The sequence below is a fragment of the Lycorma delicatula genome, chromosome 8 (genome assembly GCF_047948215.1).
Source record: "Lycorma delicatula isolate Av1 chromosome 8, ASM4794821v1, whole genome shotgun sequence".
Classification (NCBI taxonomy): domain Eukaryota; kingdom Metazoa; phylum Arthropoda; class Insecta; order Hemiptera; family Fulgoridae; genus Lycorma; species Lycorma delicatula.
In genome coordinates, this window is record NC_134462.1 from 86,402,928 (window position 1) to 86,506,815 (window position 103,888).

General features: G+C 31.0%; 2 protein-coding genes and 1 long non-coding RNA gene across 7 annotated transcripts; 1 reads left to right on the forward strand and 2 right to left on the reverse strand.

Moving 5' to 3' along the window:
- Positions 1-13,154: 13,154 nt before the first annotated feature.
- On the reverse strand, positions 13,155-30,361 carry LOC142329276 (general odorant-binding protein 56a-like). Its single transcript, XM_075373709.1, has 7 exons — positions 30,239-30,361; positions 27,462-27,537; positions 25,665-25,720; positions 21,063-21,098; positions 17,810-17,927; positions 15,350-15,423; positions 13,155-13,235 (listed from the first exon to the last, which is right to left on the reverse strand). The coding sequence occupies exons 1-7, from the start codon at positions 30,296-30,298 to the stop codon at positions 13,209-13,211; spliced, it is 447 nt and encodes a 148-aa protein (XP_075229824.1). The 5' UTR covers positions 30,299-30,361; the 3' UTR covers positions 13,155-13,208.
- A 7,284-nt stretch (positions 30,362-37,645) lies between these two features.
- Positions 37,646-39,976, forward strand: LOC142328864 (uncharacterized). Its single transcript, XR_012757374.1, has 2 exons — positions 37,646-37,781; positions 39,896-39,976. It is a non-coding gene; the product is annotated as an uncharacterized LOC142328864 (long non-coding RNA).
- A 7,117-nt stretch (positions 39,977-47,093) lies between these two features.
- ZC3H3 (Zinc finger CCCH domain-containing protein 3) lies at positions 47,094-84,424 on the reverse strand. Of its 5 annotated transcripts, none has more exons than XM_075372583.1 (8): positions 84,308-84,424; positions 82,774-82,848; positions 75,846-77,943; positions 69,935-70,011; positions 59,717-59,885; positions 56,653-56,808; positions 54,791-54,986; positions 47,094-47,846 (listed from the first exon to the last, which is right to left on the reverse strand). In XM_075372583.1, the coding sequence occupies exons 2-8, from the start codon at positions 82,841-82,843 to the stop codon at positions 47,433-47,435; spliced, it is 3,180 nt and encodes a 1,059-aa protein (XP_075228698.1). In that variant the 5' UTR covers positions 82,844-82,848; positions 84,308-84,424; the 3' UTR covers positions 47,094-47,432. The 5 variants fall into 5 exon arrangements, with proteins under 5 accessions (XP_075228698.1, XP_075228699.1, XP_075228702.1 ...); XM_075372584.1 differs by lacking the exon at positions 84,308-84,424 and adding an exon at positions 84,074-84,202; XM_075372587.1 differs by lacking the exon at positions 84,308-84,424 and adding an exon at positions 84,165-84,193.
- Between the last annotated feature and the right edge of the window lie 19,464 nt (positions 84,425-103,888).

Sequence of the window (103,888 nt, forward strand, 5' to 3'; positions counted from 1 at the left end):
ATAGTAATATTGTAATAGTATTCTATTGAATGCCTACAACTTAACAAAATAAAATTTAATTATTAAAAACAATCTTAAAAATGAAAAAGTTTAAAAGGTGATAAATATTTCACTGTTAATGAAATCCTATTAATTAATGAATTTCATTTCTTTTATAATCTGTATAATATAAAAGGAAAGTATTTTTTTTTCTGTTATGGTAATATTATTATTATCATTATTATATTATAATATAATATTATGGTAATATTTTCAGTATTATTAGAACATGTTTATTTATTACATGATAACATTAATAAACTTATTCCACTTCAGATCATGTATTTAATTTTTTTCAGAAGGAAATGAAAACTGATTTTGTAATCTAGTGACATACTTCAAGAAGTTTTGCCATAACTTTGTTATTTATGAATGGATTTGAATAAATAAACCAGCAGTTGCAATATTCACATTTAAAAGGTTTACATGGCCGCCATTTTGAGATGGATTGAGATCAGATTCAATATTTTTATATAAGTAAACCTCTAGGTACTGTAGCAGTAGATAAAATTTCACCTCGATATGATTATCAATTTCTGAGAAATTTTTATGTTAAAAATAAAAAAATTCCAGATAGCTGGTAAATTAAGCCTTTCTGGGGTTAAATATAAATTGGTAACCAGATATGCTATATTAACTTTATTATATATTGCATATAAATAAATATAATTACCAAAATAAATATGCAGAATATTTATAAAAACTATTCCAAGAATTCAGGGTAAGGTGCCCCACATCAAAATAAAGAAAAACTTTATATCAAGATAAGCCCAGAAAGGCTTAATTTACCAGCTCTCTGCAATTTTTTTATTTTTAACATAAAAATTTCTCAGAAATTGATAATCATATAGAGCTGAAGTTGTTACATTCTATGTGATGTTTAAAAAAAAATCTGATGTGGACAACACATGACTTCCTTGTACACATATACACATTTTTTTTAAATGAAAAGTACGTAAAATTTTATTTCATTAATAACTTCTGATTTTTTTTTTTTTGCTATTATTGATATATTATTTTGGGCAGTCAGAAGTTAATAATTATTAATAAATCAGTATATTTAAATTAAGAAAAAGATATGAAGTCTGATTTGAACTGTGCCTTCCCAAATATCCAAATATTTCATTAATTAACATTTTATTTGGCTATAACTCTGGAACCAATGAAAATAAGTACCACTTATGATATCGTTGGAAAGCTTATGAGGGCTTATTTCTGAAGTTAAGAAAAAGTCCAAAATCCACATTTTTTTTGGACACTGTTCAGTTGATTGCAATCAAAAGGGGAGGTGCACAACTAGATGTTACAACAGTCCTAAATCCAAAATTTCAACATCCTGCTGCTAATCATTTTTGAGTTATGCGAGATACATACGTATGTACAGACGTCACACTGATACTAATCAAAGTGGATTCAGGGATCGTCAAAATGGATATAGTTGCCCCAGCGAATCTACGAGCTTGTGAAGTTACGTGCTGACATCTCATTATATTGTTTTCCAAAACATTAACCAATGACTTGTTCTGATTGGTATGATGTACAGGCCTATAAAAATTTATACATGCAGTTAGAAGTGATGTCTTTCATCAAGATTATATTTAGATTCGTGATTCGTAGTACACATTGTGTGTGTAAAAAAATAAACTTTAGTCCAGTTTATATCGTGTTCAGTGAAGGTATTTGGATAGCCTTTTTGTGCGGTCATATTATTTTATAATTACTCATTGCTTTTTGCAAATTTTTTGTAATATATTATTTTTGTTGGTGTGTTATTAGTGTGGTTTGTTATGGCAGAATTTAAAAATGTATTTAAAGGACTAAGGAGTCAAGCACGTGAAGTTATCAATAATGTTTATGATCTTATGAAAAAAGAAACTGTTGAAGTAGGTAAATTAACTGATAACAAACATATAATTGGCATTCAAAAATGTGATGAAAGAACTGCTGCTGCTTGTGGGATATCAAGAACAGGTTGAAAACTCAGAAAAGAAAAAAAGACATAATTCTTCAATAAACATCCCAATTGTGTTCTTTAGCATGCTGATAAAGTATAAATGACTTCAAAACCTGTCACTGGACTGAACAGAGTTGTTGATTTAGGTGTAGTTAAAAAAATAGTCAATGAATTTCATTCAAAGAAAAATGAATTACCTACTTTAAAAAAAATAAGGCAAGAACTTAAGTCATTTATTGATTTTAAAGGAAGTAAATCAACTTTAGCTGTTATTTTGAAAGAGTTAGATTTCAAATGGCGTAAAACTGAAAATAACAGAAAAATTTTAATTGAGAAATCAGATATCATGGGGAAAAGAATGAAATATTTGGAGGCAATGGCTACTGCAGACAAAGCAATGCTACAATTGTTTATTTGGAAGAAACGTACGTTTTAAGTTTGCATTGTTCAACAAAGTTATGGTCTGATGGTATTGTTGACGGACTTCATGTACCGATTAATAAAGGTGATCGTTTAATAATTACTAATGCTGGAGGAAAAATTGGTTTTATTCCAAACACATTACTAACTTGGAAAGCCAGTTTGAAAAGTGACGACTACCATGACAACATTAATAGAGACAATTTCATGAAATGGGTGCATGAAAAACTGATACCAAATTTTCCACCAGTGTCAGTAGTAGTTGTTAACGCCCCATATCACAATGCAAATATTGATAAAGTGTCAAATTCTAACTCCAGAAGAAAAGATATGACCAATTGGCTGGAGAAAATCCATATTCTGTATACTTCAAAAATGCTGAAACTACATTTATATGAATTAGTAAAGCTACATAAAAATAAAGTACAAAAATATTACTTAAATGAACTTTTGAATAAACGTGGCCATCATGTTCTTAGACTCCCACCATAATATCCTGATGTGAATTCAATCTAGTTGGTATGGTCACCCATAAAAAACATGTGGTGAGTCATATAACATAACGTTTTCTTTCAAAAATGTTGAAAAATTAGCTACAAAGAAAATTAATTCCATGAATGAAGATGACTGACAACCCTATTGTGATAAAATAAAAAGTATTGAAAAAGAGTATATGAAAAACTGGAACTAAAGTTAGATGAAATGACAGAACATTATATTATACATGTATACTCTGATAGTGATAGTGGTAGTGAAAATGAAACTGAAAGTGATAGTGATTGCGATTGGTTTAGACAGAATGGTGAACTAGGTAGACTTCTGAATTAGATGCATGAAAAAAATTCAAGTAAGCTTTTGTTTATTATTAAAAATAAATAATTTAGTACAAATAAGGGTTATAAAAAAATTAATTACATATTGTTTATAATTAGTAAATGTAAATATGATAGTTATTACTGCATACAGAATGAAGAAATTACAGTGGATAAGGATGCAGTAAATAATGCATTCTCATTCATTAGCAAATAACAATTTATCTATTAAATTACAACTTTAAAAAAAAACAGCTTAAAAAAACAGGCATTTTAATTTTGTACATTTTTTAAATAATTTTATCAATATTACATTTGCAAATTTTATTTCAGTTAAAGGTGTTTCACTAGATTGTAATATATTATTGTTTTTTTTTTAAATACACTTAACTATTAACATAATTGTACATTAGTTTCAAACATTTGAAAAATATTGTGCCAAAAATCTGCTTTACACATAATCTCTTTGCTGCAAAAAGATCATCAACATTATGATGATGATGATCATAATGTTGATGTAAGCATCATTATTATGTATGTAAGCACCCCTGGCAATACCAATTATCAAAATTTATTTGACATGTTAAACTAATATTTAGAGCAGAGGTGTGGTCTATACTGCAAAGGTTGCATGTAGCTTTGACATAAATGTTCTGAGCTGTATTTTTATGCAATATAATACCACTGCTGCCAAGTGATTGATGTTAAACAATTCATACTTCTGGGAGTGTAATTTGTGGTACTGCATTTATATTTCTCACTTTTCTTTTCTCAAGGAAAAAAAATCAATGTTCTCATGAAATACTGAAAAGTAGGTGCTAAAACTTTTTGTTATGAAGCCAAAAATGACATTATATGTGATAAACAATATCATAACAAATGTTGAAATTTTAACATTTTTTCAGTAGCATTTTGGTGGAAATAGACAATGGCATTTAGTGATGTATGTAGTTGTACCTAGGAAGAATAATATTACCATACCATTTGGATTGCACACCAATCTGTACTCTACATGTTTCTCAGTGATAACTGTATGAATTCCTTAATTCATTGGTGTTAACTATAAACTTAGACACTTCTAGAAAAAGGAAAGTATTTAACAGTGAGAAATCAAATAAGATTTGAAAAGCTTATTTAAATTGATAAATTTTAAATTAACCTTTCTATTTTGGTATGTTTATATAATAGGTGGTTTTTTATTAATTAAAGTACATTGAACAACATGTTCAACAAAGTAATACATATAAATTATACAAAACACACATATATAGATGCAGCAGTTACATAAATTGCTATAGTAATTTAATTCTAATTGTATTATACTAATTTTAATTTAATGCCTTCTCTGGTTAATGTAGTTATTCTTTTTTACATTAAGGTATTATGTGGGTAATGAAGTGTGTATTTTCCAGCTAGGGTTTAGCATTTTTCATAATTTCATTCCAGTCATAAAAAAAGAGGATACAAATAAATAAATAATGATTTCTGCAACTGGACATTATAAGTAAATATAAATAATAATCAGTAATCTAATAAGCATTAAAATTGCCAATAAGTCACATGTTGAAAATTTTGTACACTTGATGTTTCAGAATAGCAGTATGATGCACAAATTATTTTTTTACATGGTTATTTTGTTTTTCAGCGTAAAAGACGTCACATTGAAATGTGTCCTGAACTTGAAGACAGAGGTGTTTGCTCTAAAGGTAAGTCTTGTCCATATCCCCATCCAAAACTTAAAACTTTACAGAAAAAAATAGATCGTGACATTAATTTTAGCGAATCTAAAGAAAAAAGTAGGCAACAAAAGTGACACTGAAGGGACTTGTGTAGAAATTATTGAAGATAAAGATATGGAAATTATTGCTAACAGGTATTATTTTGCTTCAGAAAATAATATACAGAATGATCAAATCGATCACTCTTCAATTAAAAGAAAGTTTGACAACGTACATGATGATTCTGCTGGGAGTAACTGGCTTAGAAAACAGCCTAGAATAGGTGATCTGCCAAGCTTTATCCCTCTAAATACTGCTCATTTTACCTGACATGCCAACTTATTCATATTTAATAAAAGAAGAAGACTCATTATTTCTTTTAGTTCTATTTTTACAGAGGCCTAATCCCTGCACTTTTAATATAATTTACTTCTATTATGTATGTTTTTTAACATTTTTTCTTAGTTTTTAATTCTGTGCAAGGATTTAAACAAATAATTTTTTTAAATATAAATTTTTAGTTTGTGATTAAAACTTTTTATCTAGTTGTGATTTATTATAAGTTTGTGTATTGGTATAAAGATTATTTGTGAATTGTTTAACTAAAAAATGTATTTTTATATTATTTGTAAATAAAATCTTATATAACTAAGGTTTTGTTTTTTTTCATGTTTTACTTACCTACAACCCTTAGTAATAGTAATAATTTTTGCCTGTGCTTTCTTGTAAAATCCTTTTTTTTGTAATATATGTACATACTTCTCAAAAAGATTTTAATTGTTACTTACTAATTTTAGAAGTGGGTCCAGTTCACTGAAATTAAAGTAATATTCATTCCTCCAAGTCACATTTTCTATTTCCCCACAGAGAGTTACTATGCAATTAAAATCAACTTTCAGAGAAGGTTGTGTGACTTTTATTGATGTCTCATTTTTATCTGAGCTGCTTGACATGCTTTTCTGTCAAAGAAAACTTTGTTTTTTTAATTCTTTGTCCCTACAAATACAGTGAAACGTATATAATGGAACCATTATTTTTTTTTCTTGAATTAAGGACTTTGATAAAAAAAAGAAGTGAGTGACAGAAAATAAATTTGCATGTATGTTTTTTTTCACAGTTGCCATTTATTACAATACATTTGCTATATCATTCTTTCAATTTCAAAAAATTATTTTCTAAACTTACATAACCTCGAAGTGTCGCATTCAAGACATTTGCTTTATTATTGTTACATATATTTACAAACATTACTATTTAATTTATTTTTTACTTTTTTTCTTGTCATTTGACTGGTTTGATGCAGCTCTCCAAGATTCCCTATCTAGTGCTAGTCGTTTTATTTCAGTATACCCTCTACATCCTACATCCCTAACAATTTGTTTTACATATTCCAAACGTGGCCTGCCTACACAATTTTTCCCTTCTACCTGTCCTTCCAATATTAAAGCGACTATTCCAGGATGCCTTAGTATGTGGCCTATAAGTCTGTCTCTTCTTTTAACTATATTTTTCCAAATGCTTCTTTCTTCATCTATTTGCCGCAATACCTCTTCATTTGTCACTTTATCCACCCATCTGATTTTTAACATTCTCCTATAGCACCACATTTCAAAAGCTTCTAATCTTTTCTTCTCAGATACTCCGATTGTCCAAGTTTCACTTCCATATAAAGCGACACTCCAAACATACACTTTCAAAAATCTTTTCCGGACATTTAAATTAATTTTTGATGTAAACAAATTATATTTCTCACTGAAGGCTCGTTTAGCTTGTGCTATTCGGCATTTTATATCGCTCCTGCTTCGTCCATCTTTAGTAATGATACTTCCCAAATAACAAAATTCTTCTACCTCCATAATCTTTTCTCCTCCTATTTTCACATTCAGTGGTCCATCTTTGTTATTTCTACTACATTTCATTACTTTTGTTTTGTTCTTGTTTATTTTCATGCGATAGTTCTTGCATAGGACTTCATCTATGCCCTTCATTGTTTCTTCTAAATTCTTTTTACTCTCGGCTAGAATTACTATATCATCACCAAATCGTAGCATCTTTATCTTTTCACCCTGTACTGTTACTCCGAATCTAAATAGTTCTTTAACATCATTAACTGCTAGTTCCATGTAAAAATTAAAAAGTAATGGAGATAGGGAACATCCTTGTCGGACTCCCTTTCTTATTATGGCTTCTTTCTTATGTTCTTCAATTGTTACTGTTGCTGTTTGGTTCCTGTACATGTTAGCAATTGTTCTTCTATCTCTGTATTTGAACCCTAATTTTTTTAAAATGCTGAAAATTTTATTCCAGTCTACGTTATCGAATGCCTTTTCTAGGTCTATAAACGCCAAGTATGTTGGTTTGTTTTTCTTTAATCTTCCTTCTACTATTAATCTGAGGCCTAAAATTGCTTCCCTTGTCCCTATACTTTTCCTGAAATGAAATTGGTCTTCTCCTGACACTTCTTTCACTCTCCTCTCAATTCTTCTGTATAGAATTCTAGTTAAGATTTTTGATGCATGACTAGTTAAACTAATTGTTCTGTATTCTTCACATTTATCTGCCCCTGCTTTCTTTGGCATCATGACTATAACACTTTTTTTGAAGTCTGACGGAAATTCCCCTTTTTCATAAATATTACACACCAGTTTGTATAATCTATCAATCGCTTCCTCACCTGCACTGCGCAGTAATTCTACAGGTATTCTGTCTATTCCAGGAGCCTTTCTGCCATTTAAATCTTTTAATGCTCTCTTAAATTCAGATCTCAGTATTGTTTCTCCCATTTCATTCTCCTCAACTTCCTCTTCTTCCTCTATTACACCATTTTCTAATTCATTTCCTCCGTATAACTCTTCAATATATTCCACCCATCTATCAACTTTACCTTTTGTATTATATATTACCGTGTACCATCGTTGTTTAACACATTATTAGATTTTAATTTATGTACCCCAAAATTTTCCTTAACTTTCCTGTATGCTCCGTCTATTTTACCAATGTTCATTTCTCTTTCCACTTCTGAACACTTTTCTTTAATCCACTCTTCTTTCGCCAGTTTGCACTTCCTGTTTATAGCATTTCTTAATTGCCGATAGTTCCTTTTAGTTTCTTCATCACTAGCAATCTTATATTTTCTACGTTCATCCATCAGCTGCAATATATCGTCTGAAACCCAAGGTTTTCTACCAGTTCTCTTTATTCTGCCTAAGTTTGCTTCTGCTGATTTAAGAATTTCCTTTTTAACATTCTCCCATTCTTCTTCTACATTTTCTATCTTATCTTTTTTACTCAGACCTCTTGCGATGTCCTCCTCAAAAATCTTCTTTACCTCCTCTTCCTCAAGCTTCTCTAAATTCCACCGATTCATCTGACACCTTTTCTTCAGGTTTTTAAACCCCAATCTACATTTCATTATCACCAAATTATGGTCGCTATCAATGTCTGCTCCAGGGTAAGTTTTGCAGTCAACGAGTTGATTTTAAATCTTTGCTTAACCATGATATAATCTATCTGATACCTTGCAGTATCGCCTGGCTTTTTCCAAGTGTATATTCTTCTATTATGATTTTTAAATTGGGTGTTGGCAATTACTAAATTATACTTCGTGCAAAACTATAAGTCGGTCCCCTCTTTCATTACTTTTGCCCAGCCCGTATTCACCCATTATATTTCCTTCCTTGCCTTTTCCAATGCTTGCATTCCAATCTCCAACTATTATTAAATTTTCATCTCCTTTTACGTGTTTAATAGCTTCATCAATCTCTTCGTATACACACTCTACCTCATCATCATCATGGGCGCTTGTAGGCATATAGACGTTAACAATCGTTGTCGGTTTAGGTTTTGATTTTATCCTTATTACAATGATTCTATCGCTATGCGTCTTGAAATACTCCACTCTCCTCCTTATTTTCTTGTTCATCACGAAACCAACTCCTGCCTGCCCATTATTTGACGTCCAAAAGTCGCCTTCCTCTTCCTACCGAACCTCACTAATTTATTTAAAATAATTATTTATTACTTAAAATATTTGCTGACGGCTTCAGAAACAAAATTTTGATTCTGATGCTAAGTTAGAAGTGTGTTTAGATAACATTATTGAAGATGGTTATATTTCAGAGGATAATTTAAAAGATGATGAAATATTTTGGAACCAGTAAATGTTACTGAGTAACTTACTGGCTCATTAGATGATGCAGGCCTTCCCTCAGTTCCTGCTCATCCCACCAGTAGTTCTGATTATCACAATGTCAGTTTTAAATGCTGACAAAAAAACAATTGGAAGTTTAGTGTAGAAGAAAAAGTATTTAAATTACAATGAATCCCAGTTTCAATTTCTGCTATCACATTGTAGAGATGAATTCTTGGAACTGGATATACCACACAGATTTTTAAACTTTATAACCGACAGTTTATAGAAAAGGTCATCCATGAAACAAATCCTGTTTTCTGTATAAAAAACCCTAGAAATTACAAATGTTATGGCCCTGAAATTAGAAAATTTATTAGAATACCGATATTAATGTCAGTTTATCATTACCCCAGTGTAAGATCCTATTTGTGCAATTGGAATTTTATCATAAAAACAGACTATGACTGTGAACAAGTTTTTAAAAATAAGGCATTTCCTTCATATTGATAATAATGAGATACATCTCCAATCAAGTGACCTTAATCATGACTGCTTACATAAAATTAGGCCTCTTGTAGAACATTTGGACACAGCATTTTATAAAATACTATTAGATAAAATGTTGCCTGTTAATGAGCAAACATGCTGTATCTAAATACAGCTTTATATGAAGCAGTATAATTCTAAGAAACCTCACAAGTGGGGATTAAGTTATTTGTGCTCTGTAGCACTGCAGGGTTCACATGTAAATTTGAAATTTATTCAGGAAAGGGGAGTGGTACTAGACTACCAGGGATAGAAGGTATTGGTGTCATTGGCAACACAGTGTTAAAATTGTGTCAGTCCAGCAGAGTACCGATCTTATTTTTATACTTTGATAACTATTATACTAACATTCCTTTAGAAACTATTTTAAAGAGTAATATAATATAATGTCTGGGCACTGTACTCCAAAATAGATTGTAAATTACCAGATAAAAAAGAGTTCATGAAACCCAATATACCTCATGATTCACATGAGGAGCAAGTTACGACCTATGAAGATGTTGATTTAGCTGCAATATTGTGGAAGGATAATAGAATTGTCAGTTCTTGTCCACATACGTTGGTAGTAAACCACCTCTATAGGTATTAAAAGGTGTGATAAAAAATTAAGAAAAAATATTAATATTTCATGTCGTGATATCATAAAAAAGTAAAAAGTGGGAAATTGAACTTGTGAATGGTTTACCATCTTTTGGACATGATTGTTATTAATTCTTGACATCTGTACTGAAAAGTAAGTCAAGTTAATGGTGTTAATGATAAAAATATATTAAATATGAAGGAATTCTGTGATGAACTGGCAGAAACATTGTATTGAATTGAGAGGAAGAAAATATAAAGAGGAAGACCAAGGAATAATATTGAACAAAACATAAAAGCAAAAGGACCTACACAATAGATTCCACCAAAGGATGTTAGAACAGATAGTGTTGGGCACTGAGCTGTGTAGTGCAAAAGAAATTGCTGCAAACAACCAGGGTGTAAGGGATTTTTCTGAAAAATGTGGTGTACTTTGCTATAATAACTTAAAAATAACTGTTTCAGGGCATTCCATAATTAAGTTTTGTCATTCTTAAGTCTTCTTTATTGTTAGAATAGGTCTGCGACAGTTAAGAAGTGATGTCTCTGTGACACTTAATAAGTTAAACTTTAAAGACACCTAATGGCAAGTGATAAAATAATTTATCATATTTTAAAACTAGTTTTAATTAATCTGCGTTGTTAAAAGCAATTTTTTTGTTACAATGATTACCAAAGTTCCTAGAGCCTGCAACAGTCAGGCTTCATTGGTACTAATAAAATGTAAACTAACCTATTTATGACTAATTTATTAAAATTAATACAGTTTAATCTATATATTATTAGAAAATGCCTTTTTAGGGCTTGCACAATTACATTACTAGATTTTACTTTAAAAAAAGGTTTTTATTTTTAAAGTCATTGTTTTGTAAAACACGTTCATTCCGAGTACTTGAGGGAACACATTGGGTCCAGTTTACTACAGTTTATGAATGCTTCTTGCAGACATGGAATATTGGAATGACAATATTGAAATTGTTTGCTCACATTATACTTTGCTTTCTTTGATGATCCTTCCTTTGTGCGTATGTAAGATTGACCTCTACTCCTGGGCAGTTATAAATTAAAAAAAATATTGTTTGTATAAAGTTAAAAATGTATTTTTAATGGAATAATTCTCTTGAATGAAGTAAAATAACAGACAAGTTGACATTCTTATGCCTAAAAAATTGTCACACCGATTACCAATGAAGGGGAGTTCCAAGAGCCTGCTTGTAACTTTTCTATCATGTGTAAAAATGTGCATTTTTCATATTTTTTTTTACCTTTTCCACTAAAGTGAACTGTTTTTGACACATAGCTTAGAAGAAATGGTTTTAAAATAAGTGGTTCCTGTAAAATCGATAAAATTGCAAGGTGCAGTTAGTTGGAAACTCCCCCCACCATTGTTAGTCTAAGGGTTTACTAATAAGTTATCTACAAGAAAATAATGAATGTATGGTTCTTCCTGTTTTATATTACCATTTAGTATAAGTAGAGAACATGTGACAGCAAAGCTTTCTAATAAGGAATGAAATGTAGGACCCTGAGTGCATGTTGTACCACATCTACAACATAATTTTTTTTAATAAAAAATGCCATTTTAAAAACCATAGAGGAGCAACCCTGCATTTTTGACATTCTTAACTGCCATTATAATCACAGAGAAACTATATTTTGCTAACATTAAATTGCAAAAAACCTATAGCATGAAACTTATCACTATAGTAATCATGTGTTCAAGAAATTAATTTCTGATCAGCTAACTTGGAGTGTTATGCTGGTTATATTTGGCTGCTATGACTAGTCAAAATAAAGAATTTGAGTGGCTGAAATATAGTTTTGGCTTCACTTTAATTAAAGTGAAGCTCTGGAGGCCTATTTAAAGATGTGGGTTTTGTTTAACCAACATGCCGCATTTCATTTGTTATAACAATGTTATTAGTCACCATGGGAACTTTTAATGTAGTTTGTTAACAAATGATGACAATGAAATTTTTATATGTATTTTTTCATTTGTGGAAATTGAATTAACACATTCGCTCCCATATGTCTAATATTTACACACACGTTTCTGTGCAGCCATTTGTATATATTTTATGCACATCATTTTTCCACTCCCCAAATGTCATTAACTTTATGCCTGGCCCAAAAATGTCCAATTGTCTCACTGCATTGGTGGTGGATGTGGTAGTATGTAAATACTTAAAAATTATCTAATTTGCATTCAGCATTTTTTATAGGGTGTGTGAAAATACGATACACACGGGTCTGGATAGAAATGACAGGTTTGAGTGGTTAGTAACAATTCTAAAAAATTATAAATTTACATTTTATTTTCACCTGTGCCCTAACAATAGTAATAGCTTTATAACAAACAATTTATGAGAAATGACCTTTTAAGAAATTTAGGATAATATATAATGGAATAAATATGCACTATACCTAAAAAAAAAAAAACAAATAGGCTATAGAAACCAAAATAAAATAATGGGCTTGAAACCTAACTAAAACAATTCCATTAAATTACTTAAACAGTTACACAAGGTTTTTGAAGTCTATATGCCTACTTGCCAGACATTTTTGGCACTGATATGTGCTTCTTGAAAAAACAGTCCAAACACATATATTGGTTAGGACACCTATTACATATTGTTTTCATTTGTGGAGATTTACTTGTAGATTCTTTTCTTCCAGCACGAGCAGCAACAGAGGCATAGCAAAGGAAGGACCTACCCCTAGTTTGTGTTGAAACAAGTTTATGACTTGCAACTTGGATGTTTTTCTGTAGCAATGTCATGACGTTCAACAAGTAGGTAATGAACAATTTTTTCTCAAAATGAAACAATGTCAAGTGGCTTCAACTGTTAAAATCCCTTGGGCCAATTGTAAAGTTATGTTTTCGAAGCCCAGGAGCGAAAGTGTTTAAGTATCATGATAATGAAAGGTATATAATAAATAATTAGCAATATTAGTCAAGTTATTACTCTTATTTATTTATAACATTTTCTTGATTTGTTTTCACAATTTCATATGCCACCGAACAGAACAATTCCCTGAAAAAAACAAAATGAAAGTTTTAAGTTCAAATTTAATTTACATTTATAATCTAATGTAAAGTATTGTGTAATTCCCAGGTTTATTATAGTATATGATACAACTTGTTCTATAAAACAAACACACACACACACACACACCTGTTAATCTAAAATGTTATCTGTAAACTTTTGATTAGCCCAGGCTATCATTTGATTATAGAGTAAAAATTTTAAAGAAAAATCCCTTGGGTATAGTATACCCAATTTAATTATTAAAAATAGCTTTTGAGGTGTTATAGATCTATTAAAGAAAAGATGTGTTGAAATTTTCTCCATGAACATTCAACTGCTGTAATTGGAAGCAAATTAAGCATGAAGGAAAATAATAAAAAATCATCTGTTGTGGAGAAAAAAAATAACAACCTTCAATCAAATTATTTTGATTCACATAAATAGAATATACTAACTATTCAAATATTAGAAAATACACCTTCAGAATATTTCCTAACTGACATCAGAAAATAACTTTTTATATGTTTTAAGCAGACATTCTTGAAATGGATTTGAATGATTCCATATTGCCGATATATAAGTCTGATATTTAAATTGTATTCATGAGAAAATTGATTATAAAATTTAATGTAAAAGGTTATATAAATTACTCAACTCTAGAGGGCCTAGCTCATTCTTGGCAGCACTCTTTTTACATTTTAGGTCTGAACTTTTATTAATTTTATCAAGGCAAAGTTTTCTCAGTTAATAATAAATACAGATATATTTTATTATATGGTAACATTTCTTTGCAAAACTATTCATGTTTTTAATTAAAATAAAACTAACAAAATGTGAAAACACATCTTTTTTTTATTAACTTCAAAAAACCTTATTTATAATAAAATAAAAGGATATTTTCACCTTAATTTAAGTTTAAAAATTTAATGCCTAATTAAAGATTAGTAAACTCTTAGTTTATTTAATTCTATTAACTTCAAAAAGTCTAATGAAATATTTAGAAGTATTAGTTTTAATTTTGTGTGATTACTTTTACTTTTTTTTAAAAAAAAGATTACTTTTACTTTTTTTTTAAAGTAAAAATAATATACAGTGTATCTAAAAGAGAAATCCTTTTTGTAACTGCATTTGCATCTGATTTATCATGAATTCCAACAAGCTTAGCTATAACTTTTTTTCAAATTTTCTTACAGTAATAGGCTTTTAATGTCCATATTATACATTCAGTCACATGGTTGGATTATCTAAGTAGTATTAAAAGGTAAGAAAATTATTTTTATGTTTTATAAAGACAATTTGTTGGAATGTGCTGTGCAGTTGTCTGCTAATAGGACAATCGCCTTAATTCTGGATCCAACGTAATTAATTAGTTGTTAAAAATAAAACTTGTCATCCAAGCATTAGCACTAAAAAAGTACTCAAGATGCAAATTTTAAAGCACTGTGGGTATTTAGTTTTGCCAATAACTAAAAGATCTAAAAGATTTTCTTTATTCATATTGGTACAACAAAGAACATTGGTACAACATGCACTTTTGAAGTTTTAAATTCTTTACAGGTTTCATTTTGAACAAATAGGTTTGTCAGGCATTGCACAAAAATAAAGACCAGTTTCATCTGCATTATAGATATCCTGGGGTGAATATTTAGTAATAATTTTTGACTATTTCGTTTTTATCCATTTACTAGCTATTGTGAAATCAGAACTTTATTCTTCACCATGGAGTTGTTCATAGATTATATTCTCTCACCTCTTCCATCTGTCAATTGCAGTGAAAAATTGTTTGCCTATAGTTTGAAACATCAAGTGAATGAAAAATATCAAACTTGAATCAAGAATCTTCTTGATGAAGACATCAAGAGTCCTGCATCACCAGGGATTTATACTAGTGACCACATAATCACTAAAATTATACTTAAAAATTAAAATACTTCATTTGAAAAAAATACTTAGAAGAAAATTATGATTAAAATTTTTTATTTAATAATTTATTTGTAAAACTGAATTTAAATCTGTCTTGCATTGTCACAAAATATAGTGATCAATGTTGAACATTTGATACTAATGTTTTAGTATTTTATATTGATTTTAATCTGTAAAATATTAAAATATTAAATTACCTTTTCCATTTGTTCAGTGATGCATTTTTTTAAAGAGCTTCCTATTTCACATATATTGTTTACATCTGGTTTAGCTGAAAATAAATTTATATATTCATACATTTGCATGACAAAATGAGGTTACAATTTTTTTTAAATACATCTAAATATGCTTCCAGAACATTTTTGCAGAATTATAATGAATTTTATATTAATAAATACAACTCATACTATCATTTTTTTTTAAATTCAAAAACAGTACTTTTAAGTTTATTTAAAAAAATTTAGAATGTTTAAGTTTACAAAAAACAAGCTTTTGCAGACCTTGTTGAAGAATTCTGCTGCTAGAGTATTCATCTAGTTATTAACTCAACTACCAACTTTACATTGGTTTCAGAATATTTTGTATTTCAGACAAACCCTCAAGATCAAAATCATTTGTCATCAAATCTGTGCATTGTGAATGGTCAGAAATGTATCATCCAAAGCTGTTGTTTGACCAGCAGAATGATGTATATTGTTACAGAGTGGTGTTTGTTTTGTTTGGCCTGTGAAACTTTGCAATTTTATGGTAAATTATGATGTATTATAGTTCCAATTTACTTAAATTCTATCCCAAAACACTATTACCATTATTAATTTAGTAGTAACTCCTTGAATTATTTTGGATTGTATGTGTGAATATATGTGCATCAATCTCTTTCAATGTCTTTCAGCAGTGTCGCTCAATACATTATTACCATAAATGTAATACAATCATTAATGGAGGTCAGTGCATTGTTCTGTTAAAAAAACCACTAACTGTGAACATCTCGCAGCTGGCAGTAGTAAGAATGACAGGTTCCATGTTTCAATGACTGCTGTTTTATTCACAACAGGTGGGTAGTAAGTAAGCTTTGCAGATGATTATTGTACAGCTTGCAATGCTCCCTCCTCAAAAAATGTATTGTGATATAATTCAAATCACAACTATTACCCAAGGCATGCAGATGGTTGGATGGTTCTTCATAATTAGTCTTGAATGAGTCCTCTCATCTCAAAGTTGAATCTTGATGGATTACTGTTGTTAACCCTAGGTACACATGTATTGTACCTAGTACATGTATTGTATGTTTAGTACACATGTATTGTGCTGGATTTTTGCCTGTGTTGTGGACCAAAATATCATGTTTAAATTATTTATTTAGTTATGGTGGTTAGCAGTGTATTTGTAAAAACCAACATCATTATAACTTGGTGAGTATGAAGACACTTCATCTGACATGATTGAAAAAATTGAACTGAACAGATGAAGGATCTTTTGCTGTAGCCACTTAAGACTCTGAGCAATTGATTTGCAGCTATTAGAATAATTCAATTTCTCATTGCTAAATAGGAGAATAAAATTCTATGAGAACAACAGCTTTTATAATAATTAAGAGCATTGTTAGAGTTTTCAGAGAACTGAAGTCGATTAAAAAGTTAAGTAGTGGTGTCCTTTTGATACAGATTAATAGTGTGCATAATGCAGCTGTAAATGTTTAGGATTGAAGTTTATAAAAGTGGATACAAAGAAGAATTACCTAATTAATCAGTATCATGTGGTTGTTGAATTTCACAAAAGGGGAACAGTACTCATTTGCCATTATTAACACTGATTTTAAGTTTTTCTTTTAGTTACCAACTTCATGAGGAATAAAATTCACCTATGTGACCATCCAAGTACAATTTTTGTGTCAACTGTATACAGCTTTCAATGCTTGGGATATAGCCATACACATCATAGCTGCCAGTTAGCACAAGTTAGTATACAATGCAGCTAGCCTGAATACATAATGAATATTTTAGTACAATTTATAACATAGAGATGGAATACTGGGTAGAAATTGAAAAATTGCAATTTTTAATTATCATTTTATACTTTGGCCTACCAGGCTCGTCTAGTGGTTAACTCATCACAAATCAATTGTTTAACAGCTGATTTTCAAAATCAAAGGTTCTGAGATTCAGATCCTAGTAGAAATTAGTTGCCTTTATATGGATTTGAATACTGATCAGTGGCTTTCGGTGTACTTTGGTGGTTGGGTTCAATTAACCACTCGTCTCAGGAATGGTTGGCCTGAATCTGTACAAGAGTACTCCTCATTTACATATCATACATATTGGTTCCACTTCATCGTCATCTCATTGGGCCATGGCAGGAGGTTGCTTATTGTTCACTAGCTGAACCAATTGCAACATACACATTAGGAAAATAAAAAAAACAAATTTGGAGCTTTACACTATGTGGCCAAATTACTTGAAGGATTAACACACACCCTATTTACAAAAAAAAAATTTTTTTAATATACATTATTAAATAATAACATATTACTCTAATAAATACGTTAGTTACAATACTTAGTTAAAGAACACTAAATTGAAAAATTAAATAATTATTTCAGGAAATTTAGTGATATAAATAATAACTACAATAAATACTCAGTGAATCTATGTGCTTACCACGGACATGGCAAATATCAATTGCAACTTTTGTTTTACCCAAAATATCAGGACTTTTTCCTAACCAAACTTTTGCTAATGCCTTTGAAACACCTTTATCAAGTCGACCATCTCTTATCTGTAAAAAAATAACATGAGGTAAGAAATATTTAAAATTAAGGATAACTTACTAGGCAGGTACACCCGCCTGAGTACCAAAAAGTAATCTGATTAGTGATTTTATTAAGGCTGGGGGGGTAGGACTGGTAGTTCTGTCCCTCTAGTAGCACAATTTGAGGAACAATATGAGCATTTGTTGGACTTTCTTGAAGGCCCTCAAAGCGCCTCTGCAGCAGTTCACAGATGAGTTTAAGGTAATATCTCTACTCTGGCAAATGGATTAGAGACACTTGCCTGTATGCCAACTGAAGTCAAGGAGGTTATAGTTAAAAGAGGCAGTTTCCATACCAGTACCTTGCCTATTAGGGTGGAGCAGAAACGCTAAGCTGAGGTGCTTAAAAGCACATGGGGGGCCAGCTTAGCCTGCAAGCAGCCAGAACTCATCTTCCTGAACAGGAGGGAGGGCTCCACAAAAATGGTTAAAGAAATTAGAGAAGAATTTCAGACTGCTGTTCTGGGCAAGAGGTCAAATTTGAAAATTAGGAACATAAAGGATACTAGGAAAGATCTGGTTATTATTGCGGATGACAAAGAGACAGAGTCATTTCAGAATCTGCCATTAGTAAAACACTGGAGGTCAAGGTGGATCAGAAACGTAAAAGGAAGCCTGAAGTCATTGTCTATGATGTAGATCGTTGCCTGACCGAGGAGCAAGTTATGTCTCTCACACGGGAGCAAAACACCATCTTGGATGAGGCAACATTCAAGTCTGAGTGCAGATTTTTGTTTTGAATAAATATAATGTGATACCTAAGTATCTCATTATATTTGAAGTTGGACCTACTCTGTTTAACAAGTCTGTTGCTGAGGGTAGGCAGTTTGTGGATTTCTCTTCTTGTAGAGTCAAGGAGTACATTGATATTAGAGATGTTTTAGGTGTTGTAGATTTGGTCATAGGGCTGAATTCTGAAAAATTCATATATGCTATAGGGCAATCTACCAGCCCAAATTTTATTGGTTGGCCAAATTTTTTACTGGAAATAACAGTATGTCTGCAGTTCTATATTGGAGGACATTAGATTGTGCCTTTTTGAGGCAGGTTGCTGATACTCATCATGTCGCTGTTAACCTTGTTATTGATGATCTTGTTTTCTGTGTTGTTAGTCCCACTGAGGAACATTTAGAAAAGTGGTAGAGAATTCTTGGTCTTGTTGGTAACTATCCTAAAGTGCTAGTGCTTCTTGGCATACTTTTGTTAGAGAACAAGGAAATAAGGATCCTTGGGGGTGTTGTATATAGAATCCTAGAACATAAGCATAAGAAAAATATTCTTTTGTTGGCTATCTCATCCCAGTAGGATATTGTTTCTAATAAATCTGAGATTTTAAATATTTTATTAAATGATTTATTTCCGAATGATGTTATGACTAGTATACCTTGTATCATCTACGAGTCCAAGAAAGAGTTGCTGCTTTTTGCTCTGATGTTTTACCTGTGGATATTTCAAAGGGAGTGATATGTCAGGTAATCTGTAGTTCTGGTAGGAATAAAACCCTGGGTTTTTATGGAATCATGGCGGAAATCCTTGTCCGTTCTGTCAAAATTTGTGTTGGTTCTTTGACTAGAATTTTTATAGGATACTCTTTTGCTGGCTATTTACCTGTTTACTGGAAAAAAGGTGTTTAAAATTGTTGTTCAAAACTATTTTAATAAAAAAAATCATCAGTACTTTATCTATATACTTGTTATTTGCTGCTTTTTATAACCACTTTTTCTTTAATTAGCATTTTTAACCTCTTCTACAAGCTTTATCTTTCACTTTTTCATTATGTTACCACACTTTATTAAGGCAATAACTAGTTTTCTTTTTGATATACTACTGTTCACCCATCTGAATTTTCTTTGCAAAAGGACTGAAGATTTTCTGTTGGATTGATATCAGATGAGTTTCTGGTGAATTCAATTAAACTTTAGGCTTTAGATTTTTTTCTTTTTTTGTGTATGCCAAGTAGTAAAGTCTTGCTGGAACGCAGTTGACTCATTTGGTTGAAGATGCTTCAAATTTAGAACCATTCTGGAATTTAATACTTAATTATATTTTTAATATTCAACAAACCTTAAAATAAAAAGAGAATGATTTTGTTCCACTGATTGAGAAATATCCTGAAAACCTTTTCTTCATTGAATGTTTAATAGTTTACTTTGATATAAAAAGTATGCTTTGAATTTTTCACCATCAGCTCAGTGATGTTGGATCAATATCTATCTCCAAGGCAGAAAACATGGCTTTTCTGCCTAGTATAAGACTAATACATTCCTCCAATCTTTCTTGGTCTAATGTTAATATTTGTTTTCCAAATAAAGATATTTCTTCCTTACAGCAGCTGTCAGAATTTGTTTTTTCCAGTTGTTTTGCATCTTGGTAATCTTGCAACAAGTGTTGATGAACAGTTGAATCATGAACACAGCTTCTCAAACTATAAGATTTTTTCTTATTGTCAAAAATACTTACTTGAGGATCAAATTTATTTGCTCTCAATAAATACTATCTTCTCTTAAAGTTCTGTCTCATTTCCCTTTCCGTCTAAGACAAAATGATTTGGTTTCAGTTTCAAGCTTAATAATTTTACACATAGCATTTTTAATATCATCATACTTAATAAAAAGTTGTCTTTGAATTAATGATATGCTCTCACAATGGTTTATTTTAATTTTTTTTTTATTTTTGAAGCTGAACAACTATTCTGTCAATCTTTTTGTAAGTTTTTTTAATCCACTGACATATGGATTAAAAAAGTTCATTCACATTGCCTATGTGTTGAATCTCTTAGTATCAGCAAAACAATGAAATAAGGTGCAATTTTTTTGATTATGTTGTTGTTAGAGTATAAAAAAAACAACATATATTTGGGTGAAAACATTTAAAATAAAATCTTTTAAGATGGTCAGTTGTCAAAATAACAAGGAAGAAAAAGAAACTTTAATAATGTTTCTGTCAGAAATAGATATTTTCCAAAGTTTGCTCTTGTATTATGAATAATAGTTTGTGTTAATGTATTTCTATGTATTCTTTTTATCTTAAATAAGGTATTAAGTTTACAGTTATTATGATGTATATTTCTGTAATGAGCATTATCAATAAAATCCTACTTACCAGACCAAATTCATTGAATACACATGACATGAAACACTGTGAACAAACAAGAAATTAAATACTTTACAGAAATGGAGCTTAATAAAAAGTTAAGAAAAAAACAACATATAAATAAATATATTTTTGAATTATAATATGTCTGTATGAAAATTACAAACAACCATGCAGTAGAATGATAGTTAATTGATGTCAATCAGTGTTTCTTTTGAAACAGACATTTTTATTTATTATTTATTATAAAAAAACCATGGATATATTTGGAACAAATAGGAGAAACATTTTTCCTATTTGTTCCTTTTGTTTTAAAGAAACATCATCTATCATTAAGTCATAACCCACTACTATCACCTCACTAGATCACATCTAGAATCATAACAGAGTTGTAATTGAGGACGACCTAGCTCCACCACAGGAGACCCCTTCACAGTCAACCATGAAAGGTCTTTTAAGGAATACTCCACTGGCTGAAACAAGCAACACAATAGTTAAGAGAAGGCAGTACTCGGATAGGTTGTTACAGCGTTCAAGTCCTAGTAAAGCCAGTTATTTTTACACGGATTTGAATACTAGATCGTGGATACCGGTGTTCTTTGGTGGTTGGGTTTCAATTAACCACACATCTCAGGAATGGTCGAACTGAGAATGTACAAGACTACACTTCATTTACACTCATACATATCATCCTCATTCATCCTCTGAAGAATTATCTAAACGGTAGTTACCGGAGGCTAAACAGGAAAAGAGAGAGAGTACTCGGATAGGGTAGTTTGCCAGTTAAAAGGTAACATTCAATCGGAAGCATTGTTATGCCCTAACATTGCACACACGAACAAGAATAATACAAAATCAAAAATTAACCTGAAGCAAAACACCTACATTTTCATATTCAATGTAAACTCATTCATGCAGACTGGTAGATTAAAAATAATAACCCTCCTAATAGACTAATACAAAATTTTCATCATGGAACTGCAGTAAATAAGAAACATCGACCAGGACACCATGGGTTTAGAGGACCTGGCACATATGTTGTCAGCAGCTTTCATTGATGCTGCTGAGCATTCGATTCCCTGTAATTCTGGTTGAGATAGGCTCGCAATATAGAGGAATAGGGAATTAACAAGTATGAAACAGGCTGTCTGTCATTTACAGAGTCTCAGCATGAGGGCAAGCATGGAATGGTGGGCAGTCCTAGTTGTGGAGCATAGCGATCAAAGATCTCATTATTTTCATAAGGTCCACATGGCTAAGAGGGATTCTTGTTGTTCCTTTGTTATTGAACACAGAGTCAAGGATCCCTAGGGTGCTGTGTGTTGGGTTTTAGGACACAAAAAAGGACATTCTTCTGTCTGCTCTCTTAAACCGGCATGGTGTAATATCAGATGTATCTGAAATCTTATGCAGATTACTTAACAATTTACTGCCTGATAACAACAAAGCTGGGGAGACCGCATACCACCTGCAGGTGAGTGGTAAGGTCGCTCTGTTTGCGGAGATGCATTGTCTGAGGAGATTGCTGAGGCCAAAGCGTGTCAGGCTATTTGTAGTTTAGGCAGAAGGTTAGACCCCAGCTTTGTTGAAATAACGGTGGAGCTCCTTGTTCGCTTGGAAAGGGTAAGTGTGAGAACTATCATCACACGGGTCTTCAATAAATTGTTGTTTGGCAGGTGCTTCACTGTGCTCGAAGAAAGGGATTGCTAAATTGCTCTTTAAAGGAAGCGACAAGGATCCCACTGTTAGTTCGTCTTATAGGCCTCTGATGCTACTGCCGGTTATTGGTAAAGTCTTTGAGAAGGTTCTGTATCTTTGCATAAATGAGAGGCTGCCGACGACGGATTCCTGCTGGTCGAAGGATGCTCGTGGAATGAGGTAGAGATTAGGGCCACTCGTGTGTTCAGGATATTGGAGTTGTGGGGTCATCAACACAAGATGAGGTTTAGCCCAGATAAGATCACTATGATGCTCCTCAAGGGCCGTTTGGCTGTTACGGGGGTTCTGAATGACGCTTTTCATGTGCTGTATGAATGTACAAAATACAATGAGAAACATACCGAGGTGGTTTGTCGTTTCGACATTCTGGGTACACAGCAGAATTGGAGTAACCAGGCCGAACGGTCAATAATTGAGGAATTCATGATTTACCTAGCAAAAGAAAGGATAGCGGAGAGGGTGTAGAGTCCTGACTGAGTTTCCCTTGCTTCTATTGTTTTCTCATTTCTATGTTTTCTCATTTCCTTGTTACTTTGTATTTGTTGGTTTTTGGTATATTGTGGTTTTGTTTAATGTGTCACTTTTATGTTTTGCACTTGTTGGTTGGTTTGAGTTGTGTCGAACTCATTTTTACCTGCTCAGATAGGTGATTTCAGTTCCTTCAGTTAGTGAGTTAGGAGTTTGGCTGTGCCGAGTGAGGTAGTATTTTTATCGCGCTCTGCTTTTTCCTTGTGTTTTGATTGGTATTCTTATTAGACTGAATAATGGATATTGGGATTAGGGTATCAGATGTGTTTGATCAAATGAGTTATTTGGATGATTGATTGATTTTTTACAGTGTTTTTTTAATAATATTATTATTATAAGTAATTAGGACCTATATTCGCTCTTCGCTAGCTGTGCTTGCGTGCCAGAGTGGATTAGTATTACGAGTTTTAGAGGACAGGTGGTCGTTATCTATTGATAACACTGTTTGTTTTTGTATTTATAAATAAAATTTAAAGAGAACTTCATTATCTTATCTTGCCGGGTTAGTTGAATGAATTTAATTATTAGTTTTATTTATGCAGCTGGCCTATCAAAGCGATAGCTTTTATTCGTAACTTTAGTAGTTAAGCTACATTTACTGATGTAATAATAGAATTTAATTTCTGTTATTTTCTCAAGAAACGAGGAATTTTACATGGAACAAGAATCTGGTAGTCTTACTTTGGTAGAACCACCCAGACTCAAAAAAAAAAAAATGGAAGGAAACGCCTCCTGGGGGAAAAAATTGTGTTGCACGCCCCAAGTGGAGAAAAAGGAGCCTGGACCGTCCTGACGAGCAAGACGAGGTGGAAATAGAGGTTACACAATCAGTGGCGTCAGTGAGAAGTGATCTAGGAAAGAAAAAATAGCAGTCAAAGGAGCAGCTGTTCAAGAGGAAAGTAGACGTGCTTGACAGTAGTGAGGATAATGTGTTGGATGGTATGGATCTAGATCATCTATCAGAGATACATCGTATCTGGTAGAACACAACACTAAAACCGAAATCAAAGAGTGTGCCTATTCGATCTTAGGGAAGGCAAAAAATGTGGAAGTAGTGGTGGAATCTTTATACGAGATACTCCTACCTAAACTGGGTGAGCACAAGGAGACACAAACGGAAGTGACCGTAGAAATGGACAACAAGAGTACTCAAACACTGGCCAAGAATGGTAAGAAGGTTGAGAAAGTGCTACAGTCTGATGTCTTATGTGATCCGAAGGATGTCATGGAAATTAAGTGATAGAAAGATCTTTATCAGTAGGCAGAGGTGTTACGAGGTCTCTTGGAGAGGGAGTAGTTGAGGGATTGCGTGTCTTCCTGGTCCCTAAAGGAAAATGGTAGAAAAGGAAAATCACTGACATGATTAGGAATTTGGCTACGGTTATTGGAAGGTGCTTGGATACTGGAATGCCTATTCCGAGTGGTACCATTGTAGAAGACTAGGAGTATTGAAATGTTACACCCAGAAAAGACGAAAACGGAGACAAAAGCACAGTATTTGTGATTGTGGTAGAAAAGGAGAGTGATGAATCGGTTAAACAAATCAGCAAAGCATTGTATAGGATTGGGAATATAGACAAAACAAGAATTGTGTTCATAACCCCTAATGATGAGTCTGGTATTAAATTTACTAAGATAATTGAACTCCGGGCAAGAAGAGGGTTAATGGAGGACAACTGGCCCATCTATCTCATTGAAGGAGAACCTAAGAAAAGAATTCCCCAAGGGCCAGCAACATTGATTGTGATAATTAGGAAACCAGGGACAACATATGCTGACCTATTAAAACAAGTCAAGAATGGTTTCAGCGAAGAGTTAGTAGAGGATATTCTGTTTGTAAAGAGAGCAAGGGTGACGGATACTATGGAGATATCTGAGTGATTGATTCACCTCAGAAGAGCGAGGATGTGATAAGACGTTTGGGAATGAAAGTGGAGAATGTGGTGGTTGGAGAAGGGCCCCATAATGCTAGAATGATTTCAATCCATGTGAAGGATCTTGACATGGATACCACTATAGAAGAGGTTTAGGCTGCAGTTAATAAAGAAGTGGGGCAGATATTCCGGTTAAAATGTATGCATTAAGACCAGCCTTGACACCAGCCTTGATTAAAACCAGCCAGATGAGACACAGAAGGCCACGGTGATGCTGTCTGTAAGAGGAGGTAAGATGTTGGAAAACAAAGAGAGAATTAAATTGAGGTGGCACTCTTGCTGTATAGAGTCTAGAACTGATGACATAAGATGTTACCGTTGCTGGAACATAGGACATAATGTTGCTATAACTGTGGGAGTGTGGGTCATAGAATGTGAACGTTGTATTGGTCCAAATAAAAACAGCATAAATGTGAGAAATAGAAATTACCTTTTCATCTTGATTAACTGGAAGTTGATCTGATAATAAAAGTAGTTTTGCATTATCTAAAACAAGAAAAAGCTTACAGTTAAGATACAGTAAATCAGTTATAGTAAATACAGTTAAGATATTGTAATAATGTGCAGCATAATGCATAACATTTTATTTTCAATTTTAAGCTTAAGTGCATCTAATGTGGTGACTGCATCATTTCATTCATAGCATATATATCTCTGAATAATAGTCTCATATTACTACAATATAATAGTTATACTATTTTACAAATAATCTTAGATTATTTTTGTGTAGCCATCTTTATTTCAGTTCATACTACATCACGAAGAAGAGATGGAAGAAAATGTGACTTGTACTTTAATCAAAATTTTTACAACCCGCTTTCTAAATCTATAGAAAGATTATTTGTTAAAGACGCACTTAAAATGGTTAGGATGCTCATTAGTGTGTGGATTTGGTTTTCAACACTTTATAAAATTTAGTCTATTTGTAAATTTTGTATTGAGTTCATGATTTTTCCTCCTTGTAAAATTTACTTGTCATAGATTACCATATTTTGTGTGTGTGTGTGTGTGCGTTCGTGTTCTATACCGTATATATAATCTATGACGTGATTTATGAAGATTGATTCTGGCATTGTATGTAGTGCTTGTGTTTTTTGAATCTGAAATTGAATTGCCACAACACACAAGTGAAATTTTTCTGGATCCCTATCCATTTGGGAATCCTGGATAACAAACGTGTGGATTTTGCTACTACAGATGTATTTAGCTAACCGTCTTTCACTACTCAAGTTACAACTACCAATTTTATTAATTTGAGTAAAGAGACACTTCGAAGACAAGGTAACTGGATGGCTACAATGGATAATAAACTCCGACACATTAAAGATACGGTGTTACCGTGGGACTCTTCATGCAGAAAAATTTGCCGAGAGGAAGTGGTCCTGTGCCAATTGCGATTATGACATACCAGAGCTACTAATGGATACCCAATGTCGGCAGAAAATGCACTATGTGGTATGATGCAATTGCCATCATGTGACTGTGCACCACATCCTTGTGAACTGCATATCTTATGCGGCCTTACGTTGCAAATTTAGATTACCATGGAACATTCAGTGCTCCTAGGAAATGATAAGAATGTACCAGACCGGGTATTGTTACTTCTAAGAAGAATCAATTTACTTAATAAGATTTAATGTTAATCAATCATAAATTTTATTTTATTATTTGTGTTACATATTTTGTCCTAACAGTTACGTTTCTTTTATTATTTTAGTTTTAACCTTATTAATATCTTAGTTTTAACCTTATTTTATTAATATTTAAATATCCAAGAAGGGGCTTTTTTGTTACTTTTTTACCTAGGCAATGATAACACGAAAGCGTTTCTCACCCCAAAAATAAAAAAAAACCTGAAACTGTGTAAAAAATGTATTTAGTGCAGTTATAGTTTGCATACAGCATTTTATATTTTATTAAGTTACAGTATAAACCATTGAGAAATTTATATTTTGTTCGGATTATTTTTACTTCCCAACTTTTATATAAAAACAGAGAAAAAATAGTTTTTAGAAAAATAAAAAAATTCACTCCCTATTATACTGTATTTTTCAAAATGTTAAGTCCACTTTGTTCATAAATACAAATTCTAATTTCAAAATTTTATGTATATGGAAGTGTCAGTGAGGTGGAATCAGTTTTGCATTGTGCTTAAGAAATTATTTAACCTACAAAAAGTAAATTTGATGAATCGTATTAGTATTTAAAATAACTGAATATTTCTTACCTTTTGTTATACTGTTGGTGTTAGCGCATTGTTTTAAATCAGAAAAAAGTTTTGTAACAAAGTCTCTATTATTATCCTGAATAAAAAAAAAAAAATTGTTAATATTTTTATCATTAACATATTACTTATCTAACTATTATTATTAAGTTAGTTACACATTTTAAACTTGTGTGCGTGTGTGTGCTCATGAAATGCGCACGCCATCAAATATCATGTGAAAACACACTCGTGTGTGTTTTCACATGATATTTGTAAAATTTGAGAAGAAATTCATAAATACTGTTAGTCCTCTGTTTTGTTCATTTTGGTCTTCCAAAATCTGAGAGTCTTCCAAAAAGAATCTAAGAATCTTTCTTAGTGTCTTGAACTTCCTGAAACCAAACCAATCTTTATCTTCCATCTCAAATTCTATTCATCCGTATAATATTCCAGAAAGTATTTTTGATGTCAAACTGGAAGCTCTTGCATTAATTTGCTCCTGGTTTCTTTAGTATTCAGTTACTTTGTTTTATTTAAATCAGTGAACATTTCTTATATTTTTCATACTAACTTGTCTGAGCTACACAACTCTACTTCATCAAAACAGTGCTATAATTTTTATTATATTTAATCTCCCTAGCTTTATTGTTTTTTAAATCTTTTAGTTTCCCCTAAAATTATCAGTTATTTTCAGGTAATTTTCTCCCTCTCTCTGCAGTTACGTTTATTCATGCTACTGTCAGCTCTTTTTTTTCTAATAGTGGTTTTCTAACCATACTTTTTCTATACTAATACCTTTAGGTTTTTTCTCTCTAAAGTGTTTTCATTTATTTTCCTTTGTTAATTGATTTTTTACTTCATTAAGTTTCTCCTTCTGCTTTCCATTGCTGCTTTCATTTTCAGTTTACTTTATTTTTCATAAGTAAATACATTATCTTATCACTTATTTTTTTGTGTTTTATATTTTCAATATTTATTCATTAGTGACAAAATATAGTCATTTTTTTTAAAAACTTAAATTTTTTACAGCAGGGCTGGTTGCTTTTACAGTATCCCCTTTCCTGTCCTATTGATTTTTTCAGTATGACTTAAAATCATTATCTTCTGATTTTTCTGTATTCCAGTTATAAACTCTTTGTTCTAAGTTTTTTTTATGGTTTTGTCAACTTTAAACCTCATTTCATCTTGGATATTTCATAAATATTTATATTTGCTCCTCAATGTTTTCAGAATTGATTTTGGAATTTCTCTAACAAAAATTATATTCTAATGAAAATTATAATTTATTTGATACCATACTGCAATGCCTAACCTTATCCATATGCATATTATTTTATAATTCTAATAAATAAATAAATCTTTTAAAGAATCTTCATTATTGCTGTTATATAATTTGTACAGAATTCTGAAAGCCTACAAAATTCATTTCTCATGCTAACCCCAAATTCCTTAATTGTTTCTTCTTCCTTTCTTTTCCTTACTAATCCATCACAATCATCATTATCATAATCAATTTTTTTTTCTTTTTTGCAATATATATTGTCATCGACTTCTGAGATTTATAAGTCATGAAAAGTCACCAAGAGACTCTTCAAATGAATGGATGCATAGGCTCTGATATTTAAATAAAATACATATAATTAAACATAAGCACATTAAAAAATCTTTAATAGAATTCATAAATTGTTAGACAGTACTGAAAAAATCCTATGATCAAATATAAAGGGCTTTCTCACAGAGGATTGTCAGTCAAACAAATGACTGATCCTTATTTCACAGAAGACTTACTACAAACTTATCAGCAATCTGCTGGCATGACGGTAAGCAACTCTTCTCTCCTTATTGTTTTTCAAATCAGCAGCTCTATAGGTTCTTAATTCATGCCTCTTTCTGAGGTGGCCATACACTCTTGAAGTTACTGAAGAATGAACATGTTACTGAGTACAAGAACACTCAGCAAGCGTACTGGCAAGCCTTGTGATATGCCATTTTCTAAGGTTTTTTCAAACAAGTACTCATTATAAGCCTGAGTTTAAAAATTAGTTTTTCGTCAAGGAAAACTGGTAAACAGTACTGTAAATAAGTAAAGAGTAAAATATGTAGTAGTACTGTAAATACATAATAATACAGTAAATAGTACTGTTGTCAAGGAAGAATACTGGTAAATTACCACAAATGCCCTATTTATGCCCTATTTAAGCCTCTACAGATCAAAGAAGACTGCTGCAACGCAATGTTCCTTTTGGATGAAACTGTCAGAAAATATATTTTCTAAATTAATTATTTGATCAGTATTAGAAAAATTGTTTATTTCTCTAATATGTATCAAAAAATATTTTTGTGTGCATTTCTTATTAGCAATTGGGTATATTTGACTATTAGTCCACCTGTTATTTAATAATGTTAAAGAGTTGTTCATTATAAATAAAAAACAATAGTTACTACTTTCAAGTATTCAAAGTGACTCTCTCCAAAATTCATTTCTGCTAAAAACAGTATTAAAAGCAAGTGTTCTTAGCTTCAGAATTCAATTTTGAGATATTAACTGTTTATCTTTTGATACCCCTAAACAATATAGCTGATGTTATAATGACAGATGAGGAAATATAATTTCTGCAGCATCAGACAAAATGTATTTAGACTTAATTTTAATTAAAACAACAAATAAACCAAAAATTATTAGGGAAATTATTAATTATAGATTTAAATTTATGAAGACAACATTTTTGCCAAAAAAACATTAATTAAATAAAATGATTAAATTTAATAAATATATTATTAAGATAATTACACCATACCGTAACATAACATGAAGATGTTGCTAAGCAGATGAAAAGCAATGTAAATTGACAATACATATTTATAAAAACAAATTCTAAAAGGAACAAAGATGATATTATCTTGCTTATATATCTTCTGACTAAAAGATTTTTTTTTCAATTTCAAATATTTGCTTTTATGTAGGTAGGTATTGTTTATCATCATAAAATGATTTCAAAGAAACAAACAAAAGATCCATATGTGGTTTTCAAAGTGAATAGACTAAATAAACATATATTTTTAATTTGGATACAGTAATATTTGCGTTATTCATGCTGTTAGTTTCCATTTTGTCTTTTACATACAATATTAGTTAATGCTAGTTTTAAATGGCTACCTGCAAATCAAAAGAAAATGATATACATGTACCAATATTTTTTCTTTTATTTTTATGGGTGTATTATGAAGAATATGATATAAAAAATTAATAATAAAATAAAATAATTTAAACTTATGAAAGAGGTCAAACAGATTTAAGTATTTAAAAAGCATACAATTTTTTGAAAGATTTATATTCAGAAGTTCATAAATTTATTCTTTCTTTCTATTTATAGAACTGATTTTTATATAATATAAGATTTTATATACATGATACATCAATATGATACCGCAATCATATGACTTTGAATCAAATTGATTAAATTACATATGATACAACAATCAAACTGGTACCTTATAGTTTAAGCTTCTGAGCGGATGTGGCACAAGTATCACGTTTATGGATGGTTTTACACTACCTAAAGAGGTGGTTTCTTCACCACCTACCAGAAAGTGGCAGTTTTTCACCAGAATTGGGAGAGTGTAAGAGCTAATCCAAACATCATTATACATATTCATTGACTAAAGGATAAAGATACACAGAAAGGAAAACTTTCCTTTCAGATTTTTTTCAGGATTTAACATGATGCTTTTTTTTAACATTTTAATTATTTATTAACAAAAGGTAAAAATACAAGTAGGCCTCTTAAAAAAAACAGATATTATAATCTTTTTTTAAATCGATTGAAAGTTCATAATTGAATGCTCATTGTATATATTTAGTAAATTCATTATCTTAGTAAAAGAAATACTGTAAAGATGGAATGATACAATTTTTTTAACAACTTGATGCCATGAGATATGGAGTCTCACCTAGTAATAGCATGCCACATGAAAAACGGTTCCCAGTCAGGTGTTATATTTTCAGCAAATACTTTGCTATTTTTTATTTTCTTTTAATTCATTGTTTTTTTTTTTTAATATTATACTTGCTGTTATAGATTTGCTTCATATTTTGTATACAGCTACATACTAGAGTAGTACTCAATAATAAATAGTTACCGTAAATAAATTATTCAGTTATAGGATAAAATAGAAGTAAAAAAAAATGATTTACAACTGTCGAATGTCAGTAATTCCAGAAATAATTACAATAAAATTAAATCTCAAGTATATTTATAATCAGTATAGTCTACTAATGTAATAAAATTATTAAAAAAAAGGGTATGACAATAAAAATGTGCATTATGTCTCCCCAATTTATGTAACAATATTAACTTTAACATTCCATTTTTAGATAGCAAAATTCCATTTTTTAGATAGCTTTTTAAAGACAGGAGGTATAGACACCTGCTGGGTACAGAAATCAGCCAAATGACCTATTTTCACTTTTACAAGTTATTACATTTTATAACAATATTACTTCAAAATTGCTTAACGTTGTTATCATTATACTTTATAGTTATAAAGTATAATGATAACAGTGCAGTATCATAATGCTTCAGAATTGTGTAAATGATGTGGATGCCTTTTATTATGTACGTGGTGAGTTTATCGTAAAATAAAATAGAAAAAACAGTACACCTTTAATTAAAAGAGCATAATCATTTGTACTTTCAGTGTAAAATTGATGATCAGTTTAAGACATGGGCTCCTCATATAGTATGCACTAATTTTTCTGTATATTTAAGAGGACGGCTAAAAAGTACATGGAAAGCTTTGCCATTTGGTGTATCTATGGTTTGGTGTGAATCAAAGGATCATGTAACCGATTGTTACTTTTGTTTAACAAGTGTGTCTGGAATTTCTAAAAAAATCTAAACATACTATAAAATATACTTTGCAATCTGCAATCAGGTCTGTACCTCACATCGAAATTATTCAAGTTCCTGAGCCACCTGTGAATGTATGTTTCAAAAGCTGCGATGATGAATCAGGCAATACTGAAAAAAAAAAAACAATGACAACAATGACTTTGATTTTGAATTATCTTTCAATAAGCTGGTATTATCTTTCCAGAACGCTGGTTGGGATGTCGTGAACCCCTTGAATGGACAGCAAGGAGTCTTGACCTAATGCCCTGCGACGTCTTCTTCTAGTGGGGGGAAGAGGAATTTTTTATTGCACAAAAACAAACACTCTTGATTAATTGGAGGAGCGAATTCACCAAGTTGTTAGAAACGTACCGCTGGATTATCTGCCAAAGTTTGTTGCAAACATCCCCATCCGTTTACAGAAAGTGGTGGATAATGATGATGTATGTGGAATTTTAGTAGTGCATAACAATTCTATCTATCATTGAAAGGAACAAAATGTTTTTGGTTTCATGAAAACATCAATATTTGTGAAATCTTTTATAATTTCATAAACAAATTGTGCACTCTTCTAAATCAGATTAGGTATTTTCAGTTCGTAAATTTATCCACTGAAACTAACTAACTTTATCAAAACTGGTTCTCCACAACTAAATATTGGATACTAGAATTATAGGAATTGTCTACGCTTGAGAAGAATTTTTGTTCCTGACCATCATTATTTTCTTTTAGAGTGCATAACATTTCTTTGGCAGAAGATGGTATAAATTTGTGGGTTTCTTTTCCTGAAGTTGACAGATTAATTCAGAATATGTCTGATATGCTTCTGTTGCTGTGATAGAATTAGCTTCCAATTTCAGAACTACATTATTAAAAAACTGTAGAGTACCATTTAAAAATGTCAAAAATAGTTCGATCATTTTTTTGATTTTCAAAAAAATCAATTAATAATTTAAAACTCGAGAACTCATAAAACAAACACTAACTGACACAAAGTCTAAAGTTAAATTTATGGGAGAAATCTGAGAACCCTTCGACATTCATACAGGTGGGAGACAGGGTGATGGACTTTCTCCGATGTTGTTTAGTATTGTCCTTGAAAAAGTTATGGAAGAATGGGAGAACGAACTTAAGAAATGTGAGTTTTGAAAAGCAATCTGGCTGGGCTTTCCCAAAAACAACCTCTACATACCATACTCGCATTTGCGGATGATCTGGCAATATCGACCGATGATGAGGAGATTGCTGTCAAACAGCTCGAGATACTTAAAGAAAATGCAGAAAAAGTGGGACTGCAGATCTCATTCGAGAAAACTAAATTCTTATGTACAAAGACAGATATCACAAGTCTGAAACAAAATACGGTTAAATCGATAGGGTCACATACTTTAAATACCTCGGGGAATCCATCAAACTAACAGGCCTTGAAAAAATCTCACAACAAAATCGTCTCCAAAAAGCACTAGGGTTAGTTCACAACACCTACAACAAAAAATGTATGTCAAGACAGACTAAACGCCGGCATTACAACACAGTTATAAAACTAGCAGTCCTTTACGGAGTGAAACTTTGACACTTAACAGAAAACATGAACTTGAAGAAATTAAAAAAGTAGAAAGGAAGATCATTCGAAAAATCCTAGGAGCAAAATATACCCAAGATGGTTGCAGACTACAATCAGTCAAAACAACAGAATAGTATTCAAACATCGAAATTGTCATTAAGAAAAGACGAATGAAATTCTTCGGTAATCTCAGTAGATTACCAAAAAATCGATTGACAAAAAGGGTAATAGAATATGTAACCTTGCTCAAGAACTCAACACCTTGGATGGACAAACTTCAAAAAGACCTAAAAAACGCCAACATAAGTCCAACAGAAGTTTTAGAAAGAGACACCTTCAGATACAAATTAAACAAATGGGAAGTTACATCAGAGCAACCAAAACAAAAATATTATACACCAAAGTGGTCAGAAGAGCATAAAGAAGCTTTCTCAGAAAGAATGAAAACTTATTGGAGCAACAAGAAGAACCGAAAGGAAAGTTGAGTTATTTGCTTAACATCTTTCATTTAGTGGTAGTAAAAAATGCTGAATGCAAATTAGATAATTTTTAAGTATTTACATACTACCACATCCACCACCAATGCAGTGAGACAATTGGACATTTTTGGGCCAGGCATAAAGTTAATGACATTTGGGGAGTGGAAAAATGATGTGCATAAAATATATACAAATGGCTGCACAGAAACGTGTGTGTAAATATTAGACATATGGGAGCGAAAGTGTTAATCCAATTTCCACAAATGAAAAAATACATATAAAAATTTCATTGTCATCATTTGTTAACAAACTACATTAAAAGTTCCCATGGTGACTAATAACATTGTTATAACAAATGAAATGCGGCATGTTGGTTAAACAAAACCCACATCTTTAAATAGGCCTCCAGAGCTTCACTTTAATTAAAGTGAAGCCAAAACTATATTTCAGCCACTCAAATTCTTTATTTTGGCTAGTCATAGCAGCCAAATATAACCAGCATAACACTCCAAGTTAGCTGATCAGAAATTAATTTCTTGAACACATGATTACTATAGTGATAAGTTTCATGCTATAGGTTTTTTGCAATTTAATGTTAGCAAAATATAGTTTCTCTGTGATTATAATGGCAGTTAAGAATGTCAAAAATGCAGGGTTGCTCCTCTATGGTTTTTAAAATGGCATTTTTTATTAAAAAAAATTATGTTGTAGATGTGGTACAACATGCACTCAGGGTCCTACATTTCATTCCTTATTAGAAAGCTTTGCTGTCACATGTTCTCTACTTATACTAAATGGTAATATAAAACAGGAAGAACCATACATTCATTATTTTCTTGTAGATAACTTATTAGTAAACCCTTAGACTAACAATGGTGGGGGGAGTTTCCAACTAACTGCACCTTGCAATTTTATCGATTTTACAGGAACCACTTATTTTAAAACCATTTCTTCTAAGCTATGTGTCAAAAACAGTTCACTTTAGTGGAAAAGGTAAAAAAAAATATGAAAAATGCACATTTTTACACATGATAGAAAAGTTACAAGCAGGCTCTTGGAACTCCCCTTCATTGGTAATCGGTGTGACAATTTTTTAGGCATAAGAATGTCAACTTGTCTGTTATTTTACTTCATTCAAGAGAATTATTCCTTTAAAAATTCATTTTTAACTTTATACAAACAATATTTTTTTTAATTTATAACTGCCCAGGAGTAGAGGTCAATCTTACATACGCACAAAGGAAGGATCATCAAAGAAAGCAAAGTATAATGTGAGCAAACAATTTCAATATTGTCATTCCAATATTCCATGTCTGCAAGAAGCATTCATAAACTGTAGTAAACTGGACCCAATGTGTTCCCTCAAGTACTCGGAATGAACTTGTTTTACAAAACAATGACTTTAAAAATAAAAACCTTTTTTAAAGTAAAATCTAGTAATGTAATTGTGCAAGCCCTAAAAAGGCATTTTCTAATAATATATAGATTAAACTGTATTAATTTTAATAAATTAGTCATAAATAGGTTAGTTTACATTTTATTAGTACCAATGAAGCCTGACTGTTGCAGGCTCTAGGAACTTTGGTAATCATTGTAACAAAAAAATTGCTTTTAACAACGCAGATTAATTAAAACTAGTTTTAAAATATGATAAATTATTTTATCACTTGCCATGGCTATATCCCAAGCATTGAAAGCTGTATACAGTTGACACAAAAATTGTACTTGGATGGTCACATAGGTGAATTTTATTCCTCATGAAGTTGGCAACTAAAAGAAAAACTTAAAATCAGTGTTAATAATGGCAAATGAGTACTGTTCCCCTTTTGTGAAATTCAACAACCACATGATACTGATTAATTAGGTAATTCTTCTTTGTATCCACTTTTATAAACTTCAATCCTAAACATTTACAGCTGCATTATGCACACTATTAATCTGTATCAAAAGGACACCACTACTTAACTTTTTAATCGACTTCAGTTCTCTGAAAACTCTAACAATGCTCTTAATTATTATAAAAGCTGTTGTTCTCATAGAATTTTATTCTCCTATTTAGCAATGAGAAATTGAATTATTCTAATAGCTGCAAATCAATTGCTCAGAGTCTTAAGTGGCTACATCAAAAGATCCTTCATCTGTTCAGTTCAATTTTTTCAATCATGTCAGATGAAGTGTCTTCATACTCACCAAGTTATAATGATGTTGGTTTTTACAAATACACTGCTAACCACCATAACTAAATAAATAATTTAAACATGATATTTTGGTCCACAACACAGGCAAAAATCCAGCACAATACATGTGTACTAAACATACAATACATGTACTAGGTACAATACATGTGTACCTAGGGTTAACAACAGTAATCCATCAAGATTCAACTTTGAGATGAGAGGACTCATTCAAGACTAATTATGAAGAACCATCCAACCATCTGCATGCCTTGGGTAATAGTTGTGATTTGAATTATATCACAATACATTTTTTGAGGAGGGAGCATTGCAAGCTGTACAATAATCATCTGCAAAGCTTACTTACTACCCACCTGTTGTGAATAAAACAGCAGTCATTGAAACATGGTACCTGTCATTCTTACTACTGCCAGCTGCGAGATGTTCACAGTTAGTGGTTTTTTTAACAGAACAATGCACTGACCTCCATTAATGATTGTATTACATTTATGGTAATAATGTATTGAGCGACACTGCTGAAAGACATTGAAAGAGATTGATGCACATATATTCACACATACAATCCAAAATAATTCAAGGAGTTACTACTAAATTAATAATGGTAATAGTGTTTTGGGATAGAATTTAAGTAAATTGGAACTATAATACATCATAATTTACCATAAAATTGCAAAGTTTCACAGGCCAAACAAAACAAACACCACTCTGTAACAATATACATCATTCTGCTGGTCAAACAACAGCTTTGGATGATACATTTCTGACCATTCACAATGCACAGATTTGATGACAAATGATTTTGATCTTGAGGGTTTGTCTGAAATACAAAATATTCTGAAACCAATGTAAAGTTGGTAGTTGGGTTAATAACTAGATGAATACTCTAGCAGCAGAATTCTTCAACAAGGTCTGCAAAAGCTTGTTTTTTGTAAACTTAAACATTCTAAATTTTTTTAAATAAACTTAAAAGTACTGTTTTTGAATTTAAAAAAAAAATGATAGTATGAGTTGTATTTATTAATATAAAATTCATTATAATTCTGCAAAAATGTTCTGGAAGCATATTTAGATGTATTTAAAAAAAATTGTAACCTCATTTTGTCATGCAAATGTATGAATATATAAATTTATTTTCAGCTAAACCAGATGTAAACAATATATGTGAAATAGGAAGCTCTTTAAAAAAATGCATCACTGAACAAATGGAAAAGGTAATTTAATATTTTAATATTTTACAGATTAAAATCAATATAAAATACTAAAACATTAGTATCAAATGTTCAACATTGATCACTATATTTTGTGACAATGCAAGACAGATTTAAATTCAGTTTTACAAATAAATTATTAAATAAAAAATTTTAATCATAATTTTCTTCTAAGTATTTTTTTCAAATGAAGTATTTTAATTTTTAAGTATAATTTTAGTGATTATGTGGTCACTAGTATAAATCCCTGGTGATGCAGGACTCTTGATGTCTTCATCAAGAAGATTCTTGATTCAAGTTTGATATTTTTCATTCACTTGATGTTTCAAACTATAGGCAAACAATTTTTCACTGCAATTGACAGATGGAAGAGGTGAGAGAATATAATCTATGAACAACTCCATGGTGAAGAATAAAGTTCTGATTTCACAATAGCTAGTAAATGGATAAAAACGAAATAGTCAAAAATTATTACTAAATATTCACCCCAGGATATCTATAATGCAGATGAAACTGGTCTTTATTTTTGTGCAATGCCTGACAAACCTATTTGTTCAAAATGAAACCTGTAAAGAATTTAAAACTTCAAAAGTGCATGTTGTACCAATGTTCTTTGTTGTACCAATATGAATAAAGAAAATCTTTTAGATCTTTTAGTTATTGGCAAAACTAAATACCCACAGTGCTTTAAAATTTGCATCTTGAGTACTTTTTTAGTGCTAATGCTTGGATGACAAGTTTTATTTTTAACAACTAATTAATTACGTTGGATCCAGAATTAAGGCGATTGTCCTATTAGCAGACAACTGCACAGCACATTCCAACAAATTGTCTTTATAAAACATAAAAATAATTTTCTTACCTTTTAATACTACTTAGATAATCCAACCATGTGACTGAATGTATAATATGGACATTAAAAGCCTATTACTGTAAGAAAATTTGAAAAAAAGTTATAGCTAAGCTTGTTGGAATTCATGATAAATCAGATGCAAATGCAGTTACAAAAAGGATTTCTCTTTTAGATACACTGTATATTATTTTTACTTTAAAAAAAAAGTAAAAGTAATCTTTTTTTTAAAAAAAAGTAAAAGTAATCACACAAAATTAAAACTAATACTTCTAAATATTTCATTAGACTTTTTGAAGTTAATAGAATTAAATAAACTAAGAGTTTACTAATCTTTAATTAGGCATTAAATTTTTAAACTTAAATTAAGGTGAAAATATCCTTTTATTTTATTATAAATAAGGTTTTTTGAAGTTAATAAAAAAAAGATGTGTTTTCACATTTTGTTAGTTTTATTTTAATTAAAAACATGAATAGTTTTGCAAAGAAATGTTACCATATAATAAAATATATCTGTATTTATTATTAACTGAGAAAACTTTGCCTTGATAAAATTAATAAAAGTTCAGACCTAAAATGTAAAAAGAGTGCTGCCAAGAATGAGCTAGGCCCTCTAGAGTTGAGTAATTTATATAACCTTTTACATTAAATTTTATAATCAATTTTCTCATGAATACAATTTAAATATCAGACTTATATATCGGCAATATGGAATCATTCAAATCCATTTCAAGAATGTCTGCTTAAAACATATAAAAAGTTATTTTCTGATGTCAGTTAGGAAATATTCTGAAGGTGTATTTTCTAATATTTGAATAGTTAGTATATTCTATTTATGTGAATCAAAATAATTTGATTGAAGGTTGTTATTTTTTTTCTCCACAACAGATGATTTTTTATTATTTTCCTTCATGCTTAATTTGCTTCCAATTACAGCAGTTGAATGTTCATGGAGAAAATTTCAACACATCTTTTCTTTAATAGATCTATAACACCTCAAAAGCTATTTTTAATAATTAAATTGGGTATACTATACCCAAGGGATTTTTCTTTAAAATTTTTACTCTATAATCAAATGATAGCCTGGGCTAATCAAAAGTTTACAGATAACATTTTAGATTAACAGGTGTGTGTGTGTGTGTGTGTTTGTTTTATAGAACAAGTTGTATCATATACTATAATAAACCTGGGAATTACACAATACTTTACATTAGATTATAAATGTAAATTAAATTTGAACTTAAAACTTTCATTTTGTTTTTTTCAGGGAATTGTTCTGTTCGGTGGCATATGAAATTGTGAAAACAAATCAAGAAAATGTTATAAATAAATAAGAGTAATAACTTGACTAATATTGCTAATTATTTATTATATACCTTTCATTATCATGATACTTAAACACTTTCGCTCCTGGGCTTCGAAAACATAACTTTACAATTGGCCCAAGGGATTTTAACAGTTGAAGCCACTTGACATTGTTTCATTTTGAGAAAAAATTGTTCATTACCTACTTGTTGAACGTCATGACATTGCTACAGAAAAACATCCAAGTTGCAAGTCATAAACTTGTTTCAACACAAACTAGGGGTAGGTCCTTCCTTTGCTATGCCTCTGTTGCTGCTCGTGCTGGAAGAAAAGAATCTACAAGTAAATCTCCACAAATGAAAACAATATGTAATAGGTGTCCTAACCAATATATGTGTTTGGACTGTTTTTTCAAGAAGCACATATCAGTGCCAAAAATGTCTGGCAAGTAGGCATATAGACTTCAAAAACCTTGTGTAACTGTTTAAGTAATTTAATGGAATTGTTTTAGTTAGGTTTCAAGCCCATTATTTTATTTTGGTTTCTATAGCCTATTTGTTTTTTTTTTTTTAGGTATAGTGCATATTTATTCCATTATATATTATCCTAAATTTCTTAAAAGGTCATTTCTCATAAATTGTTTGTTATAAAGCTATTACTATTGTTAGGGCACAGGTGAAAATAAAATGTAAATTTATAATTTTTTAGAATTGTTACTAACCACTCAAACCTGTCATTTCTATCCAGACCCGTGTGTATCGTATTTTCACACACCCTATAAAAAATGCTGAATGCAAATTAGATAATTTTTAAGTATTTACATACTACCACATCCACCACCAATGCAGTGAGACAATTGGACATTTTTGGGCCAGGCATAAAGTTAATGACATTTGGGGAGTGGAAAAATGATGTGCATAAAATATATACAAATGGCTGCACAGAAACGTGTGTGTAAATATTAGACATATGGGAGCGAATGTGTTAATTCAATTTCCACAAATGAAAAAATACATATAAAAATTTCATTGTCATCATTTGTTAACAAACTACATTAAAAGTTCCCATGGTGACTAATAACATTGTTATAACAAATGAAATGCGGCATGTTGGTTAAACAAAACCCACATCTTTAAATAGGCCTCCAGAGCTTCACTTTAATTAAAGTGAAGCCAAAACTATATTTCAGCCACTCAAATTCTTTATTTTGACTAGTCATAGCAGCCAAATATAACCAGCATAACACTCCAAGTTAGCTGATCAGAAATTAATTTCTTGAACACATGATTACTATAGTGATAAGTTTCATGCTATAGGTTTTTTGCAATTTAATGTTAGCAAAATATAGTTTCTCTGTGATTATAATGGCAGTTAAGAATGTCAAAAATGCAGGGTTGCTCCTCTATGGTTTTTAAAATGGCATTTTTTATTAAAAAAAATTATGTTGTAGATGTGGTACAACATGCACTCAGGGTCCTACATTTCATTCCTTATTAGAAAGCTTTGCTGTCACATGTTCTCTACTTATACTAAATGGTAATATAAAACAGGAAGAACCATACATTCATTATTTTCTTGTAGATAACTTATTAGTAAACCCTTAGACTAACAATGGTGGGGGGAGTTTCCAACTAACTGCACCTTGCAATTTTATCGATTTTACAGGAACCACTTATTTTAAAACCATTTCTTCTAAGCTATGTGTCAAAAACAGTTCACTTTAGTGGAAAAGGTAAAAAAAAATATGAAAAATGCACATTTTTACACATGATAGAAAAGTTACAAGCAGGCTCTTGGAACTCCCCTTCATTGGTAATCGGTGTGACAATTTTTTAGGCATAAGAATGTCAACTTGTCTGTTATTTTACTTCATTCAAGAGAATTATTCCATTAAAAATACATTTTTAACTTTATACAAACAATATTTTTTTTAATTTATAACTGCCCAGGAGTAGAGGTCAATCTTACATACGCACAAAGGAAGGATCATCAAAGAAAGCAAAGTATAATGTGAGCAAACAATTTCAATATTGTCATTCCAATATTCCATGTCTGCAAGAAGCATTCATAAACTGTAGTAAACTGGACCCAATGTGTTCCCTCAAGTACTCGGAATGAACGTGTTTTACAAAACAATGACTTTAAAAATAAAAACCTTTTTTTAAAGTAAAATCTAGTAATGTAATTGTGCAAGCCCTAAAAAGGCATTTTCTAATAATATATAGATTAAACTGTATTAATTTTAATAAATTAGTCATAAATAGGTTAGTTTACATTTTATTAGTACCAATGAAGCCTGACTGTTGCAGGCTCTAGGAACTTTGGTAATCATTGTAACAAAAAAATTGCTTTTAACAACGCAGATTAATTAAAACTAGTTTTAAAATATGATAAATTATTTTATCACTTGCCATTAGGTGTCTTTAAAGTTTAACTTATTAAGTGTCACAGAGACATCACTTCTTAACTGTCGCAGACCTATTCTAACAATAAAGAAGACTTAAGAATGACAAAACTTAATTATGGAATGCCCTGAAACAGTTATTTTTAAGTTATTATAGCAAAGTACACCACATTTTTCAGAAAAATCCCTTACACCCTGGTTGTTTGCAGCAATTTCTTTTGCACTACACAGCTCAGTGCCCAACACTATCTGTTCTAACATCCTTTGGTGGAATCTATTGTGTAGGTCCTTTTGCTTTTATGTTTTGTTCAATATTATTCCTTGGTCTTCCTCTTTATATTTTCTTCCTCTCAATTCAATACAATGTTTCTGCCAGTTCATCACAGAATTCCTTCATATTTAATATATTTTTATCATTAACACCATTAACTTGACTTACTTTTCAGTACAGATGTCAAGAATTAATAACAACCATGTCCAAAAGATGGTAAACCATTCACAAGTTCAATTTCCCACTTTTTACTTTTTTATGATATCACGACATGAAATTTTAATATTTTTTCTTAATTTTTTATCACACCTTTTAATATCTGTAGAGGTGGTTTACTACCAACGTATGTGGACAAGAAGTGACAATTCTATTATCCTTCCACAATATTGCAGCTAAATCAACATCTTCATAGGTCGTAACTTGCTCCTCATGTGAATCATGAGGTATATTGGGTTTCATGAACTCTTTTTTATCTGGTAATTTACAATCTATTTTGGAGTACAGTGCCCAGACATTATATTATATTACTTTTTAAAATAGTTTCTAAAGGAATGTTAGTATAATAGTTATCAAAGTATAAAAATAAGATCGGTACTCTGCTGGATTGACACAATTTTAACACTGTGTTGCCAATGACATCAATACCTTCTATCCCTGTAGTCTAGTACCACTCCCCTTTCCTGAATAAATTTCAAATTTACATGTGAACCCTGCAGTGCTACAGAGCACAAATAACTTAATCCCCACTTGTGAGGTTTCTTAGAATTATACTGCTTCATATAACGCTGTATTTAGATACAGCATGTTTGCTCATTAACAGGCAACATTTTATCTAATAGTATTTTATAAAATGCTGTGTCCAAATGTTCTACAAGAGGCCTAATTTTATGTAAGTAGTCATGATTAAGGTCACTTGATCAGAGATGCATCTCATTATTATCAAAATGAAGGAAATGCCTTATTTTTAAAAACTTGTTCACAGTCATAGTCTGTTTTTATGATAAAATCCCAATTGCACCAGTAGGATCTTACACTGGGGTAATGATAAACTGACAATAATATCAGTATTCCAATAAATTTTCTAATTTCCAGGGCCATAACATTTGTAATTTCTAGGGTTTTTTTATACAGAAAACAATTTGTTTCATGGACGACCTTCTCTATAAACAGTCAGTTATAAAGTTTAAAAATCTGTGTGGTGTATCCAGTTCCAAGATTTCATCTCTACAATGTGATAGCGGAAATTGAAACTGGGATTCATTGTAATTTAAATGCTTTTTCTTCTACACTAAACTTGCAATTGTTTTTTTGTCAGCATTTAAAACTGAAATTGTGATAATCAGAACTACTGGTGGGATTGATGAGTAGGAACTGAGGGAAGGCCTGCATCATCTAATGAGCCAGTAAGTTACTCAGTAACATCTACTGGTTCCAAAATATTTCAACATCTTTTAAATTATCCTCTGAAATATAACCATCTTCAATAATGTTATCTAAACACACTTATAACTTAGCATCAGTCAAAATTTTGTTTCTGAAGTCATCAGCAAATGTTTTAAGTAATAAATAATTATTTTAAATAAATTAAATAGTAATGTTTGTAAATACATGTAATAATAATAAAGCAAATGTCTTGAATACGACACTTTGAGGTTATGTAAGTTTAGAAAATACATAGTACTTCATACATGGTGTTGCAGAACTACAACAAACAGAAAACACGATTTTCCTAGACAGAAATAAATAAATAACTTAAAAGCATCACTTGAATATCTAAATTAAACTGCAATAAATGTATAATTAATTTTTAAAAACCAGAATTTATAATACCAATGACTATAACTCAACGCGCTGATTCAACTAGACAACAAATAGTCTTGACTAATAAAAGTATATTTAAACTAAAACACGCGATATAGCGAGTATATTATAAACTAAAAATCAAACATTGCAAAAGTACAGCATGCAATGAGGACTGTTTCTTAAAAAATAAATGAAAAACTGCTATGTTGCAGAAGTATACACTGTACATTTAAGGATTAAACAAATAATGGCCTATAAAATATATCTGTTTTGTATACAGTTCTTTTAAAATCTTATGTTGGTTTACTGCATAAAAAACTTCTTTCCTAATTTGACTACTTATACCACCACAATTTAGAGGAATGGTTAAAGGCACCTCTTTTACAATTTTTAGGGTACACATGACTAGAGGGGAAAAGAATCCAAATAAGTTTGAGAAAGCATGAGGCTGTCAATTTAAAATTAAATATATATATATATATTTATATATATATATATATGAATATACATATTCACCAATATTGATGTTGATTCAGTCAATCTAAAATTTAAGAGGAAAGATCTGAGAGAAACGTTTTGAGAAAATAACAAATTAAAACAACTAAAGTGAATCTGTAACAATTTTTAGTTATGATATGTCATGCTGCTGAACTGAAACTTCTTTTTACTTTTTAACCTCTGTAACCACTATATGGTATTACTTAGATACCGCAGAGAATGATATGTAAATGAAGTGCAGTCATGTAGTCTCAAGTCGACCATTCCTCAGATATGAAAAGTTAATTGAAACCCACCCACCAAAGAACACCAGTATCCATAATCTAATATTCAAATTCATATAAAAGTTACTTTGCCTTTACTAGGCTTTGAACCCTAGAACTCTCGACTTCAAAATCAGGTGATTTGCAATGATGAGTTCACATTAGACCGACCACTGGGTTGAGCTAAAATTTACTACTTATACCTAAAGCTTAAAGTGAAATAGTTAACATTTTTAAATTCATTTCTGATATATAGTATGGTATAGTAATGTATAATATATATAGTATGTTTTGGTTGGTTTTGGTTAAGCATGGTTATTACCATTTTTTTTAAAACACAAAACTCTGTCACTGTCAAAACATTAGGAAAATAATGATGTCATTTTGCCATTAAGATGGTGGCTGTGTAGTCATCTGCCATGACATGCAGGGCCAACTAAAGAGATGCCTTATGGTGATTCCTGGTTGCCCAGCATGTTAAAAGATGGTTGAAAAAAACAGTGTGTTGGGCATCACAACAGACAAATTTAAAAATGGAAAAGAGATTGGACAAATGTATTAGCTGTAATAGAGAGTATTTTTAAGGGGATTGAAGGTTTTTTGTAAAAAAATAAATATACAAATAAAAAAAAAAATTCTGGTTATTTTTGGTTAAACTCAATACGTCAAATAATAAAGATTTACATTTAAGTTATTTATCATAATGTTAATAGAAAATCTATTATCTTGCATATCTCTTTTGAATGGAGACAAAGTATGTAATGTACCGTTTCTTCCCTTAAAGAATATATTAATTTGTTGCTTATAATACATAAGTAATGTGTCTTTTTATGGTAGCGATGAATGTAAAACATCTGAGATTCAAGGGTCATTAATTGGAGTTGTTTTAGCGGTAATTAATAAAGTTTATTATAGAAATATCCCTGTGGTGACCAAAATGAAGCTATTTAAGGTTAAGGGTTGAATATCACTCATTCTTACATTCACATGAATAAATTTTATAAAAAGCTTTAAAATAGAAATAAAAACAAAATAGAAATGCCCATCTGTAAATGAGTTTATAGCACTAATACAGAGTGACCTACCGGTTTGAATTATATTTGTTTCATATCATTTCCTAAAAATTTTATTGCATAAATATTATATTTATTTAATAAGAGAAAGAAATACAATGGGTCTAAGTATGCATTTTCCAGTCACAACTTTAAATACCATGGATTCAATTTTGCTGCTAATTTATACTTTCAAAATAAATAGAACTAGTACAGCAAATTTACTTAAAGCCCAGATAACTCAGTGCAGATTTTTTGCAAACATTTGAGCATGCACTGGGCAAAAATTATTCGATAATTAGAGTGATTGATTTTGCTAGGAAATCTTTGAAAAACCACAATACAATCTAGCTCGTGCATGAGAAATTACGTTTTCTTCAATTAAACAATTGTTAATAGGCAAATGTATTGTAATAAATTGCAACTGTGAAAAAAAACTACGTGCAAATTTATTTTCTGTCACTCACTTCTCTTTTTATATCAGTCCTTAATTCAAGAAAAAAAGTAATGGTTCCATTATATGTTACTTTTCACTGTATTTGCAGTAAGAGTTTTCTTACTGACAGAAAAGCATGTCAAGCAGCTCAGGTAAAAAAGAGACATCAATAAAAGTCACACAACCTTCTCTGAAGGTTGATTTTAATTGCATAGTAACTCTCTGTGGGGAAAGAGAAAATGTGGCTTGGAGGAATGAATATTACTTTAATTTCAGTGAACTGGACCCACTTCTAAAATTAATAAGTAACGATTAAAATATTTTTGAGAAGTATGTACATATATTACAAAAAAAAGGATTTTACAAGAAAGCACAGGCAAAAATTATTACTATTACTAAGGGTTGTAGGTAAGTAAAAAATGAAAAAAAAAACTGTAGTTATATAAGATTTTATTTACAAATAATATAAAAATACATTTTTTAGTTACAACAATTCACAAATAAATAAAACACAAATAATCTTTATACCAATACACAAACTTATAATAAATCACAACTAGATAAAAAGTTTTAATCACAAACTAAAAATTTATATTTTAATAAATTATTTGTTTAAATCCTTGCACAGAATTAAAAACTAAGAAAAAATGTTAAAAAACATACATAATAGAAGTAAATTATATTAAAAGTGCAGGGATTAGGCCTCTGTAAAAATAGAACTAAAAGAAATAATGAGTCTTCTTCTTTTATTAAATATGAATAAGTTGGCATGTCAGGTAAAATGAGCAGTATTTAGAGGGATAAAGCTTGGCAGATCACCTATTCTAGGCCGTTTTCTAAGCCAGTTACTCCCAGCAGAATCATCATGTATGTTGTCAAACTTTCTTTTAACTGAAGAGTGATCGATTTGATCATTCTGTATATTATTTTCTGAAGCAAAATAATACCTGTTAGCAATAATTTCCATATCTTTATCTTCAATAATTTCTTCACAAGTCCCTTCAATGTCACTTTTGTTGCCTACATCGATATTACTTTTCTCTTTAGATTCGCTAAAATTAATGTCACGATCTATTTTTTTCTGTAAAGTTTTAAATTTTGGATGGGGATATGGACAAGACTTACCTTTAGAGCAAACTCCTCTGTCTTCAAGTTCAGGACACATTTCAATGTGACGTCTTTTACACTGAAAAACAAAATAACCATGTAAAAAAATAATTTGTGCATCATACTGCGATTCTAAAACATCATGTATACAAAATTTTCAACATGTGACTTATTGGCAATTTTAATGCTTATTAGATTACTGATTATTATTTATATTTAGTTATAATGTCCAGTTGCAGAAATCATTATTTATTTATTTGTATCCTCTTTTTTATGACTGGAATGAAATTATGAAAAATGCTAAACCCTAGCTGGAAAATACACACTACAATTACCCACATAATACCTTAACGTAAAAAAGAATAACTACATTAACCAGAGAAGGCATTATATTAAAATTAGTATAATACAATTAGAATTAAATTACTATAGCAATTTATGTAACTGCTGCATCTATATATGTGCGTTTTGTATAATTTATATGTATTACTTTGTTGAGCATTTTGTTCAATGTACTTTAATTAATAAAAAACCACCTGTTATATAAACATACCAAAATAGACAGGTTAATTTAAAATTTATCAATTTAAATAAGCTTTTCAAATTTTATTTGATTTCTCACTGTTAAATACTTTCCTTTTTCTAGAAGTGTCTAAGTTTATAGTTAATAACACCAATGAATGAAAGAATTGATACAGTTATCACTGATAAACATGTAGAGTTCAGATTGGTGTGCAATCCAAATGGCATGGTAATATTATTCTTCCTAGGAAAAACTACATACATCACTAAACGCCATTGTCTATTTCCACCAAAATGCTATCATAACATTTGTTATGATATTGTTTCTCACATATAATATCATTTTTGGCTTCATAACAAAAGGTTTTAATAACCTACTTTTCAGTATTTCATGACAATGTTGATTTTTTTCTGTTTTGAGAAAAGAAAAACAAGAAATATAAATGCAGTACCACAAATTACACTTCCACATAAGTATGAATTGTTTAACATCAATCACTTGGCAGCAGTGGTATCATATTGCATAAAAATACAGCTCAGCACATTTATATCAAAGCTACATGCAACCTTTGCAGTATAGGCCACACCTCTGCTCTAAATATTACTTTAACATTACAAATAAATTTGATAATTGGTATTGCCAGGGGTGCTTGCATACATAATAATGATGCTTACATCAACATTATGATCATCATCATCATCATAATGTTGATGATCTTTTTGCAGCAAAGAGATTATGTGTAAAGCAGATTTTTGGAACAATATTTTTCAAATGTTTCAAACTAATGTACAATTATGTTAATAGTTAAGTGTATTTAAAAAAAACAATAATATATTACAATCTAGTGAAACACCTTTAACTGAAATAAAATTTGCAAATGTAATATTGATAAAATTATTTAAAAAATTGTCAAAATTAAATCATTTTGTTTACAAACTAATCTCCTTGTTTACATGCAAAAATATATCATTAAAATGTCTGATTTTTAAAGATAACTTATCTATTAAGCTATAAGTTATCTATAAGTTATCTATTTTTAATAGATAACTTGTTATTTGCTAATGAATGAGAATGCATTATTTGCTGCATCCTTATCCACTGTACTTTCTTCATTCTCATTGTATGCGGTAATAACTATTATAATTACATTTACCAATTATAAAAAATATGTAATTAATTCTTTTATAACCCTTATTTGTACTAAATTATTTATTTTTAATAATAAACAAAAGCTTACTTGAATTTTCTTCATGCATCTAATTCAGAAGTCTAGCTAGTTCACCATTCTCTCTAAACCAATTGCAATCACTATCACTTTCATTTTCATTTTCACTACCACTATCACTATCAGAGTATACATGTATAATATAATGTTCTGTCATTTCATCTAACTTTAGTTCCAGTTTTTCATATACTCTTTTTCAATACTTTTTATTTTATCACAATAGGGTTTCCAGTCAGTCATCTTCATTCATGGAATTAATTTTCTTTGTAGCTAATTTTTCAACATTTTTGAAAGAAAACATTATGTTATATGACTCGCCACATGTTTTTTTACGGGTGACCATACCAACTTGATTGGATTCACATCAGGATATTATGGTGGGAGTCTAAGAACATGATGGCCATGTTTTTTCAAAAGTTCATTCAAGTAATATTTTTGTACTTTATTTTTATGTAACTTTACAAATTCATATAAATGTAGTTTCAGCATTTTTGAACTATACAGAATATGGATTTTCTCCAGCCAATTGATCATATCTTTTCTTCTGGAGTTAGAATTTGACACTATATCAATACTTGCACTGTGATGAGGAGCATTAACTACTACTGACACTGGTGGAAAATTTGGTATCAGTTTTTCATGCGCCCATTTCATGAAATTGCCTCTATTAATGTTGTCATGGTAGTCGTCATTTTCAAACTGGCTTTCCAAGTTAGTAATGTGTTTGGAATAAAACCGATTTTTCCTCCAGCATGAATAATTATTAAACGATCACCTTTATTAATCGGTACATGAAGTCCGTCAACAATACCATCAGACCACAACTTTGTCAAACAAATGAACAATTGTAGCATTGCTTTGTCTGTAGTAGCCATTGCCTCCAAATATTTCATTCTTTTCCCCATGATATCTGATTTCTCAATTAAAATTGTTCTGTTATTTTCAGTTTTACGCCATTTGAAAGGTAACTCTTTCAAAATAACAGCTAAAGTTGATTCACTTCCTTTAAAATCAATAAATGACTTAAGTTCTTGCCTTATTTTTTTTAAAGTAGGTAATTCATTCTTCTTTGAATGAAATTCATTAACTATTCTTTTAACTACACCTAAATCAAAACTCTGTTCAGTCCACTGACAGGTTTTGAACGTCATTTATACTTTTTCAGCATGTTAAAGAACGCAATTGGGATGTTGGTTGAAGAATTATGTCTTTTTTTTCTTTTCTGAGTTTTTCAACCTGTTCTTGATATCCCACAAGCAGCAGCAGTTCTTTCTTCACATTTTTGAATGCCAATTATACAGAGTGATTCAAAGAAACGGGACATTTTGAAAGTTGTGTTGGTAGCCGTGGGCGATTGGTACCACTTGATAAGTGGCGCCAGCCTCTCTAACCTAACCTGCCATTTAGTTGTCATGGATCCTTGGAGTGGTGCGCAACGTGTATTTGCTATCAAAGCGTTTTACAAAAACAATGACAGTGTGGAGGGAGCACGTAGAGAATTTCGCCATCATTTTAATCTGGGACGGCAGGACCGTGTTCCATCAGCACATGCAATTAAAACATGGATATCTAATTTTGATGAAACTGGTTCGGCAATGAAAAAGAAACCTCCAGACAGTGAGCGAACTGTCCGTACACCACAGAATGTTCAAGCTTTACAAGATGCTATCACACGAAGTCCACATCGGTCAATCTGTCGTCTCTCAGCATCTTTACAATTGCATAGTTCAAGTGTTCGAAGAATGTTAGTGAAGGACTTGCAATACCATCCATACAAGTTGCAGATCGTCCAGGAACTGAAACCGAACGATGCAGTTGTGCGAGCACAATTCTGTAATGTAATGCTTCAGAAGAAAAATGATAACGAAGAGTTTGTTCACAAACTGTGGATGTCAGACGTAGCGCATTTCCACTTCAATGGATTTGTCAACAAGCAAAATTTCAGATACTGGGCACAAGAAAATCCTACACAGTTACACCAGCGTCCGTTGCACAGCCAGAAAGTGACTGTGTGGTGTGCTATGTCATCTTACGGTGTTATAAGCCCTTATTTTTTTGAGGATGACAACGGTCTTGCGATTACAGTGACGTCGGATCGTTACGTAGCCATGCTTGAAACCTTTGTTGTGGAACAACAAAAGAGATTTCCACCAATTCTTAACACAGCCTGATTTCAACAAGACGGAGCAACGTCACATACTGCACAAATATCGATGGCAGCTGTACGCAGATGTTTGGACAACGTGTCATTTCATGAAATGGTGACATTAGATGGCCTCCCAGATCGCCTGATCTCTCAGGTTGCAATTACTTTTTGTGGGGTCAACTTAAACGGAAAGTGTTCCACAGTAGACTTGCTACAACGAAAGAACTGAAGGTAAAGATCCAAGAAGCAATTGCGAAAATTCCAGTTGAGATGTTACGTGAAACCATGAACAATTTAACGAAGAGACGAAGAGATTTCGTGAGTGTTTACATAGAAGAGGAGGTCACCAGGAAGATGTCATGTTTAAAAAATACTAAACTAAAATGTATGTATCCTAAAATGGCAACATTTGTCAATTACATGAAATAAAATGCATTTTCTAAAAAAAATTTTTCATTAACGTTATTTAATTTTTTAAATTTCCCGTTTCTTTGAATCAGCCTGTATGTTTGTCATCAGTTAATTTACCTACTTTTACAGCTTCTTTTTTCATAAAATCATAAACATTATGCTTGACTCCTAAGTTTTTTTTTCTCAAATAGAGATTTAAATTCTGCCATAACAAACCCCACTAACACACGAACAAAAATAAAACAAAAAAATTTGCAAAAAACAATGAATAATTATAAAATAATATGACCGCACAAAAAGGCTATCCAAATACCTTCACTGAACACAATATAAACTGGACTAAAGTTTATTTTTTTACACACACATTGTGTACTACGAATGACGAATTTAAATATAATCTTGATGAAAGACATCATTTCTAACTGTATGTATAAATTTTTATAGACCTGTACAATACCAATCATAACAATAGTCATTGGTTAAGAAATTGTTACTGTTTACAAGATTGGTCATCAAGAATTTTTATACATGTAATCAACAACTCATGTGAAAAGAATTCAAAACACAACATAGATGTATTGTTTGGGCGCCTGAATTGTTTGTAAGTCAAAAAATGAAAAAAAAATAAATAAAAAAAAAAATTGTAGTTACAAGCAAAAATAATGTTTTGGAAAACAATATAATGAGATGTCAGCATGTGACTTCACAAGCTCGTAGATTCGCTGGGGCAACTATATCCATTTTGACGATCCCTGAATCCACTTTGATTAGTTTCAGAGTGACGTCTGTATATATGTATGTATCTCGCATAACTCAAAAATGATTAGCAGCAGGATGTTGAAATTTTGGATTTAGGACTGTTGTAACATTTAGTTGTGCACCTTCCCTTTTAATTGGAATCATCTGAACAAAGTGTCAAAAAAAAATCCATTTTGACCATCCCTGAATCCACTTTGATTAGTTTCAGAGTGATGTCTGTATATACGTATGTATCTCGCATAACTAAAAAATGATTAGCAGCAGGATGTTGAAATTTTGGATTTAGGACTGTTGTAACATTTAGTTGTGCACCTCCCCTTTTAATTGGAATCATCTGAACAAAGTGTCAAAAAAAAATCCATTTTGACCATTCCTGAATCCACTTTGATTAGTTTCAGAGTGATGTCTGTATATACGTATGTATCTCGCATAACTAAAAAATGATTAGCAGCAGGATGTTGAAATTTTGGATTTAGGACTGTTGTAACATTTAGTGGTGCACCTCCTCTTTTAATTGCAATCAACTGAACAAAGTGTCAAAAAAAAATTGGATTTTGGACTTTTTCTTAACTTCAGTAATAAGCATTCACTAAGAGCTTTTCAACGATATATCATAAGTGGTACTTATTTTCATTGGTTCCAGAGTTATAGCTAAATAAAATGTTAATGAAATATTTGGATATTTGGGAAGGCACAGTTCAAATCAGATTTCATCTCTTTTTTTTAAATTTAAATATATTGATTTATTAATAATTATTAACCTCCGACTGCCCAAAGTAATATCAATAATAGCAACAAAAAAAATCAGAAGTTATTAATGAAATAAAATTTTACATATTTTTCATTTTAAAAAAATGTGTATATCTAATTTAATAGGCGTATAAGGAAGTCATGTGTTGCCCACATCAGATTTTTTTTTAAACATCACATATAACGTAACAACATTGTGGGGGTGACCAGTATCATGTATTATACTCATAGTAAAAAAGCGAATGTTATTAACTTTTCTATTATATTTTTTTTAATTAATAATTACCAAAGAATTTTTTTTATATTATCAAATGAAATATGTAAATGAATAAGTTCAGTGAGCAAAATATTTTCTTTTTTTACAGGGATCATACTTTCTTAAAAAAAAAAAAAATAACAATAATAATAAATAAATCAGTGATTTGTAAAAAAAATATTATATTTTACCATGTCAAAACCTCAAGAAACTTTACTGTTTGACAGTAACTTCATAAAAGTAGTAAACATAATAACAACATAAGTATTACGTTTTACAAGCATTTTTTTTGTAATTGTGGATAAAATATCAATATATTTCCAGGAAAGAGTATAAAAGTCTTTAATTTTACTTTTGAAAATAATAAACACATCTTAAGAATTATTTATTAGCAAAAAAAATTACTTCATTACTCCTGTCCCTTCCACATATACTTGGTGCAAACGCTTGTTCCTGCTGCTAAAACTCGCAATTAAAATACAATTTTTAAGGGATTTAGAATAGTTTTTATAATGTTAGTTTTTTTCTGAAAACTATATTTAAATTTATATTGACATTTTCATATTTTCTCTTCTAAAAATTTGGCACATTATAAAATATTGGTATGATTAAGTTCTGCTGTTTATGAGAAACATCTGGCTTTATGTTTCACACTTAAAACATTTTCCCACTTTTACATTAATTTTCTTCATTCTTATAACTTTTTCTTATTATAACTTTTCTTAAGAATGAAGAAAATTAATATAAAAGTGGGAAAATGTTTTAAGTTTGAAACACAAAGCCAGATGTTTCTTAAAAAGTTATAATAAATTTCACTATACTTTTTACAATTAATAATTATTTATTAAATTAATAATTATTCTATAAAAATGAGCTAAAACTAGTCAATTCTTATAAAAATTTTTTTTTTTATGTAAGAAACTAGATACCAAAAATTTAAAGATATTTCTGACCTTTTCAGCATCTGGACAATAACCTTGCAGAAACTGTACACAGATTGGTGCAGAACTACTAAGTTTAACATGAAGATAAGGACAGTTATCACGTACACAAATACCAGCTAAGTAGTGGCGACATGTTGGCATCTTTGATGGTCCAACATCGTGAGATAGTAAGCAGTCATTTTTTTCACATGTACCTTGCAAAAATCTATAAAAAATGTAAAATTATTTCCGCAGTAATTTTATAATTGCAACATAAATATGAAACTTAAAATATTCATAGTATGTGTTACAAACTACTTGATTATGTTAACCTAGAGAAGAACAATATCATCTTCGTCTTGTACATGCACTGCCATATCATAATTTAATTAGACAAACAATATTGAAAAAATGGTTGAGAACCTATTTTCAACAAAATTGTGTTAATCTCTTTTAATAGTTATTTTAAGCAAAGGGGTATTTATGAACAGTAACATTTTTTATGTGTTTTGCTTCTAGTAAGTAACACTGTTTGTATCTCATTATTACTTGTTTCATTAACACCTGACTTTTCAAATGTTCTCAATCTGAACAGTAATCTAAGTTTCTTCAGTAACCACAAAAAAATAAATGCAATAGCTTTTTTAGTGAATTCATTTCACTACAGCATTCAGTTATATTTTAATAAAAAAAAAATTTGTTTTTTATTCAAAACAGTTCCTGTTTTGTTCTAAGAACAATGAAATATAAGTGAATACTAGGAATAGAGCAGATTATTGTGGTAATCACACAGTATTGAAATGTGTGTGAGCACAGATTTGTTGACTACCCAAAACAGTTACAGTACATATACTTGTAAACAAGCTGAAAAATTAAAATATGCTTAATATAAATGAGTGATTTTTACTTAGTGCATAACTAAATAAAAAATAAAAAAAATTATTCATTACAACCATTGTTAGATTTAAGATATTGTAAAAAAAATTTAATTTGTCATTTAACTGTTATAAATGATTATTTTGTACCATTAACATCAACTGGCACTATTACACAAAGTTTGCTGCAATGATAGTGACCAATTCAGTTTTAGATTTGGAGTATAACTATGTAAGTAGTACAAATGCAATAAATTCTATTTAACTTAAATAAATTAAAACCTTTTTAGTATTTCTTTTTTGTAGCAGACAGGATGCATATAAAGTAGAAAATTAATTTCAATTTGTCCCGTAGTATTAGTGTTTGTATTGAAGAACAGTATAATTGTTTAACTTTCAAACTGTATTCTTTTTGCCTAAGAATTGAATAATAATTTAACAATAATAATAATTATTGTTAATCAATAATAATTAACAAACAACTAAGGGTAATGAAAATAAGGAAGCCTTATGATTCCCATGTCTTCTTAAATTAAATTTACTTTCGCATAGAACTAGTATTTCATCAATTATGCAACTACGTACATGTTTGCTTGAAGGTTTTATGTTCAATCTCAATGAATTGGAATTGGTATTACCTCCTAAACCAGAGGGAATTATCAATAGCCATGAGATCAGCAATAGGCTCTGATCCTAGATTATGTGGCCGAGAAACCTACATATGCAAGTTGCTGCTATTAGCATTGAATAGAAGTAAGGAATTTGAAAATGTGATATTTGCATTTATATTCAATTTCTTCTAATTGTTAAGTTTAGTGTGACAACATTGTATGATAAAAAATCATTATAATTATTAAGTATATAATGGTTAATAGATTTATATTACTTAAACTTATCTTAGTACTCAAACTAAAAGGAAAACTAAGTTCTCTTTATCACCCTTCTACCCAGGTACAATAAAAGTACAGTAACTGTTTATCTTATACATGTTAAGAGTTTAATTATAATCATACTTACTTCCTGCAAATGGCAACACGTTTTCGATCATGGAGACGATTACAAGTTCCCCTTTCCTTACTAGAACACTGACCAAAACGATTGAAAATAAGACAAGGTTCATTACACTTTCTTAGCTTCTTAGTGAGTAATGCAATACTTCTTTGTTTAGCTTGACTGAAATAAAAAAAAAATGATTTAAAAATAAAATAAAATTCTAAATTATCATTAATTCACTGATCCAAGTTGGAAAATGGGACAACTGAATTTCCATACTAGCTTTGCAAGAAACAAGGCTTCTAGACGAAGACACCTTTGAGTCAGATGGATTTAGAATCTTCAAAAGTAAAAAAGGGAAGCGAGTTATGAAGAATGTTCCACCACTTGGGAGCAGTTATTATGGTGGATAAAACAATCTTTGAATACAGCGACAGATTTCAAAAATCCAAATTTTAGGTTATCCTATCTAATTATAAAATTTCTTAATCAGTGTTTCTCAACTTGTGGGGAGTCCCCCTCCCACATATCGAAAGAAAATATTATTAAAAAATGTATTAATTTACTGAAAAGAAAAGCAAAACAAAATACATTATGACATAATAAATAATAAAATACACATTTACACTGATAAAATACACTTATAAAAAGGATTGTTATCAGTACAGCACAATATATTTAATAATTAACTTATCAATACTAAATTAAAAACAAGTTTATTATTAGACTCCCTTGGGCCTGTCTTGCAGAGCAAAGTTTTTTGAAGGAAAGTTTAATACTAGAAATAGACATGCTGAGTTCTTTTTCTATATTTAGCTGAGATCTATATTTTGTCTTCAAAGCAGCCACCGCAGAAAATCTGGTTTCGCAAAAGTAGGATGTTAAAAATAGTAATATTATACGAAATGCTCTTGTTTTCAGTGCAGAAAACTCATCATCCGCCCCTGTCCAAAATTCGATGAGCCATTTATTACTAAATTGTCTTTTCATTTTGCCACTTGCCATCAAGTCTATGAAGATTTCTTCTTCGGCAGTATTTTTAAATGGATCCTAATTTACTTATAACTTGTTACCAAGTTGTTGTCAGCAAGAAAATACTTTTTAAAAATTCTTTGCATAATTTAAGTATTCTTGAGAACATTTTCAGAACCACACTTGTCTATGTACTTGTTGAAGCTTCGCTATTGTCTAATGCTCACTTACACCCACTTAAAATTTATCCATGATTTTGTATAAATCTACTGCCGTGAATATTTAATACCGTGAATTGCAATTAACATGAAAATTACAACAAATAATTTTATGGTATTATAATATTTATAATTTAAAGTTTTATTCAATGAAGCAATCATTTCTAGTTCTTGTTGACATAAATTCAAAGTTAAAAGTAAGTAATAGGGTACATGATAATTAATATAATGACAACAGTACCTTACAAATAAAAGTAAATCTCAGTTTACAAATTATTTAACAATGTATTATATAACTAGGCAATGGATTGAATAAACGACACAAGTTCAAAATTTAAATAAATCTTCAGAGCCAAGAGACTAAAAAATATTAATGATACTCTTATTTTCAGTTTAGTTAGATTTTCTTAATGATGAGATTGTGGATGTTGTGCTTATCTTGAAACAAGTGGAAGAATCAGAAAACTGGCCTAGAGTACATGAAGGTCTGCTTGTTATTCTTAAATTCTGAAAAAGTATTAGTAAAAGTGAAATAAATTTAGGCAATAAGAGGAGAAAAATTAAACAAGAAGGTTTGAGAATAACTGAATAAGGTGGCTGACAAAAATGTTATTATGACTCAGATACTGATATATTAAAAGTAGACATCATATACAGTGGATAATGGACTTGGCTGTTGTATCATGATTAAACTGAGACTCAGATGAGAACACTAAGAAAATAATCACAAATAAAAAATTATATAAGGTATTCATGAAATATAATTAAGGAGCATTTTTCTACTTTTAGAAGTATAATCACTGTATTGTATGATATACATTGCATTATTACCTTTCCATCTAATCCTATAGCTTTACAAAAGAAAGTATTTCCAGAACTACTGGATTGATTTTGAACAAACTTGGTTAAATTATTTCTATATATGGGGCATTCATGCCATTAAATTTTCAACTAGGTCAAGGGGGTGAGGCTGTACAGCAAGGTCACCCTCAATATGTTGAGATTTTGCCTAATTAAGGCCTTATTTTTCTTAAGCACATTTATTAACAATTAAAAAATAATATTTACAAAAAAAAAATTTTTTTCAAATCTCTCGCCACAAGGAGTGCTAGTGTAGTATTGACAGTACAGCTGTTGTAGTCATCTCTTTTTTTCTGTTTTAGCCTCCAGTAACTACTGTTCAGATAATACTTCAAGGGATGAATGAAGATGATATGTATGAGTGTAAATGAAGTGTAGTCTTGTACAGTCTCAGTTCGACCATTCCTGAGATGTGTGGTTAATTGAAACCCAACCACCAAAGAACACCGGTATCCACCATCTAGTATTCAAATCCGTGTAAAAATAACTGACTTTACTAGGATTTAAATGCTGGAAATCTTCTCAACTTCCAAATCATCTGATTTGGGAAGACCAACCCGGTGGGTTTGTTGTAGTCAACTGCTACGTTGTGATGTCACAGGCGAGCGGTAGAATTAAATAAATGAATAATATTGAAAGTATAAAAAAGTATTTAAAGTGGTTGCTAGCACTGGCACGAATGAAATACAGTATGAGTGCATGCTTTAGTTAGAATCATTGAATTAAATAAACAAAAAAATATTTAAATGAAATAATAAATATTTTAAATTAAGTTGTGGGTCTAAGCTGTGCATCAGAAAAAAGCTGCGTTGTGGGAAAGTCCTACAACTGTGTTGTCAGTGTTTTTAAAATATCAAATCATAACTTCATGATCTACAACCATACTAGATATAAATAGTTAATACAGGACATAATTAAGTCTCTGGTTGTATTAATTACTCTGTAAAAATCAATCTAGTTTTTTCTTCATTTTTTATTAAAAATATAAACTTATATTTAATAAATTATTGAGGGTGAAGTAAAATAACAAAACTTACATAACTTTGCTATGTGCAAAGTGAGTGTTTGAACGTTGTAGAACGTTATTATAACCGTACCGAACAGCATTAGCAGCAGAAGCAATTCTTTTCAGTGATCTTCCAGTATTGCTAATACAAAAAGATGCTCCTTTATTTTTTACAATTTTGTTGGTATCAACTTTTCCTTCTGAAAAGAAAAAATAATCATGAATATAAACTGAAACAGTTACATATAAAAAAAAACATTCTAAAAGATAACAAATGATTAGGTAGAAAAAATTATTTTCGTAATATAAACTGTTCATAAAGGTATCAGAAATATATTCCAATACTAAAAAAAATAAATTTTCATTAGAAGAAAAACACGCATTGCAAAATACTTAACACAACACAAAATTTTATAAAAGTGTCATTAAATACTTATGTTTCATGAAACTGTGAACAGCTTGGAAGTTATGCAATTCAATAAAAAATTATCAAGAGAACTCTTTTTGGAGCAGTTTATTAACTTTAAAATGAATTTTGATAAGATAAAAATTGAGACAGAGGTACAATTTGAAAGTCATGCAAACCTAAACAAAAACTCAAATTCAAAATCTGTTTTTGAGAACAGATTTTTAAAAATCACAGTTTACTAAAATAGAAAAAGCTTGAATTACTGATATTATGAATAAAAATATTTTTATTTTAGCGAGTATTATTTATTCTGTAAAATATGGTAAAATTTGTTTTTTGAATAAATCGTATTAACAATTTACTGCATAAAACAACTTTTTCTGTTTATCCCTTCAAAACAATGTTAAAAATTTTACACAAGAAACTATTTTTTTTTCATAGAATGTTATTTGAATCCAATAACAAAACCACAACTACTTAAGAATTTGTGAAGCTGATTTTATTTTCCCAAAAATTTTTTTTTTTTTCAGAAAAGAGAACAAATTATATTTTTTATTTCTATGTTTTTATCACTAAATAACTATAAAATAAAGAAGAAAAACATTTACCAAATCAAAATTATTACAGAAATTATCAAGAAAAACTACAAACTTCACTATAAAAATGTACCTTTTTAAGTGTATTAGGGTAGCAATGAAAGCATTCATAATTAGCAACTACCCTTTCCCAATCAATATAAAAAGAAAAATCCAAAACTACAGATTTGATGGTATAGCACAAATGGGTCAATCCATTCCCAGTAGCCCAGAACTGGTTGCCACACCATCTTAGAAAAATTTCATATTTTGTAGGTTCATTCCCTTGTTTTGGTAGTTCAAAACTAGTTTCTTTTAAAAAAATTTATTGTATTTGATTATAAAATGGCCGCCATTTTTGTTTTAAGCCTTGCACTGTTTTTTGCATTCACAAGCATCTATGATTTTCTCAACTACTCAGCACTGGGTTCCCTAGGCTTTTCCAATAAGCCCACCGGACTGTCTAGTGGTTAACTCATCATTGCAAAAAAGCAGATTTTGAAGTTGAGAGTTCTAAAAGGTTCAAATCCTAGTAAAGGCAGTTACTTTTAAATGGATTTGAATACTAGATCATACATACTAATGTTCTTTGGTAATTGGGTTTCAATTAACCACACATCTCAGGAACAGTCTACCATTTACATCATGCTCATTCATCCTCTGAAGTAATATCTTATGGTGGTTCCAGAGGCTAAACAGAAAAAGAAAGAAAAAAGCTTTAGAGGCTTTTCAAATAAACTGCATTGTCTTCAGTACATTCTGGCCTACAAATCAAAGCCCTATTTATCTCCCTAATATGATTTTCTTCATATATGCTTTGTACCCAAACGAATGAACAAAATTCAATTTTCTTAGGATAATTTTCCAAAGAAGGAACTTGTTATTTAATAAAGAATTCTTCTCATGATTCTGCAATTGTTATCATTTCAGTTCTGTATTTTGTCACCCATTGTTTGTATTTTATATTGTCTGGCATTGAGTCTTCTTCAGATTTTTCAAACATGTTAAAGAAGGCCTGTTTGCCTGGACATTCTTGACATTTTCCTGCTGATTTGCATATCAGAATTTCCAAAAGATCATCAACTTTAAAATTGGCAACATCAATCCTCAACTTTATGTTTTGGTGATTCAAACAGACACATAGATTACAAGTACCAGATGCCCCTACAACAACCATCATTTTGATTTTTCAATTTTAATCTCAATGTCCTTCTTTTTAAACTCAGAAATTTAAATTATAAAACACTAACCAATGACACTAAACTTTGAACCTTAGTACCATTTTCCTTCAATGAAATACAATCCTTTTTCCCAGGCATCAAACAACTATTACAACTATTTTATAAAAACTTCTAACTTATTGTATTGTGTCTTCACTTATTACATTTGATGCTCTCTCCTTTTTTGTAATTCAGGTAAAATACTCTTTTCTTTTAGTAGGTTGTTACTGATTTAACCATACATTCTGACACTAAATTCATTGCTAACTTGTTCAGCTCTAAGAATTCACAACTAATAATTTTAATTTTATTCTCTTTTTTGTAATTATGACATTTAGTTTTTCTAGTTTGTAAATTTTGAGGACTGTCATCTAGATCAGAGTAGGGATTTCCTTTTAAAATAAGACTTCCAAATTTTTTCTGACTGAGAAATTTTTTCAATTTTTGTTTTCAAGGCTACAGATCTTTTTTCTTCACTTAATTTCCTAATTTTACAAGCAGAAAATAAACTTAGAATAGCACAAGCTGAATCTAGCTTTTTTTATAGTTTCTGATGAGGCATAAAATTCTTTATATGAACTTTTGCCATCCCTTTTTTTGACAACAGTAACATGTTGGACACAATTATTTTCCTGGTATAAGACTGACAGATATTAGAATAATGATCCCAAGTTATTTCACTTAGCCTTTGTTGTAGGCTTTTTATATTTTTAAAAGGATCTGAGCAAGACTGGCTATAGAGATGACATTTTTTCAAGTATTATTTCATGATATTTACAAGCTGATGTACCACAGAGTACATTCTTAAAGAAAACAACACTTTTTTACTACAATAAATTCATATATAGTTTACTCTTCATTAGTATAAACACCTATAGAAAACTGACACTACATTTTTGTTAAAAGATCACATGCTCACTTTAACAGCTCAGAGTAAAGTGAGACAAATATTGGTGAAGGGAGAAGACAACACAGTGCAAGCAGACTTCCACTACTTGCATATGCTATTTGGATTAAGTGAGCCTGTACAAACCTTTCTTCTTCTTTCTTTTTCCTGTTTAGCCTCCAGGAATTACCATTAAGTATTACTTCAGAGGATGAATGAGGATGATATGTATGAGTGTAAATGAAGTATAGTATTGTACAGTCTCAGTTTGACCATTCCTGAGATGTGTGGTTAATTGAAACCCTACCACCAAAGAACACTGGTATCCATTATCTAATATTCAAAACCGTATAAAAGTAAATGCCTTTACTAGTACTTGAACGCTGGAACTGTCGACTTCCAAATCGAGCCTGTACAATCCTAAACTTATCTACAGAAAATTATGACTCATTAGCACCATTAACTAACAAACTACTAACAATATAAATTGTGTACATGTCGTTTTTAATTTAATTATTTATATAATATAGTAGATGCCACTTATTAGAATCAATGGGTAATTGTATCCGCCAGATTATTGAATCATTTTTCTAAACCAAACCACAATACAGGAAATTTGTAAAAATTTCTTCATATAACTGAATCAAGAATCAGTTTATTGAATCAACATTTTAAATCTTGTTTGTTTGTTATACAAAATGGATTATCTATGTTTATTGCACTGCATTATGTTGTTTATGCTTTCATTTTACTGTAGTAACTGTATTTAATTAAAGTTTAAGTTGATTATTCCAAGGAATAATGGTATGATATGATCATACCATAGTTTAGTCGCTACCTGGCTAAAGATAAACACCACAACACCAGATTTCCATCAATAAAAGATGGTAGACTGAATATTCATATGTGCAGTGTAATACAATTCAGGCCATTCATCTTTCAGGGCGTTTCATCTTTCTACACTGTCAATACTGTACATACGATTCGATTCATATGTCTGTTTAAATCTTTTAGTTTTCTCTTTGGATGAATTTCCAACTATTCTTAATGTTGCATCACTATTATTTCATTGCCATCATTTGTGATTTTGAAGCTATGTCACATAAATGTAAGGATTTAAATTTACAATAAAAATGAGACATTTTCAAAAAATATGAAACTTTTATAAATGTAGTCAGCAAGAAGTTGCAATGACACTGGGACTTTACTTTCTTGTATCATTAAAAGCAGCAAAGAATTGGTGGCTGCAGTTGCCCTAAATGAGAACACGAACAAAAAGAGAAAACGTGATGGTAAGAATGAAAATGTTGAACACGCTTTAATAAAGTGGTTCACTGAGGCAAGTGCCCACTCATGGTACCTAATTGTAAAAGCAACACAATTTGAAAAAACACTTGGTGATCAGGATTTCAAACCAACACATGGTTGGCTCTCTCTTTGGAAAGAGTGAAAAAATATTGGTTACAAGAAATCATTTGGTGAAAAATTGGATGCTGATGAACCTGCTGCAGACGATTGGAGTAAACTGTACTGCTGAAATTTAAAAAAAACTTCAAACCTGATGTTATATACAATTGTGATGTACTAGGGTTGTGTTTCAGAGCACTTCCTGATTTTTTTATTACATTTAAAATAGTTGATAACTCAGGTGGTAAAAAGCAGAAAGACCGTTAACAATTCTCTTCACTTGCAATATGAATATAAGTAATAAAAAAAACCTCCTAGTTACAGGGGCAAATCAAAAAATTCTAGTTGTTTCCCTTGCCTGTAAACTACAATTAAAACAAAAGTGCATGGATGACATCCAATTTGTTTTCTCAGTTTTTGATTAAATGGAATGCAGGATTAAGAAAAGAAAAATAGCTTTAATTTTAGAACAACTGTACAGCTCAGACATCAGCGAGTTATAATTTAAGGCATAGAATTATTTTTCTTACCATTAAATACAACTTTAATACAGCCCTTAGATCAGGGAATTGTAAAACCCCTGAAAGTTTTATGTAGAAGAAATATGAGGAGGATGATAATTCAAGTGATAAAAGAAGACAGACATGAGAAGAATGCAAATGATATAGCAAAAAAAGATTATACTTTTAGATGCTACTTAAATATTAACCAAAGGTTGGAACAAATTAGAAATTGAAACCATTCAAAATTGCTTCAAAAAGCTGGTTTTGTTGAATCCATGACATTGTGTTGATAAGTTCAACAAAGATGTGAATGATGAAATTAATCAGTGTATCTCTATTGACGAGGACATTTCTGTTTGTACTCCTGTTACCGATGATAAAATTGTGTCAAAAATTATGAATGATGGGCTGGAAGAGGACAAGATTGAAGAAACAAAGAGTTTGGCTGCAACCACCATCATTAAAAGAAATAACCTATGCACTATCGGTTATACGAAAAAATTTGGAATTGCACGAAGGATAACCAGAATAGTTCTATGATTTCTATAAAGTGGAAAATGATGCCTTGGAACACTATTAAAAAAAAATTTCCTTCAAAAAATGGAGAGCAGTTACGTAGAATTAAAAAAAAAAATTGAAATTTGTGCAGTCTACACACCAGTTACAAACCAGCTACAAACCAGGGTTTGTTTTTTCTTAATTCATTGCATAAAATGTTTTTATAAATTTTCCTTTCCTTTTTTTGGTATTTGTAATGTATCTTTTTAAACATATTTTTATAACACAGTACTGTATTTAATGGTCTTTGTTTTTTCAATATTAGATTAGCTTGTTTTAATGTATTGAGTAATCTAAATAAAAATGCTTAATACATGTAGTCATTACAATTAGTTTGTTTTAATGTTAATGTATCATGTTATCTAACTAAATACTGTATCTAATAATATAGTCATTAAACTGTGTAAATAATGTTTCACGACCTTTTCACATAAAATTAGGTTTTGTTTGTAAGCTTACAGGAAAATGACCTTTAACGCTTAACTGAATCAGCTACTTTATTGACTAACTTTTGTTATGTACATAGGTGATTCTACTAAATGGCATCTACTGTAGTCTTTCAAAATATTTATTCACTTCCATAATTTAATTGTTTTTCAATTGATTATAAACTAATTTATTGATTAATCATTAAATTAATTTAAGCTTCTTTTTAATAATGGATTAATTTACTCATACAGGGTGTCCCACCCAACCTTATATTGGTAGGTATTGAAATAATAAAAAAGGCATGTGTAAATGTAAATGTAATTTTTATTATTACCATCCATTACCTTACATTTAGAGTAAATGTTGGAAGTGGCCGCCATCTTCTTGAATACAAGCTTCAATTCTTTTTACAGCGTTTCCTGCAACTTTTTTCAAAGTTTGTGGCTGGATATTTAATACAGCTTGTTCAATATTGACTTTCAATTGTTCAAGTGTTCGTGGTTTGTTGCTGTAGGCTTTTTCTTTGAGGTAACCCCGTAGAAAAAAATCTGCCGCAGTCAAATCTGGAGATCTTGGTGGCCACAAGCCTCGACCGATAAAACGATTACCAAAGAATTCCTCAACGAAATCAGAAGTTGAACCTGCATAGTGCGATGTCGCACCATTATGTTGTAGCCAGCAGTGTCTGTCTTCCTCTTCCAAGAGTGCGATGAACTGAAATAAAATATCCTGATATCGTTCTGCATTAATGGTGTACTCGCAAAAAATAGGACCGATTATTTTCTTCCGCGATATTGCGCACCACACGCCCAACTTCTGCGGGTGTAATTGTTTTTCATGATAAACGTGGGGATTTTCAGCACTCCAAACTCTACTGTATTGGCTGTTTTCGTAGCCATCATAAAACCGTGCTTCATCTGTGATAAATAACCAATCCATAAGATTAATTCCCTCATGCAGAAATCGACGGAACCATTGACAATATTATAGCAGTTTTTCTTTGTCGGGCTCAAGAAGTTGATGAACAGTTTGAATGCGATAAGGTCGTAATTGTAACTGTTTGGTTGCCCGATGAACAGTTGATTTGGACAAATTAATTTCAGCAGACAAACATCTGATCGATTTATTTGGCGAGTCGAGTAATCGGTTTTTGATTTCAGTGACAGTATCTGTATTCAACACTGACGCAGATCTTTTGTGTTCCTTGTTATTAACAGAACCAGTCTCTCTAAATTTTGCAACTAACCTTAATACTGATGTTTTGTTAGGAGCTGGTTTATCTGGGTACTTATGACGAAACAAATCTTGCACTGCGACCGCTGAGTTTGTATTGAAGTACGACTCAACAATGAAAACACGTTCATCTAGCGAAAACACCATCTTGTCTCTAGCAATACACTGAACGTTATGATTGCATTGTAGTTACTATCGGTAGTGTTCTACTGTGTCGCCGTGATGTTCAGATGTTGAACGAGACCATTTCAGTAACGAGTAAGGGAGTAAGCTTGACTTTTGAAATTTCATGGATGAGTGATTGATGGATTGCATTTTATATGGGACACCCTGTATAATGAATTTAGCTCATATAGGTCCTGACTTCCACATAACTTTATTTTGATAAAGAGAAACTTTATCTAAAATAATTTAAAATTAGATATTGGGCAATTTACATGCTATTTATAATAAGTTACTTTGTTTATTTTTAAGAAATGTGGTTTTCTTAGTTTAAAACACCTTAGAAATAACAGAATAACTCTTTTTGCCCACTTATCCACTTGATGTTGAAATCAAGCATTTTTTGCTTATATTTACAATTTTTTTGTATTTACTTTGAGTTTAATCTCAAAGTTGAAATTTATACTGAAGTTTGATACATAGAGATCTTTTATTGTAATTTTCAGATTTTTATCTGGTTCCCAAGAGATATTGCAGCTGAAAAATGAAAAAAGATTCAAAAATTAAATTTTTAAAAGGGTGTATTTTTAAAGTGCAATAGTTTATTTGAAAACCCTAGGACAACCCAGTGTTGAGTAATTTAGAAAATCATAGATTCCTTCAAACGTGAAAAACAAAAATGGCTGCCATTTTTTAATCAGATGGAATAAAAATTTTTTTAAATTAGTTTGGAACTACCAAAACATATGGGAATACACCTTCAAAATATGAACTTTTTCTGAGATGGTGCAGCAACAGTTTTTATTTTCCTGGACCACTTGGAATGGAGAAAGGACCGCCCCCCTCTTTACACTAAGTAAGTACATTATAAAGACATAAAATTTGTAGCCAAGAAGTAAAGGTTAAAACTGTTTATATGGAGGAAGGGCCAGTAGTACGAAGCATATTCATGAGAACAGGTTTTTACTTACAGTTTTATTTTACTACATATCTTTATTTCACTTTTCCACATAATCGTCATTCAGTTCTAAGCACTTTTCATAACGCTGCACCAGTTTCTTTAACCCCCTCTTCGCATAGACGTTTGCCACCTGGGAATTGAATCAGTTGACAATGGCAGTCTTGAGTTCCTCGTTGTTTTCAAACAGTTGTCCACCAAGCCACTTTTACAAATGCAAGAGGTGGAAGTAGTCGGTAGGTGCAAGGTCGGGACTATATGGAGGGTGGTCAAAAAATTACAATCGAAAATCTTGAATCTTCTTCTTCGTTAAGGCAGCAGTGTGAGGATATGCATTGTTGTGAAGGAGGAATACACCGAACATCAGTTTGCCACATCGTTGATTTTAGTTCACACAATTCAATTTTACGGCTGTCATTGTTGATCCATGTTCCATGAAATCAACCAAAATGACACCTTTTTCATCTCCAAAAAAATGATAGCCAACATTTTTCAACTCTAGTACAGAAATTACTTACACTATTTCGGTTTTAGAAAACTTGAACGGCACCACTGAAAATACTATTGTTTAGATTCTGTGTTGGTGTAGGATATCCATGTCTTGTCGCCCGTAACACAATGTGGAAAAATTAATCATTTCAATCTTGTCGATAGAAATCCAAAAATGCTCATCCACTGCACATTCTTTGCTCTTTGTGTTGGTCGTGAACATTTTCAGCACCCACTTGCACACAATTTGTGATATCCAAGCTTTTCTGTAACAATCATGTAGAGGTGCGTCCAACATGCAGAAATTCATCAGCCAGAGCACTAATCGTCATTTGTCAAACACATCGCAGTTTTCAGTTCACTTCTTCAATGTACACATTTGTGCAGCCATTATTAAAGTCTCAATACCACTGTCTAACCTTTCCTTCATTCATTATTGTAGGTCCATACACTAGGCACAACTCCCAATGAATTTCAGCAGCTGAAGATCCTTTTACACACAAAAATCGAATCACAGCGTGCACTTCATAATTGGAGGGAGAAACGATTGTTGCAGACATTGCAATCTGCAATCATCGGCAAGCAAACAACTACTGAATCAAAACAATAACTGCAATGGCTTTGTAAATAGCTGACAGATAGTTCTGCATGCTTGAAATGTGTTCAGACCAGCTAATAATTAAATATAAGCCGACGGTCCTTACTTTATAAATATGCCTCGTAGATAGATAAGGAAAAGACCGATGTTGTTATCAAAACTATCACTACACTGCTGTTAGTGTCTTACTAAAACAACCATTATTAGGAAGAAAAATGTCTAAAATAAAACAATTGAAGTTAATTTATAAGTAAATAAATATTATCTTCAGAGGCAGAGTTACAGTTGACACATCCCTGTTAAATGAACAATAGTCTGAATGAAATGAAAAATACTAAAAAAAAAATTCTTAAACTCTTTTTTAAGTTTAAACACAAAAAGAATAACACTGATTTATAGAAATAGGATATTGAGAAATGAATTCAAGTGATAAGTATATTTTTTTCTGGGGATAAGAGTGAATTTAAATTATAAGTTTTGTAGCATTTTCAAACCCGATTCAAAAACAAAGTTTATAATGTGAAACCAGTTTTATAATGAAAACTACTTCAAAACACACACTAAAATGTACAAAAATCATTAAAAAATAACTGATTAAAAATTAGAAAGCAAACTACATGCTGGTTTTAGGAAAAGTTATTGAAATAGAATGAAAAACAAAATTGGGCTCCAAAATAGTTTACATGCACATAGTAAACAATAGATTACATTCACTTAATAAACAGTTTTTGGTGTTTTCAAATTTATTTAATTTAGAGATTATCTATATATATTAGATTATACATTTTTTCTAAATAAAAAAATTGAATTTAAATAATTTACCTTTTGCAGGAAACTTTCTTCTTAATTTCATTTTTGTTGTATGATAATTGATTCCACCAATAGTAATAGATTTTTTCCTGAAAAAAAAATTCAAATTAGCATTAATGGATAAAGTTAAGTGTAAAAATAACTAGATTATCATTACTACACCTTTACTTACTCAATAACAGTTAACGAAACCTATTAGCTTATTAAATTTTAACTCGCATAATAAATTTACTAATACATATGAAGCATTTTAACTTTGCAGCTGTTTATACTAAGGAAATTATAGCATTTATTTGTAAATGTTTAGCAACAATTTATTTTTAGCTGAAGTCACCTGTTGGCAATACATTCCAGTCATATTTGCTGTGTCTAACCTAACTGAAATTAGTGTTTTTTTAAAACAATCCTGCTAATTGTGAAACTTAAGATCGTTTCTCAACAATAAAAAAAATTTTGCTGAATCCATAAAGAATTTACAATGAATAGTAATTAAATTTTATGAGTGATGGTAAAGTTAGAAAACTGTGTGTAGTTTTGAGATGGCAGGATGAATGTTCGTTATGGCTGGGGCATGGACCAGGAGACTGATCCTGGACTTGGGACTGGTGGTCAGGCGGAGGCATGGGGGAGGTAGATTACTTCCTCACGCAGTTCCTGTCTGGACACGGGGAGTTCGGGGTCTAACTACATCGGTTTAAGAGAAGACGGACACCGAGGTGCTTCGACTACGGCCAGGATGACACACCGAAGCACACCTTTTACGAGTGTGAAAGGTGGGCTGTGGTCCGGCGTAGGCATGGCACAGATGGCCTCACTCCAGAAACAACTGTAGCTCACATGCCGAAAGGGAAGAGAGAATGGGAGGCGGTACAGAGCATGGTGGCTAGCATCCTGAAGACAAAGGAGGTACATGGAAGAGAGTGGGGAGAAGACTTCTAGGCGCGGGTAAGCAGCAATGTCCCTAGCGAGTATACTGTGCGTTTCTTCTACTATATATTTTATTTTTGTGTTTTATTGTATTGCGAATTCATTGTCACTGTGGTTGGTAATCTACGGCCGGCACGGGATGACAAGCACGATCGCTTCGACCGTATGCAGGAGGGCCAAGGCTAGAGGTGACATCGCCGAAGAGACAACATGAAGTGTGGGTTTCATTTATTATGTATTTTCCTTGTATTGTATGATTGTGGTATTATTTTATTTTATTGATTGTGTTTCCGTTCCTGCTAACGGCTACGAGGGCACTCACGGCGAACGTGCCCGCGGATTGCGGAAGGAGGAATAAGTTCAGACGCCAACGTGATGGGCTGCAACTGAAGGGAGGGTCTTCGCTATTGACCTGATTGATTTTATTTTATCTTATTTTATTTCATTTTATTAAGTTGTTTTGTGTTTTGCTGCGGGTTGAGGAGTGCAATCGCAGCCAATGTGATAGTGGTGGCTGACTGCGACGAGAGCTGCCGCAGCAGCAGGAAGTTACTGTGTTTATCAAATTTTATTTTATTGTAGTGTGTATTTCATTTCTTTTGTTTATGTTTTTGTGTTTATATTGCTGGCGGGATGGCATACACGATCACTGCGACCGTGTGTAGGAAGGCCACGACCAGCGGTGATGAAGCCGAAGAATGAGACGGATGGGAAAAATAGACTTTTATTAATTATGTATTCTGTATGGGTGTGTTACTAGGCTTAACTGTGTTTTCCTGATGGCGGCTAAGTGGTGGTGTGAGTGAGAGTGAGTGTGTTTTATTACTTGTGTTGTGTCCTGAGGATGGATGTAAAAAAAAAAAAAAATGCAGGGGGCGAATCGTGGTCGCCATGCAGGGCCAGGGAGGCAGCCTGGATGCAGAGGATGCTTTGGCTCCTTCATATGCAAGAATGAATGTCAGTTGGGGTGCTCCGATAATGCATTTGGGACCCTCAGGTGTGAGAGGGGGGATGTGGTGGTTTGCCAGCTCCGCGCAAGGCGTAGCCAGAAACCTAGTGTAGGGACGGGAAGGGTAGCCTCTCAGTGGAGGGATGTAGTGGTCATCCAGAAGGGAGGGCTACTGCATCTTGATGAAACTGAGAGGACCCCGATGGGACGCCAAAGAAAAGGCAAGACAGGGGGACAGTCGACTGCCACGACACTCCGACATTCCTGCGCATAGCCTAACGGCAATAGCCGGGGATGTTGGGAGTGTTTAACAAAAAAAAAGGATGAATGTTCGTAACCCACCAGGTTGGTCTAGTGGTGAACACGTCTCCCAAATCAGCTGATTTGGAAGTCGAGAGTTCCAGCTTTCAAGTCCTAGTAAAGCCAGCCTTTTTTACACAGATTTGAATACTAGATCGTGGATACCGGTGTTCTTTGGTGGTTGGGTTTTAATTAACCACACATCTCAGGAATGGTCGAACTGAGAATGTACAAGACTACACTTCATTTACACTCATACATATCATCCTCATTCATCCTCTGAAGTATTATCTAAACGGTACTTACTGGAGGCTAAACAGGAAAAAGAAAGAAAGGATGAATGTTCATGACACAGAATAAAGCATTCGTCCATTTCTGATCGTAAATGATCACAATTTAAAAGAGAAAAGTAACAGACCAAATGATACAAGGAACAAATTATTCTGATCACGTTTTGCAATCTGATATTGATATAATTCATAAATGGTTAGTTGATAATAGAATGCTGTTTAATTTTACTATTTCATTTATAATGAAATAAAATAAAATTTAAGTAAATTTATTTTATTTACTTTTAAATGAATTTTAATTTTATCTAATGATGCTGTAAGGCAGAATATAATTGCAATACCACCTGCAACTAAATGGCACCAACATATCCAAGGAAGTGTGGTGGTGTCAATTAGTTGTAGGCGTATCATTTTATAATTTATTGTTGCAATTTCCTTTTCCATGAAATCGATGATTTCATTGAAAAAGGAATCGTCAGGACATGAATGGTCATTCATGTCAAGTCATTCACTGATGTCAAGTTACTGAAATTACAAATTAAGTTGTGTAGAGATTCAAGACATTTCAAAACAAAAGTTAAGCAAAAAAAGGTAATGTTATGTAGGTCTTAATTGTATTGTAGCTATGCTTATATCTTGATATCAAAAAAAGAATGAAAATGTATTATATTAACTTTATAAGATAAATTTTTACGTTACTGTGGAAACAGCTTTTTTTATAATATAAAGAACCATTATTGAAATAAAAATAAAATTATTATGTGTAACAATTATAAAATCTAATATTATAATAAATAATAATATGATATATAATGCAATTATAATATAAAGGGTTATTAAAGAATTAATTTCAAACTTCCTGGGGGGGGGGGGGGAAACTTCACAATAATTCTTCACATAGTCACATGAAAATGTAATGTGAAGTTCACAGAAGGCACTGTGAGCTTCCCATGTGTTCACTGGTTCGAGTATTAAGCACCAACCATATCTCTCCTGTAATTAATAGAAACTGTACTTTGTGCCAAATTTGGTTTGTAGGAGGATGGTTGAAAATCGTTTGACTGCTTAAGTTAATTTTTAATACAAACTCCTAGAGTGCATTGTCATGTAAAGAATGCAATTATAAAAATCCTACTACATCTTTGGTTTGGTCTTTTGGTGTTTCTTCAGTTTTCACAATGAACTTATGAATTTGTCAGAAAAATTTCCTTTGTTGTAAAATACTGCATTTATCATGTTACAGTTCAACTGTGCTTGCTAGAATTAGCCCACTCTTTCTCTAAATTTCTGGATCGTAAAATTCTTCTGTATTTTGCAAACGTAACATGTTCTGTATGATACAACCGTCAGTGTGTCTTGGCAGTGCAACATAGTTTTGCTTTATAAACAAAGAAGAAATTGTGCATATACCATAAAGTCGATTGTACATGTACCATACACTTATCAGAAGAAAAAATAATATATTCTATTTAAGGTTGGGGGTCACATCTGGAATACTCCTCATAGAATTACACAACTTCTTTTCTAATTTTACTGTTTGGTAATAAAGTCTGGGTGCACAGTGATTTAGTTCTTGCAAAATAGATAAAGCAGAGAAGTATTTTTTTTTTTTAATTAGACAGGTACAAGATTGAAAAAATAATGGCAATGACCTTGGAACAACTACAGTATTTTCTCGAATCTTAAGATATACCATAAAATTTCAAAATGTTTTTGTGGAAAACGATGATAAATAAAAATAAGATTTATTTACAAAAAATCTTCAAAAAAAAAATTGCTAATAATAACTATTTCAAAAGATTGTAAAAAAAATAGAGTAACTTGATCAGTTAATTACTACGGTACTAAAAATAAAATTAAAAGTTGAGTAATAAAATGTCAGAATACATAAAATAGAATACTAGATCGTGGATACCGGTGTTCTTTGGTGGTTGGGTTTCAATTAACCACACATCTCAGGAATGGTCGAACTGAGAATGTATAAGACTACACTCATACATATCATCCTCATTCATCCTCTGAAGTATTATCTAAACGGTAGTTACCGGAGGCTAAACAGGAAAAAGAAAGAAAGGATGAATGTTCATGACACAGAATAAAGCAATCGTCCATTTCTGATCGTAAATGAATTGTTTCGAAAAAGTGAATGAAAAAATTTCATATTTCATGAAGTGAATACGAGTTACCAATCAAATTGAATTTCCTAACATATAATGTCCAGTAATTTATAAAATTAAATGGAAAAATTGGGAAACAGAAATTTATGCACAGGTGAGTGCCAAAAATGTTGACAGATGGACACAAGGAGCTAAAAAACTCAAACTCAAAGCTGTGAAATTGATGTGATTTATTATCTGCTAAACCAAAATGTGAGTGAAAATATCATATATTAATGTTGAACTAGAGCAGAAATTGATACAGTCACGCATCAATTGCATGCAGGTGGCATGCATTCATGGTCTTCCGAGGCCAAAGAAATTTAAGCAAGAATGTTCAGACAAGAAACTTCTCTTGTAAATCTGTCTTACGACAGGTTTCAATTGAATGCTTTCCACTTCTCTCAGTTCTGAGTGTCATCCTTCACTTCTCTGTTAACTTCTTCCATTCTTGATATCCTCCAGCATACCAATCCATCTTCTTTCCCTTTCTCGTTTACCTTCTATCTTCCCTTCGATTATCATTCTTAGCAAGCATCTCTTCATAAGATATGTCCCAACCAAGGGACCATCTAGTATTATTATAAACAGAATTATTATTTATTTGTAAGTAACAGAAAGAAAGGCTGATGGAAGACTAAAAATAATTTGTCACATTAATAATAAAAAAAGTATTAAATTTAAAGCATTAAATATTAAAAAATATTTAATTAAAAACAGGTTTATATTTCTAATTAAAAATGCATTAAAGAAATTAGTCATAGTTGGATACTATGAATGCAGAAAAAATATCAAATTTTCAAAACTTATCCTACTTTAAAGGACTCTGGAACTATTATGTTGTAATTACTACAGGTACTCCACAATTCCTCAATGCAGAAAATTTAACAAAACCAAGTATATTTCTAAAAATTAATGCAATATTTCAAATTTTACAAAAACACTCTGTTAGAAATAAAAAATCACATATTCTTATATCAAAAAGATTTGCTTAAGAAATGTATTCACAAATTCTGTAGGCTACGCCCATGTATGTAGTAAAACTATTTAAGAAAACTTAAAAGACAATTCAAGTAATATTATTGGTTAGCACATTATCCTAAACTGTAAAAGAAAATCAACACTAGATTAGATGAACCAATATGTGTTATAGTAACTGATGTTAAGACTTAACAGCACTATAAGGATAATCTTACAGTTGCATTCATTCATATCACATTTGTCAAGTGTTCTAAGTGCAATAATGTTGTGTAACTAAATGTATTTAAAAAATTGTATGTTAGTATTTCTAAATTACTTACCGATGTCTAGGTGAATTTCTTATCAATCCTTTAACAAATTTAGCTTTCATATTATTTGTTATGTTTGCTTTTTGATTCCTTCGAAGTAACAAATTTTGTTCCATTTTTAAACGATTCAAATTTGAATTTCTTATATATTTATATTTTGATTTAACTGAACGGGCAAGTCTCAGAGTTAAAGCAGTTTTATTCAGAGTCTGAGCTTTTATAGCTCTGTCATTCACTGTTGTTTGATTTCCGTTATATTTTTGTAAATTTTTAACACAACTACAAACTAATGGTGTGTCATTATTTGAATTTCTAATTAATTTTGTACGACTCACAGAAATAAAATTTGGATTAAATGATAGTCTATCAAATAACATTTTGTGCTTCTGAATATAATATTTTCCCTTTGGATTGAAGGATGTAATCGTATTTTGATTTTTTACATTTTTTATTGAAGCAGATGGTACTTTCTTACCAGAAACCTTTGGGTGTGTTCTAATATACGAAAATTTATTGGATATATTATTTTTAACACGATTAAATTTATAAGGACTAGTTGATTCTTTATTATGCAACGGTACGGTTTTTACCTTTTTTAACTGTATACCACACTGAAGATTATTCCCAGGTGCTAACCATACTGACTTATTTTTCTTATTACCAGTAGTATTTTGATAAGTTTTCCCTGAAGAACTTGAAATTTTAAAGCTACAAGAGTGATTTGTACTCGATGAATCCAGTTTCTCCCTTATTAGTTTAGTTTTGCTTAATTTAACTAGTTTAGGTAACTTTGTATTTGAAATTCTTTTCATAACAGGTTGTAACTTCTGTCTGTCGGCCTGTTTTTCTTTTATAGTTAATTTTAAATTCTTATTTGTAGAATTTATTAATTTTTTGGAGAGGAAAGGCTTATTGTTTGCCGTATTTAATCTATTAATAGCCATTTTCCTTGAAGCAGCAGCAGCAAGATTTAGCATATTATCTTTTTGATTAATATACTTGTATTTTAAATGAGGTGGCTGAACATTTTTTTGAGCAGAAGTTTTTAAAAAAGATATATTTTGCCCTTGTTTAATAGTTGAATATTTATTTTTTTGATCTTTTATTGTCTTTCTTAACTTGAATATTTTAGATATGTTCCCTGAAGATGTAGTGATGTTATTATTATTAGTTACATTATCTGAAGTTTTTTTAAATTTATTACTTTCTAATGAATTTACTTTATCAACTAATTGTGGTACCACAGTCTGATTTAGGACTTTACTAGGATCTGATGTACTATTTATACATTTCAATGCTGAACTGCAATTAATAAACTTTTTATTAAAATGTATTTTCAATATATCATTTTCAAAATGTTTACAATTTTTTTCATTATCTTCATTGATATCTTGAGTATTTAAAACTACACTTGTCTTTGTGGTGGTGTCTATATGATTCAGAGATGGAATAACACGTTCTGCAACACAATCTTTCCTGAATTTTGGATTAACATGAATAGAATTTTTTGTAGGTATTTTACAGTTCTTGTTAAGAGCAGAAAATCTTGTAGTCACAGTATCAGAAGAATTTGTATTAGAAATATTACTACTATAATTATCAAATCCTATTTTGTTTTTATTACTACGCATAACAAGCTTATGTGGATTCAAATGGATGTTGTTACTACTACTACTACTGGATTGTTCATAATCTGAAGATTTAGAATTTTTAAATATTTTTTTATGATTAATGTAAATAGATTTTTTAATGCCAATAGGAAGAGAATCAACTAATTTTGTATCAACATGTTTTACTTGTATTTCTGGAGTATTTTTATCTGGATTTGATGTAGAGTGCACATTTATTTTCTTATGAAGTGTTTTTAATTTTGAGTAGGTTGTATTTGAATCTTTATTTTGCAACAATGAAGAAGTCGAACATAACGATTGTGTTGATGATTTTGGCTGATTTTTAGGATGATTTAATTTTAACTTATATTTATTTCTTATACCACTACATGTTTTTAATGATGTATGATATGTATTTTTATTTTTAGAAAAAATGTATTTATTAGTAGCAGCAGCAGCAGCAGCAGCAGCAGTGGCATCACTCTTTTGTCCTATTAAACCTGAAAAAAAACCAGCCAGAAGAATAAAATATTAATAAATTCTACTCAATATATTTATAAACATAAATTATATAAAATCTACACATTTAAAACAAAAAACTAATAATTTAATTTCTTTAGAAATGTAATTTAAAACCTACAAACGACTGTTACACAAAAACCATTCTAAACATTGATTAATTTGTCCAATAATCCTGATATCTTGCAGTATCAAGTGAAACTTTCTTGATTTGGGGCCTGTAATGCATATAGATTTCATTGGGAATATATCAACATTCTCCTGCATGGGAAGGCTAGACTCTAACCACTTGTTCTCTAACAAATACACAAATCAAGACAGAAAGGACTTATGGGGATACTGTGCTTGGTTAAAAAGTCATGAAAACCATATATGGGGGCTATTTTTTAAGTAAGGTTTGTTTTTTAATACAAACATAACTAGTAAAGATATTGTCAAAAACGTTTTTTTATTTCATTCTTTACACTTTATGCTACTTTTCTACAGAGTCTCCTTGTTTGTTTAAATATTTATCACAATGATTTACTAAATTGCTTATGCCCACATCATAGAAATCAGCACCGTGTGAAGACACCGTCTTCAACGGTTGTTTTCACTTCATCGTCTGTATCAAACCACTGACCGCCAAGAAACTTCTTCAGGTAGTAATCAATTGGCACAAGGTCTGGACTGTTCATTGGGTCGTCTATTTGCTCCCATCTGAAAGATCTAATTAAGTCTAGAGTTTGAGTAACAGAAGAATTTGAGGTCGTGCATCTTCATGCAGCAACAAACCTCCAGATGACAATAAGCTGGCCTCCAAGGCATGAGTAGTAGCATCTCGGCCTTTCATCCGGAGGTTCTGGGTTTGAATCCCGGTCAGGCATGTCATTTTCACACACTCTAAAAATCATTCATCTCGTCCTCTGAAGCTTCAATATTACTCTCATCCTCAAAAGGTTTAATAAAAAAAAGACAGAAGGCCACATCACTTATTCTGTATACACACTGAACCTTCATCAAGGTCTCACAATATGCAGCTGAGATTATTGTTGTCCCTTTGGGCATAAAATTAACAGGACACCATGTCTATCCCAAAACACAGTAGCCATAATCTTTCATGTTGACACTGTCTGTTTGGCTTTCACTTTGACTGGAGATGTTTGTGTTGCCATTCCACTGACTGCCACTTTGATTCTGGAGTAATGTGAGAAACCCATGTCTCGTCCCCTGTGACAATGCAGTCCCAAAAGTTTCTCTTTCCTCACTGCTAGCGGGTCAAAAAAGCACCAGCCACTCTCCTTTTTTGGTGTTCTTCAGAAAGCAGTCTGGGAACCCATTGCGAACACAGTTTATTGAACTGAAAAATTTCAGAAATGATTTTCTATAGCACTGATCTTGAAACATGTGAGAATACCACTGACAAAGTGGAAATTGTGAATCGCCAGTCTTCACAAATTTTTCACGCACCAAATTGTCTGTGATTACAGTCAGCCCAACCGCAGCTCCCATTGGCTGTTACTCACTGAATTGGTCCTGTAAACCTCAAATATCTGGCAATGAATGTTCATTGCAGACAAATTCCTTGCAATCAAAAATCGAATAACAAACTGTATTTCACTATCAGTGGGCCACTCAATTATTTGAAACATTTCAACATCACAACATAAATCATACACAGTGATGCTATGACTGCAGATCGTGTCTGCATTTGTGCAAGGCATGCTGGGAGCTGGGGTGCATGAGCGTTTTGACAGCCGTGCAAAATTTACATAGCTATAGCTAAAGGACCTTACTTAAAAAGTAGCCCTTGTATTGTAAACATTCAATGAGATTGAGAAATGTTTTTCATTTTCAACCTATTGTGCCATCAGTTCAATCAAATTTGACTTTAAGTAATCTATTTTTAGTACAGTTTGTTTATAATAACAGTAGTATTACACTGCATTTATTTTAAGGTTAATTTTTTTTCCTGTAAAATGAATGTAAAAATCAATCATGTTCTAAATATATAAAATTAGCCTACTACCTATTATTTACTCTTAAGATGAATGAATTACAGAATACATATAGTTCTAATAATGTAATTACAAACATAGAATTTATCTTACGAGTATAATTATTGTAAATAATAAATAAATATTGTATAATAAAACTATTTACATAATAAAAACTCAATTATAACAAAGTATTATATATGCATAAGAAAGCAAATATAAACACACACTTATTCTCATGATTTCAGAAGTTCTTTAACAGAAAGATAGCACTGGAATTACATTACGCTTTTAATTTAAATAATTTGGATTTTTAAATTATTAGGAAAACTGTAATATAACTTCAAGAAGGGTGACAAATTATATATTTTTGTGCCAAAAATTGGCTGAATTTGTAGAGCAAGTATCCATTACCACTCTGATGAATGGCACTGTCCATACCATTATCAATAATAGACTGAATTATCACAAAGGTGTTCAAGGTGAGTTTCAAGAAGCTGACCCAAAATTAAAATGACATCTTTATTCACATTTGTACAAAATTTACAACAGTTTTCAGTGAAAGATTAGATTGCACAGTAACGTTTGATAAAACCTATACTCATAATTTTGAACTGGAATCCAAATGTCAGAGAATGGAATGGAAACAAATAAATTCACCCACCAGAAATAAATTTAAAACCTACACATCAGCAAGTAAAGTGAAGGTAACAAGTAAAGTGAAGGAATAACAACGTACCATCAACAGTACTATTGTAACATGCTAGAAAATAAAGTGAAGCTGGCACTAAGGAGGAAATATTTTGGTTCTCTCCCAATAGGTATAATTCTTTTGTATGATAAAGCTCACACCCATACCACTCCAAAAGACACGGAAAACTAATCAAAAATTGTATTGGGAATGGTTGCCACATTCAATTACAGTCCTGAACTTGTACAATCAGATTTTTTTTTGTTTGGTCTTCTCAAATAGGTTTTACATAGCATCAAGTTCGGCAATAATGAGTAGGTCAAGAATCCAATACAAGAATGGCTCAGATACCAAAGAGAACAATTCTTCACTACTGGAATAAAAAAGCTCACAGAATGATGGGATATAGCCAGGGATTACACTGAAAAGTAACATTTAGTCTCACTGTTATTGAAAAAATTATTTTTCTAAACATTTGTCTCTTCAATTATTGAATGACCCTTGTATAACAAAAAATGAAAATAAAATTCCTGAATCTCCTAAAAGAGAAGGATTATTCTGTAATATGACAACCTCCTTACAAATGTGACCTTCATTTCTTATATCTTGCATGAGTTAAATCTATTTATCCAAGAAAGAAATATACACAGAAAATTTAAGATTAATAATCTAAAATAATACTACAAGGTTTTAATTTATTCATGGCAGATTAGAAATTAATGTTGAACATGTTAAAGGTTAAAAAAAAATAATGGGTTGATGACAGCTTACTCAAAAATGAAATTACACAACTAATAATTAAGAAGGAGTGTCATTGATACTACTAGTGAGGACACAAACAATGGCTCTGCACACACAGAACGAAATTTGATAATGCAAGTATTTCAATTTTCCGATCTCATGAATCTACACTTCTGTTGCTATCACAATTAATAATAAATAAATAATTCAGATCACCATATGATTTGAATAAACAACCTATCTATCATATAATTACATATTAAATATATGATAACAAAAATTGTAGGTTTCCTACTCCATAGTTAACAAAAAAAAAAACTACTTCAGCATTTGACTGGAGGGATCAAGAAACAGCATAGGAAACCTTGATCAGAGCTGTGCTAAAAAGTACAAAATTTGCAAAGATAATAAATAAAATTGGTAAAACAAAAACCCCCAACACCAGAATTATAAGGCAGTAACTGCCAAATAATATTTGAGTACATGTTAAACATGTAATCAAAAACTCATATTTAACTAATTACTACTTTTTTAAACTAATCAATTTAGTATATTTTTTTATAAATTTTTAAAATGTAAAGTAATTTAATTTTGAAATAATGTTTGTTACTCCTGTAATGTGTTCTCAATGTGTTGAATTTCTTTTAAGAAATTATTAATGGATATTTCCATTAATAGGATGAAAGTGTAAAGTTTGTTATCCCAAATATTCCTATGAGTTAAGTTACAAGATATGAAGATTATTTTTTTAAGCTACACTAATTTTTAGGCATGTATCAGTTAATGCATTAGTTTACAGATGTAAGCAGCATGCATTAAAATGTTTATGTATTTTCCGATAACAATATCCGTGAAGTGGACAAGTTTGTGATAAGGTTGTTTCAGTAGTTTATTGTGAAACATAAGAATACTGGATTTGTGTAGTTTTGGGTTTTTGGCGAGACTGATGATTTTAGGAAATGTTTTTGTGTTAAGGTATATGTGTTTGGGTTTGTTAATGAGATCTTTTTATTCTACTTTGGAATCTGTTTGCTGATCTTGCTTATACATGCTGTGTTTAGTCATATCTAATTTAACATGAATGATGTTATTCAATTACGCAGAATTTTATTAGCTTATGTGCATTACATTAGTTTACTATTTTAATTAGATAATTACTTTACCTTCATCATGTTATTGTTGAAAGATAATCAGTCTGAATTTACAAAAAATCTTTCAGTTTTCTTCTATAACATAAAATTAAATCAAGAAACTTTTTTTAGAATGAAATAAAAGAATCTGATGCTCTTTAAAAAAAATATATATATATATATCACAATAACTTTTTTTGGGTAAAAAAAAATAATTGACATATATTTATATACATTATGTATATTTATAAAACTAAAATATTAGCTTCTTACGTGAAAGGTATGTAATCTGCTGCAATAAATTTTTTTCCTCGTTTTTTGAATTCATCTCATTTATTCTCATTGTTCCTGTAACAAAAATTAATTTGAACTAATATTTTTTCAGATTTGAAAAGTTATAATTAAATCGGTTTAACACAAATATAAATTAAAAAGTGTAAAAAAAACTGACATATCTCTAGATGTTTTTAGTGTAATCTCTCTGCCAGAAAATATAAAATTCTGGTTTATTAGTAGTTCTCATAAGAATTGAGCAAGTGGGCTTTTTATTTTTACTTATAGTATTCATTAAATTTATATATAGTTTACATACATCCATTAAATTTAATATATATATGGTAAGTTATTAATTACTAGAAAAAAAATATGGTGCTCTTCTGTGAAAGAAAATATGCTATTAAATTTTAAAAATATATGTATCAAAGAAAACAAAGTAAAACAACAGCATAATAAGTACAACAAAATTGAGCTAACTATAACTAAATATTAAAGTTTTTAATATTGAACAGAATACAGTTCAAGGATATCTAATAGCTATAAATTATAAACAACTTTTTATTTGCATCTCAAAGATAAATATGTATATAATGCATTATTGCAAAGAATAACTAAACAATTTCATAACTACAGGATTCTGTCAATTAATTCACAACATTGTGCTCTAGTCTATGATGATGACATTTTGTAAAATAATTAAAAATGCATAAGTGAAAAAGGGCACAATTCTTATTCCTAAACTTTCTTACTATAATGGAATTAATTCATTCATAATCAGATGAGTAATGAGAAATACCAAAATCTGGCAATATTTCTTATCTCAAGTACAAATGCATGACCTTTAACTTTATTCCTTACAATACCAGTGCCACAAAAGAATAATAATATTGTGTAGTTAACTAAGGGAAAGTGCACCTGTTTCCACTTTAATGAAGTCTCTTAAATAAAATAAATATCTTATCAAAATTCTTCACACGGAATTTTAGGTTTATAGAAAAGCAAGCGTTAATAAATGTTACCTTTAAGAAAAATCAACACTTTAAAAAGTAACGTCTATACCGTATGTAAAAAAAAGCACGGGCCTCGACAAACATAAATAATTTGTTTCATGCTGTTTATAAGAAAATTTACAAGGTTCTGACAAATATTTTAAAACCCATAGAATTTATCAAGTCATCAAAGGAGCTAAGAAATAATTCACTACAAATATCCTTGAAAAGCTGTTCAGACAAATTGAGGTTAAACAGACATATTTTTATATAATTAAAATAAGAATGCAAGTAAAGATATAACACACAGTACGGTATATAGTTAACACAATTGGCTTAAAAGTAAGAAAACATCATCAGAACAGAAATAGTGGACATGTTCACTTATCTATGACGCACGTCAGAGAAATAGCTCGAGGAAAAACGGCATGTCCCTGTTGCGCCACAGGTAAACAAGACGTTCACAATAGAAAAAAACAAAATTACATGCATAAATTCTAACAATAAATAAAATATTAATCTAAAAGTAGAATATTACAAACCGGATAAAAACACATAATCCTTAACATAAAATACTTAAAAGAGAATTCTTTTCAGAACAAACGATTTTTACTTCGTTAACTGCTGTTCTCAATTTCATCAAAATCTGCTCTCTCGTGACAACTCAATGAAACAGAGAAAGTAAATGCGCTACGTTCAAAAAATATAAATTTCTAAGGAGTTGTGTTTTTAATGTTACCTCATATCATTTACAACACTGATGGCATAAGAGACCATTTATAAAAATTATTACATATTTTTTACATGCTTTGTCCCATATCAATATAAAACCACCTTGATCTCATATTTAAAAAATAACTGGTCAACAAAATTTAACTTTTTTTAAAATTAGAGTGAATGGCTGATTCTTATAATATTTTTTATGCTGATTTCATAAGTTAATAATTTTTTCCGTTTTTTTGTAATTGAAATTTCTTTGAAACAAAAAAATGAATGGTGAATGTAATACGACAATGCATTTTGTACTTGCCAAAAATCTATTTCTTTTAGATTTTCTGCTGTAATTTGCTGTAGGTAGATCCCTCTTTAGATTCCAAGAGTAATCAGCTAATATTTTTGGGTTCCATTTTCCCTGGTACTGTGTTTCCATTGCAGATATCTCCTGGTGAAAGCCTTCTTCATGTTCATCACTGATATCACTGAAATAGTTAGGGAAAAAATCCAAATGTGAATGTAAGAAATTGATTTTGAGTGACATGTTACACCAAAGTTAACAACTTCAAGACTACAGTTTTGAAGTTGTTCACTCACAAGTTCTCTGTAGTTACTGGCCTTATAGTTTCAAAGAAGATATTTACCACATTTTTAAATGATTTCCATGCAGCAACCTCAAAGCCATTCAAACATTTTTCAAAGACTGGATCACTCATTAGTTTTTGTATTTGTGATCTAACAATATACCTTCCTTTATTTTAGCATCACTTATATTAGGGAATTTGTTTTTCTAGAATCAAGCCCTGCACCATTATGATCCATTGATTTAACAAATTTTTTGAATAAACCTAGCATAATGTGTAGTGGTGGAAGATAAATTTTTTCTGGTTTTACTAATGTCTGACTAACAACATTCTTCTTTCCTACAGTCAGTACCTATCTAGTTGGCCACTACTCTTTTATGTAACAATTTTTCCCATCCCTGCTGTCCCACTCGGACAAAAAGCAATATTATATCTAAGTTACAGTCCAAATAAAAGGGCTATTACTTCCAGATCTCCACAAATATTCCATAAATATTTCCCACACTGAATCCTGCTCAATACAAGTTTCTTATTTTTATAAGACTCCTTCATGTGAACAACGTATGCTAATGGTATTGATGGGTATTTATTTCCAATGTGAAGTAGACCAATTTCTAACTAAGCTTTGACGAGTCAATAAAAAGTCTGCATTTGTCAGATGATGCATATGTCCCAAAGCTTCCAGTAAAGAGTACACATCATTACAGTATACTAAGTTTTCATACTGAGAGAAGAAATGTTCAAATTCTGACTGTCTGTTACAGAAAACACTTATTTTAGTGTTTGGTTGTAAAAAATGCCATCCTTTCAGTCTTGATGCTAATATTTCTGCTTGATTCTTTGATAAATTTAGATCACAAACCAGATCATTTAATTCTGACTGATCAATTAAATGGGGTTCAGTATATATATATTTTCTAAAAATTTTGGATCTCTATTTTCATCGTCTGATATATCAGCATAAAATTTGATATTTCATTTTCATCTAAGTTCCATGTATCTGGTGGTATTAGAATCGGAAGCTCTTGGCTATCTGGTACTGGCTACATGGCAGAGGGAATATATTTGTGAACGTATTTACATTCACACAATGCTACGCTTATGGAGTTCACGCATGATGCTATCTGAAAATAAGAATGGTAGTTACAAAAACACTAAGCCTGATAGAAGAATTCTGATTTCATATTTGAAATTAATATGATAAATAAAATAACAATCCTAATGAGAGTTATTCACTCTCATTTAATAAAATCATTGTTGATCAGTATTCTTAATATGTGTAGTTGATTAATGCTATAAAATAGCATAAGCTATTATTATTTATACTATTATCTACAATAATTTTGTAGAGCATAATCAATCATGTACACATAAAACAAATTTTGATTATTTATAAAGTCACTTAAGGTAATAAAAAAAATAATAATAAACTTTAAAGGTAATAAAAAAATAATAAACAAGAAAATTTATGACTTTTTTCTTTATAAGGTTTGATTTTCTTGTAAAATATGATCAGGTGGTCTGGCAAAATAAAACATAACCTACATTATGATCAAGGGGTTTGTGAACTATTCATCCCCAACATGAGCTCCTCACATCTAGTCTTATTATCACAGTGTATTATTTATTTATTTATTAATGGCATACACCAATTCACAAAAATACAATATATATATATATATATATATATATATATATATATATATATATATATTACTTACAGTTCCAAGAAGGATTAAAAAAAAAATAATAAACAGTAACAATTACTTATTTAGAAGGCTGGATACAATCACTGAAATATAGATATATTTCAGTGGATACAATAAATAATAACAGGATGATCATCAGTTCAATCTATCAATATATAAAGTACCAGTAATAAAATACCAAAAAACAAGTAACAATTACAGGCCTAAACAAGATATAATGACTAACGTTAACAGTAATATAATCTTAAGCAGTTATTAATAACAAATTAGCAATAGATTTTCACAATTCAAAACAAAAAAAGGAAGACACGTGATAATTAATGACCCAAATGCAACAATAATAAGATAAGCAAATGCACAAAAAAACAAGGATGAAATGTAATCAATAAAAACAACAAATTAGCTGCAAGTCAACAAATTCACAACAAAAACAGGGCACAGTAACACATTACAAAGATTTAAATATTCTTTTCAAGTGACAGCTGCTTCAGAAAGAAGTTGTGGAGCAGAGAGACCAAGCGGCCGAGTCTTTAAAATTTTAAAAAATTTTTCAGTTTGTAGTTACAAACTGTGTAGTATTTACTACTAACTAGTGTGTGTTCTACTAACTAGTTCTACTACTTAGTTAAACACACACGACGGCTGAACAGGTGTAATGAACGAATCCGGTATGGAACTATCCGATATGGAAATATCAAGCAGCTCAGGACAGTTTACTTCGCCGATCAAACTCTACGGAGAAAAATATCATGCAACCATTGCCTCCTTAGCAGTGGCTCTAACCCTGCCATGAAATCTCTTTCATGGCATTCAGTAGTGCGGACCGGCATTCAAAGCTAAACCCAACCCCTAAAACACGCAAAATCTGTCCTGAATCTTCTGGAGACGTCGGATGTGTCCAAGCCAATGAGGCAGGCAAACAACACTCCCAAACTGATCTGACAAGAGCAACATAAACCATCCTCATCGCTTCTACACTCATTCTAATGACATCTTGGACATTCTAATGAGAAGACACAGAGTTAGAGCAGCCCAGGTAGAAATAGCATTGATGTGATCCTAAGGGTTGAGACTGTACAACGGAGTGATCCACAAGTCACGTATGGATGAAACATACCTTAGTGTAGATCCATTAAATGTTTCGTTTTAGTCAAACAGAAGGGAACAAGAAAAACGATGAAAAGTGACACAACGCACTTGCCAACATTAATCCTCATAAATTCAGTGCACAACATTCGTCAGTTTTGGTGAGACAGTGCTGGAGCCAATGGCAATCATCAACAGAGACAGAAGTGTAGATCTTAATGTTGACAGCAACCAACAGAAACTCAACATTGATGTAGTCAATAATATTGTTCAAAAAGATGGTAAATAAGAAGGGTTCCATGTGAGAGCCTTGTGGAACTCTGGTTGCTGCAACAAAAGCTCATGAAGAAGCACCAAGAAATTTAACAATGAGTGTCTGGTCAGCAATATAGTAATGAAACCACCAAAGAAGACTCCCAAGATGCCATAAGCTTTTAACTTAGCAAGGAGATGTCTATGGCTGACTATGTCAAATGCCTTAGAGTAGTCGATGTAAACACTTTCAACCTGCTTACCTTTCTGAAAGAGGAATGAATATAGTGTTCGTAAAGAACGAGGTTTGTAGTAGTGATGAATCTACCACTACTAAAACAATGCTGTTCTTGCTTCATGATATCACCACAATGCAAAAGAATATAATCAAGCACAAGGGACTCAAAAACCTTACCCAAGGCTGGCTGGATAACAAATGGTTCGGCAGTTCTGTACATTAGCAACATCAGAAGATTTATAATCGGAATTGCATAACTGGTCATGAGTCTATCTGGGAAGACTCCCAGGTTCTAAAAGCCTATTAAAAACTATTGTAAGTTGTACCTATGGTAAGTAGAGGTAGTAGCTTACTGCATCGCTTGAGAACCAGTGGCGGTATTTCATCAGGCCTTGGACCCTTATATGGATCAAAGGAGGACAGTTTACACTCAACAGTCTCATCCAGCACACATGCAGAGATTTAAACAAGTTTCAAACAGGTAATGAGGAGTAGGAACATCACCTTGAGAGTCTAATGGGATAATTCATAGGTATGAATGGAAGAAGGAAAGGAAAATTGAGGTGAGTTCAGTAAAATTCAATCAAAATAAGCAAATTTGTAGCAGATTCATAAGAAAAACAGTGTTGATCTCAAAGGGAATGATGAAAATATTGTAATTTGTTTGACGAAAATCATTGCAAGAGGTTTTGGGACTTAAATCTTTTTATTAACCAGGAAAAGAAGCATGCATTACTTAACTTTTACTTAACTTACTTAACATTTACTTAACTTTCTTTAGAGGGTAAATTTTTTTATTTTTTGTAAAGAATCTTTCCTACACAATTTTTTCCTCATATTTTTTCTTAAAGAGCAATTTTCTCCTATTTACACATTGTTACAATACATGAGCTGAAAGTTTCCCCCTCGCCATTCCTGTGTCTAGTGTACTTGCAAAAAACATGTCGCCAGCTCATATTCATTTCTTTTTATTTCCTATGTCTTTTACGTAATATAATTTTATTAACTCCATGTATTAATTTATATGAGTTTTATCTTTATCCTTGTTAAAATATTTATTTTGACTTATCAAAATGTTTAAACTGTTTCTCTAAAGTTACTGCTTAATCTTCCGTCGCTGAAATCATCTTCGCTTATAAATTAATGTCTTCATCATCACTTTCTCATAGATTCATAACAAATTCTTCTTCATCATCATCAATCAAATTTTCTTTCTCCAAATATTCATTTTCTATTCTCACTTATCAGTGACCAGTCTTTCTGTTATATTGGAAATTTTTTCTTCACATAGCGTAATCGCGACATTTAACTTGAACTTCTTTGGGCCACATATTCTTTTATGTTTCCTCTTATTCATTTCGATGGGGTTTAGATCCAGGAGGTATGGTGGCAGGAGAATGGCTGAGATCGTGAGCTTCCAGAAGACAACCCAAAATATATATCTTATGGCTTCGTTTGTGCAGCTTAACAAAGTTTCAGTTTGTAAAGTTTCTACAAACTTTACAAGTTTCAAGATTGTAAAGTTGCAGTCTAAGCATTTTAGGATGAAACAGTATTTGTTTTTCCTGCAACCAAGATACCATTTCCAATTTATTAGATTTTGTGGTACGTACCTTATCGTATTGATTATTATGATACGCAACATTAGCCAGCACTACAACCGATAGCAGGGGTAGATTTGGACAGCGTTTGTTTTCCCCCCATTACATGAAATTTTCGGAGTTCATGATGTCGTGATAATCCCCAGTTGACGTGCTTCTTTTCCGTATCAGCAGAGCGTTATTTATGAATCCCATCTCGCCGCCACCATGCACAATTATAGCTCGGTGTTCTTTTGATATAAAATGATGTATGGCCTGATCAGAATTGTCCTACCACATTTTGTTTGAGATATGAGAAGAAAAAATGTATATTTCATCTACATGAACCTAATTAACAATGGACATTTTTCTTCTCTGTAACGTTTAATACATCTTAAGTAACGTATTCTTTGTTCTCGTATTTCATCATTTTCGAGGAGAATATTTCTATTTTTTTTTTGTTTTTCTCCATTGAAATCCCTAGGATTTCAAAATTTTCCTGACGCTCCATACACCACCCTGAAAACTAGTAGCCATTTTATTATGAATATATTTAGCTAAATGTATTTATAAAAGTGCTTCCTACAGCTATAGGAAACACTTTTTCTTACAAACAGAAATCTTAATTTGCCCGACTCAACAGTTATCAAAACCTTCTAAATTAGTAATATTGTTCTCCCCTTATATTTTTTGGAGTTTGAAATGAGGATTCACTCTCAGACAGCCTATTATTTCCATTTCTAATAGTTTTAACAGTCCTGGCCGAACCCCAATTGCAGCAACAGTTCTCTCTATACACTTTTTCATAAGAATAATAAATAGTATGCTTTTTCTTAGAATTGTTTGGTGTCTCCCATAAACTGATTAACACATAATTATAGATTCCATATAATTTCCCTCTCTGAAGTTTTGACGTGAAACCCTTCATAATTGTTGAGAGAAAACTAAAAATATGTAAGAAAATGAATATTCACTAACATTAAAAAACAACTACAAAGTATTATATGCAGAATAATGTACTCAACATATGAAAAACCAAAATGAAGAATATAAAAAAATTAACTTTACACAGCACGCACTACTTCACAATTCAAGTGTAACAACAAAATTTTTAATGTGTTTTCATATAAAATACAAATGTGTCATTTTATTAGTAATCGGATGATGTAATCTGGTTAGATTACAATAATAAATAACGGGGCTCTTGTGTTTGTATTGTATATACGGAATGTTAAAAAAATGACGCGATCTTATGGAAGAATGTTTCCTTCTTTTGTTGCTGGTTTAATTGAGAAGAAATGGGTTACACAATGCAGCAGATAATATTTATTGTCTCCCAGTACATTAGATGCGACAGTTATGCCAGACCCAGAATGCCTTCTCAGAAAAGTATGGTGTGGAAGCACCAAACAAGTCCTCCATCAAGCAGCTGTAGTTCCAAGAGACAGGGAATGTAGCAGATGCAGCTAAAAGTGGTCGACTGAAAGTGCTAACACCAGAAAAGTTGATTGACATGCAAACTGCATATTCTGTTAGTCCCAAGAAGTGTGTGCAATGCCTATCTATCCAATCTGGTCTCTCCATTGGTAATGCCCACAGGGCATTGTGCAAGCGTCTAAAGTTGCATCTGTACAGAATTCATGTTGTTCATGAGTTGTTACCTGCTGACACTGGAAAACTTGTCGGTTTCTGTCAATAGTGCATGTCATTTGTAACGCCAGATGGGGAAGAATTCTATGATTGTTTTTGGTCGACGAGGCAGGTTCCACCTTCATGGATACATGAATGAACAGGCATTTAGTTTATGGAAAATCTACATCAGCTGCACAAGTCTCCTCTGCAAAAAAGTGATTGTTTGGTGTGCAGTTTCATGTAAGCGAATCTTCATGGCATTCTTTTATGGCATAGTAAACAGTGAGAGCTACATACAGATGGAGCAACAATTTGTAAACACTATACCTTCAGACCGGCTAGGGTACAGTAGGTTTCAGCAGGACAATGCTATGGCTCATACAGCCAACAACAATGACTTTCTTGAATCAGTGATTTCATGGACAGGTTTTCGAAGGCGTATGGCCCCCTTTGTCTCCTGACTTTTTCTTGTAGGGATACCTTAAGATGCTGAGTGAAACTGAACGATGTGTCACTGCAGTTCCTCAACAAATGTTACAACATGTATTTAAGAGCTTGCAACAGCAAATTCAATTATGTGAATCGCATAATGGAGGCCACTTTCAACAACTATCATAACTTACTAATTTTCCCATAAGGTTGTCACTTTTTGAACACTGTAGGAATGTATCATGTTATTAGTAATCAAATGATGTCATCTAGTTAGTACCACAAACCCTCTTGCTCGTCCCACCTAAGTCAGCAAACAGTTCAGCTGACAAAGACGGGGCAAATCTTAAGTTTACTTAATATACAACATTTAAATTATTTTGTGTATAATATTTTTCATTAATTAAGAAAATGCATAATATGATACCCATTTTTCATTTCTCTGAAATATATTTTCTTCTAAATAAACCTCTTCATTGTCAAACCCATCTCTTTGAAAATCATTTCATCAACATTTTGCTGGATTCAGGAGGTAATCACCCCCCTCACAACCTCTATTATAATTGAAAAATTTTAATACATACATAAAATAAAATGTAATATTTCACTTACGATTTCAATAAAGGTGTAAAAGAGAAATTCTAATAGTTAACTCAGAAATCAAAATGTTCTAAATTTCACTGCCTTCCAAAACATACCCCAAATCTTCACCATTCAAAATGATAATGTGTCCTCTGCCCTTATATATGTATCCTCTGCCCTTCTGATATTATATATCATATCAGAATCCTACTCTTCCATCCCTAATTGAAGAGTATTAAAACCACACAAAGAAGTCTAAAATATAATACTAAAAGTAAGTACAATTGGAAAATTTTAAGACTGGGCTTGTAATTTCAAAATGGCAGTACTTTCAGGTTATTGTGATAGATCTTCTCAAAATAGTTTCCTTTGACTGACACCCAGGCTCCAACAGTGTTACCACTTTTGGAAGTTTTCCAGTGTATTTTCTTTCTTAAGGATGTTAAGAATCTTTGTATTTGCCTGGATGTCTTCAGTCGAGTCAAATTGGTCCCCTTTCAGTGAAAATTTCAATTTAGGAAACAGGTATAAATCGACAGGAGCAAAATCAGGGAAATAAGGGAGTTGCAGATGCACAGGAATTTGGGCAAAAATTACCCGATTGAGAATACACGATGAGCTGATGCGTTGTTGTAGTGGAGGACCCAATTCTTGTCTCGCCAGAGTGCAGGCCATTTCTTCGCCACATTTTTGCAGAAATTCTGAAGAACATTTTATAGTATTACTGGTTGACTGTCTGTCCTCTACGGATAAGTTTGTCATGCACGATACCCATACAATCGAAGGAAATCAATCACCAACATTATCTTCACATTTAACTAACCTTGGGTTTTTTTCGGTCATGGCAATCTTGGATCCTTCCAGTGCGATGATTGTACCTTTGTTTTTGGGTCATACCCATAAACCCATGATTTGTCACCTGCAATTACCCTTTTTTACAAATCTGGGTCTGTATCGGCCCGATTAATCCATTCTTGGGACACTTCAAGTCGCATTGTTTCTGCTGGTGTGACAACAATTTCAGAATGAATTTCACAGACTTCGGCGCATGTTAAAATTTTCAGTTAAAATAGATTGAACTGCGTAGAATCTTAAATTCAATTCATCAGCCATCTCTCAAATTTAAGTCTATGGCAGGGCGCACTAAATTGCACCTTCACAATATTTCTGTTGGTTTCTGAAGTGGAAGGCCAGCCAGACAGGAAGTCATCTTCGACTGATTTTGTGGCCATCTTTGAGAATCTATTGAACTAGATAAAAACATAAGTCTCCGAACCTGACCTTCTGGTTTTCAAACACAATATGACAGAAACTCGTTGTTCTGTTTTTCATCCATTTTGCGAAATCAATAATCTGCCAAGAACTGAAAACACATCTTCACTCATCTGAATGCCACTCTCTACTGAACAAAGATATCGCGGTGATCTTTTCAAGACGTTTCAAAGACAAAACAAGCTTCCACTTCCATACCCGTGGGGAAAATCAACTCAGTCTTAAAACCTTTCAATCACACCTCATATCATAGTCATTAAGAATGTTTATGTTCTCACCTAAATCCCAATTAAACTTAACATAATGGGTCTGCATAGTCTTCTCCACCCAAGAATCTCTCACAATTTTCCTTACTTCATCTGCAATTCTTCCAGCTGTGTAGACTAACTACCAAATCCTTCCATTTCATCACTTAATTCTGTTATATTCCCTGGTAGAATGCAACCAACCTATTCTTTTCTCTACTACCAACTTTGTAAACTAATTACAGTCTGCTCTCTGGCTTTTAACTTTCCAAATGTATTTAAAACACAGTTGTGTTTATTTATCAGAAACACCAAGGTGGTGAGCATATTTATTAACACAGTTATTCTTAGTTTGTTCCTAGTTTTTGTTCTAGTCTTAAGTAGTAAGGTCAAACAGAACATTGGTCATCTTCAGGTGAAAAATTTCCAGAATGGAATTTTTTAAACCAATTCTAACATGTATGTTCTGTTAGGCTATTAACAAAATAAACTTCACATATCTCTTTGTAAGTCTCAGCAGCTTTCTTGACTTACAGAATAAAAAAGTAAAATATGTTGAAAATGTTTATTTTTGGACTACTTGTTAAAATTGACCAAAAAACTATCACGTGCAAACAAAACTATACACAATTTGCTTCTAAAGTATGCTAAAAGTGACAGCTATGAAATACCAAAAGAAAAAAGTCCTTCAAAAGAGAAATAAAACTATTGTGAAAACCAAAATTACTTTCTTGCCAACCCCAATAAAAAATAATTTTTTTTCAATTCTTTTATCAATTTTGACAACTTTTTTTTTAACAAAACTTGAATTAAAAAGTTGACATAGTAAAGTACAATGTAACCAATTGTTTAATACTAAAATAAATTTTTGTGATTCAACACTGTGAACTACATAGAATGTATGGAAAAAACTATTCATCTCTTTCTACTACATTTGGTTTTTTATATATTTTTAGTACTTTGGCATTAGCTGCCCACCATTCATTTTTTATTACATTAACATCACATATTGGTTAATAAACAAATAATATCTGGCTTTTCTTAAAAACATTTTTTATCTAGGATATCACTCATTTTGCTAAAGCTCTCTTGCTTTGTATCTGATTCAATTCTACAATCCAATTTGTTATAGACATAGAGCTATTAAAAATTTTTGATTGTTGTGTTTTTAGTTAGATATCAGATAACAATTCCATTAGTTTTATTATTATGCAAAGCAATAAAATTATTTGTAAATTAACATTTCCAGTATCATGGAGAAACTACCACACAACCAACACTCTTATATAAGTAGGAGTAGAAACCAAACAGCAAATAACATGTGTGCCGAATATTCAACAACAAAAAATATTATTTTTAATATTGCACAAGTACATTCTAGTTTTGCAATTATTTTTCTGCAGTGTAATGTAATATTTCTACAATTAATCTCACAATTCTTATTTGAAAGTTATTAAATTCAATTCATTATTATAATAACGTAGGGCTACACAAGTAAAGGTGTTATTTTATAAATTTAATTGTTGAAGCCTTAATAAGTAATTTTCATTTGAATTCATAATGCAGTAAGGTATAATATACTACATTCCTTACAACACAAAAAAAAAATTAAAACTGAAACGAAAAACAATACATCAAAACAGTAATTTAATAACCGTAATTAATATCATCTGACTTTTCAATAAAATTCTGTTTACATATAAATAATATAACATTTCAAAGAAGAATACAAATAAATAAAACTGACAAAAAATTACAGCCACCTTCTACAACAAACACAAGGTCTTAAGAAAATGGGTTTGTTATAATACTTTCACTTTCAATATTGTCAAATTAAAAATAGGTTGCTTGTAATAAAACCCACAAAAAAATAATAAAAGTAATCAGATTACAATAACATAATAACAAATCGCTAACAAACAACAAAAACCATATTTATTTCAGTTTATAAGCACAGAGATAATTCAAGGATGTACCTGTATTATGTATGTACGTTTGTATGGATGTAAAAGATTTTTTCATCTGCTCTACCACACGCAAATCTTAACCAATTTTGAAGAAACTCGGTATAATGATTTAAACCTTGTAGAAATAGAATCCTTTGATTTTTAAGCGAATCTGCTCACAGAAACCAGAATTGGAAACAAAAAACTGGGGTTTTGGGTACATTTTCATGCTGTAACTTAAAGGGTGTTATATTAGAAAGCCAAAGTTAGTTTTTTGTGAGCATCTCAAGATGTGAGCTGATTTCCCAATGATGCCAAAACATCAAGTTTGTAGCCCAAATCAGATTTTTACGACCACCAACCAGTGTGAGCTAGTTTTGCAATGATTCAAATTAAAAATATGTCAAAGCAAAATGAGAATTTTGCAAGCAAGTTTCACTATACCATAGAACTTTAGTTTCGCAATAATCCAAAATGTAATTTGGTTTGATGGAAAGGAGTTGTGTCCAAAAAATCAGTTTTAATCACTTGAATTTTTTCTTTTTTGTGAGCATGGCTCCAAAATCACACAGAGTAACAGTATCAAAGTGGGTTATTGGCAAGTAGCAGTGTTAAATATTTGATGCAGTCACTATTCAACAACTATGTGAAAGGGAGAAAGAAAACACATAATTAAACAAATATAATGTATTTATTGGAATAATATACAGTGCGTCGCGGTATTATTAAAGAACATATGATACTAACATAACATGAAGTACAAAAATAAACTCCGAAAGCTAGCTAAAAAACTGAAAACAATATATTTTCAAAAATCATTACAGCAGTGCGACATTCTTTCTTTCTTAAACAAATCAGGAAATCCGCCCTTCTGACGCATTTACTGCGACAAAGTTTTTTTTTCACTGAAAATGAGTAGTTTTAATATATTTTCTTAGTACAGTTTTTCAGAATGCTATCGGGATCATTAATGCAAGGAAGGTATAACAATGAGTCTCTCTCTGTTTAGAGGTTAACAAACGTTACAATTTTTAGAAATGACTTGGAGAATTCCATTTCCTGTGGTAAACTTCAGTAGGTATTTAGTCTGTGTTATAACTTGGCTGTATGTACTTACCTACTTCCATTTCTTCTGTTTGATTATTTTACATTGCATTTTTTATCGTCAATATTTTGTCAATTTGATCATCAGTATACTAGCACTGGCAACAAGAAGAGTGCATTACGAACCCAGTATAAAAAGGAACATTATTTTATATGCAGAAGAAAAACGGTAGTAAATCAGCTGCAGCAAAGTTCGACGTTGAAGAATCAGATGTTTGTAGATGGCGTAAACAACATGATTCAATTTTTATTTGCACATCGACAATAAAAGGTTTCCCAGAACTAAAAACCCGAAGATTTCCCCAAGTATATAATTATATTTTTCAGTTTATAAAAGCTGCTCAATTTAACGCACTGCCAGTAACAATAAAACTGTTGTAATTAAAGGCAAGAAAAGACATTCCTCAAGCGGCTGGTTGAAGAAAATCTATGAAAAGAGAGGGATTTTTTGTTAGTCTGAGAACTTCAATCTGCCAGAATCTTCCTACGGACTATGAAGATATTCTTTATGCAAAATACACGTACGAATTTAAGAATATTACAAATCCTGATGAAACCCTCCCTTTATTTTGATATGCCATGTAATTATACATCAACTTAAAAGGATGAAAAACAAGTTAAAATAGTTACAACAGGATACGAAAAACATCGTGTCACTGTAATGCTATGTAGACGGCCAGAAATTACCGCCTTTATTAATATTTAATAGGAAAACAATCCCCAAAAACTATATATAGATTTCCTAATGATGTGGTAGTGCGTGCATACAACGCAAAAAAGGTTGGAAGTCATCCAACCTATCTTAATATAGAATAATGATGACTGTTACAATGCTTCCAGTGTAGTGATAATGCAAGTTATTTATTTATCCGACTGTAATTAATATTTATCTAATTTAAATTACCTACATGGAATTATTTTACGTATTCTTACTTTCTTTTTCCTGTTTAGCCTCCGGTAACTACCGTTTAGATAATTCTTCAGAGGATGATATGTATGAGTGTAAATGAAGTGTAGTCTTGTACATTCTCAGTTCGACCATTCCTGAGATGTGTGGTTAATTGAAACCCAACCACCAAAGAACACCGGTATCCACGATCTAGTATTTTATTTTATGTATTCTGACATTTTATTACTCAACTTTTAATTTTATTTTTAGTACCGTAGTAATTAACTGATCAAGTTACTCTATTTTTTTTACAATCTTTTGAAATAGTTATTATTAGCAATTTTTTTTTTGAAGATTTTTTGTAAATAAATCTTATTTTTATTTATCATCGTTTTCCACAAAAACGTTTTGAAATTTTATGGTATATCTTAAGATTCGAGAAAATACTGTAGTTGTTCCAAGGTCATTGCCATTATTTTTTCAATCTTGTACCTGTCTAATTAAAAAAAAAAAAATACTTCTCTGCTTTATCTATTTTGCAAGAACTAAATCACTGTGTACCCAGACTTTATTACCAAACAGTAAAATTAGAAAAGAAGTTGTGTAATTCTATGAGGAGTATTCCAGATGTGACCCCCAACCTTACATAGAATATATTATTTTTTCTTCTGATAAGTGTATGGTACATGTACAATCGACTTTATGGTATATGCACAATTTCTTCTTTGTTTATAAAGCAAAACTATGTTGCACTGCCAAGACACACTGATGGTTGTATCATACAGAACATGTTACGTTTGCAAAATACAGAAGAATTTTACGATCCAGAAATTTAGAGAAAGAGTGGGCTAATTCTAGCAAGCACAGTTGAACTGTAACATGATAAATGCAGTATTTTACAACAAAGGAAATTTTTCTGACAAATTCATAAGTTCATTGTGAAAACTGAAGAAACACCAAAAGACCAAACCAAAGATGTAGTAGGATTTTTATAATTGCATTCTTTACATGACAATGCACTCTAGGAGTTTGTATTAAAAATTAACTTAAGCAGTCAAACGATTTTCAACCATCCTCCTACAAACCAAATTTGGCACAAAGTACAGTTTCTATTAATTACAGGAGAGATATGGTTGGTGCTTAATACTCGAACCAGTGAACACATGGGAAGCTCACAGTGCCTTCTGTGAACTTCACATTACATTTTCATCCCATGGATGAGGAGAATAAATTAGTCAGTTCCTATGGTAGAAGAATTTATAAATAAGAGCAATATCTTCATTCATGGTATGAGAAGTGCTTAACATACGTGACTATGTGAAGAATTATTGTGAAGTTTCCCCCCCCCCCCCCAGGAAGTTTGAAATTAATTCTTTAATAACCCTTTATATTATAATTGCGTTATATATCATATTATTATTTATTATAATATTAGATTTTATAATTGTTACACATAATAATTTTATTTTTATTTCAATAATGGTTCTTTATATTATAAAAAAAGCTGTTTCCACAGTAACGTAAAAATTTATCTTATAAAGTTAATATAATACATTTTCATTCTTTTTTTGATATCAAGATATAAGCATAGCTACAATACAATTAAGACCTACATAACATTACCTTTTTTTGCTTAACTTTTGTTTTGAAATGTCTTGAATCTCTACACAACTTAATTTGTAATTTCAGTAACTTGACATCAGTGAATGACTTGACATGAATGACCATTCATGTCCTGACGATTCCTTTTTCAATGAAATCATCGATTTCATGGAAAAGGAAATTGCAACAATAAATTATAAAATGATACGCCTACAACTAATTGACACCACCACACTTCCTTGGATATGTTGGTGCCATTTAGTTGCAGGTGGTATTGCAATTATATTCTGCCTTACAGCATCATTAGATAAAATTAAAATTCATTTAAAAGTAAATAAAATAAATTTACTTAATTTTATTTTATTTCATTATAAATGAAATAAAATAAATTATGGGCCATAGTTTTCATACTAAGACCTTTATTACAGAGATTAAATTAAGCATATCAAATAATAAAACAAATAAATAGATAGCCTTACTGGAATAATAATTTTGTTATTTTCTGGAATGAATTTTATATACATATAATAAAAACACAACACCCAATGTACTTTGATAAACAAAGTAGGCCCCGATATATCTCAAGTAAAAAATTCAAAAGAAATATAAAAGTATGAAGTGGCTACTATACAACATAATTATTTATCATTTTAAACTTCGAGGGTTGTCTGAAATGTTTTGAGGCTAACATAGAAAGACATATTTTTTCCGTCAAATATAGTTTTATTTTTCAACCAAATTTCCTTTCAAGTCGATACACTTTTTCCAGCGATGTTCTTACCTCTTTAACCTTTCCAAATAGTAGCTGGCGTCTTTCTACAAAAAAAATGGACAGACAAGTCCTTGTCCTGATGGAAAAGTACTTGTTTCATCTTTAAATGTGGTGTTTTTTTTTTTAAATTTCTGTCTTCAACTTGTCAAGTAATGATGCATAATACTGTCCCGTTATTGTTTTACCTTTTTGAAGATAATCGATAAACAAAATTCCGTTACTATTCCAAAGAACAGTCGCCATTTCCTTCCCGGTTTGTTGTTTCGTCTCAGGAATGTAGTGGTGGATCCTCGTTTCATCTACAGATATGAATCGACGCGAAAAATTAACTCGTTTTGCTTAAATTGCTCCAGCAGGAAGGAGCCTTGGAAATATTTATTCGAATGCGCTTTTGGTCCCAAGTAAACAAACACGGCACCCAACGCGCGGATAGCTTACGCAAAATCCAATTCTTCAGTTAATAATGACAAACACGTTCTTTCGATATCCCCATAGCCTCTGCTATCTCTCTAACCTTAATTCGTCGGTCGCCCAGTACCATTTGGTAAAATTTTTTCGAAGATATTGATGGTGGTTGCAGTTTTTGGCCATCCCGAATGCTCATCATCAACCAAGCTGGTACGATCATGTTTAAATTCAGCTGCCCACTTTTCACGGTGGCAAATGATGTCCTCGTAAACAGCGTCCAACTCGATTTTAATTTGTGTAGGCGTATTACCTTTCAAATGTAAGTATTTAATCACGGCACAATATTCGATTTTTTCCATTTTCACAAAAACACTCACAGTGACTTAAACGACAACCCTCGTACAATAAACCCTCGTTTATATATTAACCCTCGTTTCAATAAATTAACTAATTTTATACTTTATTACAATGGAAGCTTATTGGAACCGTTCAAATGAAAAGATGAGTCATTTTAAGATGATTGTTTATAGAATTAGGAAATGGATAGTTAATGGGTAACTTTTACTAACTACTGAATTGTGGAATCAAACTAATATCCTATGAAGATAAACAGAATTACATTAATCAGATTATGGAACGTAATCAAAATCATTTTAAGTTTATATTTTTTTATTGAAATCTAATATTTTCAAAAATAAAGTTTGTAAGTAAAATATCGATATAAATGATTTTTTCTCATAAATGATTTAATAATTTGTTACATGTAAAGTTGTAGGGTAATTTCGAAACCTCCTGGGGTCGCGACCCCCAGGTTGAGAAACGTTGCTCTAGATTATTTCCAGGCATGGCATTTTCACACATGCTACAAATCATTCATCTCATCCTCTGAAGTAATACCTAACGGTGGTCCCGGAGGTTAAAAAAAAGTTTATTTCCAGGAAATTAAAAAAAAAATTATGTTGTAATTTTGTAATGTAATTTTTAAACAATTTTTTTTTAATTTTTCATACCTCTATCATTGTAATTAAAAAGTTTAAAAAAATTAATTTTAAATTTAATACAATATTTATTAAAAATTTTTGGTATTATGGCATTAATTTCTTTAATTTTGTATCTATTAACAAAAGTTTTAAAGACAAATTAAATTAAAAACCTCCTCCTTTTTTACTTACTTTTATGAAATAAAGCAATTATTGTGATCACGAAAAATTTCGGTTTTCAGATTTCAACGGAAATATCCATTTTGACTAGTTTCGGCGTGACGTTTTCACGTACGTAAGCATCTCGCATAACTCAAAAACGATTAGCGGTAGGATGTTGAAATTTTGGATTTAGGACTGTTGTAACACCTAGTTGTGCACCTCCCCTTTTGATTGCAATCGACTGAATCAAAAGTGTACAAAAAAGCCCAAAATTAAAAAAAAAAATTGGATTTTGTACTTTTTCTTAACTGTTATAACTGTAATAAGCCCTCTTCAACGATATATCATAAGTGGTACTTATTTTCATTGGTTCCAGAGTTAAAGCCAAATGAAACTTTAATTAATGAAATATTTGGATCTTACAAGAGGAAGGCACATCGGTTCAAATCAGACTTCAACTTTAATTTTTTTTAATTTTAAATATATTGATTTATTAATAATTAACCTCCAATTGTAAAAAAAAATATGATAAATATTAATTTAATAATAACAATAAAAAAAAATGGAAATATCAGAAGTTATTAATGAAATAAAATTTTACGTATTTTTCATTTTAAGAAAAAATGTGTATATGTAATTTAATAAGCATACAAAAAAGTCATGTTGTGTCCACATCAGGTTTTTTTAATTCGTTCAAATTTAAAAATTATTACATTTTGCTATACAATTTATTTTATCTGCAGCAAATATTTGTACAATCCTTTGCAAAACTCTTTTATGCTTACAATTTAAAAGAGAAAAGTAACAGACCAAATGATACAAGGAACAAATTATTCTGATCACGTTTTGCAATCTGATATTGATATAATTCATAAATGGTTAGTTGATAATAGAATGCTGTTTAATTTTGGCAAAACATTTTTCTTGTAACCTACTCTAGGAAAACCTTTATAACAAAATATATCTACAGGCTTGATCAGCACTCTAAACAGCGTGCTGGAGGTATTTCTGATCTTGGGGTTTACTTCAATTCAAAGTTTGCACCTATATAAGACTATGGTTAGACCTATTCTTGAATATTGTGCTGTCATCTGGAATTGTGATAGTGGCTATACCTGTAATAGTACATAAGGGAGTACACATAGTACATAGCATGTAAGAGAATACTATGACACAGCATAGTATTCTCTATGCTACGTCTTCATTACAATATCTCTTCCTTTGAAGACTAAAAGGATGAGTACTGTTTCTGGGTAATTGAATGTGATTTGAGAAATATAAGCTTACAAGTTCCTTTTGTCTGTTCTAGTAGGCACTACCTTGTTAAATGGTTTAACAATAGCAGACTAACTTCTTTAGCAAGTTGTATTAGCAGGCTGAATGGGTATAGTCGACTGGTAGATATATTTCATGTTAAACTAAGAAATATAATGAATAGGCTTCCTTACTTACATCTCATTATGTTGTTTTGTTTTTAGTGACTTGCATGTTAGTGTTTTTGATTTACCATATTAACAAGTTATTTTGTAGTTAAATGTCATACTTATATTCAGTTTAGTGTTCTGACATTCCTCTGTTTCATAGGTTATTTGATAGGACTAGTCCATAAACCAATGTTTTCTTCACTGTTCTATTCACTTTCTTCACATTAGAAACTTTCTTCAGCTTCCCTGTTATTTAGGTTTTCTTCATGGAGGGTAGGATGGCTGCGAGGGGAGAAGTGGAGGCCATAAAAAAAAAATTATTATGAAATTTCTGTTATGTACATAATTTAATCCAGCGTAATTAATTCTATTATTCTTTAATGCAATATTAAAAGCAATAGTCAATAAATGTTATCAAACAATGAATAAAATGAATTATTTATTAAAATTTAACAAACTTAGATTATAATTTAAACTGTAATTACGATTTAATAGTGGCTTCAGTACATTGAA

What these genes read in the sequence shown, in the direction of transcription:
- LOC142329276 (XM_075373709.1), bottom strand. Translation starts at nt 30,298, where the DNA reads ATGTATTGTCAATTTACATTGCTTTTCATCTGCTTAGCAACATCTTCA. An exon ending in CACCAACAGTATAACAAAAG is followed by an intron (nt 25,721 to 27,461) that starts GTAAGAAATATT and finishes TTCTTGTTTTAG; the next exon opens with ATAATGCAAAACTACTTTTA. An exon ending in TATTCAATGAATTTGGTCTG is followed by an intron (nt 17,928 to 21,062) that starts GTAAGTAGGATT and finishes ATTTTTTTACAG; the next exon opens with ATAAGAGATGGTCGACTTGA.
- ZC3H3 (XM_075372583.1), bottom strand. Translation starts at nt 82,843, where the DNA reads ATGAGAATAAATGAGATGAATTCAAAAAACGAGGAAAAAAATTTATTG. An exon ending in AGAAATTCACCTAGACATCG is followed by an intron (nt 70,012 to 75,845) that starts GTAAGTAATTTA and finishes TTTTTTTTTCAG; the next exon opens with GAAAAAATCTATTACTATTG. An exon ending in ATTGTCCAGATGCTGAAAAG is followed by an intron (nt 47,847 to 54,790) that starts GTCAGAAATATC and finishes TTTGTTTTTCAG; the next exon opens with TGTAAAAGACGTCACATTGA.